Source organism: Corvus hawaiiensis, chromosome 26, assembly GCF_020740725.1.
Source record: "Corvus hawaiiensis isolate bCorHaw1 chromosome 26, bCorHaw1.pri.cur, whole genome shotgun sequence".
NCBI lineage: Eukaryota > Metazoa > Chordata > Aves > Passeriformes > Corvidae > Corvus > Corvus hawaiiensis.
In genome coordinates, this window is record NC_063238.1 from 38634330 (window position 1) to 38778508 (window position 144179).

A 144179-nucleotide genomic window follows, 5' to 3' on the forward strand; every position below is an offset into this window, starting at 1 on the left:
AGAAAACAATATCCTGCACTTGTTATGTGCAGGTTTGAGTTTGAACAATAGGGTACAATGTGGATAATTTTATAATTCCTATATTATTACAGACCTGGAGAGAACCAAGTCTTCAGACTTCCAGTAAGTCTTTCTCTGTTGAAAGCCAGAGGGAATTGGTATAATTTGGGAAGAAATACTGTGGTTTCTTGAAACACCAAATGTTTATTTAATCAGTTACCACGGAGAATATGATTCTTTCCAAGAAAGGTACATTGTGTTTTACACAATTTGTAATAACAGAGCTACCTTTCTGTCTGAGGTCCTTGATGCTTTAGTGGGACTTTAAGTACATTTAGGCTTTAGCGGCAAACATAGAGATTATTTTGCTCCAGGTCATTCAATAAAGATTACACTCCTACACATTGTTCTGTGTCAGAGTTGTATGTGCCTGCCTGTTTCACAACAGATGGCTGCATTTCAGTACTTTTATATAGAAGATGTATATGGAAGGTTGAAAAAAACATTTGTTTTTAATTCAACTTCTTCCAGCTGCTTGTATGCTTTAGTTGTATCCATCAAGCTTGATGTCATGCAAGAGAATTTTTTAAATAGAACTTCGCAAATTTGTTTCTGCTCATTCTGGATCAAGATTTATTTGGAATGGTTGTACAGAGAGTGTACATCGAGTATGTTTCATGTTGTAGCATACCAGGCATTGTTTCATGGGATATTGCAATCTGTGAAATACAACAAGGAGTAAGATACCTTAAAATACGGTCTTTTGGTTTTCAGGGTGAAAGAGCACTTGTAGTTCTGAGAAGGGAGCCTTAACCTCTGCTTCCAGGCTTTGAGTGAGCATTTCTCATGCTGGTTTACCTTTTCAGAGCTTTTTTCCTCCCTGCATTGCAAGGATATCAGTAAGATACATTGCAGGTTTTTTTTTTTTTCCTAATACAAAAGTAAATGTATGGCTGTTCAATTTACAGATAGAAGAGTGTTTTCAGTGGCCTTTTAAGTCTAGATCATCAAAGTTTCTTACTGGATTTTCCAGTAAATGTTGATTTAAAATGCTACTTTATGTGTTCAGCTTCAGTGATTAAGTAATTTTCCTCTACTTTGCCCTTGTGCTCTGTGACAGAGAAGAGCTGGTCTGGCTTCCTCCGGGCTTTTGTCACCCAAGATTCATTGATGAGACACCTAAGGACGAATAAGGAACCGATGTAAAGTCTCAAAGCTAAATATCGGATTGAATCATGATCTAATATAACAAATGCATCCCCTGAAAAAATAGGAAAATAGGCTAGAGCAAGGTCTTCTAAACTTTGCTTCTCTTTCCTGTTTTAGAACAGGGTGAACCCCAAATCCACTTACAGCCGCACATCAGGGCAACTCATCAGAAATATGGTTTTCTGACTGGTATTTATGAAGTGGCTTGTATTACTAGAGGCGCAAGTACAGAACGCGGGATAGAGGATACCGCTGTTTGGGGCAGTGGAAAAAAAAAAAATCCCCTTTGCACTCCTTTCAACACAGTACTTGTCTTTCTCCGCAAGGTCTGACAGGGACGAAGAGGACGCCGTCCTGGATCTCCAACCCCTCTCACAGATCCTACACCCCGGGGAAGGCCCCGAAGGGAATCGTGTGTCGGAAGGGTCGCTGTGGGGTAGGAGGGGGGGGGGTTCTACGATCCTCGCTGGCCCGAACTCAGCGCAGCTCCCACTCCGCTCCCGGCACAGAGCCGCTCTGGGAGCGCTCCCTCAGACCGGCCCCGCACCGACCGCGGGGAGGCGGGGCCAGCAGCACCCACCAATGAGAAGCTGCGGTCCGCACTGACTGACAGGCCACGCCATCCAATAGGAGCCTTCACTTTGGCAAGGGCGCGGCGCTAGGGGAGCTCTGCTGTCCCCGCCCATTGGCAGGGGTCGGGGTGGGGCATGGCTCCTGGGCGGGGCTAAGCGCCGGCGGGGCGGGCTCTAAGGCCCGTATATAAGCCTGGCGCGGCGCAGCTCCCCCGCTCAGTCGGCGCAGCGTCGCCGCGGGGGTTGTGCGTGCTGCGGGTCTGTGCGCCGCGCCCGCCGCCACCGCCTTACGGTTCCCCTTTTATTGTGTGCGGGGCCGCCGTCCTGCCTGGGTCAGCGGCTCCCGGGACGCCTCTCTTCCCCCTTTCCTCCTTGTGCGCCTCCGCAGAGTGATTTCTCAGCGCCCCTTCCCCGCTGAGAGGGGGTGTCTCCCCGGCCCGCGCCCCTTTTCTCACCGCTCCTGGCCGGGGGCTTGCGGCGCTTCCTTCTGGATGCGTCCCCGCAGCCCCGGGCGGGAGGCGGCCAGGGGGAAGCGCTGCCTCCGAGGATTTACCGCCGCCTGGGACTCGGACCCGCTCCTTCCCCGCGGGTGCGCCCGGCACCCCGGCTCCGTTGCCGCTCCGGGCCGCTGCCATGGACGAGAAGTACCTGCCCGAGCTGATGGCGGAGAAGGACTCGCTGGACCCGTCCTTCACCCACGCCTTGCGGCTGGTCAACCAAGGTGAGGGGCGGCGGGGCACGGCGGGGCGGAACGGGGTCGCCTCATCCCGCGGTGGGGTCCGGCCGGAGTGAGCGGCGGCCACCGAGGGTGCTCAGCCGGAGGTTCACCCCCTCCCACTGCACCGCTTGGAGGGGTTTGTTGTTCTCAGGCTGTCGGTGTTTGTCGGCGCCCGGCGCCTTCCCCTTTCTCTGCCGGGCAGCATCGCCCCGGGCAGCCGCGCACGCTGGATGCCTTCTCTCATTGCTCCTCTTCCATCGGTGTTTTCTCTGCCATCGCTCTCTGCTCGAGTTACAGATTATTCCGAGTTGAATGGCCGTGTAGGACCGCTGGGTCTGCTGTCCTCTGCTCGGGCTGCGCGTCATTTAAAACCCCAGAAGGTCTTGTGTTTTACCCCGTTTCTGAACAATGAACAACCGATTGTTTACATGTGCGTGAGCCTTCTTAAGAATGAGCCGACTACCGATGTTCTTCCTGAGAAACTTTGGGCTCTGCAGCTAAAATATTAAGGAACCAACAATACATTTTAGTAAACCTTTAAAAAAGCCACAAAGCATATTTTGTTTTGCAATTATATAACTCCAGCTAATAAATTACTCTCACCCCTTCTGCATCTGTCATGTCAGATGTGCTTTAAAGTGCTGGCTTTTTGTTTCAGTGATGCAATACTGGCTAGAAAAGTCATTCTCTGTGAATTAAAGTATGAATTACTGTACATTTGGAGATACAGTATAATTGGCAGGTGACTTTCAAGTACAGCTCTGGAGAGCTAAATGCTTGATCCAGTCCTTAGGATGCTGAAGTGAAATAAGTTATGAAGCGATCCTCTATAATATAACACAGTGACAGCTAAAATTATTTTCTGCTTCAATTGCAGTGATTACAAAGCTGTGCTTGATGTACTTTACATCCTATAACAGGAACAGGTTTAAATTGATGTGGCTTCTTCTAATGTGTTGTAGATTTTGATGTGTAATAGATGCAAATGCCCGTTGCAGAATCGGGAGAATTACTGTTGTCTGAAATACTCTGGAGTTAGGGGTTGCTGTCACAGCTTCAGCTGTGGAATGCATATGCCAAGTGCGTTGTAGCTGCATGTCCATGGGTGGTTGAGATTTTGCATATTTTTCCTAACTTTGAATCCATAAAAATGCCACTGTTGATAATGAGAAAAGGAGAATTATGTTAAAAACCAATTATTTGTTCTGTTTGCTGTAAATAAAAAAACTTACAGAAATTCAACTTGATGGCTGCATATAATGAAGTTCCTCTCTAGGTAGTGAAGAATCTTCTTGCATGTGTAAATTATTCCAGGGAGTTAGAGAAGTATGTGATTTACTATTTTGTAAACAGTGTTAAAGGAAGTATACCTGACTTTTTGACTTTTATGAAAATAGTGCTTTTTTGAATTTGATACTTTTTGAGGTTCTCATTGAAGTGAGAAATTGGAGGACTGAAACTTTTGCCTTTCATCATGGTATCTGCATGCGTACATTCAGCTCAAAAAAACCATTGTCAGTGAAAAAATGTAAAAGTATGTGAATCCAATCTCTGTAGTCTAGTAGGTATCTTGATTTTTTTTGTTTACTTTGAAAGTGAAGTGTTTCACATGTTAGAGATGGGAAAAAGAAAGATTGAGGGTGACTTACCAACTGGTTAACTCTAGTTGAAAATGGAAATTTGTATAATACCTATGTAAAATAGATACTTTAGTTGTAGAATCACCAAAAAGCCAAATAAAATTAAGTAACTGTGTAATACAGGTAGGAAATGTGACTTCAGGAGGGGGTGTTTTACAAACCTATCCTGCCATGACACTAACTTTATCAGGGGCTGTTGTTTTTTTTCCTCAATTGTAATAATTCTATGCACTTAAGTGAATGGAAATTATTACTGGAAATATATATGGAAATGTTCTGGCTTGGATTTTGTGTGCCAGGTCCACTGAGTATTTTCTATGTTAGTTCATCTGGAGGCAAATGAAATGGCTTGTCTAATTTTTTTAACTGGATTTGTTTGTCTTTTAATTTTAGAATGAAACAGGTTTCCAAGTTTGGCTTCTTTTTGGTGTCTCTGAGAATGTCTTAGCAGAGGTTTTAAGTGCTTTAAATAACCATCTTAATTATGTAATAGCATTTTGGTGTCTTAGTAGTATTAAATTTGCTATCTGTATTTACTTGAACTGAAATACTGTACATCAGCCAGATTTCTTCAGAAACTCAAGATTAATTTGTAAGAGTTGTATGGATGAAGCAGAATCTTTCTGAGATCCTGAAGTAATTCAGGTGTGTTTATTGCTCAGACAGAAGAGCCAAATTGCTAACAAATTCCCAGGCATGTTGAAATTTGGTTTCTAGGGAAAATCCTGGGTCTAGACTTCTGAAATTTGGTAATTATAGTTTTCAAATGGAAGTGGACAAATTTGCATATTATGCTTATAATTACACATTTACACAAATTACATAATTTTAAATTTACAAAGTGGAGCTTGACCTGCTTCAAGTTCCTGGGTAACATTTCATTTAAAAAAGAACAGTGTGGAAGTAACTAAGGTGCTGTAGGAATACTTTATTGAGCAGTATTATTAACCTGTCTTTCTAAATTAAGATATGACAGAAATTTCTCTGCCTTGAAACCTTGTTTTAAAAGCACTAAAATCAAATATCAATATCCTTCAATGTTCCTGCATAGTACCTATAAGTGCTGATTTTTCTTGTTGAGAACTCTGCTCAAGGATTTGATGCTTTGTCTCCTTGGGACACAAATACAATACCCATTGCTTAAATATTGTTTTAAAGAGTCATTGAAACATTTAGCTGCTGCTTAAATTTTAGAACAGTGGGAGTCTTTTCCAGGAGACTAGACTTTATCCGCTTGATCTAATTAAGAAGATTTATTTGTATACCTGAAGATTAAGCCATCCTAAAAAGGGGATTTTTTTGCCTGTAAACCATTAAACACGTTATAGATTGGAAGCAGACTTATTTGCATGTGTAGTAAGATGACCATGCTAATAAGATTAATTTGTAGCTGGTACCAGACAGTGGGAACTGGAACATTTTGTCCAGTTATTAGCTTATAGTAAGTTCTGTAAATGAAGAACCTTGAGAAAGATGAGGTTCTGTGAAGAAGCAAGAGCTTAATACATTTGTATTTGTGTTTTTCCTATTTTCAACTCTCATGTGCTCATCTTTATACAAAATCTGAAAAATATTTCTGTCTGTGGAAGTGATGCTAGTCATGAAATCAAGCCTTATTTCGAAGGCTGACTTTGCAGTGGTGGTTGTATGTAAATGTTGGTAAATGTGCAAGTGTAGTGTTGATTGTCACAACTTGGTTCATGAGTGATGCTCTAAAAATACTGAAAGATCTGTGAGAAAGTTACCTTTTTTCACATATATTTATAGTAGTGATTCAAGACGAGTGGTTAGTGAATGTTGAATGAAGTATGTGAAACTGCAGATGGAAGAAGCTAACTGTAAATAAAACATGTTGATACCAGACTCATTTTGGAACAGGGGAGACATGGAAGTGTGCTTGGCAGTTGCTTGGTTTGTGTAAAATAAAATGTGTAGGTAATGAAAGTTAGGGCTGCTGAAATCCTTATGTCAGAAGGCGATGAGTCCTGCTGCTGTTGCTGAAAGACAACTCTCTTGTGCAGACTGGAGCTCTGGAATTCTTCCTTACAAGCTCATTTTAGTGGCTTTGAGATTTGGGGTAATGTCAGAAGTTGGCAAGGCTTCCTTTAAAATGTCAATAAGATGATGTACAGGAATACCAAGCCTTCCTATCAGTAGATGGCTGTATGAGCTAACTGTGTGTTGAATGGTCTCCCTGAGCCACATGTCTAGTAGTGATCAGCAGGAGCTTGCTGTTTGTTGTGTCAAATTTTGCTTAGGAGTTCAATAATCAGAGCAGTATCTTCCTAAATTTCAGGGAGAATGGAGTGTGAGGAAGTGTACTCACTTTCTGCTTTGTAGAGGATATTAGTGGTCTAATTTTTTTTTTCAGCAGGTAAGGGATGGCTTTGTAAAAATGGTTGAAGTAGGAGTTCAGTAATAAGTTAGGGTTCCATATATATTACTGACTTTTCATGCTTTAAGCTCAGCTTGGTTGGTAGGTACTGTGCAGCCACTTGTTTCCTGTCGCCTGGTAGAATGTGGGGGGAATTGAATAAAGGTACTACCTGTGGGTTTAATGACTGAAATAATGTAAAATATAATATTTGTATTGAAAAGGAAAAAGACAAATAAAACCCAAGAGAAATAAGTGGTGCAAAATATAGTTGTTCTTCATCTGCTGACTGATGCCAGGCTGTCCCTGAGCTGCGATCAGTAGCTCTGAGTCAACTCCCCCCAGTTTATATACTGGGCATGCATCCTGTGGTGTAGAATATTCCTTTGTCCAGTTCAGGTCACCTCTCCTGGCCGTGCTCCCTCTGGGCTTCTTGTGCACCTGCTCCCCGGCAGAGCATGAGACACTGCAAAGTCTCCTTGATTTAGAGTAAGCACTACTTAGCAACAGCCGAAACATCAGTCTGTTATCAACTCTCATACTGAATCTGAAGCACAGCACTGTACCAGGCACTAAGAAGAAAATTAACTCTATTCCAGAGAAAACCAGAACAACTTCCAATAAATCCATCTAGGTATGCCAGGGGTTTTGTGCTTTTCTTTAATATACCAAAAATAAAGTTGATTATTTGTAGTGACATACATATGCTGTAATGTAAGCAAGCATTTTGCTGCTGAAGCATCCACTTTCCTGTGTGGACAAGTTTCATGGCATGGCACAGACACATGGTGCTGTTCGTTCCCAGTTCCTGATGGTGTTAAGTGTACTCCATCAGTGCAACCTCAGACTCTCCTTTTTCCGATTGTAGTATCAATGACAGGAACAATAATTGTTTCAAGTGTCCTACTCTTTGAGGATTTCAAAGCACTTCATGAAGGTCATAGGTGTTTTGAAAATGAGATATAACTGTAGAAAGCTGACAGTGTTTTAAAATTATTTGGAGCATACTATTAAATATAGTAAATTTGTGCTCCTCATATTTTTTCAGACAGCAGGTCACTTTTAGTTGTTGTTCTTAGAGGTTAACCAGAAATAAATTATTCTGGTTTTAGTCTGATTACTAGAAGACAGCAGCGTAAGAAGAACATGTTGGTGGAATTGGATATTTTCCAGGCCAAGTGTGATGAGAAATTTAAGTGACAGTACTGGGAATGGATATGATACAATGGTTGCACCATCAAACCAGGGAAGGCTGACTTAGGTTCTATTTCTGTCTTATTAAAGCAGCATGAAAAGTAGTAAGTCTTGGAGGGGAGAAGGGATATAGCAGAGTCTGTCCCTTATCTCAGCTATCTGTATTTGGTAAAACTTCAGAAGTCACATTTTTGTCATAGTTGCTCTTTGCTTTTACTGCACTGAAACCATTTTGGGACAGTCATAGGGCTAACTAAAAATTGGATTTCAGTCTTGCTCTCTTAAAAGGCTGGGGAAGTGATTTATCAGATATTCCAGTCATGTTAACAGGGCTTCTGTGAAATGCAGCTCAATATAATCATACTTTCTTCAGCCCTGGGCTCATCTGCTCTGAAGCCTGACTGAGCCTAGAGCCACTCACCGCGATCACAGTTAGTCTAAAGCTGACTCCTAATTCACTTGCGCACTCACTTTGGCAGTCAATGAGAGAGATCGAACTTAAAGGTTTCAAATGCAGGCTGACATGGTTTGTCACTTTCAATCCTTTTTGACACCAGCCATGCAAATTAAAACTGTAACCTTCTGAGTACTTATTTACTGGAGGAATCAGAAAGGAGGTCACAGCACTGTTCTTCTGGCCTGTGGCTTGTTTGACTTTACTTGCATGTACTTAAAATTTATGTATATGACCTTTCTGCCCTCTGACTTTATTCCCCTCTCTGTCTTCAAATATAATTAAGAAACAAAAGAATTTAGGATGTGCTTTTGTTTGAAAGAATTGGGTATCAAAGTTCAGAGTTGAAAAGCCTCTGTAAAGTATTCAGTGTAGCGCTGCATGAGTTTTTAATTACTATTTAGCAGGGTTCAGTGAAAAGCATGTTTAAATAGATTACCTGGTAACTGACACACCTAATATTTTATGGTGAATTAACTGACTGTTCTTAGCTGAACTCTGCAGGAATCTTGCAAGCTTAATGTTTACATTATTAATACTCTTTTTCAAATAGAAGATGATGAAGAACAGGGCTTTTATACTGGGCATGTGGAATATCTTCACAAAGTGGGATTGTCTGCCCCTGAATCCTGGGAAGGCAAGTCTCACCCATGCCATGGGAGCTGCTTGGTAGTGGTGGTGGTAGTTCTGGGAATTATTTTAGAGCCATATATTTCTAGCCAAGTGTGATTTTGTTTTTTTTTTTTTTTTCCCAAGTATAACACTAGCTAGAAAATGAGTATCTTCATGGCCTTAACCTAAGGCCATAAGGGCATATGGACTCGGGAATTTAATTTTCTTGTGACATTCTAGATACAGAAGTCTGTATGTCTTAATCTTTGAGGAAATCATGGAAAGAAATACAATGCTTTGGAAGCTTGAGATGGTCTGTAGGCTTCTTGCTAGTCTGATTGGTTTGTGAAAGTGATCTTCAGCTTGTGATTTGAGAGCCTGACTGCCTTCAGGGATGAATAAAGGTGCTAAGAGGCCCTTTAAACTGGGATGGTGGAATGTGTGGCCAAGAAGTAAAAATGAAAAAATGCACAGTGCTTTAGCAATGGATGATTAACTCTTAAACCAAGTATAAGGACTGGTAGATTTGAGTGTCTTGACATCTTTGATTCAAAATGAGGTGCATTTATGGACATTTGATCTCTGCTAAATTGTAGAGCTCTTTGAAGTGTCAATGACTTGGGCTGTACAGTAGCTGTAGGTTGGCTGTTTATGACAAGGAACAAATTAAAGAGCAGTAACTGGAGGGGTAGCACAAAGAAGCATTGTTTGACTGACTGATGCATTTTTGTGCCTCAACAGCTGAGCAGTGCATGTTTTATTCTTTGTGTGTTTATCCTATCTTAAAATTTTCCTTTGCTTGAACTCACCTTTGTCATGTTTATCACTTATTGTTCTTCTGTGTTGTGTTGTTGTTTTTCAGCATTTTACCTTATTGTCAAGGTAAACTTATTAAGAATCTAGGCAGTTAAATGGATTTCCTTTCTATTCTCCATCTCCAGTTGCTATTTGCTGGATGCCTTTCATTTCTTATTTTGATGTGTTTATCAGACTTTTGGCTTCAGGTAGCAGCTCAACTTCAACAAAGTTGCAAGGCAGCAAAAAAATGTCAGCTTCATTCTTGTAGGTGGTAAATCTTTCACTTTTTTGGCTTGTATAGGTGTTCTTTTATAGATCTTTATTTTCTAGGAAGAATTTGTTGACAAAATGGTTGGAAACCTAAAAGATTAGAAATCATTTCAGTAAACCCATTGTACTTGATCCAACAGAAAATTTGATGTAACAACTGCTGCTGTGCTGTTCTTGGTATAATACAGTGGCAGTAAAAACCTGAAGCTGCAAATCCTTTGAGGATTTACTGATATTCTTTGACTTTAATAATCCATCAGGATTGTTCAATAGGAATAGTCTTAGGAAGATGCCTTTATGTGGACAAGACAGACAATATAGGAAAATGTCTTGAGTATTGGGTGCGGTTTCAGACACCACAATATAAATCACAATATAAGAAAGATATAAAACTATTAGAGTTTTGGTGTCCAAAGGAGGACTATGAAGATGAAGGGTCTGGAGGAGAAGCGTTATGAGATGCAGGTGAAGTCACTTGGTGTGTTCAGCCTGGAGAAGAAGAGACTGAGGAGAACTCATTGCAGTCTGCAACATCCTTGTGAGGGGAAGAGGAGGGGCAGGCGCTGATCTCTTCTCTCTGGTGACCAGTGACAAGACCCAAGGGAATGGCCTAAAGCTGTGTCAGGGGAGGTTTAGATTGGATATTGGCAAATCCAGTCCCAGAGGGTGTTTGGGCACTGGAACAGGCTCCCCAGGGAAGTGGTCACAGCACCAAGCTTGACACAGCTCAAGAAGCATTTGGACAATGCTTTCAGCCACATGGTGGGATTCTTGAGCTCATCTTGTGCAGGGCCAGGAGCTGGACTTCAGTCCTTGTGGATCCCTTCCAACTCAGGATATTCTATGATTCTATAAATTGAAATTGCTTCTCCTCTAACTGCTGCTGCATTTGTTGAATGCTTGGAGAGTGAATATATCTGTAGCCTTTTACTGCCTCAGATTATTCAGTAGCAGTACTCTGGGAAGCAGATGTGTTTGAAAGCAAAAGGTTTTAGATGTTCTCAGCCAATTTATCCACTGCTTTGGGATAAAAATGATGGTTTTCAGATGTAGAAATGGAAGGACTGCTTTTAATGTCATTCTTCCTTTCATGTGTGCTTTCCTGGTTGCTGGTAGTGGACAAAGGTTTTTATTACTGGTTCATTTTGATCCATGTCCTAATTAACTAGAGGTGGTCAAGTACCAATCCTGATGTCTCTGGTCAGCAGCCCAGTTTCTGCTCCCTGCAATCACATCCACAGTATCTGAGTCTGAGGGTTAAGGAGATTTTTGTTGCCTTACTTCTGCTACCAGGCACAAATGCTGTGGTGCCCTGTATGCAGACTTCAGTGATACAGCTCCATGGGGTAAAAAATTCACCCTTTCCTTCTCTACCCACCATCCAGACTAATGCTAAATGATAAATTTCACTTTTGTGAAAGGGACTATGGTTCCTCATGTCTGTTTGGTTGTTTGACTTTTTATTGTGCTTAACTGTCCCCTGTCTCCCTTTCTGAGCTTGAAGGAAAGCAAATTTTTCTCAGCGAAACACAGTTTGGGTATGATGTTCTTGATCCATTTGTAGAGTCATGAAAGTTCAGAAAACATTTTTGCACTTCACTAGGTATTAAACTGCTTCATGACCACTTCTAGCCTGTTACTTTAGGCTGAAGAAGTCCTAATTTTGAGTAAACTTCATCACAGATCAGTTTTCTGCCTTCCTTAAAAGGGTTCCCCAAAATCTTTGTGGTAGTTGGAGGTGTTTCTCAAAGCAAAACAGTTTGTTCTTACTGATTGATTCAGTTTCTCCATGTAAAGCCTGGTGTGTCTGGGGGAGCTAAGCTGCTTCGCAGCAGGTAGGCTGCAGTGATACCTTTAGCCCTAGTTAACACTTGCTCCTTAGAGTTATCCCAGTAATATCCTAGGCTGGATAGTCTGCAAGGTGAAGTGCAGCATCTTTGTACTACATCTTAAGGACTTAGGGTCCAATTTGTCTTGTGTTACTCAAATGGGTCTTAAAGATTCTCTTCACTTGTCATATACCCTTGACCTTTTTATTACACCGTGTATCCATGGTCTGGAAAAATGATTTGGTTTTTATTGGCCTACTGCATAAAAGCATACAACAAAAGATTTATCATGTTTTTAAGGCTTACTGTATCTGTTCTTTAGACCTTTTTGTTTCTGCAGGCACCTGAGTCTTCACAGAAGCCTGTTAACACTATGTGAAACATGCTGGGAATGATGTAAGTGTAGTCATATAAAGTGCTTGTGGGGGATGTGGTGTTTTTGGCTGGGGTTAATTTTTGTGTTCCTAGTAGCCAGTGTGGGGTTGTGTTTTAGATTTGTGATGAAAGCGGTGTTGATAACACAGGGATGTTTTCATTACTGCTTAGCAGAGCTTACATGGAGACTCTACTGATGAGGAGGCTGAGGCTGGAACAAGGAGTGGGAGAAGACACAGCTGGGACAGCTGACCCCAGCTGACCCAAGAGATGTTCCAGACCATATGGCATCATGCCCACCATATAAAGCTGGGGTGAAGAAGGAAGAGAGAGGAAGTTTGGAGTGATTGTGTTTGTTTTCCCAAGTCACCATTATAATGTGTGATGGAACTCTGCTTTCCTGGGAATGTCTGAGCACCTGCCTGGGCATGGCAAGTGGTGAATGAATTCCTTGTTTTGCTTCGCTTAGGTGCGTGGATTTTGCTTTACGTACTATTAAACATTCTTTATCTCAATCCACGAAGTTTCTTAATTTTGCCTTGACGATTCTCTCCCACATATGCCTGGGGGAAGGGAGCACCTATGTGGGGCTCAGCTGCAAGATGGGGTTAAACCATGACAGAATTAATGACCTCTGAAGACTTTTTCCCAGCCTTATATCTTCTGTGAATTTGAGGATCTCGAGCTATTAAGAACTAATAATATGGGCACTTTGGAAAGAGTGGAAGTCTCCCACAGTGGGTTTTTCTACAAGAGTCTAATACAGCATCTTACATGTAGTGATGCAGAAAGCCTGACGATGTAGCCTGTGCAGGAACGTTTTTGAATGCATCTTTGTCAAGCAACTCAATTATTATTAGGACACTGGATGTTAGAGAAGGCATTAGGCATGTTTCATTTTTGGGGGAGCTGTCTCGGTAGGGCTTTAGAGCTTTTCGGGAATTACTTCGGGAGCCGTGCCGCAGCGCCGCGCGGTGCCAGGAGGGGGCGACAGCGGCCCGGCCCTGCGGGGCTCCCGGGCTCGGGTGTGGGCCCCCGGGAGAGCCGGGACCGGGGCTCCCGGGCTCGGGTGTGGGCCCCCGGGAGAGCCGGGACCGGGGCTCCCGGGCTCGGGTGTGGGCCCCCGGGAGAGCCGGGACCGGGGCTCCCGGGCTCGGGTGTGGGCCCCCGGGAGAGCCGGGACCGGGGCTCCCGGGCTCGGGTGTGGGCCCCCGGGAGAGCCGGGACCGGGGCTCCCGGGATCTCCCCGCGGGTGAGCGGGGATCGGGAACGGGTGTCATCCCCGTGGGAGCATCGGGATTGGGGCTCCCAGGATCGGGTCTGAGCCCCTGGGGGAGCCGGGATCTGGGACCGTCGGGATAGGGTTCCTGGGAACGTTGTGAGTCCGCCGGGAGCGACTGTTAGCCCCCCGGGAGAGCGGAATCAGGGCCGCGCGGGCACATGCGGGTGCTGGGTGCCATCGGTGTTCGCCTGTCACAGCAGCTCTCGCAGCCAGATGTGTTCCGTCTGTTCTGCGTCTCCAGGCACAGGTGTGTCCCTGTCCTGCTGTAACCCCTGCCCGCAGCTCAGCCCCCGTAGCCGCTCGCTCCCTCCCCCGCGAGGGGATGGGGGAGGGAATCGGAAGCGTAAAAACTACAAAACTCCGGGTTCAGATAGAACACTTTGATAAGCAAGGTAAAAGCTGTGCACACAAGCAAAGGAAAACAAGGAATCTGTTCACCACTTCCCATGAGCTGGCAGATGTTCAGCTGTCTCCAGCAAGGCAGGATTCCATCTCGCCTGATTGTGGCTCGGGGAGACAAACGCCTCTACTTTGAGCATCCTCCCCCTTCCTTCTTTCTCCCGCTCTGAATGTCCACCTCTTCTGTCTGCCCCACACTTTGTATATCGAGGATGACACCGTATCATACACGGGGATGATTTTAAACTAAGAGGAGAAATTTAGATTAGACATTAGGAAGAAATTCTCTGTGAGTGTGCTGAGGCACTGCCATAGGTTGCCCAGAGAAGCTGTGGAAGCCCCATTCTTGGAGTGTTCAAGATCAGTTGGATGGGGTTTGGAGCAACCTGGTCTAGGGGAAGATGTCCCTGCCCATGGCAGGGGGTATGGAACTGGATGATCTTTAAGGTTGCTTCCACTCCAAACCCTTCCATGACCTGAAGTAGCTTTGGCCTGTGGTCTTTTCTTCATGTATGCTTGAACTAGTCAGACTTCTGTCAGTCAAATTTGATAATGTTGGATGAAAATTTAAAAGAAACTTTCCCAGACTTTTAAACTTCAAGCTTTGAATATTCCTTTATTATCAGCTGATTAAATGGAGAGTACAGGGAAATTACCATAATGTTATTTATAAATTATTTATTTATAGATGCACTTATATAGTTTGCAGACCTGAAATAATAGGCCTTGTTTGGAACCCTAAGTAATAGTTCACATAGTTCAATATAAGGTTAATTAAAGATGCTGATGTGTATTTCATTATGGCATAAGTGGAAAGCAGCTGGATGTGGGATCAGCTCTATAAAGAACTCTAGGCAAATTATCTTTTAGATTAATGCCCTGACAGTGGAAAATGGATGTGATTTGCTTTCTTAACTGGTAGATCATAGTTTCTTTAGACTTCAGTGGTGTGCTGAGCATTGTGCTAACATAATGTATTTTCTGCCTCTGAGTAGGTTGTAGGTCCTGAAGGCACCAATCCCTTATTCCTGTTCATGTGTTCAAAGCAATGACCAAAGCTTCCAATGACTGCCTGGGCGAAGGCTGCCTGCTATGATGCCTTGCATGAGGTTGATGCTGAGTATTTATTTACTTATAAATCTGGGCAATAGCTAAAGTACTCAGCTTGCTGGATAGCCTCCTGCTTGGTCCTTTTTCTATGGAAAGCAGTGAAATGGATAGGAAATAATTGAATCTAAAGTTTCTTTCTCACTTGGATAAAGTATAAGGTAAAACTGTAGGCTTAATTCTTTAAAGTCCTTTCAGAATATTTTATACTATTGCACTGGAATAGTAACTGACTAGAGCTCAATGCTGTAGCTTGTGTTTCAATAAATTTTTTCAGCAGTAACTATTAATGATTTCTGAGTCTGTGCAAATGATGCTCATCTTGTAGGTATGTCTTGTCAGCATCTGTATGAGGTATTTTTTGGCTCCTCATTTGGAAGGTTTTGTTGCTGTTATCAAAGCTGAGATTTGAAGCTTTTCTGCAGAGTCATCAGAAAAGAGCTGAGTGTAGAAAGCAAGCATAGTTCCTTTATTCCGGTTTAGTACCTTAAACATGGCTGTGCATACTGTTAGTAATGGATGTCAAGCTGTGCTGTAATAAAACAAATGTTAGCATTATTTTTCTTTCATTTTATTGATGACTAATCAGCTGTTTGAGCTGTATCAATTATAGTCAATCAGTTTTTGATAATAACCCTTTCTCCCCATACAGTATTTCATTCTCAAGACAACCATCCTGACATGAGAGAAATTTTTTACATGTACCTAATTGAAATACTAACAGAATAGTGAAAGCAATTTCAAGCTAAGCCACAAAATGAAGAAGCGAGAGCAGATGGCCCCTTCAGAAAAATAGATTAAAGAGAATAGATGCTCCTGGCCAGCTACATAGTTAATCTCATGCTTCTTGTCAAGGGGTACTGCCAATAGATAGTTATTATGCAAGAGTAAAGTAAAAGCTGTATGAATTTAGTGAAAAAAGCTTTTCTTCATTCTCAGCTCTTTCTGATAATTTACTGTTATGTTTGTATTTTTTAAGTTACAGTTATAGCAAGTATGAATAGTAACTTATTAAATTAGTTTTGTCTTGCCTTAGAAAGGGATCCTGCAAAAAGAGTGGCTCTGGGAATGTAGTTCCATTTATGATCAACCAAGACGCATTGTAGCATTTCTGGTATTTTCTGTCTCTGTGACACACTGGTGATTGGGTCTTTAAAACCATATGTCAGATTTGGTAGAGGGATTTGTGAGTGTGTTTCTCTGTCGGCATGAGGAAGAGTTTACCTTCCCTGTGGTTAAATGTTCTTTTCAGATTTATTAGCCCATAGTCAGATTTTTTGGATCAGTGAAGCACCTTTATTTCTTGGGTGTATGCAAAATAACCCATTCCAGCCTTTTAGGTGGTTATTCTGTGTGGCGCTGGACATGTCATTCCTGTGCTTGCTCTGAGGTCAGTGAATCCAGACGGGGAAGTGAGATTTGAAACTTAGTAACATGTGAGAGTTTCTTTAGGAAGACTTCTTTATGGGTGCACAAGTATCCATTGTGACTAGTTGGGTTTCTTGTTTATCCAAAATGCACTTTTCTGCTTTGTTTCTCTCTAGCAGCAAGGAGCAATAGAAAAATCTACTATATTAATTGGTTATTGTTGTCTCAGCTGTCCTTCATCTTTTAGGCACACAGACTCTAAATTTCTAAAGCAGCTGTATTTTTTAAAATGCATTGCCTTTGTCCTCTGCCACAGCTAGAAGGTAACTTCATTCTGTAATTTTGGAAAGTGGAGCATCAACATTTTCTTTCCCATATAAAAGCAATTTAAACATCACTGAATCAAGAAGTAATGGCACCTCAGGTAGTTTGCATTGGCACTTTTCTTACTGTTTCTTGGCAGACAGAAGTGATGAAGGAGCAGAAACTTGAATATATGGGGCTGTGAAGGCAGGTGGGGACAGGCAGGGCAGGCGTCTGGTTAGAAGGAGCTTCTGCAGGTTCCCAGCACTACTGTTATAAATATGACCACTTTTGTTTTTGCTGTCTCACCTTAAATGTAGGTGAACTTCCCTTGGCTGTGAATTGTTCCACTGCACTTAAATGCGTCAGCTGCCTTGTACCTGTGACACTTCGTAGTAGTTGATTTTCTGTATGTAATCTGTAGAAATGTACTGATATCTGCTATTTAAACTATTGAATGTAGGGATTACTCCCCTAAGAAAGTTCATAACAGACACGCAGTCCGTCACTGGGAAAAAGTTGTGTTCAGTGAAAGTTGGCATTTTGAAATTAGCTGGATTAAAACTAAAACAGTAACATGTCTAAAGTTAATTCATCACATAACTACATGACATAATGTGGTTGCAGTAAAACTCAGGCATCACATTTTCAATTTCTATGTATGCATTTGATTTTAAACTGTCTTCAAAACAAATTAGTAAGACGAATTTGAAATATCTTGACTGCTGAGTGGTTGCACAGAACATGCTGTTTTCCTGCTTCTTACAGCTATACCATAACCATGTATGTTGGAAAGAAACTTGGACATTTAAAAATACTTTTTACTGAAGAAAGATGCTTTTTGTAAACAAATTTACTAACCCAAAGTATAACTTACTCAGCAGGAACTCCTTAGTTCTGTTTCAGGTAAACATGAAGATACTTTGTTTAGAGAAAGGTTTTGAGTCACAGTTGTTTCTTATGGCAAGTAAAACCATACCATAAATGCTGCTAAACCTGTAGTATATTTTAGCTTTGTAAGGTGTGTTTCAGCAAAAGCTTACCGGTATAATTTGGTAGCTGCTTCACATATTTATGCAGGTATAGAACGTGGTCTGTTTCATTTTTTTTAATTTGGAAAGATGAGTAGTGTTCTATTAGGTGAATGCTAGAAATACTAACTTAAGAAAAAAACCTTTCTTCAAGAGATGCCATGAAGGTTGGAACATTACCTTCCTCAGGGAAGGTGCTACGTGGACAGGCACATGGTCTAACAGAGCAGAGGTCTATTGCAGCTGTAGATGTGGCTGCTCTCCTGCAGAAGCTGGTCTGTTGAAGGATGTTTGGTCATTTCCTTGTGAGTTGCAGCTGGAAGGAGTCCATAAGCTGGGCTTTCAAGTTTTGTAACACTTCTAGGGAAGTCTGATCTGGGTCTACAGTTCTGTGAAGTGATTCAACTAATTTCATGGGAATAAGTTTAACAGCATCATATTTGGAAAAAAAAATTGAATGTTGTAGCAGTATGCATTAATTCTGTGTAATATGTGTCTTCATACACAGAAGATAATTTAGATTCACCTGCTATTGAGCATGTGGAAGGGATTGTAATTAATGTTATCCCTCTGCTAGTTAATTTTTGACTTGGATGCTAAAGGTTTTTAAGATCCAATTTATGTTGAAGCTCATACATAAAATTACCATACAAATTTCTTTAAGCTGCACTTTCCCATAGGACAGTAGATATACAAGCTGCCTCTGTATATTTTCCCTGCCAAGGTACATTACTGCAACCAAGGATTGTAATGGATGACGAAAAACAAAAGTACTGCCCACAATAGTTTTGTCAAAAGTGGTGCTTTGCCTCTTTTATCTTCCGGCAGTGCAAATGATGGCCTTCTGAAGAGATCATGAAGTGGTTTGGGTTGGAAGGACCTTAAAGGTCATCTAGTTCTGTAGTTCTGACCCCTCCCTGCTGTGGGCTGGGGCACCTTCCACAGGACCAGCTTTCTCAAAGCCCATCCAACCTGGTTTTGAGATTAGAGGATTAGAGATTAGGGTTGTGTTAACCTAATCCAGGATGGTGTGCTGGAATTAGTCCCTTTTCTTTTACATGTGCCAACTAATATCTATATGTTTGTTTTCTACATCTGTAGATCAGAATGCACAAGTGCTTTAGGTTGTTACCTTCTTCATAAATATTCTGAAAGCATTTTTTTAGATTTGTGATTTTTTTTTTTGTTTTACAGATTAATGGACAACCCATCCATGTTATGACCTGGGACATCCACCTGTTTTTGTGGTTTTGTGTTCTTTCTGTACAAGATTACCTTTTCACACCTTAATTGCACATCAATAGTTTGTGCTTTAGTAAACAAAGTTTCAGACATGGAAGTCTCAGGATTCTGAGAAATTTACATCAAAGGACGAGGAGGCTTGTGTTAAAATCAGCAAGATGAGAAAATTATGAACAGTGGATTGAAACGAGATTATGAATGAAGCATATACTGTTTTCAGTGGCTGATCTTTTAGAGGCTCTAAGCAGTGATTACATTCACTTTCCTAGTTCATTTGATCAGTGCAATGCCACAGAATGTATAGATGTTTTTATCAGTTCTGTAGTAAGATTGAGGTTATACTTCTTGGTAGAGGTTATGTAGGATCAGTGGGTATGAGTTTAAGTCATAGCAGTGTCTGTTGCTAACTCTGAATTTCACTGAATTAAGTATAAGAATTTAGAAACGTTATAGATACTTGCAGTAGCTTCATCTTTCCCTAACTCTGTGTGAAATATGGACAATGACAAGTTTTTATTGGACAGAAAAAGCATTTTGGACAATGTGGTGTTCTGGGAAGCAGTGGGAAGAGCTGCCTGCTGTGTGCATTGTCAGCCATGCAGAGTAGGGTAATGGTGGGACAATGGAAAGAGAAAACAGAAGACTACTGTACCCTGGGTCTGTCTATATCTGTTTCTCTGGATTGTCTTAGCATTCCTATGATGAATGAATAACATTAATTTCTAGCATGCTTTCAGGTAACAAATCATGGCTTTCTCTGCTCCCGTATTTCATGACAAATAAATCTTGGGCTGGGGGAAGAATTTTTAAGAACTAGTATTTTTTTAAAAGTACCAAAGATGGAACAAATCTTTTCTTAAAAAAGTAATTTCAAAACTCTTCAGCAAAACAGCAGAAATCAAGATGCTTGCTGAAACTTGCATGAGTGCTGAGAGGAAGCATCACCAAAGTGCTGGCAGTGCTGTTCTGGTGCAGCCCAGGTGCTGGTGGCCTTTGCAAGTGCACCTTCCTGGCTGATGTTCAGCCTGTTTGAGCTTCAGGTCCTGTTCTGCAAAGCTGCTTTCTGGCTGTTTCATTTCCAGGCTGTTCTCTTTTATGAGGTTATTCCTCCACAGGCACAGGACTTAGCAGCACAGCACTTCCTCCACCTCTTTGAGGTACTTCTGAGTGTCATCACAACCCTCTGGTATTTGAATTGCTCCCAGTTTTCTGTTATGTGTGAACCTGCTTAAACTGCTCTCTGTGCCATCAGCCAGGACATTGATGAAGATGTTAAACATCATTGAGTGTTCCACTGATGTCTGGCCCCTGGCTGGCCTGGTTGTGATGCCACTGAGAGAACCCTTTGAGCCAGGCAGGTCAGTTTTCAGTCCTCCTCATGGTCCATGTCTCTATCCTGTGCTTCATCAGTCTACATGAGGATGGTGTGGGAGGCTTATCAAAAACCCTTCTTCAGATGGGGTGGACACATCAGTTCTTGTCTCATCTCATATTGTTGATGGCTCTGTTTAGTACAGTGTGACTTCCCTGCCATAAATTTGTTCGAACTGCTCTCATCTTGTCCTTCTATGCCTGGAAAAGGTGTTTACTATATCACCTTCCAAGAGATCATGGTGAGTTTTACCATCCTGTGATGCCCCAGATCCTCCTCCCTGCTCTTGAAGATAGGACTGATATTTGCTTTGCCTCAGTCATCAGTGATGTTTCCTGATGACCATGACCTTACAAAACAGTGGCCTGTCGATGACATCAGCCAGCTCCCTCAGTATGTGTGGATGTTTCCTGAAACTTCTGCTTTAGTGATGATTTCAAGTAAATTGCGACTTACAGAAGGTGTTAGTTGTGTTTTATTGGTATTTATCAGTGGGATATGACACATTACTGAATTAAGGATTGCCAGACTGTGAGGCTCTACCCTGGCCTTCTGTTAGTGGAATGGAGGGTGCTGGCAAAGCTCTAGTTGCCTAAAAATGATTTTTAGAGAAGTAGAAGATAACACTACTTTGTCTTGCTGATGGCTACATAAATCTTGCATAATGCTAAGTAAACAGCTGTACACGTATTTGTGTAACTATCAATTATACGAAACACAGCGATGTGTTTTGTTAGCACAGCTATCTTCCAGTATTAAATATGGTTTGTTTCAATCTGCTGGCAGATTTTTAGACTGCAGTCTTTGCCAGTGCCTTAAAGTGTGGTCTGTAATAGTGCTCAAGTCTGTCTAAGGGTCAACAACTGAATGTGCTATGGCTACTTCTTTACCTTGGCAATGGTTTAAAATGTAACATTTGTATATTAAAAACTGTAGGTTGTATCCATTTTTCGATTGAGATCTGACTTGTGCTTTTTCTTGTGAAAGTTGTCAAAGGAGCCATAGAAAGTTTGTAGTACTATGCAGTGCTATGTACATGATAAGGAAGAAAGATTATAGACCCTTCCTGATGACTCACCAAAATGTCAAGTGAAATCTTTTGTAAGAGCTACCTGGCTGTGTTTGTTTGCATAAATGAAAAAGGTGGAACAGCTGCTTGTAAAGGACTCTTGATAGAGAATATTAACTTCATTTTGCCTGAGTCCTATGCTCCTAGTAGTGTAAGATGCTCTGTATACTGGATTTTATTTTTAAGTAACAGAACAAATGAGTTGACTTTTTGTGGTTAGTGGATGCCTGACCTTGCTAATTTAAAAATATTCATGCCTAAAGAAAGCTGTAAGCAATAGGTACATCATTCAGCTGATTTTAGTATTTTGTTATAAGTTATCTTCACAATGAGATAAATAATTTTCAGTGAAGTAGGTTGGGTATATGGGACTATGTCTAAGTCTATGTCTACATCTTGTTTTCTTCCAGAGCAAGACTGACTAAACATCTATTAATACCTTATACGTGATTTTGACAGTTCCTACTGTGGTACTTCCTGCATTACTGCTAGTATTAATCAGTCTAAACAAATTTTAGTGGAGTCATTTTTGATGTGAAGGTAATGGGTGTTCAATCAGTTTTTAATTGCTTAGATAAAAAAGCCCATTCAAAATATTTGTCATATTGGTGACTGAAATGTGTTTTCATGTCAGTGCAGATAGTAGTACTTAGACTGTAAAAAAGAACTAATAATGCCTGTGAATGCAATTTAAATACAGATTGGTTTGAGTCCTTCAACAGGGATATTATTATTAATTTGAGGATTCTGAATGTTGTAGACATCATTCTAGCATGAACTGCTTATTTTATTGTAAATTGAAATGAGATTCATTGTCAGTTGCTTTTACAAAATTAAGGTGGCATGTGAAAGACAGTTATTCAGAATTCAACTATTGTAATAATGCACATTAGTTGAAACAAATTACTGTGGTTTTTTATGCACAATTCACTCTCTTAATGCTTTACTTTCTATGCCAGCTCAGAATTAGGACGTATTATGGATGCAAAACTTGTGATTTTTAAAAAGACTTTTTAAAAGATTAAAATGTTGGCTAAGGAGGGTAGGTGAAGTTTTCTGAGGTTCTTAAAGGAATGGAGTTGGGTGCAGTAATAGAGCAGCAGCATTAAAAATTGAAAATTCTGTTGCATTTTTTATTTGTGTTTTAGACCCATTCATGATGAGTCTAAATGTTGCCATTCCACATATATTTAGTTTCCTTATTTTAAATATTTTGACGCTGTTTTTGTTTGCTTGATTACTTTAGTTCTCTAATTTGCCTTTTTTTTCTAATAAAGATACACTAATTAGTATTTACTTAGGAAATATCTTGGAGGGTCGAAAAGGGGATATTTGTCTAAGCATTTACTCATATCAGAAAATGTTTAGTTGCTGAACTTAATTGTGTGTGTTTCTGGGAGATTGGGATGCTACATACAGTGGAAATTGGGAAATTCTGCATTTTTTTGTGAATGTCTACACAGAGAAATTGCTTTGAAGCAAACTAGACTATGCTAGACATGTTTTAAGATACTCAAAAGTAGGAGGCTAAGGTTGCCTCTTCTGTTTAGTGCAAAAATTGGGAGGGTTGTCCAGCTTCATGCTGATCAAGAGAACAGGGAGTGAGTAGTAGATCTCTCAGAGGCTGTTGTGAGGAAATCTGTGGGGTTTATTTCAGCAAGCCTTTTGAAATGTATTAAAGCCTTAGTGTGGTGATTCTAGTTCGAGTTCATGCTGTGCAGTACTGTTTTCAGCTCAAAAGATGAGAAATATTGGTTGGAGAGGTGCTGATTCAAAGAACTTTTAATCATTCCCTAGTAGGACAGGGAATAAAGGAATCCAGGGTAAAAATTGTATAATCTGAAGCAGAATCAACACCATTTTACTACAACAATAATGAGATTAAGCTCTCATCAGTTTAATCAAAACTAGACTTGTAATTGGGTTCACCATCCTGTGTTAATGTACTCTGGATTTACACAACTCATGGAAGGACTCTGGGCATTAAGTCAGCATCTGGCACAGCAGACTTCCTATGACTTGGCTCCATTGGGAAAACTGTAATTTTTTTTTTTTTAAGAATTGGGAAAGTTGTAATTTTTTTTTTTTTTTAAGAATAGGTATTCTTAAAATGTGTCTTCTGAGATAAATTATGGGTTTTGCCACAGTGAAAATTTTAAAATAAACAGTATGGAATGCTGATATTGTCAGTTTTTTGTCCGTTAAGGAAAAACTACTTTTTTTTCTGAAATTCTGCTACAGCTGACTTGGAGTCCCCTTTTTCCACTGGGAGCTTGTTGCTTACCAAAGCTTGAATGTGTTCCTTAAACAGGGTCTTGATAAAATGCAAACTAATAAATCAAGGTCTGTTTTATGTACTACCATCACTTTGATTTTTTCTGATGTGAAGCCAAAAGGAATCATGCTGTCAGAGGAGATGGCCATCCAGCTCAGTGTTCTGTCTCCAGAAATGGTCAATAGCAGGGATTTTTCAAGAACTAAAAGGACTGGGGAAGTATGTAAAGATACTTAGGCTTCAGTTCGATGTAAGAGCTTTCTGAATTGAGGAGGGTGTGATTTTTCTAAGTCAACTGTGAAGTCTTGAGAATTCACTGATAAATACTATTGCTATTGGGCTATGCTTCAGTATATGTTGTATGACATGCTTGACTGAGTCAGTCTAAATTTTGGTGTTTACTTAGAAATTCAATAAAATTGCCCAAATAAAGCAAAATCTATTGCTTTTATTGTATAATGTTAGTAATTTTCAAAACTACTTGATTTAGGAGTGTTTTTTAAAGGATAATGTGATTCTTAGAATATTTTCACTTTCAAAATTAATGTGGAAACTACTTCTAGTGCAATTGCAATGCAGTTCTATCAATGCCCTGTTCTTGGAAGCCATGATCATGTGGATATCCTAGAATGGGCCTTGCATTTTTCACTTGTTCTTCCATCCAAAGTAGGAAAAAATTAGTATGAAATTATTTGGGTATAATGGGGTGTTTGGTAAGACATCTGAATCTAAGGAAATACAGTGAAAGTTTCTTAAAGATTTGAAGGTAAATTGACCTGGTTTCTGTTTTTCCTGTTCTTGTGTAAAGGAAATATTGCTTAAAGGACAAATGCAGTAATTTCTGTTTACTTTGAGTTTGACATTTGATCTTATATTTATTATATTGATTTACTGCAGACAAATAGGGCATCACTTTGCTCAGCATTTAACACAAGTATTTATATTGGCTTAGCAGAGGCAGCTGGAATCCTGGATTGTAGTTTCTCCCCAGGAAGATTAATTCTCACTGAAGAATAATGTGAAACAATTCTACTTCGTCATTATCTGATGTATCTACCACTGTTATTTGGAGAATTAACTGAGGACTAATCGTTGCTTAGATGTCTGCTATGATTAAATGTAAAGAAAAAAATCCATGCAGTTATTACTGCATGCAGTTTAAATTCCTGTTGCATTAGCTGCATCCTTGGTCTGAGAACATGAGATTTTTATCTCTAGCATTATGGGAAGCTTTAATCACATGTTTATTTACTGTTAGTGATCTAGGAAATGGCATTGCTTCATATAGCTAAGCAGTGCAGAATGTAATCTAAGGATTAAGAAAAGGCAAATCTTCCTATCCATTCGACCTTGAAAATCTGATTGGATTTCCTGTGTGATCGGGCATGATTTTTCCCTAATTATCTAAAGCTTGATGTATGTGAATGATATTGCAAGAGCTGTGCAGATATGGATAAAATTCTAATGCTTAGCTGTATTTCCTATTAATCTTCAATTTCAAGTGCAAAGAAATACAAAAAGCATCTGAGATAAAATGTGATCAGTGGACTCGACTTTGTTCATTCAAAACTAAAGTCTTTTACAATAGCAATGAACAGGCAGAAAGTCTTGAATCAGTTTGATTAACTTTAGACCATAACAGGAAAAAAAATTTAATCTTACTTTGTACTGCTGTGGCAGTGAGCTATGGCTGTTTGTTAGTAAAGTCATTTGTCTTTAAAACAAATGGGGAAAATGGTGATCCATTTTGCTGAGAGCTGATTTGCAGCCTCTTAACAGGTTTCAGTAGTTTCTTCAAGCAAAAGAAAGTTGTTTAAACAGTGCAAGTAAAAGAATAAAGGGTGTTTGCTTAAAATGGTCAATAAAGTATGTAGATATTTGGGGTAGGAAAACTGATTTTCTGAGTAATTAATGTGTTCCTTTTAACAATTACTTTAGCAACTTGAAGTTCAATGTCTACTAGAGAAAGAAGAGAATGGTCTTTTTATGTTTTTTATTAGCTCAAGGTAGTCCCAAATTATGAACATATTTAGCATTAATCACATGGTTGCAACCAAGCCCTTCAAATAGCTAATTCAAATAACTTTTCTAAGCTAAAGTATTTAGGAAATACTATTAGCAATGTATTGATCTCTTAAGGGATTTATGCAGCTGGCTCAGCTGAAGAATATTACTGAGGTGGAACTCTGTGCCTAACTCTTCAAGTACATTTTAACTGCGTCTGAAGTGTCTGAATGTTCCTGAAAGAACTCATTTCCAGGTGTAATATTTCTTGGCAATTTCTAGGAAGTTCCTTAAACCACTGTTGATTCATAAACTTGTGGTTCTCGTTTTCAGGTGGGCAAGGGGATTGCAGTGTGTGCCATACTGTGCATTTGGGAATAACAGCATATGACTCAACAAGAGAAAACAAATTTTTAGCTTTACCAGTTTATAAAAACTTGGTGGGCTTTAACATTGAAAGTACTTTTATTTTGCAAGTTTAGATTCTTCAGGAAAAAGTCATTTACTGTAACAGTAATTACAATGACTGAGGACTCCTAAAAGTCTTGTATTAGGCCAGTATCAATTTAACTACCTGGGGCTCTTGGTGCATCGCTCTGTCACAAAAAATACAGCACAGTGCATTAATTGAATTTTAATATTATATAACTGTATATATAACTGTACTTTTCTGACTTTGAACAAATTTTAGTCCTAACATTTAAAATCAATATTAAATCAAATCATACCAGTTTTTTTTGTGACTGCATTTGCTTCAGTCATAAAAAATGGATGTATTTTTATTACAATTTTAATAATCAGCATTTTGTGGTGTAAAATATTGCTAAAGAGGAGCAGATTTCTGGTCAGTTTTAAGCTTTGAGTGTTTGTACTAATAGTGTAATACCAACCGCAGCCTTAAAAATTAGTGTTATGTTCTTACTTTTAAAACATAAAAACTTCTAAGAATCTAATCTTGTTTTTCAAGAGAAATCACAGAGCTTTGTCACTCCTTGTTGTATGAGGAGCGAGGGGTGTTAGATGTATATCTGTATTTGAATGCTGTGATAGTACCATGCTTTTACATCTGAATGTGATACTTGGAAACTTTGACTTCTAAAAGATACCAGTCGATTTCTGAGTGGGAACATCACACCCTATAAAATTTTAGTCTTAATTTCACCGGGAAATAAGTTCCAAATCAAACTGATGTAACTTTACATCTGTTTAATTGCCCATAATTTCCTCGTCTATAATGTGGCATTTCCAAATTTCCATTTTTACCGGATTTTGACTATTAAAATATTCTTCATTAGCTGTTAGCTGGTGAGATAATGGTGCTGGAGGCTTTTTTTTACCGAGCATGCTGAAACAAAGGACATTCTGGAGCAAGGTTTCTTTGATAGGGATCTTCCAGAATGTTTGCATTGCTACAATCAATAGGAATCAAAAACTTCCTAGAGACTTGACAAGAAGTTTTGGAAGTACAGCTGGGGAAGACTTTTCCTTCAAGAAGCCTTCCTAGAGTCTGAGGTTTCAAACTGATAGTCTTGTTTGACTTTCTTAGTTTTCAGCCACTGTTCAGTAACTTGGGTAGATTGTGTTTACTTCCTGTTTTGTGTTAGTGAAGTTAAAACTTGCATGGAGGACAGGTTTCAGTTATTAAAAAAGAATTTGGCATCTTCATTTCTGTAGTGGAAAATGGAAATGGAAATGGAAAATGGAAATGTTCAATATTCATTGAACAAATCTGCTAACAATGCGTGGATTTTTTTCTGTAGTTAGAAATGTATTGGTTTAATTCTGTTTTTATTGGACCTTATTTCAAACTAGATTGTCTTTGAAAGTGTACTAAAGGGTGGTTTCTCCTATATTTTTGGTTGGTTTCTTTTCATTCAAGTTTTTATCTCTGTCTGCTGTTGGCATAAGATCACATTCCCATTAAAGAAACTGGGAGGTCTCGATAAATGTCCTTAACTTCTACTGGTCGAGTAGAGTGGAAGAGTGTTGTGAAGAATTAACAAGATACATGGGGATGCTTGTGGAGGACAAGTGCTAGATTCCCACAAAAGAACTTCTGTGGCACTTTTGAAATGGATTGGATTTTGGTGTGTGCTAACATGTTTAACACTGCGGCCCCCATCATGATGGACCCCATCCAGCAAATACCTCAAGCAGTGCTTCACTTTGTCTCCCAGAGGATTCTCATGAATCCTCTCTAATGAAATGAAATCTGTAGTTTTTCATTAGCACACTGGAGAGTCAGTATTTGGAGAAATTTATAATCAAGAGTCAGTTTGTGTGTATCTCTGGAATGAATAGAGTCACGCAAGCCAGGGTTTGAACTTCTAAATCCCATTCCTAATGTCATTGTTGGTATAACCCTAATCTCACATTTTTGGGTATGATCTGTGTGCCTCAATTACATTCTGAAATTCTGAAAGATTAACTTGACATTTGTTCCTAAGTGCAGTGTAGAAAGCCACCGTTAAAACTGCATACTTTATTTATAGAAGTGAGTATTAAACTATGCTGTGTGTTCTTTAATTTGAACATGCTCAAAGGTATCTAGGAATAATGTTCACTTCTTAAGCCATATAAAAAATGTAAGTGTTAAGTGAGTACAGTGTTTGCAATGCTTATTCAAGGTGCTGATATAAACATGAATATAAAACAGCAAAACATGCTTTACCCTATTGGCCTTGTATAACCAGTTACATGTATTAATTACACAACATGACATATGTATGCCATACAGTATTAGCTCTGAAATTTATTTATATATATTTATTTTAGATTGTTGTATTAAACTGATAAAATAACTTTTTTCTTTAACAGAAATTGAAAAATTCCAAAAAGGGGAAGGAAAGGAAGAAGAAAAGTATATTGATGTAGTCATCAATAAGAATATGAAGTTGGGACAAAAAGTTCTGATTCCAGTAAAACAATTCCCTAAGGTAAGACAAATTTTCATATTTGATAAATTTAAGTTCTTCTAAAAGATATTTCACTAGTATCTTAACTGGTTTTTTTTTATGTAACATTTAAAACTATTACCAGTCACTACTGTTGCTGTTCTGCAATCTGTTCTGTAGGAGCTCTAAGGTAGAAATTATTCTTGTTGGAATAAATGTGCAGGAAAGTGGTGCTGGTCACACAAAATAGTATGTTGAGAGCAAATAATTGAACCATATTTTTGGGATAGCAGGATCCTCCTCTTCAGAATATCAAAAGGAAAAACAAATGTTGAAGTTCAATCTGATGCCAGGCTTTGAAACTTTCTTATTGTAGCTAGAAGTGCAGCTTAAAATGCACCATTAAGGAACTAATTGTGCAAATTTTCTTCTCATCCTCCTAAGTTTCAGCCATTGTTATTCTTGAATGAATTATAGCTTGACTGCTAAATTATGCAGTCTGTTCTGGAGGGGTAGAGACTGTTTCATTAATATCTTTGCCCACCATGAATTCTTAACACTTCTTTACTGCTGAGTATTATCCTGCACTAAAATATTGCTGCCTGGAAGCATTTATGCAACATTCAGTAGGCTGTGGAACTTTATTATTTTGGTACTGCTTAAAATTTTAAGGTTAATGTTATGACAATAAAATTAGCATTTTTTTAATTTGTTTGAAATGGCTTTTTCTTCCTATTAGAAATTTCAAGACTTTCTATTCATGGAGGAAAAAATTCACCATTCTTTCCTCCTTCTGTTTAGGAAAACCTTTTATAATTTTTTTTTTCTGCTCAGTATCAGTGTTTTTCTCACAAGCCTGTGCTGGGTGACTTGCAGGGATGTCTTTGCTGCTGTTCCAAGTTTCATGAAATACTTCTTGAGTGAATGCAAGGCTGCGCATCATGTGGGCGCCTCTTCGGAACTCTGACTTAAGTTATCTTTATGACTAAGTAGAGCTATATACAAGCCTACAGACACAAAGATTGGTAAAATATAGGGGCTGCTTACTCCACGGTCAGTGTTTGTAAACAGGATGTTTTTCTTCTAAATGTTGAGATGTAGATACTTGGGCTCAGGGGCAAGAAAGGCAAAATGGCTATTAAAAAGGGAAACACTGCCCTCTGAAAGACACTTCTGCTTCTTTATCTAGTGTCAACTTTCTTTATAGGACTAAACACTGAAATTATTTAGGATAGCTAATAGGGAAAAGCCCGTGCCATCTTTTGAATGGCTAGAGATGCTCTGCTGTTTGATCAGTACTTCTGACCCATAGAGACACTGAACTGGAATAAAGTCTGGTGTGTGATATGGAAAGAAGCCTGAACTTAGATCCAGGGGTGCAAATTAAAACAGACATGTCCTGTGAGTTCCTGCATTTCCACTAGGACTGCTCCACAGAAAGCAAAATACTGGTATCTCTATTCACATAAATCTCTCTTCTGCCAGAGTGAATAAAATCCTAGATACTTAATATTTAAGAATATTTTTACCCCAGTATTTGGGGGCTCAACTTTCCTTAAAAATTTCCATTTTATTACATATAGATGGATATTTGTTAAAGGTTGCTCATTAAAGATTCTGTACAGTCAAAATGAATTAAAATTTCTCACTAATAGGAGTAGTCTGGGAGGTGAGTATCAATTCAGAATTATAATAGGTACTCTTGATATTCTCTGAAAAGCACCTGCTCTAAACCACAAGCAGTTACTGCAATTTGCTCTCACTTGGTTACTAGAACCAGGCTCTTGGTTTGATTTCTGAGATCTAGTAAATTATGGTACATTTTATGAAGTGACACAGCTTGAACATGGCAAACTAAGAACCTTATTCTGGCATACTGTAGTCTGCAGTAAGTGACACAAGTTTTAAGTGCCTGTGTGTAGGAGAACAAAGTCTTTTTGCATCATAATTTTTGAAGTGCTAATCCTATTTATATTTCACGTGTTCAGAGAAGGGCTCAGAAGTTAGAGATGCTTTGTCAAGATTTTTGGGATAGATGTGGGGTTGTTCCAGTCATCTTGGTTCCTCTGAGCTGTATGTAGAATGTATGTGTTGAATATTTATCTGTATTGTCTGATTGGTGACAGCCAAGATGGCTTCACTAAGGGCAAGTTGTGCCTGAAAAAACTGGTGTAGTCCTTTGACAGGGTTACAGGGTTGGTAGATAAGGGAAAAGCAGCTGACGTCATCTACCTGGACTTGTGCAAAGCATTTGACACTGTCCCATGTGCCACTCCTGTCTCTCAACTGGAGAGACATGGACTTGATGGATGGACCACGTGGTGGATAAGGAATTGTCTGGATGGTAGCAGTCAGAGTTGTGGTCAACGGCTCAATGTCCAAGTGGTAACCAGTGACAAGTGCTATTCCTTGAGGGCTGGTACTGGGACCAGCAATGTTTGACATCTTTGTAGGTGACATGGACAGTGGCATTGAGGGCACCCTCAGCAAGTTCACTGACCCCCAGCTCTGTGGTGCAGTTGACACAGGCTGGAGGGACGGGATGGCATCCAGAGGGGCCTTGAGAGATTAAAGAGGTGGGGCTGTGCAATCCTCATGAAGTTCAGCAGGGCCACATGCAAGGTGATCCCTGTGGGTTGGGGCAAGCACGAATACAGGCTGGTCAGAGAATGGATCAAGAGCAGCCCTGAGGAGGACAGCTTGGGGTGTTGGCTGACAAGAAGCTCAACATGACCCCTAAATGTGCTCTCACAGCCCAGAAACCAAATGTGTCCTGGGCTGCATCCAAAGCCCCGTGGGCAGCAGGTGAGGGAGGGGATTCTTCCCCTGTGCTCTGGTGAGATCCTACCTGCAGTGCTACATCCAGCTCTGGGGTCCCCAACATAAGGACATGGACCTGTTGGAATGAGTTAGTGGAGGCCATGAGGATGACTGGAGCTGGAGCACCTCTGCTAGGAAGATGGGATGAGAGAGCTGGAGAAAAGAAGGCTCCAGGGAGACCTTCCAGTACCTAAAGGGGGTTTACAAGAGAGCTGGAAAGAGGCTTCTTAAAAGGGCATGGAGTGATTGGACAAGTGGGGATGGCTTAAATTGAAAGAGGAGAGATTTAGATTAGATAGTAGGAAGAAATTCTTTACTGTAAGAGTAGTGAGGCATTTGGCAGATTGCCCAGAGAAGCTATGGTTGCTCCATCCCTGGAAGTGTTCAAGACCAGGCTGGATGGGGCTTTGGGCAACATGATCTAGTGGAAGGTGTCCCTGCCCATGGCAGGGGTGTTGGAACTGGATGATCTTCAAGGTCTCTTCCATCCTGTACTTTCTGTGATTCTCTTCTGCGGAACTTACAAAAAAATATTGTGATCCTCATAAAAACTTGAAATGGTGTTTCACATAAATGCTTTGTGCCTCTGCACTGCTGTTCTCTGTGCATGTGTGCAGTTTCCTCGACTGTTTTACCTGTGGTAGGTGTTAGTATTGCAGCAAATATGTTGGTAGAAAATACCAAGGGAGAATTCCTCAGAAAAGTGGTTAAAAGAGTTGTTTCTCATTTTTGAATTTTCTTTCCTGCTGATCAGTGTTGGTGACAAATGCTTCAGAACAATGAAATTTAAGACTTAAATATGGATTAAATCTGTGCAAAAAGATCTTCTGCGTGTTAATATTAAATTTAGAGTTCTCCTATCAAGCAGGCCTGTTTGCCTGCAGTCCACACTAATGCTATTACCTGTTGTGCAAAATCCTGGACAGAGATACCTCCATTTTTTCATGAGATGCAGTCTTTATGGGGTTATTGACCTGAGAATCTGCTGTTTGAAGCTGGTAAAATCATTACGGTAATTTATAAATCTGTCAAACGAGCATTGCATTACCAGTTTCGGTTTAATCTAGCTAACTTCGGTAATCAGGATATAGTGAGAAAAAATAAGTTTGCTTCAATTCCATCGACACCGTAGTCCCCTAAATAAACAATCATGATTTTAAACTGGATCAAAAAACCACCCAAGTTATTAAAATTGTTTATCTCTAACAGGGTTAAATATCTGTAAATGAAACTAACCACAGATATAAGTGATTTTGTCAGCAGAAACTATTTCTTTGTTTATACTTGCCAGGGGTGACTCTGGGAAGGAAAGATGCCTCTGCTATTCAGGTATATTGATATTTCATTAATCCTATCTTAATTTTTTCTTAAAAAAGATGTCCATGAACTGAAACAGCCCATCAGTGCCCTGCCCCATTCAGACAGCTTGCTAAGCCTGAAATGTGTATTATGTTGCCTTCTCCTTCTTTAAAACTTTTCTGTAACTCTGACTCCTTGAATAAGTCATAATAGCCTCAACACAGGTCAGGTAGTCCAGGCTCTGATCAGACCAACCTGGCATGGTAATGCTTGCTCACATTTCCTGTCCTGTCAGATACATTCTCATGAGCCCATAGCTGGGTCCTGTGCAATTACCTCTGACAGCCCCGGAAGGTTACAGGTTAAGTGCAGGAGAAGCTCTTCAACTAAAGTGCAGAGCAGCTGGGTTTCTGTTGGAAGAGAATCTGGTAGACCTCACGTTCAAAAGTATGTATTGCACTTTTTTTGGTCTTCTTTGCTCATCCTGGAACACCTTATGAGTTTCTGGTCTTTCGCTTAGTGCACAAATAGTTGAGTGTTCCTGGTGATGTATTTAACTGGCCTCCTACCTAAGAGCTCTTGGTTCCTTCTATGGTACTCTCTAATTATATCCTTTAACTGGGAACTTTTGACTTGCTCAGCCCTTGGTAGTGTTAGTTAACAGGTTTAATCTCATGCTACAGATAGTTGGTCTAAATATTTTTGGTTTTGGTTTTTTTTTTTTATATCTGGATCTTGATAGAATGTGATAGAATAACCAAGACAACCTGAATTTTGTCTGTGCTTTGAAATAATTCAAGATGGTTAGTCCCAGGAGTTATGTTCAGCTTCTCCTTGAGGCTGGTTATGCATTTGAATAAATTTCTTTGTGTTATCTACAGACTCCTGTAAAAAAAAGCCCCTGAATTAATATGTCTTGATATGGTGACAGCTAGTTTTACTGGGTAAGACAAAACCTCTACAGATTGCAGGCCCAGTCACATCTTTTCAAATATATGATTGTGCAGAGTCTTACAGTTTTTTGGTTTGGTCCAGCTCTGCAGATTTCTCCAAGAGGTCTGAATTGCTGTGATACAGAAATTAATCTGAGGTATTTAGGTGAAGCTTGAATAAGCTTTGGTAATGCTGTCTGCAATCCTGTTGTAACTGGGGCATCCACTACAAGTAAGGATTAGAGAGGTTAGGCTTTTATGCAACCTTATAGGAAAAAAGGCCAACTTTTTGAGGTAGCATTGAGTTCTAAATCAAGTTACCTGTAGTTGGGAGTCCATGTGGATGCTGGATGTCTAAACTGCAGGTAGTAGAATGAGATCTTGTCAGCTTAGGACATTGAGATTAGGGCGACTTGCTGTTTGATCAGCTGAATACCTCAACTGACTCTGGGTTGTGTGTGAAAATGTGACCCTTTGTCTCGGTTTGACATATGTGACAAATGTGTCACCCCAAGACACCCTTAAACCTGTATTTCTCTTGTGTTTCATGCTTGAAAATAATCTTCAAACTTGCACAGACTTAAAGGCAGAAAAGATGAGCTGGCCACACAAGGAAGGTCCTGATGTGGTTGTGTTGGTGAAGGGACTCTGTGGATCTGTCCTGACTCTGCTATGAGGAGCCATCACGTGTGAAAGGTGTTTTAGAGCTTTGTTGTGCACTGTGAGGCAGGAAGGTGTTATCCCCCTCTCATACATCTAATGAATATGCATTGTGAAGTAGTTTAGTCTCAGAAATCTGATTTTGCTTTGACAGTTTGCTGAACTTGGGTGTTCTGAATTAGGTGAAAAAAATAGCTTCCATGGATGGTAAATGGAACCGTGATGATTTTCCATGAGATGGAGCAAAACTGTGGGGAACAATTATTTCCGTTTTGACAGGTTACCATTTTAAAAATTGCTCATAGATCTACACTTATATACTGGGTAAATCTCAGATTTCAGGCAGAAATGGTCTGTTGTTCCCTGAAGTGATACTTTAAATATATTTTCTCAAAAGTTACTGACTTGCGGAACTGGTATCCATTTAAGCCTTTTAGCTCAACTTTTAAAGAGACAATATCTGTTTTAAAATGTTGTATTCATATACAATATATCTGCAGTTGTTATATAAAGTCATGGAGAGATTAGTATTTTAATCACATGACTAGTTAGAAAGCAATTTTTCGTAATAACTAAGCTCTAAGGATTTCTTAGAGTAGAAATGAGAAAATGTGGTTGCGTAACCAGAAGTGATGTGGAGGAACAAGCATCAATTGTAATACCAAGGATAACTTTTGAGCAACTTTATAGTAAAATGGACCAAGCTTTCTGCTGTGAATAAATGTTTAAAGACCTCTTACCACGTTACATGAAGGAGAGTAGTTTGTGGTGTAACACAGATGCTTAAAGCACTTACCTTTCTATAGAAACTTTATCTTTCTGAGATGATTGGGAAAACCTTGAAGTTTTCCTTTTTTCAGGTCATTCTAAGGGAAAGTGCTCTGAATCTTAAATTAACTTTTTTTTTTTTCTAGTGACCCTGTCGCAGAGGAACCATTGCAGAAAACTAATATGTCAAGAAAGATTTCTATGGCTTTAATAACAATGGAGTGCTTAAAGCTTTACAGGAAAGCATTTGGTCAAGAATTTATACTTTCACTAAGTATTTTAAGCTGGATGAACCATTCTTAGCAGTCTTGCCTTGGTTGGGGATAAACAAGGATTACTTTTTCTATTATATCCCCTTTTCTGTAATATATACATTTTAAAAATGCGGTATCACTGGCATTAATTCTTTTTTTTTTTTTGTTATAATTCATATAGTAGATCAAATGGTTCTGAAGAGAATATCCTGTTCTATAAATGTTCTTCGTAACTGTGTTTCTCTGGAAATGTTTTCAGGGAATAGTTTCAAGCAGTGATTTGGTAAGACAACAAATCTCTAGATAACTGTTCAAGTCATGTTTTGATTCGGTGATTCTGAAGAAATAGGTGCTATGCAGTGATGCCCATAATCTCCATTGTAGGATAACTGAAAAAATGCTTCTTAAAATGAGGATTTTTGAACATCTAAGAAAGGAAACAATTTTCAAGCAAAAACCTTATAATCAATTTTATTTTGTTGCTTCTATTGTGAAAGATGTTTTCTATTTAAGATGTATCTTAAATTGGAGATTTTTGTTACACACTTTAGGGTAATCTGTAAAAGGGGAACAGATACACTCTTTCAGTACAGTAAACCAGTACTTGCCAGCTAATAGACACCATGGTCAAGAGAAAACCCCATATCCCAGGAATTTGAGGAAAGGCTGTTGCACTGCATAGTATCTTTACCCACAAAGTAAACCAGAGGTCCAGGAGGATGTGCTTTCAATGATCAGAGATTTTAGGAATAAGCACACCCCTCAAATCTTGCATACTTTTGCTCAAACTGATGTATTATCTGATGATATTTTGTTCAGAGGGTACCATTTATCAATAGCAGAGTATTATTTGGTTAGAAATGTAGCTGAGGTGCTAATTTTTCCCATTTTATCAAATTGTTTCCTCCCAGGTCTGTTAATCTGAATCTTGATACTGTTTTTGCAAAGATGCCTGAAGTTTTGCTGTAATTTTGCTTGAGATGCCGTATTTGTATACTCTTCAGAGCTGGCCTAGAAGCAAATTTGAATTGGGGACTTTATCTCTTTTATATGCCATTGTCCATAGTTTACTGATACTTACCTAATACATTAGAATCTGTCTTAATGCAGAGACAATTCCTGATTTGACAAAAGTGATCCAGTGTAGAGTAACATTTATGGTTGGCTCTTTAGAGTTCATTTGTCCTGTAGAACTGAAAAGTTCACCAGCTTGCACTGGAAAGCAGTGTGACTGCTTTAATACAGTGTTAAACTGAAGCTGGTGAAGGTGAGGATTGTTTTTGGTATTTACACCAGTTTGGAGGTGATTGTGCTGTACTTGAGAGGGGCAAGTAAAGAGAGGAGTCAGGCATGTCTGATTCTGAGCCAAAACTAGTGATTGTGACTGGTCTGACTTGGGCAGAGCTGCTCGGATGTCTTTTTGTTACTATCCAATATGTCTAATTCAGAGATAGTTTATAAGCTTGAGTTCAGTAATGGACCTGAATTTTTTCTTTGTTCTTGTGCTCTTGGGGCAAATAAACCCTAAATGTGGAACATGGGAAGCACCTATGCAACTTGTGAGCAATTTTGTGTAAGGGCTAACCTGGATCTGCCAGGCTTACTTGCTTCTGTTACACCAGAAGATAAACAGGATTTGCTAGTTTTATAAGTAAAATTTGTTTGACTGTGTGCTGATTTTGTACCTTTAGGTTTGAGTCCTACTATTTGATTGAAAGCAGTATATAAGTAATAATAGTAACTTAGTGACTGATAGTTTGAGTGTTTCTATATCTATGAAATATTTCAAAATAAACCTTTGATCAGATGTTTCCAATTTGATGTAAAAGAAAGTTAAACCAACAGTTTGAAAAAAATGCAGTACTTGTTCAAAGTAAATAATCTGTTTTCTACTGAAAGGATTCCTTCAATATCATAAATGGATCTTATTTATGGAATAATCAACTGAAGTGTTCCAAAGCCTTTTAACTTTGTTATGTGGGAGCAAAAATGCTTTGTGACTACATTGTAAGCCATTTTTTACTAACCTTTGTTTGTGCTTTTAAGCTACACCTAGAAGTACTGTGCTTTCAAGTCAGCAGAATTTCAGACTTGTAACACAAGTTTCTTATGCTTCAGACTTGTCAAATCGAATATTTGGAGCCTCAGTGCACAGAAAAGAATAGTTCAGTGGATATCAGGATGCAGACAATGCATTTTCATGTTCATTAAATGTGTCTAGAACATGTCATCTGTGCAGTCCTTGTGTAAGCTGGTGCGATGTCTGGCTTTGGCACTAGAGATTTCATGGTTTTGAAAAGATGACAACTTTTGGAGGTATTGAAGTTTTGTTTGACAAGTTTTAGGTTTACACAACATTAAACTGTTTGGTTTTAACTAAAAGAATACATCTGCAGTAAAGAGTTAGTGCTTGTTTTTATTTCTAGTAGCATAAAAGGCTATTATAAACAGATGTAAGTAATCTTAAGTAATGCTTGAGAAACTGAGGTGGTTCTCTACATGAAAGCTTTACTTTGAGCTTAACTATGAACTTCCTTTAAGGAAACTCTTGAAAAGGAGTAATTGACTTCTGGAAGTTCAAATTTGTTACAAATTGTTTCAATTTGTTTGCTTTTTTTAGTTATACCTTCAGAAACAGTAAAATCAGAAGTCTGAGTTAAAAGGAACCTCTAGAGAACATCTGTGCCTTCAGATGTTCAACCTTCTGTTGAAATAATGATTGTAAATTAAATTGCACAGGACCCCATCAGTGGCCCTGGGTCCTGAATATTCTCAGCAAGGGAGATTTCTACCTTTATCTGTTCAATCTTTGTGATTAATATTTTCCTTGATTGTATCTTAGGACCTATATGAAAACAAATGGACCTCTCTAATAAAAAAAAATTAAAGAAATTGCCTGAGAATTTCTTGATGTGGCCTGATAATTTCAGAAAAGACTGGTTCATTCAAGGCCTTAAATTAAATAGGTTGTGTGGACTGTAGCCATGCGTAAGCTATTTTCTCAATAGCATTATGTCAGGTCTACATTGGGAATTGAACTTGCAGCTAGTAAGGGGAATAAACTTACATTTTCATATTTAGTTGACTTTTAATACTTGCTTTCCTTTTTGTCTAAAGCTGAAAGAAATAAGCTGGAGCTGTAGACTTTCTGCACAGTAGGGTGAGTGCAGCTGCACCTTTCTTCCATCAGCACTTCCAGTGTAGCAACAAGAGATTTGGGACTGCCACTGCCCCATTGCCAAGTCCTTTCAAATTACTTCAGATGAACAGGGAGATCAGTGCTGCCCATCTTGGCTCTTCAGTGACTCAGTAGTAGAGGGACAAGCAAAGAACTTACAAACTGTTTCATAAATTTGAGGCCACAAAGCTTAAGCCCATTTGTTGTTCAGCATCACTATATTTTATTTCTACCTAAAACTATCTTTTTAACATGATTGTGTCACTTCAGTTGTTGAGTACCTCAACCTTCTTATCTGCTGTGACCAGTTTTCCATCATGGTTTATTGGTGGGAGTGGGGGATAACACCTTCTTTAATCTTCCTTTTCTGTTTGGGATACCTGGAGAAGCCCTTTCTGTTACTCTTTGTGTCCTTTGCCAGTTTCAGCTTCACTTGGGCCTTCCTCACCCCAGCTCTACACAACCAGACTTGATCTCTATACTCTTTCCCAGGTCACCTGTCTTCCTCTGTCTATGCATTTGTTTCTTGCCCTTTAGTTTGACCCGCTGGTCCCTACTCAGCCATGCTGGTCTCTTGCCTGAACTCTTGCTCCTGGAAATCGCTTGCTCTTGTGTTCAATGGAAGACTTCCTTAATGATCTGCCAGCTCTGTTCCACTTGCCTATCCCTGAGGGCAGTCTCTCAGGGGATCCCACTGACTAGCTCCCCAAAGAGCTGGAAGTCTGCTTTGTTAAAGTTCAGCAGCCCAACTTTACTCCTTACCTGATCCATATTCAGTGCATGATTGCTGCCTTCAATCTTGATGTCCCCAGTGAGCTCATTGGCGTTGGTGGGAGTAACGCTCCCCTCTGGCAGGTCTGTCTATTACCTGGGTCAGGAAGTTATCCCACATGCATTCCAGGAGTCTCCAGGGTTACCTGCAGCTCACCGTGCCACTTTTCCAGCAGATGTTGGGGTGGTTGGAGTCCCTCAGCAGGACAAAAGCCTTGGGCACAATGCTTCCTGTAGCTGGAGCAAGAAGGCTTTGTCAGCAGGCTCCTCTTGATCTGGTAACCTGTAGTGGACACCAAGTTATCCTTGAGTTCAGATACTTCTGTGTTGCTGGAGCCACTGACATTCTAGTAATTGTACTATTTGGTTGTACTTAATGTTTTTTAATTTATGATCTAATCATTGTTTGCACCTAGGACTAAAAGTTGTTCCAGCAAAATATCCCACTGTGCTCATTAGTTTATGATTAAAAATCCAATGAGGTTAATGGGAGTTTTTTTGTTTTCTTACAGTTCAACTTTGTGGGAAAACTTTTGGGTCCACGTGGTAATTCCCTAAAGCGTTTACAGGAAGAAACACTGACAAAAATGTCTATTTTGGGAAAAGGTTCTATGAGGGACAAGACAAAGGTAAGGCCTGAGTATGTCAGTGGAGTTTTGTTACTTACTTTAAATTTCTGAGGAGGGGCGTAAACCTGGTAACAAAAATTGGGGCAAATAAAAAGCGTGGGAGATCCAATACTGGTTTTAGGTTAATGAATCTCCTTGGCTAACCAAGCCAAGAATCCACATGCACTGGGCAAACCAAGCCAACAGATGTCAAGTAATGGAAGACAGAGAGGATTTTATGGGAGCCAAATTGCTGTCAAAGAGGGATACTGGAATGAGAACAAGCTGTAGCTTTTGTGTTGGTCTTCATGGGAAATGAAAAAAAAAGCCTGAAATGCTTAATGTATGCCCAAGGTTGGAAGATGTGGGCCAGTGAGTGAGCTTATTTTCATTTGTGTGCTGTTGTAAGAGTTTTAGTGTGTAGTGTTTTCTTAGAATCACAGAATATCCCAAGTTAGAAGGCACCTACATGGATCATCGAAGTCCAACTCCTGGCCCTCCAAGTAATGGAGAAAGTAATGGAAGCATTGCCAAGTCATGTTACAGAAGTGAAATAAAATACAATAATGAAAGTGAACTTTGCAAAAAAAAGCATAGAGTGACTTCAAAAGCTTGTTTATGGGAATGATCTTAGAAAAACCTGCATTGAAATTCTGTATGTTTTGTTAAAGGTGCTGATTGAAATGCTTTTTTACCAGGTACTACACAGAAAATTGTGACTTTTCTATTGCTTGTTGCTGTTACCAGCCAACTTGATTGATAAACACAAAAAGCAAGATTCTTAGCACTCTATTTTCTGCATAAACTAGCTGCACAGTGATTATTTTTCCTCTTTAGGAAAAAGGGATGGGGAATGCTTTATGCCAGTGTATACTAAAAGCCAAAGTATATGGGGAACTCAACTAGCTTCCAGTGCTAGTGATGGCTCATACATTTTGAGTAACTGTGCTTAAAGTATTTAACTGAGAAACAGTTCCTATTAAAACTAAATATTTGAGCTGTGATGTTTATATTAGGTTAATTCTTATTTTTAAGATCTCTTATTTATATTGCAAAATAATGATCTTGCTGACAGTCTTATCCTGCTGAGTGACCTCTTAATATTCTTGCTGTGGGTGCTCTGACAGTGATCTAAACTATTTTTTTGTTTTTCTTTTAAACATCCTCGTAGTTAAACACAAATCATGTAGATAAGAATGTTACTCAGGAGAAGCAGAAATGGATTGTCACATATAAACCTCAACCCATAATTAAGGGGTGTGCAGGGGAGGAGATTTCAGCTATCATTGCAACTTACAATTTTAGTAATCTAAATGGTGAAGTGCTTGCCTGCTGCTTGCCAAGGACAGGAAGCTGCAGGGGAGCTTTAGTTTTTTAGACAGCAGAACTGCTAAGTATTTGATAAAATGTTATCTGGTAAAGCAATGAAATTATTTCTAGTGCTGGTTTCATCCCTTGGACCTGTCAGATACACACGGGTGGGGGGCAGCCTGAGAAAAGCAAGTGCTGCCCTTTAGGTCTGTGAATATTTTGCATGTGAATGTCAGTTTTTGAGAACTGAGCTCTGCTTCACTACACTGAACTCAGCTTTGCAGTCATTGAAGTGGGTTGGGTGAAGGAGGATGAAAGACAAGCTTGCTTCTGAAATAGCTAGTGAACTCTTTTGGTTGATGTTCTCTTCCCTCATCTCAAATGCTGTTAGCTTTATGTCCAAATAGCACAGTTCTGTGAAGGATGCACTCATTGGATACAAACTTCAGTGAGAACAGAAAATAAGTATCAAAGCGGTGTAGTAATACCAAGATTGAAATGGTATTGGTAAAAAAATCTTGCTCTTGTGGAATACTAGATCAAACCTGTTTCTGTAGACTTTACTTTCAAGGAAAGAGTGTCTTCTTCATGAAACTGGTGCACCTGGGAAAACTCTTGGAAGCATTCCCCCTTGTGCTACAGTTTCTGTATGTGAGCAGAAGCTGTTGGCTCTTATTTCATGTTACTTTCTTAGTTGCAGACATCTGAACACGAGTAAACAGTGTCTGCAGATTCCTCTGGAGAAACTTCAACACTTGCACTACAATGTTTAAAACAAGAATGTGTAAAACCAATCTTTTTCTTATCTCCTAGGAAGAAGAGTTGAGAAAAAGTGGAGAGGCAAAGTATTTCCACCTAAATGATGACCTGCATGTTTTAATTGAAGTATTTGCTCCGCCTGCAGAAGCATATGCCAGAATGGGACATGCATTGGAAGAAATCAAGAAGTTCCTCATCCCTGTTAGTATTTTTTTTTTTTTAATGAGAATTCTGGTAGTCTTGAGTGAGAAATGTTATCTCTAAAACTGAGTAAGCTGGTTTAGTGGAAGGTGTCCTTGCCCATTGTAGGGAGTTTGGAACCAGATGATGTTCAAGGTCCCTTCCAGCCCAAACTGTTCTGTGATTCTGAGCAGCGCACAGTATTGGTCAGGTCATGTTCCTTAATTTACTTTGTGAAAGAAATGATGATGTTGTCAAATACTTTGCATTTTGATACAGGCAGTAATTGGGTGAGTCTGTAACTGTCCACACAAATCTCATGATCTGACCTACAGTAAAAGCTAAACTTATTCTTGCTTAACTAGTCATGTGCAAAGTATCACAACAACTACAAACAGTTGTAAAAATCTGCAAAATGTGTGGCTTGTCTGTTTTCTTGGTATACGTGAAACATTAGTTTTGTTTAAGAATAAATACATTTGAAGTTGTATTATTTCTCTCACCTCCAATCCTGGTTTAGTGTTGAGTGCTGAGAATCAATACAGGTTTATCTTGTATCTTTATTTTCATCACAATACTAGTGATACATGAGCTATACTTGTCTTCTGGTGTATACTTCAGCTTCCATTATATGGATGTATAAAAAGAGATCTGGTTTCCAGTACAAGTTTATACTCCAGGTTTGGGATACATCTAGGCAATGGGTTTCTAGTGTCTTCTATAGAGAGACAGCTTTATTTGCTTGTCATGTAAGGACCAACCTTACTGCTTTACAATATTAAACTCTCTTAGGAAGCTGGGGCACTTGAGGTGATGTTTGTGTGTGAAGTTTCCAACTGTTTTAGCTCTTGAGTGAACATTCTTCAATCTTTATTGGTAATCAAAGGAATGATTATAGAAAGCAAAGCATCCCCAAGGTGCACTGACTTCTGTTTATTTTTACTGCTAAAAATGCTACCCAAGTGTTAGTCTTTATTTGTGTCAGATCTGGGAAGTGTGGGGGCCTGGTTAAGGAAACTTTCCTGAGGCATGTATCTGCATGACAGCAGCTTGTAAATGTTTGAGTGGAGCCAGCGTGGCTGTATTGGGGACCAGTTGGGGATGTCTCTTGTACAGCAGTTGTTGCTGATGACCTGTCAGTGCTCCTGTATGTATTTTGGGGATTGTAGTTGGTACCAAACCTAATCCACATCCATGAAATCACCCAGAGAGTGGTTGGGCATGGGAGCAGGCTCTCCAGGGAAGTGGTAACAGCACCAAGCCTGACAGAGTTAAAGAAGTGAACAGCACTCTCGGGCACGTGGTGGGATTCTTGGGATGTCCTGTACAGGGTGAGGATTCAGACTTAATGATCCCTGTGGGTCCCCTCCAGCTCAGGATATTTTATGAATCTAAGTCCCCAGGTGACTGGAGCTGTGTACTCCTTGAGTATTTCTTCTGGCCTGGATTTGTTTGAATGGAGTGAGTTCATGTGCCCCAATAATGCACCATGGCATGAACCAAAACATGATAAACAACAGTCGTCAGGAGGTTTATTAGGAATATGTCCTGATGTGAAATAACCCTAATGCAGATGCATCTTAAGGCTGTTAAAAAACAAGGAGATGTCCTGGGCGTTATGTTCTTGTGTTACAAAGATCAAGCATCACATTATAAATTTGCGTGCAGGTTCCAAATGGCTTTTTCTTGATGTATATGAAAAGAGGTGAATGAGCATACTGCTGTTCAGGCATCCTAACTGATCAGACAGGGGATACTCAACAGAATATTTGTAGGAATTCTGGGCTGTCATAATGTCGAAGGTTACTGTACTTATGTGATTCATGATTTAATGGTGTGAAGAGATAAGGGAGAATTAAGTTCTTGGGTATCCTAGACAGCAAACAGCTGCCTTCTTTTAGATGGGAATATGTTCAATTTGATAAATGCTTCTGGCATGTCCTGGAAGGAAGGATGTCTGATCCCTGTGCACCCTCCATCAGAGGTCTTGTTTTTCTTCACTGAGCTTGATTTCCCTAATGTTGCCATAAATGAAGTAAGCTTGTCAAAACCTGGTCATTAGTGTGTTAAGCCAGTAGAATTACAGACTGATAATGAGCAATTCCATTGACTGGTGGTTATACACTTTTCCATCTTGATTTTTGATCATTGCATCTTTATTATACTGAGCTGAACCACTGCTACATAATCTTTCTTGAACTGTGGGATCAAGCCAACACTGTCTTAATTTCCCTTTGGCTTTTCAAATGTAATCTTATCAGAATTGCTCTAAATGCCGTAATCTCTTTTGCCTGCCCTCCCCTTGCAGCAGCCACTGAAGGAATAAGGAGCAGCTTTTTCTGCTCTACAACTAGTGTTTGGTTCACTGCTGCAAATGCAACTTGGTTTTTATTTTCTCCAAGGTCTGTTGTGGCTTTCTTAAGAAATGGTCTGTTTTATTTCAGGAAAGATTTCCTGCTATGAGTATATGATTATGATCATAATTTGCATTCTCCTTACAATGTAAGGTAACTATGCCTTCCTACAGTTTTAGATGCTGAACCCAATTTATGAATATGATTATTGTTCATTTTTCAGATCAGTGCTGAACATAAGATCACATTTGGTGCTAGAATGCAGAATACAAAATATCCTTGTGGTAGTTGACTGTAGCAAAAATACCTCAGCCTCTCTTATTGGATCTTCAAATCATGGGCAAGAATCCTTGAATGCAAGGATGTTTAACCTCAAGCAGCTGCAGTGGTGTAATTTTATTTAAACTATTGGCATAACTCAAACCAAAGCATAAAAACTGGTCTTGAGGGTATTTTTGGCTGTGCTTACATTGCCTTGACTCTTACCTTCTTCTGCAGTTAGAATTGTGGCTTCTGACTTTAAGTATATTTTCTTATCTTCCTTTAAATTAGCCAGCCCCTTTATTCTGGCCATACTCTCTGGTCAGCACTCTGAGTATTAGATTGGTGGGTGTTGTGCTTGATAATAATTATCTCAGAATTACCTGTGTCAGGTCAAAAAGCCAGGTACTTTGAACCTCACCTGCCCCTGGTTGCTGTATTATACCATGGTTTCAAGGCCAGACTGGATGGGACCCTGAGCTACCTGGTCTAATGGAAGGTGTCCCTGCCCATGGCTGAAGAGTTGGAACAAGATGGTCTTTAAGGTCCTTTCTATCCCAAACCACTCTGTGATTCTATGGTTATGGCAGTTCTAGCCATTAGAACTTAGTCTGTTTTGCTTAATTTTTGAGTAGTGGCAGTCATTTGTCTTCTGACAGATACAGCACTAATTACCCTTTGCCATTGCTTACCAGAGTTTCTTGTTTTCCTTGTCTTTAAAGCAAAGTATAGAAATGTCTTCAAGAGAATAATCTATAGCAGTTATATGAAGATGTGAGCAGAATTCACAACCTTTTCCTGTAGCCTGTCTTACCTTCTGCATGTTTGGTTTGTAAGATGTGGTGATGAAATAGCATTTAATGGCATTTGGAAGAGCTTGGTGGCCTTTGGAAACTCTCAGACTTTTCCTTAAGTAAGCTGGGAAATAGCTGTAAGGTGTAAAAAAGTGGCTGGAAACATGAAAATAATGGATTGCTCACTGCCAGGATAAAGATCTACTTGAGTGCTTTGCAAAGCTGCAAAGGGTTTTGTAGGGATCCGTCCTAACATTATATAAATAAATAGCTTTGGTAATAGTTTGAGTGATAAATTGAAATAAGGTCTTAAGTCAGAGTGATTCCAAGAAGAGATGCTGCTAATATGTTGTTCTGGCTGGATGAAAATCATAGATAAAATTTAAAAGAATGTTTAGTTAGATCATTTAAGTATGGGGACTTTTGGGGTGAAAATCTCTTGCATGGATCTTGATGTAAATGGACCCTCCATGTTTGGATAAGACTGTAGTTAGTCAGGACAGGGAATTTATTCATAAAATGAGGGTACATCTGTTAAATTGAAATTCAGCAGCAGCATTTGACTGAAATTCAAGTGCTGCCACTGCCTAAGCTGTTCAGAGGAGGCATGCAGTCTAAAGGGCTTCTGTGTCCATCCTCTAGGTGAGGAAAAGATTATTGTCTGCTTAATTTGACTTGAAGTGTGCTGTTTCCAGCAGTGAGTATTCATACACTGACCATCTGCTACTTTTAATTGAGGAATCCATTTCAGAGTCTCATAGATTTAACACTGCAGCTTATCGTGGCTGCCTTGTTCTGCCCCTTCACTCTGTATCCTCCGGCTGCCTCTGGCATGTGTGATAAGGGCTGTGTTTTCTGTTCTGTGCTGTGCACAGTGGAGCCCTTGTCTGTGACCTAAGGCTGCTGCTGTGTCTGGTAATGTGCTGCAGGAAAGTGAGAAAGCATCAAGGAGAAAAGAAAAGGGACTCAACATACACAGTGGCAACCAAGCACATCTTTGCTAAGGAATTAAATGAATTGAGTATAAAATGATCAAAGGTATTTTTCCAGGGGCCCAGTTCTGAAAATGATGTTTTGTGAAGAAATTATAAAGGGCATCTGATACAGGCTGTCAGAGCTTTGATATTGTGTGTTGGTGTTACAGTTTCTTGGCATTTTGTGTAAAGATTGAAGTTTTATTCTACACAGTACATAGAATTTTGCATTTGTAGCCAGTTCTGATCCAGCAACAAATAAATATAAAGCGGGTTTGTGTCTAATAGCTGGCCAGAATAGTGTTCAGTTTCCTGTTTCTAGTCTACTCCCTGTGATGGATTGGTTATGTATTGGGTCTTGGCTGTTTAATAATGAAATCTGTTTCTCAAAAGCTTCATTTATGCCATTTGAAACAGTTATTTCAGTCTTCTAGACCTTTTTCATATTTGCTGTTTGGTTTCTGCTGATAAACAGAGGATGATCTCAGGTGGGCAGTTGGGAGTTAAATTTCAGAACCTATTTACGTCAGTTTGGACAAAATGCTGGTATGATGCTTCTTTTAACACCAGTAACTTCAGCAATTGCATGTAAAAGAAAACTTTTTTATTTCCATTTGTAGAAGTCTAGGAGAAGCAGAATGTTTCAAGGATAATTGAGATATTTGAATTCTTGGAAGTTTTAATCTCCTTTCAATGCAAGGTTATGTTTCAAAGTCTGTAAGACTGCCTGATAATCTTTTGGTCCCTGTCTAGTGAACAAATGTAATAAATTCAGATTTGCAGTGAGATGCAGATTCTTTGTTTTGTCATTGAATTGTAAAATGGTTGATAGAACAAACCTTCCTTCTTGAAATGGGAGGATTTGCAGCTGTTGTATCAGAAGTATGCCTTTGTTCCTATGGGAGGACCTATTAATATTTTGATACTCAGTTTGTGCTTATGCACCTTGGGTAAAATAGTTATCTTTAATTCACCTTTATGGCTGCCTTCTGCTCAGCTCACTTTAAGTGGAGGAGAAATGATAGAAAATACCTCAAGAGTTCAGTGCTGGCTCTGTTTTATTCCCGTGTACTCTGCTTGTTTTGGAGGTTGACTCAAGGTCCCTGAAAATGGTGCTTGAGAAGTACCATATTAATTCCATGTACAGAAACCTGAGCTTTCTTTTTGCTAGACCTTGAGAGTAGAGGATTTGTGCAGACAGAACTAAGCCATATGTCCTTGGCATTTTTACCATTGCATATTATCAAATTTAATTTTTTGAGCTCTTCTTATTAGATAACAGTGTATGTGAGTATTGAAAGAATTCCTTTGTTTATTCTATAATTTCTGATTTTAAAAGTGAGGATTCCTAATCTATTCCTTCATTTTCATGTCTTGCTCTCAACAGTGTATTTATTCTCTACTCGTTTGCAACTCTCTCTCTCTCTCTCTCTCTCTCTCTCTCCTCTTTGTCCTGTTTTTAACACACAATCATTCTACAGCTGGAACTAAAAACTGGATCTCAGTTCAGAATATGGGACCTTGATTTTTTTTTTTTTTTCTGGTTTCCTCCTATCTCTGCAGCATTTTAGCACTGGCAGTGTTCTATGGCTAAAGCTACATAGATATAATATGCAAAGGGAAAGAAAAACATGCCTGAGTAAAAATGGCAGTTATTAGATAGAATTTTAAAATAATTTTTGGACTGAATATTATTATGCATGTTAAACTTTTTCAGTGGAATGTTCAACTTTTTAAGAGGAAACTTTCAGGAGCAGTGTTTGCTGAGAGCAGTGGATAAACAGTTTGATTTCTCTCCTATGCCTCCCCGCTGTTTCAGGATTACAACGATGAAATCAGACAGGCACAGCTTCAAGAATTAACATATTTAAATGGTGGCTCAGAAACTGCAGAGGTTCCAGTTGTCCGTGGAAAAGCATCGATTCGAGCAAGAGGAGTACCTGTTCCTGCTTTGTCCAGGTACATGGAATTTCATTTGAATGTACATATTTCAAGCTTCTCCCTTCAAACACAATTTCCCTCCAGAGTACAGCAGTAAAATACATGAAGGATTCCCAAAAGAAGAGCAAAAGATCGGGGAAACAACTTTCATTTATTGATGAAAGTTTAGTTCATTTGGACTGAATTAACAATGGTGCTGAATTTTGTCTTGTGGAACTTGAATGCTGCCTTTGTAAAGAAGCAATGCACACCATAGGAGATGTTCAGTCCTACTGTGAGCAACTTGATTTCTAGCTGTGAGTTGCTCCTTAGGTGCAGTCTGTGTTTGGGCCCTGTGGAGTTCACAGCTTTGCAAAACTGGTAAATCTGTCTTTCCTCGATTGATGTGAATTTCAGGCAGTATCTCCAATTTACACAGTATGTTTTTCTTTTTTTATGGTACTACTAAGTTTTCGTAGTCATGACTAAATGATACAGAAGTGCTCTGGAAGTAGAATTTGGATTTTCTTGTCTGAGTGGCACTTGCATTGTGAAAAGTGGCTTTTGTTTGATTTGGGAGTAGGCAAAGTCTACTGCTTTTGCTGTTTTTCTTTGTCACAGAAGATGTTTGATTTTTACTCTAGCATCCCCTGTCTTCCTTGCAGTACTGAGATGACAGTTTCAACTCCTTCAAGTTCTGAAGTGTGAAAACAAAACCTAAATAAAGTTCATAACTGTTTATGTTAGAGTACAGAGATTGTGGCTGCAGCACCTAAGTGTGACTGTTTACTGTGGTAAACTGTTTTCTTCTGTTTTATCCACAGTTCTTTTTAATGCAACTTGAAACTTGTATTTTAACTTGTAAAATAATTTCAGAATAAGACTCTGAAGCATTTTACCTCAGATGATAAAGCATGTTTGAAGAAGCAGCACTAAGGAAATACTCAATTTATATAGATCTTCTTAGTTACATGTATCCTGATAATGATTGCAAATGCAATACAGAGTGAATCTTAATTTAAAGAAATTATGTGGGTTGTGCCCTGTGAGGAAAAAAAAAAATTCTCAATCATCACATTGTTGTTCTTGTATTTTGTAATATTGTGTAAAAAATATATATTCTGCTGTTCTTGATTTAAATGTTCTGAGTAGTGGTTATTATATACCAAGGTTCACCCCTTGGCACTGTAATCAGCCATACAAGAATTCTTTCAAATTGGAGACCTCATTTGATTTTGGAGATTTTTTTTTTTTTTGCAAATTTTATTTCGGTTTTTAAACAGTTGTTTGTAACTTTGCCACAGATGCCTGTAATTATTCTGCTACAGATGCTCAGTACCGATACATTTGCAGTACTATTTCCACTTTATTTCATTTTCCATGTCCTTTAGCTAATATTTCTGGGATACAGAAGCTGTTGTTTGGTCAGATCCTATCATCAAAGTTTGATAACTAATTTACACTGTTAGTACCTAGTATGTGCATACGTAAATAGTTTTTTATAGTACTGCTTTCTAACATCACTAGTTCTATCCTCTGGATATTGGTAAATTATTTTTTCAAATCTGGATTTTATGCAAGAGATACACTGTTACACAGCTCACAGAATCCTGTATAATCCTTCTACAACTATTGAAGTGTCTTCAGGGTAAATTTAAATGTTATTAGTGTTTGATTTGGAGGTGACGGTAAAAGGTTGTGGTTTTGTCATCGCCATTTTTCACATATATTCTAAGGAAAGTGAAAGGGGGTCTGTTTGACTTGTCCTTACTTTAAGGCTTGTCTTAAACTCCAAGACTTTGTTGTCTCAAATTGAAGGGCTCTGTTAGCATATTCCTTAAGTGAAATTCAATTCTATTGCTGCTGAGATTCTACAGCCATTGAGCTGAAGATCTCAAACTCAGTTATAATGCTCTGTTTCTTTTTTAGCAGAAATGGATTTCCATGAATAATACTTTTGTTGAAGCAAAGCTTTAAAGGCTTTGTCTCAGTGTTGGATAAAACAGTTTCAATAGGTAGCATCCCTGAGATACCCAGAAGAAGTTGAAGCAAAGCCTCAAAAGACTTGTAAAACGAAGTCTAAAACCTTGATCCTAACCTTCCTTTGTAATCTGCAGAATGGTTTTATGATTCCAGCCTTGATACATGAAACATCCTTTTGGGTGTGTTTAAGTTCCCACTTTTGAAACCTTTATTACTCCTGAATAGTTTCAGTTAAAAAAAAAAAGTACTAATTTATGCCTTTTTTGCTCCTTATGAGATATGTGGGAACTGGATATAATACATCTTATCAAATCTACTTTTAGCTCTATAACAAAATTTTATTTTGTAGAAACCAATACATTTGGGTTTGCATAAAAAAGTCCTAGCTTATGTACAGGCATTCCTGTATGTGATAAGTAATTTCCTAATAGTTGTGGTTTGGTAACTTTTTACTCTTTTTCTGGATTGTTCCAGCTTTTCTTAAGTAAATTTTTGTTACTCTAGAGCGAAGTAAGGTTTTGTGGTTGACTGGATGGAATTTGTTCTGGAAGAGTTGTGTGTGCATTGTAAGCTTTGCCTTCAGGAATGTTCTTTTCTCATCATTGATCTTGGAGGATATAGCTGCTTCCTATAGCTGCTTCTTTCTCCCCCACTTTGCTCCCAGTTTTTGTCCCTAATACTGTTAAAGACAACCTTCAGAGGTAATCACAGCACTTCTATTTTCTGTAGTGTTCATGCTGAGCACTTAAACTATTTTGTCATAACCCCTCTTCTGTACAACAAAAAGGGAAAATAGTGGAAGTCTGCCTTTCATTCCTTTGTTTTTATTATGATGTTCTTAAATTCTTTTTTGAAAACAACTATATAAAATGATCATACCAGTTGCTTTCTAATTTATTGTGCTAGCAAGCTTAGAGGATCCATGGTGTTTAATGTGATGCTGTTATGGTGAGAAGCTAGAATATGTAACTCTTTAGGAATCAGTGTTTCTTCAGTGCATTTGTATTCCCATCCTGAATCAGTGCATCATAAATTATACCAACCAAAATGTGAATTTTGGCTTCCGATTAACTAAAAACTTAAAATATACGTATGTTAACATTCTAGTGGAAGGTGTCCCTGCCCATGGCAGCTGGGTTGGAATTAGATGTTCTTTAAGGTCCCTTCCAACCCAAACCTGTCTATGACTCTGTACATGTTAATGTACACCTCTAAGGAGGTTTTGCAACTAAAGCAGCATTTCCTCTCTAAAACCTCACACTATTTTAAGAATAAAAATAAGATTCAAAGATCGCTCAATTGTGACTCCAACTAAGATGTTTTAGAAAAGTGAAATTCTAGAGGATGATGATAGTAAGTCTAAGAACATGGCTCAAAGTTCCTTGATACCTTGTGGTGGCATAGGTGGAACCACTTCATGTGGTTATGGTTATAGCAGAAAATCAGTGCTAGAATCACAGAATGCTTTACATGGGGACCTTTAAAGACCATCTTATTTCACCCCCTGCCATGGGCAGGACACCTTCCACTAGACCAGGTTGTTCAAAGTCCCAGCCTGGCCTTGAACACTTCCAGGGATGCGGCATCTGCAACTTCTTTGGGCAACCTGTTCCAGTGTTGTCTGAGCACCCTCCTCATAGATTTCTTCCTTACATCCGATCTCAACCTGCCCTCTTCAATTGAAAGCTGTTGTCCCTTATCCTATCAGTACAGACCCTGATAAAATTACTGTCCTTTTCTTATAAGCACCTCCACTTAGGTATTGAAAGGCCACAGTAAGGGAGGGCTGGCTAAGTTCACACCCCAGATTGAGAGATTGTATTTGAAAACAGGTATTTGGTTTCATTAAGGTGAGGGAAGAAAAAACGTAATTTGTCATAAAGCCAATATCTATCAATAGTCGCATTAAAGAAATGGCAGATTTCTGGTTTATGCTTTCAAGAGGATGTGGAGGTTTTTTTTTACTTTTCACATTTATTATTTGTATTTCAGTCTACGCATGGTTGAGATCCTAATGGTTGAATGATTGTCACTCTGTCTGGGGAAAGGTAAAACTGCTACAGAAGTTGTGAGTTAGAACTTGTTCTCTTATATGTTAGAAGTAAAATGAGCTGATGTGGATCACTGCTGCAGTGTGTTCACAACTTCCAGCTGTTTTCCTACCGTATATCTGGAATCAACTAGATTTTTTTTTTTTGAAGAATAACTTTCTGTTGAAAACATGTAGGTAGTGAAGTGCAGAAGATTCTATAGCACAAAAGAAATATTTGACAAAGCCAGTTCAGGATCCAGGCCAAAGGCAGGTATAATTAATGTTCATTGTGTTTTGTTTTAGTTTTGTGATCTCCCATTTTTCACAAAATTGAAACATGAACATATATATTACTGTTCTAAAATGGAAATACAAACCAAAGCTTGTGTAAGAGTGTTAACTCAATGGTGACTTTCTGTTTTTTCAAAAAGGATGAAAAGGCAGAAATCTCAGTTCTGAGTTGTATCCAGATATGAGTGTTTTAGTATTTTAAAATGTCACCACCAAAATAACAGGTCTGTTATTTTTCAGATGTCTAATATAAAACAAAAATATTTACTGTTTGAGGAACATTGAGTGTAGCTGGCTGTGCTCAAATGAAGAAAATATATCAACATCTGGTAAACAAATTTGTTTGATCTGTATATTGAACATTGTAAATCCCTGCAGATATATAGAACTGTGAATGCTAAAATTAAAGAATTCCAGGTGTTTCCTCATTGAATAATATAGTGTTTGAGAACCGGTCCTAAATTTTACAAGTATTTTTATTTTAAAACTATTCTTCCATTTAATGTTTTTGGGGGGAGATAAGGAAAAAGATCTCCATACCATAAACTGTTTTAATTTTTGTGTTACTAAAAGTGAAGGAAAGCTGTGAACTGACTCTAGTTGTGATTTCATGATCAGAATAATTTTACTGACTCAGACATCCAGTGATGGGTGAAACTTGAAATAAAAATCAGTGTGATTCTAGAGCAGAGAAAGTTCTAAATGAAATTATGGAAGTGGCTATTGCCGAGGGCAGCTGGAGATGAGTGTTAGTGAGATGCTGTGCCTGCTACTGTGGTCAAGGGCAGTAACTTAGTTTGCTGGAAATAAATCCTAGAAACACTAAGGGACTACTGTAAAGTAGAAAGGTCGAATATTAGTGCTAACAAAGGCCAAAGAGGAAGTATCTAAATTGTATGAGCTCGTAAAATACTATTTTAGTGGGAATCAATTATTACATTAGTACCTGTGAATTCCTTCTGAACATTCATGAATGTTTTGAGTCTAACATTGTGTAGTGTAGCTCTAAGTGGTATTAGATTTTCTTGAGAATGTTTTTACACATATTAAAGCCTTGATTCAAATAATGAGATGTTAATCACAAAATTCAGTACTTTAGTAATACTGCAACTGGACACAGTAAGGTAGACTGTACATTTTTAGACATTAACCATCTTCTGTCTTTACTCCACAGTGTTTACAAATCACCTTAGCACCTTCTGACACTTTTGTTAGACACTTTTTCCCCCCTTCTCTAGTGTGTTTATAGTTTTATAGAAATTGTGCTTCATGTTGTATTTTCTTTTTCCTCATATACTGAATTGCAAGTATAAGTAATGAGATCACATCATGGGAGGAGAGTTAGATTCCAAGAAAAACAGCTTTCATGACAGTATTTTCAAGAGATGATGTGATATGTGAGTTAAATTAGATTATTCCTCCCATTTTGTAGTGAAACAAAAGATACTAAATTTTCTTTACTTAGTCTAGTCCATGGTACCCAGATTTAAAAGCCTTTTTAAAGCAAAGCCTACAAGTTAATTACCCAACTTTGGGAGTAAAATTATTCAGAATTTAATGATCTAAATTACTTCTGTGTTTGATGGGGAAGGGTTAACTTCCTTCACTGGGTTTACTACTGCCAGATTAATAAATTTAGGAAAACCAAACCTGAAGTGACTATAAAGACGAAACAAATATTTCAGATTTTCTGAAGCAATAATTATCTGGCAATAAAGTGTTTCTTTGAGAGCAGGGCACAATGGACTCAAGTTCATAGATGATCATTTTGTTGCTAAAGCCTGTCTGGAAGTGACGATAGCAGCACCTGGCTAGGAGGTGGGATTTGCTGAGTATGTTTACTGCCAATAATTAAGTACGAGTGTGTGTTTGATAGAAATTGCAGTTAATAGGTACTTGAGTTTTTCTTAAAAATGTACCAAAAAGGAGACCAAACACTAGTGTCCTGTGTGACGCTCACTTGTGTACTGTAGTGTCATCCTCTGAGGGGATTGCTAGCAAGGACCTTTTTATTTCGCCTGTCCTGAACATAAGACACTTGAACCCTGTTTTAAAGTATTTGCATAATCAAAGTACTCAGAAAGTTTGGAGACAGATCTGTGGGAGGTTCAGGGCTTACTTTGTGCGCACCATCAGGCTGGATATATGGACTCAACTTCGTAAGAAGTTTTTACGTGTTCTTATTCATAAGGGGTTCTTACTGAGAACATTCAAAAGATTTCTCACAGGGACAGAAGTGACACCATGGCAGAGAGGAGGGAAAATAAAAAAATACCTTTCTTGTACTTCAGAATATAAGCTGGTAGTCAAAGCTGACAATGGGCTGACAAGTTTTGGTAATGTGTAGCTTGTTATAAAGGTTTTATAAAGAAAATAAAACTAATCAGCAGAGTGTTAGCAAAGACTGGGAGAGTTAGCGGCACTTGAAATTGGGCCTGCAGAATGATGTCCTTGGGCAAAGAAGCAAGCAGTGTAAGTGGTCCAGGAGCCATAAGAAGTTTGATTTGATTATAAGCTATCTCTGAGTGCAATAGCACAGAGCTGAGATGTCTTGATTTGGATGAATTATGTAGAAGAATTATTGTAATTATTAGCAGTTGCACAAAGGTTTTTTAATTAATAAGTGAGATAGTTGTAGAAGAGAAGAGATAGAGAACACACCCTCTGTGTAGATTCTTCAGAGGCCTTGGAAGCAGAGGGATACCCCTCAAAAGCAGTTGGTTAGGAGACGGAAAGCCCAGGAAAGTGAAAGAACAAAATTTTAAAATCACCTCAATTCAGTTTTTTTTGGTCCTGTTGCTGGTCACCAGAGAGGAGCCCAGCACCTCCTGTTGCACTGCTCTCCTTGAGGAAGGTGTGGACTGTGCTGAGGGCACCCCTCAACCTTCTCCATTCCTTTGATGCATCTGTTGGATCCATCAGATAAGCCTCAGTTGTCACTGGTAGTATGAAGTGCCTTAATCTACTTAATTGTTCTTGGTATGTGAATGGTTCTAGACTGCTTGTCATCTTGACATAGTTTCTGATGCACTTCCAGTTACTTTATGTTTGGGTTTTTTTTTATTAGGAAAGAAGTTGAATTAGGAAACAAGTCTGTGAATACACACAGTTGAGTAGCAAAGTTTTGTATGTACTCTTATGTTTTCTAAAATTATTTTTTTTAGTATCCTTACCTCTGCACCAATCTTAATTCTAGGTGTTCTATAGGCAGTCATAGTGCAGAACCCGTTGGTTTGTGTAATGGTAGGATATATAAATTTATATGTGTGTATGTATTAACTCCCACATGTCCCCTCCTGTAAGCTGGATTTTTTTAGCTATTTTCTTTTCTAAAACGTTCAGGTTGGGATTCAGCTACAGATTAGAGTAGGCATCTGATCCTCTGTTGCAGTTCATAGAAAAATAGTGCATGTACTTCTATTTGTTCCTTCTGTTCTGTAATTTGTCTCTAAAGCATTGGCAGCAGTATCCAGTGGATTACTGTAAGAACAGCTCTACTGTGAGAAACTTCCTCAGTCTTTCTTGACTGTGTAGCAAAAAACTTAATATGCATGTACATGTATACGTTCATATATACAAATTGGTCTGCACTGGTGATTGAGGCTCACTCTGGGAGGTTTCCTGATTCTGGGAGGATTGAAGGGCTTCAGTTACTGTGGACCTGCTTTTCTGAGTATTTTGTTTTATTAGGATTTTTCCTTTGAGGTTAGAGTTGGGTTCAGCCTTTCAAGTGATACCTCTTTTAAAACCCGTTCTAGCCTTACTGAGCTCCTAGTGCCCTTTCTCAAGCTTTTTCTTTTTTTGATGATTGTTGTGTATTTGTCTGCCTTCCTGTAGAATTTCTGTCTTCCCATATCATGTGTATATGTACCTTTTACTCTTTTAAGCATTTTCAAACACAATTTGTATAGCTGCCCTTTTCAAATTAAGCAATACATGAACAGATCTGTTGTTTTTGCAAAGGTGTGCAAAGGTTCTTGTTCAAGTTGTCCCTCAGTATTTTGAGTCTGTTCAGTGTAAATGTCCATCAAGCTTCTTTAGTTCCCTGGTAACTTCTTAAAGAAATAACAATTTACAGTTTCTAAAAATTTCATCTTAGCATCATAACCTGATACAACTCAAATCTGTGTGGTGGTGATTGAACTCTCCTGTCACTGGGTTTTCTATCTTGGTGCCTTTCCAGTCTCATCCAGCCTGGTGCAGTAACCATGAGAACCATACATCTCACATTAAGAGTTCCTGTAGGAGGAATGGACAAAGTTATGAAAAGTTAAGATCATAAATGATCTTGTAATACAAGAGAAATACTATTTCCCACTCATCACCATTCCATTCCTATAAACTGTTTCTTGAAATGCAGAAAAGACCTCATCACATGGATCTGCTGTTCTAATTCCTTCTCAAGAATAAATCTATGCTAGCTGTACCTTTTTTCTTCTCTTAAATGTTTTTCCATGTTTTTCAGAATGTCCCATTTCCTGCTTTCACTTGCACCCTGCCTGAAGGATGCTGTCATGATTATGCCTAGTGATTCTTGAATCTTTTTACTGATGTTTTTCTTTTTTTTTTTTTTTTTTTTTTTGACTTGGTGTTGACTATCGTCTGTGCCACTAGGTTCATTTCCCTTTCTCTGGCTTCTCTTGGAAAGTATCACATTTGCTATTTCTTTATATTACTTCAGCAGGCTGTGTCTGGGAACTTCACTGCTCACCCCTGCCCCCACTACAATGAAGTCAAATAAGCAGCTGGTACCCTGTCCTGAGGAGGCATTCTACAGATTAGCCAAAACCAAGTAATAAGCACAGTTTTAAATCACTTACTGTCTAGGCTTGTTTAAAATACTTTGTGACTGTGTTTTCATCAGTAATTAAAATTAATAAAATCTATCCTGGTTGTATCTTTACATTTTTTGCATTCCTCGTTCAGTGATGCAGTTTTTGAAATACTACTTATTTGTGATAAACTGATTGTCTTGTTTTCTGATTAGTTTATTGACGTGAAGTTACCTGACTTGTATGAAATAGGATAGAAAATCTTAAGGCCAAATCTGGATCTTTATAATACTGTTCAAGTTGGAAATTTCTACTGAAATCAGGACAGAGTATTTCTACTCCATTACTACTCTTGAAATTAATTAGATAATGGCTTGATAGGTAGAAAGATAAGGTAGTGCTTGTGCCTTGTTTCCTTCTATGTATCTGTTAGAGTGTATGATAAGGGTTTGCCTTCTTTGGAACAATTCTATTTGCCCACAGCAGTCATTCAGACTCAGCTATAGTCTATGGGGTGAAATGATGTCCTTTAAAAAGGAGATGTCTATTAGAAGTGTTTTAGATGTCATCTTTAAAAGAGTAAATGATGCAAATTTCTCACAGATTGTACCTCTAAGTCTCTCCCTTTACTACAGGGAGGCAGGAGGAAAAGCCACCTCTAAATGGATCAATTGGTTTTTGAAAACTGGTTCAACTGAAGTCTCATATTTTTCATCCATATGTTAAGTGTCCAGAGTAATGGAATGCAAGTTAATGCTTATCACACTTTCAGAATTTTTAGACCAAATATACTGTTATTTAGTTTTCTTAAATACATGCAGGACGTCAGGTTATATCCTATAATCACCCTGCACGTTTTATTACGTTTGGATGTTTCCTGAAACAGATGGAAATCTCTTCAGAAGCAGAAGAAAATGTATTTCTTGTGACCCAATCAGTATATCACACACAGTGTGATTTTTGGGTTGTGTTCAGAAGCTTTCACAGGATCAGAAGGGAGTGGCAACTGATTTCTTGGTGCAGGATTTGAGTACGATATAGCCTGACACCTTCAAATGAAGCTGTTGTTCTGTGGTTGTGATTTGGCATACTAAAAGTCACATTCTAGTGAAGTTGACTGATTCCAGCAGATTGTTTTGGGTGTGTCTGCATATGTGAGAATGATTCAAGTCAGTGCAAGGTTCATCACTGAATCCCATGTCTTGTTTGTATCTTCCAGCTTTTTTTTGCATAATACGTGTAATCAGATTTAAGTTTACAGAGAAATTACGAACTTTAAATCTCCTTTAGATTTTTTCTGACTGTAGCAAAGCAAAACTGTCATGATGTGGGAGAGGGAGGTGTTGGAAGGGAGGCGCTGGGTATAGTGTTTAATGGTGAGTGATCCGTGTGTTCACAGGGGCCGTGGGGGAGTGCCTCCACCACCAGCAGGAGTGCCCAGAGGGGCACCAGCTCCCAGGGGAGTCCCTCCCAGCAGAGGTCCAGTCAGTCGGAGCCGGGGACTTCTGGCACCCAGAGCACGAGGAGTTCCTCCCCCTGCAGGGTACCGGCCCCTGCCACCGCCCCCAGCACAGGAGACCTATGGGGAATATGTAAGTGGAGCTGTGGATGTGCTGTGCATGCAGTGTGTGTCATTCTGGAGAGGTGACATCCCTTCAGAACTCTGTACAGTCTCTGTAATTAGCACCTAATTAAGTCCTACACCCAGCAAGTATGAAAAATTGTGGTCATCTCTCTTTACCCATTTAGACTTGAACTGCTTAATTTAAAAAAAAATTCAGCATATATGTATGCACCATCATAAAGACATTTACAGTGCATTTGGCAAAGTAGTTATGTACCTCTTAAATGTTTTATATCAGGTTTTTGCTTTCCAAAAAATCCGAAAAATCACAATGTTGTAGACTTTTAATTCTCAACTAAAACAGAATAATATTCTAATCTTCCTTCCTAAGCCTATCTTTGTGGTCATGTAGTTGTTTAATGATTAGACAAGTAAAATATTTTTATGAAGGCTTCAGAACTAATCCTAAAATTTTAACAATGCACAGTGTATCTCAATAAGCCATACATACTCATCTTGATTTTATTGTATTAAACATTAGAATCATATCAAAATACTTTCTATGTTGTATATGACAAAATTACACAGTTATGAATTGTTAGGGAAAACTTAAATTGAACTTACAGAGCAGTAAGATAGAGAAAAAAGATCATTAAATCAAAACTATAGTGATAAAAATGAATTTAGTCTTATAGAAAAATAATACCTTCAAGGACAATGCTTTTAATGCCTTATATATACTAAAGCTTTTAGTGTACCCTCTTTACAGCCAAATGTGTCTGGACTTTGTTGTCTGTGTTGTTTAGATAAGCAAAAAAGAAGATCCTGCATTTCTGAAAATGGTTTTTCTATTTAGAGCTTCTTTGCTTTTCTCTTAACCCTTCTTTCACCTACCTTCTCCTCTCTTCTTCCAAAGATTCCCACCAAAACCCGCTAAATCAAATACCAGCTTTTGTTCTTTTGATAGAAATCCAGTTTTCTATATAACACTACAGCTTTATTCAGAAAGAAGTTTAGTGTTGTTAACGTCAACATTTATGCATATAACTGAACAATTCAGAAGAAGTTTATGTACCTCATTAATTTTGAGGAAGAATACTTAACAACATGCCTAAATTTCCCCTGGCTATACTTGACTAGTCAGAGTGGGCACTGCAAATAAGTGGATCTGTCACATTGCTTTCAAAGGCATCAGTCCTCATTGAACAGCCTGTTTCCAGGACATGCATTCTCGAACACATAGAGAGATGGTAGAATATAAACCTCTTTGAGTAACTTCATATTTATATATAATCTGCTATTTACAGCATGTGTCTATAAAAGTGGCATGGAAGTAGCTGTTTGACTCAGTATCCTGATGTATGCTTCACTTCTGAGAGAATAATTAGAAAATAGCACTGTACAGAAAAGTAGTGCTGTGCTAAATAACTTCTAAAAAGAATGTTCTTTAGAAATGGATTGCTTATCTTCTAAACAAGATACCTTAACTGGGATAGATATAGATAGATAGATATAGTACTTAAAGCTGTAGTTGATAAAGCGCAGCTAGATGGACCATTTCTTCTTCAGGAGAATGTTTAGCAGGGACATGAGCCATTGGTGTGTTGCATGTTCAGTACTAAATTTGATGCTTGGTATTTTTTTACCTGTCCATTTGTGGTACATTATCAAAGTGCCTTAACTGTGTCTTTTACTGGTTAAGGGAGCACAGTAGGAGTCATGAGCAGTATTTCTGCCCCTTCTTTACTAATTCCTGTTTAGTTATATCTAATATTAAAGCATTAGTTTGCCAACCTGAGCAGAATAAGGTCTTGTTGATTGAGAAGTGTCTGTAGAATGAGAATGTCAGAAAGTCTGGTGGGTACCGTAAGTTATTTTAAGCACCATCAAAGCTTTGGAAACTGAGATATCCAGAGAGGTTACAGTGCAGCCTTTGTGAGTGTATTGGGTTTGTGTGGCCAGGTTTTGGTACCAGAGGGGTGCAGGGGTGGCTTCTGTGAGAAGCTTCTGGCAGCTTCCCTCATGTCCAGCAGAGCTAGTGCCAGCCCGCTCCAAGGTGGACCTGCTGCTGGCCAAGGCAAAGCCCAGCAGCAATGGTGGTACTGCCTCTGGGGTAATGTATTTAAGAGGGGAGAAAAAGCCCAGTCTGGAGCAGTCTGTTCCTAAAGGGCTTCACCCCATGGAAGGGACCCACACTGAAGCAGTTCATGAAGAGCTGCAGCCAAGGGAAGGGCTCACATTGGAGAAGTTTGCATTGGTCTGTCTCCGTGGGAGGGAACTGATGCTGGAGCAGGTGAAGAGTGTGAGGTGTCCTGTCCCTGGAGAGAAATGAGCAGAGACAACGTGTGGGGAGCTTAGCACAGCCCCCATTTCCATCCCCCTGCATTGCTGTGAGGAAGGAAGTAGAGAATTTTGGAGTGAAGTTGAGACTGAGAAAGAAGGGAAGAGTGCAGGGGAAGGTGTTGCCAAATTTAGTTTTTATCTCTCATCATCCTACTCTGATTTAATTGGTAATAAGATCATTTCCCCCAGGTGGGTCTGTTTTGCCTGTGTCAGTAACTGGTGAGTGATCTCTCTGCTCTTATCTTGAGCCATAAGACTTCTTTGGCATGGTTTCTCTCCCCTGTCTGCCTGAGGAAGGGAGTGGTACAGAGCAGCTTTGGTGGGCACCTGGTGTCCAGTCAGGGTCAACCCACCACAAGAAGGCTTTCCATTGAGGATTGGAAAGTCCTAAGGATTCATGGGGCTTTTCATTCCCTTAGGTTTACAAGCCTTTGCTGCTGTATACTCATTAAACTAATGTCAAACTGCAGGTTCAGGAGGAAGCAAACTGTGTGCAAATGGAAGCTTTGAACCACTCACTCCTGTAACTCTGTGAATATCTCAAAGGTGATTTAGGGCTTTCAGTATGTAATGTCCTTGCCTATTTCCTCTGTTGAGTGCTATTAAATCTACCTTGTTACAGACAATGAATTACAGACAGCTTCCCTTTTTCTTCACTCCCTTTGCTTAACTCTGTGTAGTCCTTGACACAAATGAATTTTTAACACCTGTGAGTAACTCAGTTCTGCCTCCTGCTTATCCTCATATCTCTCCTTCCTCTTCTTGATTAAGTAGCTGTGGTTTGTTTGGTTTTTTTAATAGTTATCATTAAAATGGGAAGGGGAATGGCTACTTCATTCTGAAGAATTGGAAAGATTACTTCTGGAGGCAGTATTTCACATGGGAAAAATATCATAGGCAAAAAAAGTCATTAATTTGAGATGCATTTTAATGTGGGCTCAAGATCAAGAAAACTGTGAACGTTGCTGTGCTGTGTTTAGAGCCCACAGGGAAGTGTCCCAGAACCTTGCCCATTACAGAAAGCTCTACTCAGTGTGAGCTGCCTCTGTCTTCTGTCATCTTTCTGGGGTCTTTGCATTGGTGACCTTTGAATACTTTGCCTTTCTCTGCAGCAGTCACACAACATACTGCACTAATAGCAGTATTTGCACATTTCCCCAGTTCAATATAAGCAGTTTTCCCACTCCACTGTTGCCAGTCTCACTTACTTATGAGTCTCAGCCCCAGAACTCATTCCTCCTGAGACCCCACACTGTTAGTACCATGATTGAGCTCTTGAAGCCACTAAATAATGGTTCCTTATCATTTTCTCTGAAGACTGACTCTTTAATAGCTCTGGTTGCTGTGATAAACTTTCTCTGAAGACTAACAGGGCTCTCATTTTTATTTCCTCAACTGCTCAGGTCAGGAGAAAACCTTTTGTGACGTGTGAAGCATGGCCAGGTTTATTTTTGTAATAGTTGACTAAGGGAAACCATACTAGGTGGAGGCTACATTTATTGAAGCACTTACAGATGGTTTCAGGAAAATTTTTCTCATAATTAAATGTGAATTTTTCTCTACTTATTGAACTATATTGTGTAATAGATAAAAATATTTATATGTTTTTAAGCTGACAACTTACTCCACTAAGATAAGAAATAGAAACTTTATTTAACTACTAGCTGAAAATTTTAAGCTTTTCCACAATTTTCCAATAGGCAGGAAATTAATAACAGTGTAAGGTCAATTCCTCAGTGAATGTTCAGTCAAACATAGGTTAGAACAGAACTGCTTAGCCTCAGTTACTGTCTCATAATGTTTGCTGCTCTTGGCCTCGTCCTGCTGTCATCTTCTTAGCAGCTTCCAACCTCTGAGACTTTTTTCCAAATTAGCAACACAGCAGTGGGGCTGAATCTTTTTCAGAGTATATTTTTATTTGATGCTATTTTCATTTTACAAAGGCAAATATTTTGCAAATATTCTGCCAGTATTTCACTTCTGTACTTCGCATGAATGTATTTGTGATGATGCCATGTCAAGTCCTGTTTTGGCTGCTTAAGTGTGTTAAATGCAAAGTGAGTTTTATCTGAGTTCATAATCAGATTTTGAGGCATTACGAACTTTAAACATGGATTTAAAACCTGTTGCTCTGGCAGTGTGGAATGTCTACATTGAAAAAATAACTCATCAGTCTAGCATGTTATGGCCAAGACTTGCTTCAACACTACTTTGAAAGGCAGTCAGATCTAAATATTCCTCCCAGTTGTGGGGAAAATTTGTGGCAGAGCCTTATTTCTTTTTGTGGCTATTTACTGATGTTTTCTGGTCTTCAGACAGGGGTTAACTCAGTGGCAGAGTTTTCTAATGCACTGACCACATGTATAATTTCCAGCAGCTAATGCTTCGATGACATTGCTTTGTGTGTTAAGAAATGGAACAAAGATGAAATGTCTACCAGTAAGAGACCAAGGGAGCCTTTCTAATGTTAAGTAAATTGTAACTTGAAAAAGAGCCTTGTGAATTACTTCCAATTAGATGTCAAGTTTATTTTAACTTGGATACAGATACAGGCTACTCAGAAGGATGTACAGAACAGCTGGATACAAAAAATTTTCTGATAACAACAAACTTCAAAATCTACTTCTTAAAATCTACGTTGAGTTATTTCTGCTTTCTGCAAAACCATAAATGTTCGGGATGTTTTAAAGCTTCATCATTCCTGAAGCATTAATTTCTGGATATTTCCAGAAACACATTGCTTTAACTGATCAACAAAGCAGACTTCAGATTTAAGATTGTAATTCTCACACTAAGTCTGTATTGTGAGACTATAATTAACACTATATGTGTACTGTGAAGTACATGTGTATTACAGATATTACAATAGCATGAGACTGTGCTTGTTCTGTGTCCCATGAGAAATGGGGATGACCCAAAACATTACCATAACCTGCTGTCTAACAAGACCTCTCCCAAAATAAAGAGCAGATGATGTGTTGCTCTGTCTCTCTTTGTAAAGTGAAATCTCAGTATTTTTCTGGTAGTGGAAGGCCTGTGGTTTGAATTCCTGTTGCAGGTATTCATTTTCCCTTGGTTCTCTCTGGAGATGATATGCTGAGCACCAGGGTACTGTCCCAGCATATGCAGTGCTTTCTGTCCTTTTGGTTTTGCAAGAAATCCTACAAGTTTGTGGTAAGCCTTAAGGAAAGTGGATTCGCAAATAATATTTGGCTGGATGGCTAAGAAATTAATTTCATAATCAAGTGATTATTACAAAATATGAATGTAGGTATCAATTAGCGAAAAGAATGATTGCAAAGTCTTACTGTTTACAGGGGAGAGCCCATTCCACTGAAAAACCTATAGCCTGTTATTTAGTTCACTTTCTTAGAAAGCCAGTGCAAATTCTGTTTTAATCTCTGGCCTTGAGCTTGAATTCCTTGTCTCCCTATTGAGATCATAATTAATTTAGATTTTGAAAAACTGAAAGTTAGGATTAATGTGGAAGCAATTTCTTGGAGCTATTCATACACTGCTGATTTGGTGTGGTGAACTGTTTTTAGAGTTTTCTCATTAATATTCACTTGCTGTTTGGGGTTGAAGAAGGTAAGACCTGTAGGAAAAAAGGAGAAAAAACTCTGTGTACCATATAGAAAAATTCAATTTTTTTATTTACAAATAAGGGCTTCTTGAAGTTGAGGTGGCAAAATATTAGTGAAAGTAAGGGCTAGTCCAAATGACATGCAGTTTGCAAAGAATTTAAATTCTTGAATGGAGTTCAAGTATAATTTCAGTGTCACTTTGCAGGATTTACACCATGTTTTAATTTACTTTGGTCTTGTGAGTATTGATAGCTTTCTAATGACATGCAGCATTTTAAATCAGTGGTTTTATTTGCTTAGTTGTTTTGAATGTGAAGCTTTTTGTTTGGGTTCCTAGAAAAGGGCTTGAATTAGCTTCAGTCTCTAACAACTAGAGAAATTATCTTTTGTCCTTGCTGTCCCTGTTCCCCTTTGTGGAAAATGTTGTAGTTTCCATTTAGGTATCACACCATTTTTTGAGCAGTTTGTTTACTGAGTTCTGGCTTTTCAGAAGTGCTAACACTGTTCTTAAATCGGGGGAATTCGAGTAAGATTATGGAAAGCAAGTTCATAACATGAAAACATTTCTTAGTTTTTCCTTCCCAATCCAATGTTCTTTTTCATAGTAAATAGGACAAGCAAGAAGAGTTAAATGTAAAAAAAAGGTTTCAAATTTGAAGCCCTTCAAATAATTGTTTTTGTTTAATTTTGAGTCTCTTATATTCTCTGGGGTTTTCAGGATGAGATGGAAACAGAATGCAAAATGTTTCCATTTTCCCAGGAATTCGATGACATTGGCTGTGGAAACAGTGGAGTGTTTTGGAGAAAAGGCTGAAAAGGTTTTCCCCTTGCCTATCTCAAAATTCACGTATAAAGTTCCTATAAAATTCTTTCAAAGTATTTTAGTTTAAACTGCTTATCTAAAGATTGATATTACTGAATGAGCATGAGTCTTCCTGATTCTGACACTGCTCCCTGCTGTTGTGTATAGAAAACCAGACTTGTTTTGGTCTGATAGTAATTTGGTTTAAATGTTGCTGTCTATATTCATTAGCAACTCCTCAGGGCTTTTTTGAGGTGTATGAAAAACAATCCACTCCTGTATCTCTTATTCCAGGAATACCTTATTTGTTCTGGTTGGATATGCATTAGGCTCCTTCTGGATGAAAACAGATAAAAATCTCCAAAATAAGAGCTTACAGTCTGTGCATGCTTGCTGCTAATGTCCTTGATGTTGGCACTCAGACTTTAGATGGTTGTAGCTACCCATATTTGTTTTGATTGCCCCATATTCCCTGTTGATTAAATGAAGGGAGGATGTTATTCCCACGTAACAAAATGTTTCTCCCTTCCCTTTGCAGTTCTAATTTGCTGAGAAAAGTTCATTGCACTGCATTGATGTTGTTTTGTGTTTTCTCCTTCAAGTTAATCTCTGCACAAACTTTTTTTTTTGATTTGATAGTTTTTATCTAAAAGGAATATGTTCCTCCAGTATTCTGGGATAAAGTAGTTGTGTAAGTATTAATTTCAGAGACTGATAAGGAAAAAAACCAGTCTTTTACCTGTAGTGGTAATGGCCCTTATTTTTTTCCCTTGGATGGATTTCTGTAGATGAGAACAGCTGGAAAATTGATTTCTTATTGATTTCATTATTTTTTTTTTTCCCTCAGTGCTGCAAATGGCCTTTTTGTTAAAGGCCACTTTTACCCTGTTCTTTCTTCCTGTTTCTCTGTCTTGTTCTTTGAAACGTTGTTCATTTTCCTTAAAGAGGATCCAAACAGTAGTCTGTCATTGTCACTGCCAGCAGATTACAATTTAAAACCACCATTTCCTGTTCTCCACTACGAGGGGTTTGTTTAGAATACTGTTGTAATTAAAAAGCACTGATGAGCAAGGCTTAGCATGATTTATAATGTTTTGGGGAGTGCAGAGGTTTTGGCAAAGATTGCTTTTATAATTTTTTGACCCATTATAGTAACTTAATATATTTGAAGGATGCATATTTACACTTTGCCTTTGATTCTATTAATGAAAAATGTCTGTACTTTACGCAAACCAATTAGAGCTACCAGTGCTGCTCTTTGGATTTATATCACCTGTGGGCACTATCATTGAGACCACTGCAGGCAGGAGCTTTTTTAAGTAGAAATGCTTACAAGTTGGCTTAATAAAGGACTTTATTAATAAGCTTTGAGATTTTAGAGTAATTTCATATTCTTTTTGGATGATCTGTGTTGTAACTCCAGCTGTTCTGTTACTTTGGGGGAAGATTCTTAAGGCTGAAATCAAGACAGTTGTACTTTCCTGGTGGGTACTACAAATGTTGAGTGATAAATACCTGTAGTTTAGGAGAACTTCAGCATTTTCAGCTCTTTTTTGCCTGCGTTTCTGTTGTAAGCACAGACTGTTCATCACAATTGCTGCCTTTTGATCAGACTAAATCTGTTAGGACAAGCTAGAAAACTTAACTCTTGAAAAGTAGAATAATGAATAACAAAGAAAAGGCTTCTGTTCATGGAATCAAGACATGATCTGGTGTGGGTTTTTCAGTTTTGTTGTGGGAGATGAACTATGGGTTTGCCAGTAAACTTTCTGATATCTGAGTACATTTAGGAAAAGCTATTTATAGACATAAGTAGTATGAATACAGAGGGAAGTCCATTGTATTACATTTAGTAGGTAGAAGGAATGCAGACACTGTCATCCATGTGAAGTAGAATAATGGCTTTAAATATAAAAGTGAATGCTTTTATAAGTACCTGAAAGATGCCCTAAAATCAGCAGGAAAAATGTAATGAGAAGATCCTTATGAAGGTGTAATTCTTTTGTTACTGCATAGAAAGAAATATGTATAGCAATGCTTGGGCTTAGTAGAATGTATTTAGTACAAAGATGTACTTCAGTACAGGATTTCTGTGCATATAAGTTCAGTCCTGTCCATTTTCGTTATATATGTGTAAAAATGATAGTTACTTTCATTTAAGTTAGCATGGTATTTTATAGTACTGAAACATGCCAGATGGTCAAGGGTATTTCACCTAAATACTAAATAAAGTTAAAGAAAACATTTGCTGAAGCCACTAGAGGTCTGATTCAGAAAGAAAATACTCAAGTAGTGTGGATTTAATTTAAAATGTAAAAATTTCTGTCTTGGTTGACCTTATTTGTAACCTCCTGAAAGAGAAAGTTTTCAAATACTGACTAAGAGCAAATACTGTCAGACCTAGTTCAGGCAAAGCTCTGAGACATACTTCAGCTGCTCCTGCCTAATTGCTACTTCAAAGGAGTCATGCAGAGCAAACACATATTTTGGAATTTGAATCTCTTCAGGCTATTGAGACCAAACCCGTTCTATTTTTTTAGCATGTTGCACATGTTTATCTTGTTTTTAGTGTAAACTTCGAGGTTTATAACTGTAAATATTAGGGAAAATTTCTTTACTGTGAGGGTGGTGAGGCACTGGCACAGGCTGCCCAGAGAAGTTGTGGATGCCCCATCCCTGGAAGTGTTCAAGGCCAGGTTGGACAGGGCTTGGAGCAGCCTGGTCTAGTTTGGACACATGGAAGGTGTCCCTGTCCATGACAGGGAATGGAACAAGATGATCATTAAGGTCCCTTCCGACCCAAACCATACTGTGATTCTATGAAATACATCAATAAAAGATAATTGATCTATTTAAGCAGATTATAGTAATTTCAAAAGCACAGGTTGATGATTTTAATTCTAAGTGATAGGAGTCCCACATACAAACCACAAATCAGGTATCTTTCCATACAAGGCTTCTAGGAGCCACCTTCAACATCATAATGCAGGGCTTAATTTCAGGAGTTGTCAACTTACTAACGCACAAAGTGGTGAACAGTAATGAATCCTGGGCAAAAATTCTCTGGAAGACAAATTCTAATAAAAGAAATAATGCAGTCTGATACAGAATGGATCTCCCACAAATTTTCCTTCCGTTCTATTAGACATCTTATGAAGGATCTTTTCATTTCAAATTTACTTCGTTCGTCTGTTTTCAAGAAGTCATAGAAACACGATAACTTCAGAGTAGTCTTTTATCACCTTTTCTTCATGATCCATTTTTTCAGTAAAATAGTTAACATAAATGAGAATGAGAAGACTTAATTGCTCAAGAGGTCTCTAATGATTCCTTAGTGGCAAAGCTTTCCCATCATGTTAAAAGGTTAATTTCAGTTCTCTGCTTTCATTTGTTGCCACTGCTGGATGTGCCTGGTTTGAAGTTTGGAAGCACATCTTAGGGATGGCTGGTTCACAGCTGGGAGAGTCTATGTGAGGAGACCAAATGTCGTGTAAATGTTCTGGAACAGAGCAAATAAATTGGCTCAGGCAGCTTCTGCTGTTGGTCAGGGTCCGTATTGTTAACAGATGCCTGTGTATTGCATCAATAAGTAATAAAATGCCTGTTTGAAATAACTGCCAGGAGGCAGTAGGGTTGGGGGTTAGTCTGTGGCTTATCAAGAAAAATCCATACCTGATGGGCAAGAAAATCCTAAGAGTCTGGTTTAGTTTTTAGTTTCAGGGCAGTGAATTACTGAAAGAGAAAATGCATTTCCTTTTAACTGTGATTATTTATCCATGGATCTCCACACAACTGACAGATGAAAGAATCCTGGTTTCTTCTTCCAAACCAACGGATAAACTTACTCAACTGTGCTGGCAAATATGCAGAGACACCTTTCTCCTAATCACTGCTGAGAAACAATCACGTGTACTGTTCTAGCAGTGGTGAAGTTCTATTGATGGACAGGTTGCCTGTTTTCCATAGAAGCAATTTCAAAAGACTGGAAAACTTGCTAAAAACTCATAGGAAATTAGGTTTCCTATCAGTTGTTTTGAGGATGTCACTAGCTTCTGCTATAGAAAGCTGTCAGATTCCCATCATTGGAGATGTTTTCTACTTGAGTTGGACAATCCATCCATCATTTGTCATCCCTATCTAATTGATGCTGCTTGTTGCTTTTCTTTTGTCATTGCTGAAAGATCCTTAAACATTCTTTTTCGTAAAAATGTTGGTTCTTTCATGAGGCTTTATCCTTTGGTTGCCAGCGCCACTAAATTTGTTCCGGTTTGGCCAAATTTAGAAATATATATGCTCTGAGAGAAGGCACAACCACCCCTCCCCCCACCAGGTTCGGGAAAAAATAAATTTTCCTCGAAGGAAAGTGAAGAAGATAAAACTATGTATCTAACAAACACACGGGAAAGGAAAATAATGTTAAATGGTAAAATCTTTCGCTGTAGAGGAAAAACCTGGGAAAGTGTTCGAGTCCTCCCTTTGGTCTCCTCGGAGCTGGGGCTTGGCCCAGGGCCAGGCCCTCTGTCCCTGGTGGAAAGTCCTCCCGATGTGCTCTGATGTTACAGAAATCAAGCAGTCCAGTAGAAAAGGGAGAAAATCCGAAATTCCAGAGAAGGAAAAGTTCAACTCTCAGCCTCTCTCCGGAGGACAAGAAACTGGAAAAACTGGCCAAAAGCTGACTGGAAAAGCCACAAGCCGGGTGCTTCCTCGCCAGGGTTGGATACACACTTATCCAGAAAACACCATTTTTATTTATTTGTACACACACATATATACGTTTTTATATTAAACATGATCCCCCAGTCTTCACAGTGTCTTGTCGTTAGGTCTTTCTCATCTGACAAGCCTGGACAAGATACTCCTAAATATCCATCGAGGTCTTTGACGTATTTAGATAGGATTTAGATATTAGGATTTCCTAGGAATCAATGCAGTGGATGTGCCATTTCTACTTTTACTGTGTTTAGTTCAGATAGGTGTATTACTGGACAAAACAGTAAATTGATGACAGTTCTTCAGATTTCTATAGCTCATCCCTCTCTGTGAAAACACAACATCACTGTCACTTGTTTTTATCTTAAACTTCTGTATGGCTGGGGTTAGGGGTTTGTTCAAATTGGTATTCAAATACAGTGTTGTTTTGAGAAGAGTGTTACAGTGTGTATTTAAATCATGTGTATAATGTGGAGAGGAGTAAGAAGTCCTTACTTCTAGTTTCTTGTTCACTGCTAAACTCCCACAGGTTGAAGAGTATTCACAGGACATTCAGAGGAGTAAAACTGTCATTCTTACTAGTCTTAGCTCTAGGAAAGTTCTTTCCTATCCAAATTCTACACAGAATATTGAATTTATTGTTCAGAAATAAGTCAGATACCTAAGTCAATTGCACAATATTTATTCAGATGTTTTGATTCCTGAGATGCCTCCTAGAGGTTTCCTGAAGATCAGTAGCTCACTCAAGAACATGGAGACATGAAATGTTTGTACTCTCTCTGCACAAGCCAATGTTAACTAAAAAAAGAAATCTTTTTGAAGTGCATTGCCAATAGCTCAAAGTACCTTTAAAGGAATTATGGTCTAAAATTTGTAGGTAGAATTGGTCTCTATTAATACTAAGATCTTGCCACTCCATTGTGTACATATGTTATACATACATTTCAGGAGAGTGTTCTCTCTCACATATAGAACTAGGTTACTGCTCTCTTTCTGGGGTGTGCTTGAAGTTAATATTGCATCTTATATATCATTTCAGGAGTATGATGATGGCTATGGAGCTGCTTATGATGAACAAAGCTATGATTCCTATGATAACAGCTATAGCACTCAAGCACAAAGGTAAGCCTCCAAATCAGCTGTAACAACAATTGAAAAATTCTGTGGTTGGCCAGTTAGTTCTGCTTAGAGTTTTTCAATTTCATCTTAAACAGCAAAAAGTTTATGAGAGGATTTTAGAAAAAACCCCCATGTTACTTGTCTTTACTATCACATAAGTATAAAAGTTAAATTTCTGAGTGACTGAAAAGAAACAGAACTGAGAACTTGTAACAGTTTTAGTGATGCCAAACCTTAAATCAAAGTTCTAAAGAGTTCAGGGAGTTCAGGAAAATTCTATTCAGATTCATTGTGTGAGGGAGGAGTGGGTAAGGAGGGGAGAGGAGAAAAAAGACAACTTTATAAAAGGTATTAAATTGTCTGAAACACAACTGATTAATTTTTCTTACAGTGTTAACAAAGTTATATTCCAGTATTTTACCTGTATTTGACTGTAAGAAAAGTACGCCCTTCCGTTTGTTTTACTCCTCTGTGGAATTCCTTGTGACAAATTTGATTCTCTTGCCATTTGTTTTCCTTCTCTTGCTTCATTTTCAGCAGTATTTTTAAGCACTTTTGATATTTTTTTTTCTTTTTAAATTTTGCTTTCTTTGGAGGAGTCAGTATTTGGAAACTCCATGAATAACACTGGGTCACAGTGTGACCCAATAATGGGAAATATGCTGTGAAGTACAAACTGCTTCCTTTAAGTGGTAGTTTGAACTTCATGGCAAAAATCCCATTACAAATTTAGCAGCTTGGCTGATGATCTCCACTTCTGGGTATTTTCAATGTGCCTGTCTGGAAAGAGAACTTCTGTGCATTTTTCACTGAGTTGTAATTTATTTTCACTCTTTTTCTCTCAGACCAAGCATTCATAATTTGCTCAGTATTAGATGTTGGAGTGTATTTGACAATGTCTTGAAATTTTATGGCAAAGTTATGACCTGCCTCGGAGGTAGGGTTACTGAGGTTCCTGTTAATAAATCTCATGTGGGGAATTGGAGTTAAACTGAATATATATGAGGCAGATATGTTCTATCTTCTGCTAAATATGTAAGATTTACAATGCAGCTTTATCTGAAATAATACAGAACTGTTCACAGCAAAGTTGAGAACAAGCTGTTTACCCCTGGCATCTGGTTTGCTGTAGTGTTGTCACACCCAACTTCAGTTTTGTTGTGTAAATGAATATTTTTCTGTGCTCAACAACTTAGTCAATGTGAAAAAGCATAGTGGAAAGCTCAAGTGTCATTACTGTTGAGAACTAAAATAATGAAATTGCCTTTGTGTCTGATACTTGGCTCCTACAGACTCTAAGCTTGATAAAAATATGACTTAAGAAATCAGCAGTGTAGAATCTTCAAAATATGAGACTCTGTAGAGGGTTACATTTTGAGAGCAGTTACTAGTAATGGATTTTTTTTTCCCAAAAGACAATTGCCAAAGTAGTCCTCAACTTTTATGTTTGTAATTTTGTTCTGGCTTCCTGCTTGTAGTGTTGGTAAATGGGTTTATTGCACACAAACGTTTAGACTTCATTACAAAGTAATTTGCCTGAGCCAAAATTAAACATTACTTGGATTTGGGTTTTTTTCCACATTAAGGTTTTCATTGAGATTTTCTTCCTTTGAACTAAAATTAGGAAAAAAGCAAATCTCCCAAGGAATGAAATTGCTCCTGTAAAGGATTAATACATAAGAATATGTATAATATTCTTAGATACATGTGCACGTGCTTAGTTGTCTAGAATGAAATACTTCATAAAATGATTGTTCTACTTTCTACTTTTTATTTTCCCTGTAGTCTCACATATCTTGTGATAGACACATATCTAACATATATTGTTAGATTTTAATGAATGTTATCTTTTTAATGATTGCTTGACTTTTTTCCCCTAATTTTATTAAGTGCTCTGTGGTAAGACAAAACAAGAAATTATTCACTTGCACGTTTCTCACAGGATATCAACACTCATTTTCTGGCATATTTTCTGGCTTGGCAGAAAGATTTTTAGGATAGTATTGGCAGGAAAGAAGTAATAACTATAAACAGCCATCTGAGCTACCTAGACCAGCATTCCTGTCTTTAATCTGAATATCAAGTGGTAGCCCATATTGCAAAATCATTGTGTAACCACTATGAGATACTTACCATATTTAGGTGCATTACAATGCTGTTACTATGAAGGAAATTAGGGAAAAGTGCATTGTTTTCATAGTTTAGCCTTATTTCATTCTTGATATTTTTTGCCCTCATAAAACATGGAAAGAAACTGCATTTGCACATGGAGAGCAGTCATGTGTTTAAAATTCATCATTTAGTGACCAGTATATGGAAGTACTCTTTCCTTTTCTAAGATGAAAATAGTAATCTTGAAATAATAGCATTTCTAGTAAGTCTTCTGATACTGATTTCTCTAGAAATATTGTGATATTAATGATACTGTATAATAAGAGGAAATTTGAGAAATACCTAGTTAACTGCAACTGAGTTCTCTCATTAAATTACTTGCAGTAGTTTTTAGTATATGGCTAAGTTTGAGTGCAAGAACAGGGCTTAATGCTCACAAGTGTACATTGCGTGATACGGTGGAAATAGTGAAAATGCTCATTTTTGTTTTAAACATTTTGCTTATTTAGTGATTCCTTTGTTAAAGATGGAAACTTTCAGTAGAGTTTTAAAAATCTTTAGGAATTTTGGAGATCTGTAAGAGGTTGCATGACAGCAGATCTTCTGGTATAGGTGCACAGGAGTGCATTCTCCAGATTCAACCTTCAGCACTACACAGTGTGACTCTCCTTTATTGCTCTTTTAATTCGGATATTTCAAGTGTATTTCCCAGAAATGGCAAAATCTGAGAGGGGTTAGGATGGATGACATGTTTAGATATGAAGAATAGGACACTGTGTATTTCTGTGTGCATTAAGGTAGTTGAGACCTCGTTTGTTCCACAGATAAATTATTCCTTTCTATATACTAACTGCTTGCTGATAGCAAATTGTGAGTGGTTAGAAGTTTAATGGTATTTTATTTGACATTGTGTGAGACTGTATCCTTCCTTGTGCCTGGCAATCTGAAGTTTGAGTTAAAACCTGCCACAGCACTAACAGAGAGAGAAACATGAGAGTTTTCTGATAGTTTCATCTATCTTAATGCCCTGTAATCCTATAAAAAAATGTTGTTTTCCTTTAGAACATTTTATTATCCACTCTTGATTGTTCATGCAACAAAGCCCCAAATAATGCTTTAGGATGTCCTTTAACAGAATTATTTTTTATGGTCAAAACGACTTAAAATATCCCTTGAAGCTGTACTGTGCTTTGCTAGATCCTTAATTGATTTTTAGAAGATTAAATTATATGTATAGTTTTTGCAGAGGGATTGTTAGATGTTATTTTTATCAGTATAAACTGGAATGTTTAATCAACTGGACTGCTTAGTCTTGTTATAAAAAACCAAAACAATCTAAAATTAATAAAAAATAGTTTGCAATTTCTGAAAATCAGAGGATAGCAAGTATTTCATAGAATCATAGAATGGTTTGGGTTGGAATGGACCCCAAAAATCATTCTGTTCCAAGCTTCCTGCCATGGGCTGGGACACCTTCCACCAGACCAAGTTGCTTCAAGCCCCATCCAACCTGGCCTTGAACACTTCCAGAGATGGAGCATTCACAAATTTTCTGGGCAGCTTGTGCCAGTGCCCCATCACCTTCCCAGTAAAGAATTTCTTTATAATATCTAATCTAAATCTCTCCTCTTTTAGTTTAAAGCCATAACCTCTTTTCCTATCACTACATGCCCAATATGCAATCAGGCTTTAGGGTTGTATGATATGCAGTCAAGGGCATGTTATGCAGTCAGGAATTCCTTCATAGAATTTTTTTCTATATATTAGAAATTTATCAATTTTTTCTATATATTAGAAATTTACTCATGTCACATGTGCAGTGGTGTGCCAAAAACCTTTTCAGGATCTTATGGTAAATGTTAATTGTAATTTGGAAAGCCAAACTCATGACTTCTGGTGCTGATTGCCTATGTCAGAGACATGGAGACTTGTCACCAGCATGTATGAATCCTTACACAACTTAGCTCACTCTAAAAGGACTTCCCCAGCCTGTCTAGAATAGTATTTATTTCCTTGGATTTATTGCAGAAAGCGGTGGGTGCTTTGATGGCCTGGTGTTAATGCTAGACCAATTTTATTATGAAAAATCACCTAATAGTGTTGTGGAGGAATCATGAGGATTTAGTTGAATCTTCATTTAAAATTGTAGTTTAAACATTTTCAGCATGAAAAAATCTAGTTATTTTAAATCTCTGAAAGAGATTTCAAATTGAGCCAAAGTGCTTTTGGTCCCTTAGTGACTCCATACATGATCTGCACAAGTGCTTGCGAGGACAATAATACGGCAAAGGGAAATGGATGCTAATAAATCAATTGTCACTGTCAACTCACTGTTTAATGTTCTCTAGAATACATAAGATTTATCACTGAGGAATTGTGGAATAATGGTGGTGTATGGAAACAAAGTCCACCAGGGAGATGTACTACATCATTTGGATTTAGCACTGCCATCTGCTTAATGGCATTGAGATGACTACAGAGGTACTTATGATCAACCATTCATAGCAGTGACAGATGCTGCAGAGAGTTAACATGCCAGGGAACGAGGTTTGGTGCTGAAGTCCAGATTATGTGGCAAGGTTGCTGAGAAAGGGGGCTGGGTTTGTTACCTTCCCAGTAGCGTTAGAGGGTTTACTGTGTGCTTTTAAGTTTACTGTCGAGAGAGAATGGCTAACACAGTTACTGTAGTGCAAAAAAAAGAAAAAGTGGAAAAACCCCATCTGTGTGCTTCAGGCACTCAGAAGTTTCAAAGAATTTCTTTAGGCTTGTCAGGTAGCATTTAAAATGGGATACTTTTCCTAGGGGAAAAAGAAGAGCTTTTGTCTAGCTTTATTTTTTAGCCTACAACAGAGATCAGCAGCCTAAACTATGTGAGGAACACTTTGTTTAGCTGTATGCCAGTGCCTGTTGAGGGACAAGAATGAGTCATTTATGTAGTAATGTCATTTTATGTTTAATTATAATTTATAATTTTATAAGTATTTTAGATCTTCAGTCGAGGTGATCTCACCTTCACTCTGTTGCAGAATTTAATCTAAACCCATGCATAAAAGTGGAAAAATTAGGACTCGGAGAAATTGCTGGCTTTGTTTACAGTTTTCTGCATTGTTTTCTGGTTTCCACTTTTACCTAACAATGCTATCAATTTCTCTTGGCAACAATCATTTTGCCATTGGCTTAAATAGCATTTCTCAATTGCTCTTTGTGCATATCTAACAGTAATTACTATCACTTCAAATCATACCACAATGTGATAAAATCAAATCCCTGCAAGTTCCCTGTGAGCCTTGGAGCCACCCAGTTAACCTAATCTGAGCTGAGGGAATTGGCATATTCTCTTTAGTACACCTACATTTATTCAGTGCCACTAAATCATTCTTTGGTTGTTGTTTATGTGTTGGGAAGTAAGAATTACATGCTGAAACTTAGATCATTTGCTTAAATGCATAAAAACATAACTGCCTGTATGGTCAGTCCTAGGCACATTAAAAACATGATGTTATGAATCATGTAATTGTTAAGGTTGGAAAAGACCTCCAAGATCAAATCCAGTTGTTAACCCAACTCTACCATGTTCACCACCAAACCGTGTCCCCAGTTGCCACATCCACACATTTTTTAAGCCTTTCAGGATGGTGTTTCTTGGGCAGTGTGTTCCAGTGCCTGACCACCCTTTCAGTGAAGAAATTTTTCCCAATATCTAGTATTTCTCACATGGGAGACCTTTCCACATCCTCCTTTCAGGTCATTGTAGGGAATGATAAGGTTCCCCCTGAGCCTCCTTTATCATCCATTACATTCTTTACCATTGATTTCAAAAGTGACTGAGTCAAGACAGAAAATTTATTTGTAATAGGGAATACTATGCACAAAGACCCTGTGGGGTGAAAGGTTTGAGGAATTTTGTGTTGGTAGCTTGTGGTAGTTACCTAAGAACGGAGAAACTAGTTGTTTGGTTGAAAAGGACTGAAAAAAACACCTTAAAGTCCGGCAGTGGTCATTGTTAAACTGATGCCTGAAGAATACAACTAAATTGGTTTGGTAAAATCCTTCAAATCTCTAAATACTGCTTTTTATGTTATTCCAGAAGCAGTTCAGTTACAAGAGAAGCTGATTCCTAGTATGTAGCTCTCAGAAATACCCTCCTCATTTTCCACTAGGAACTCAAATTTTCAGGTGTTTTTTGGAACTGTGCTTAGTAGTCACAAAAGATGATGACATTGCTGTTTAATAGGAGGATTTTCATGAAGAACTGAGCATATGGATTTGAAATTGGCTTATGGAGATGTTGCTATTGGTATTTGAAAGTTAATTGCTAGCAGTTTGTTTGTGATGCTCAGTGTTTTAAATTTACATTGTTGAGTTTGTCAGCAATCATGCATTTCCAGGATGTATAAATATGCATTATATGCAAACGAGTGTCTTTTACTGTAGTTTTCCAAGATGTAATTCTCTCCATTTTAATGCTTGTAGCTGTTTGTATTTCATGCTTTGGCTTATAAATCAAATCAATCCACAGCAGTTTGATTTCTGGGGATTGTGCAAAGGGTTGGCATCTTGTGTTGCTGTTGCTTATGAACGCCTGGTATGTACCAGAGTGTACTGGAGGTTATAATTCTGCAAAATAAAGCCTTAAGGCATTAGCATAAATAAGCTAATGTAGCTTTTAACTGAAAATCCTGCCATGTGTTTTCTTGCTTAATTTTTGCACTTATATTATTGAAAGAGATTATTTACTGCAGTTTTTCAGATCTAATTTTTCAGGTTTAGATAGATGTTTTTTTATTACATGTTGAGATGTGACAAGGTAAACTATTCAGAAGTGCCTCAGTAGCATAGATAGTTTTAATTGTGATCTGGTGTATTTTAATTTTTTTTAATTGATTTACAGAAATCTGGTCTGAAATGACAGTAAAAAGGAATAAGACTAAGATCATTCAACTGTAGGGCTGGAAAAAACAAGCATATCTCATGGTACACTCAAACTGGAAAAGATTTTTTTGAGTCCTCATGGTGATATTGGTAGATGGCTTCACTGTTTAATAAACGTTAGGTTTACTCTTCATCTGTACTAATTAATTTACTCAGTAAAATTCATTTGGTTCTCTTCATGATTTTTCTATTAAATTTAACTGTGACTGTGCCTCCATATTTAGGAAACAAGTAAAAATGCATTTGAAAATAAATTTAGAAAGCTGTTACAGGAAACTAATATGCAGGTGTTATAGTAGTACAGAAAGTAGTAACATCAAATTAAAAGTATTGAGGAATCAAGAAAAAAGTCATTATTTCATAAAATTATATCAATTTTGCATGATTGATTTAATTTTACTTAGGTGATTTTACAGCACCTTAAACTGGGTGGTTGAATTCCACAATGCAATTAAAGAGTATTAGTATTTGATAGGATTTTGATTTTTTTTCCTTTAACTGATTACACAAGTGAAAACATGAGGAAAGGGAAGGTCAAAATGGATCTTCCAAGTCCAAAATAGGGAAAAAATTAATTAACAGGGAATATTTTTTAAATATTAAGTGCTGTTTTGTAGTTAGTAGTAACTTGTGGAATTAATCATAGTTAAAAAAATCTTAGTTATATGAAGGCTTCACATGAATTACAGGGTGCTTTTTTTTATTTTAAATAAGGTGTTTTAAGCTTGGAGGATGGAGATAACAAAGAGGAGTGGAGAGTTTCCAGTTGTCAGGCATCAGCAGGATGCTGTAGAAATGGTGCTGGATATACAGGCTTTGGAGACAGAACATGGATAATCAATCTTACAAATTAAAGTTATTCATTTAGAAAGGACTTCTCAAATGTCTCACATTATAATTAACTTTCCACCAGTTTGATTAACAGATACAAGGAAGAAAGACTACATAGTCCCTCTAGACTAGAGGAAGGACATCTTAAATTTACATTTGCAGTAGACAGAGAATGACATATATATAGAGAGAGAGATACATATAGGGAAGACTTTTTTTCCCTGGTGTGAGGTAAAGAAGGAACGTCACTGGTAACTCACACTTGGAAGCCAGTGCCTATTAGTTGAAAGAGAAATCAGGCTGCATCAGCTCAGAGCATATTTTTGTCACAGAACGTGTTTTTGTAGATGAAGATTTGACACTGTTTTGCTGGTAGATAGTCAACACACTTTGTCTGCTTACTAGCAGTAATTGAAAGTTGCAGTTTTCTCTTTGACTACCCTGTTGTATTCAGTTTGCTTCCAAGGGAAGAAAAATGTTCCTTCTTTCTGTTGGTAAGGAAATACTTAATTGGGCAACTTAAAAATGGGAGATGGTTGCAGGAAAACTTTATAATGGCTTTATTGTTTCTCCTTGTATTTTATTTCAGTAGAAATATTGAGGGCTGTAAATTGTGCTTTTAAGCACAATTCTGATATAGTCCAGGTATAGATGGTGAAAAATATTGTATTAGTAACCATTGCAACCACATTTATCTTAGTGTAATTGTATCATGAGTGCTGTATGTGAACCACCTGAAACACATACATGGATAGAAGTAGTGGAGCTCAGATGAGGCCAGGAAATGAGTCTTTGCACTTAAATGGGTTGAATTGTCCTTAGGAGGAAGAGTCCTGCCTTACTCTACTTGGAGGGGCAAGGTTTGGATCCTGCTGGTGCAAAGGACATTAGGGAAGTACTGGAAAGATCTTGAACGTGGTAAAGCTTATGATTATGCAGCCCTGAAAACAATTAATCTTTCTTTTACTAAATGTATGCCTTGATGGCACACTCATTATTTTTGAAGTACATAAAGCCAGGATGGACTGATACCTTTTTTCTCAAATGTTCTTCAATTTCAACGGGTGAGTAACGCCTCACATTTTTAGAAAGGTGTTGAAAGTTGTACTGTTCCTTCAGTAAATTAAAAAGATAAGAAGGTATGGTGTGTTATCTTGTGGAGCAATATTTGTGAAGATGGAATGGTGACAAACTGCCTGTGCAGTTTTTGGGGACGGTGTTTTCGAGGCAGTGTTGTCTTGTACTCCACTCTGTGACAAGTGACATCATTTTGGATCTCTGACAACAACATAGGCAAGACTTGGGGGATAACCAAGAATTCGCTGGAATAATACCCAGATCTTTCCAGTATCGCAATGAATACTCTAAGGATTTTTTGACTGATATCCCTCAGATCTTCACTATTCTCTGCTGCTTCCACTGTCCAGGGTAATCTTGTCTGTTTGGAGAGAGAGGGAAGAAAACACATCTTTTTCTGATGTTAATGTTGTTTCATGTCTTTTTTCTCCATTTAGCAGCTGGAATATGATTGGTACACACCTGGATAGTTAAAGGGTTCAAGTTTAGCTTCCTCTCGTAGCAGTTCACACCCTGCCTTGCAAACCAGACAGATGTGGTCTGGGGTGGCTGGGGCTTGGTTCTAATTCACCAGCCAAAATGCTGAATTTATGCAACCTTAGCTTTTAGTTTTTCTGCTGGTGCTTTATTTGATGCAGCAAATTTTTGACATTAATATGGTTAACATTTCTCATGTTCGGGGATGTACTGTTGCTGTATTCATACAGCATAGTTTCAAGGTAAAGCTGTAGCTCCTGCTGCTGCTGCGGTTCCCGAGAAGCCTTGTTTGAACCATGTGCTCCAGTCACCTCTTTTAATTGCCATTTTCCTTTCCTTTTTGAGAGGTGGGACATGAGAATGTAGTGGGCCTGGGGGGAAAGACTAATTGAGACAGCAGTAACTGGACATTTCAGATGGTAAAACTGTTTTAGGCAACTGTACAGTTCTGCGAGAAATACCTAGATCGTTCCGTGCCTGGTAGGTAGCACCAGAATGCAGATACCTCTGAGGATATTTCACTATTCAGAACTGAAATGTCTCACCATTTCTGCCATAAAAAGTAATTCCTAAATAGTGATAGCTAAGGGGATCCTTGAGAGGGCACTCTGGTCACCTTTTAGGTAACAGATAACAGATCTGACCAGTAACAGATCTGCTGTTTGTAGGTTCCATTTGAGAGTACGATAGACTATAATTCAAGGAAGATTGCATCATTTTTCTGTATTTTATAAAACTTTCACATAGGGGTCTAAATTGTTTTCTGAGATCATTATCTGTTTTACAGACATAAACTGAGCTGCAGGGATAATAATATGTACTAAAGAAATCTTTACTAAGTAGCAGCAGAACTGGGTATTAACTAAAAATTTATCTACAAGATACAAGCAAAGATGTGGGTCTCCTCTTGATATCCTGGATTTCTGCTGCCCTGCTGTAAGCTGGGTTCCAGAATAGGGCATTCTAGTGATTTACAGAAGCATTGAGAGCAGCTACTCAATGTTCAAGACAATTACAGAGTTATGAGAAGCTTCACTGCAGTGATTGTTGTCTTGGACACTCTTCTGTTGACAGATGTTTTTTGTTATCAAAAGTAGCTGAGCGTGAAGATCTGACAGGAATGATGGAAAGAGGCTTATCCTTATGGAAGAGTTCTCTTCACATGTGATCATATCAGTCAGGGTCTATCATGTAAGAACTCTGGCTAGAGAGATCCTCATTTGTTTTCTCTGCTTTGCTATTCTGTGCAACTCTGTAGAAGCACAAAGGGTGGTGCTTGTGGAGCTTCCCTTGGCACAAAAGGAAACCGTAGTTCTTCTAAGGGTTTTATTGTCACCTTCTGAAACTGTCCTGGTTTCTGTCTAAAGGGATCAAAGTTACTTGTGATACTCATGTAAAAAAAGAAAAAGCAGAAATTTTGGTCAGTTTTTCCCTAATAAGCATTACTGGAAGCGGAACTGTGTTGCAAAGGCTGTTTTTCATCAGACGCCAAAGAAAGTTTCAGATCACTCGGTTCTTATACCAGGGTTGTCAGTGCTTAAGTCTGGGATTTTCAGTAAACTGGAAGCTTTCAGTCAGAGACCTTTTAATCTTTCCTGAGCAGCCAGGCTCCCTGCCACACGGCTTCTCTTTCAAGCACAGAAATGTGTTAATGACCATTCTAAAAGATGTCTGTATCACATATAAAGAGCTGTGGCCATCACATGAATTAATTGCAATATATTTTTGCTACCTTTGTGCATTTTTGGGAGTAGACTCGGATTGTGTGGTTGATCTGCCTCTTTTAGGATTGTCCCAAAATAGCCTGGTGAGCTCTTCTGATACGGAGCCACAGAATCATTGAGGTTGGAAAAGACCTCCAAGTCAAGTCCAACCTTTGACCAAACACCACCATGTCAACTAAACCACAGCACTCAGTGGTTCATCAATATTTTCAGCAACAAATCTGCTTAGTAGAAAAGCCTAAGAAATTGAGGTCGTTTTTCATAGAGCCTTTGAAGGCTTATGTTGAATACCTCTAAATTAAAGTATTTAAGATACTTCTCGTAGTGATTCTAGAGGAATGGCAGGAAGCTTCCCAGTCCTCTAGTTTACTAAATAAAGTCTTAGAGAAGCATTTCTACTTCATCAGTGATGCTGTGCTAAAATCTGAGCTTGCTCCTTTTTGTGTGAAGCTTTTTCTCTTAACACAGAAAACAGGCACTTCCCCCAGCCTTATTTAAACTATTTAAGCCTCACTTCACACTTCTTCTGAACATTGTAGGATTACTGCCCAGCCCTCAGCAATTAGAAACAAAATACTTAAATTTATTGTTGTTTTCTAATCCTTCCATAGCATTAAGTGGTTCCAATTTTTTATGCTGACATGGAAAATCAAAGCATTTTTTATTTGCTATCTCTGTCTTCTCTCTTGTCAGTCCAAAGCCATTACTCTGGAATGGGAATACAAAAGAAGTTAAAAAGAGAGGGACATAAGCAAAGTGTCTGTGTGTACAAAAGATCTGAATCACATCTAATACTCCAGTGTTAATTGAACTTGTACCATTTACTTGATGGTTATGAAGATGCTTGAAAACTCAGCTGGCTATAGCATGTAATTATTTTAATTATTTATTTAAAAAGAAGAGTCATAGGAAACGAGGAAAAATAAAGAAAGTGGTTTTATGAAGACAATTCACATCTGAAAACAAAAGAACTCCAAGCAGAGTCTGTGTTTTAGTCTTGCTGGGTTAAAAAGGAAAGAATCCGTGGCATATTTTATCCTTTTTTTGTGAAAGGAGGGAGTCACATGAGGTAAAGAAGAAAATGAACTGGGATCGTGGATGTTTTTTTTTTTTCCTTTCTATGAGACAAAATGAAAGGAAGAGGAGCAACCTGAGCTACCTGGTCCTAGGGAAGGTGTCCCTGCCCATGGAGTTAAGTGATGTTTAAGGTCCTTTCCAACTCAAGTCTTTCTGTGATTCTATGAAAAGGCCCGTCTTTGCAGAATAAATCCATTAAGGGAAATAAAAAGTATAATAGCCTTCAGTCAGAATGCTAAGATGTCAGAGAATATATATATATAAAGAGTCTAAATGTAAAGGATTATTTTGAAGCAAAAATGTGTATCATATCTTCTGTCCAAAGGAAGAATTATTTAATATAGCTACTTTAGTCCTCGAGCAGAATTGACTTCAACTATCTCAGTTATCTCAGTTGATGAGTTAAAATGTACAATTTAGAAATTTGGTATCGTTGTAGGCTGTTTTGACTAGGTTTCCTTTTGCAGGCAATTGCTTTGAAACAAAATACAATTCTATAAGCTGTAAGTTCATATACAGTACTAGGTTTTTCTGTAATTCTAAAAAAACTCAAAAAACCCATTACCATCGGTCTTGATTGATAACGCCATGGAACATTCAGACTCTGTAAATTTTTTTTTTTTTTTTTCCACCCCGAACTCCTTACAACCATCTGTATGTCCCCTTTTCTTTGGGTCTTTAGGTTTTCTCATCTGGAGCTTTGGGTTTGTTTAACGCAGAGTTGACTGGAGAACGTTGGCATTGTTCATAGAACATGAATGAAGTAAAGCTGGGAATACTGAATTGCACTGGGCATGGTTACTTCCCATTATAGTTGTGCTTTTCAGACAGATTATTAATTTTGAAGGGTTTGTCTGTTAATAAAGATGAGTTGTGATACACTTGCAGTGTAAGTGAAAGGTTCCTTCCTTTCTGATGTTTGTTTTGCAGTATGTGTGCTGTAAAATCAGTCATTTTTTTGTTTAATAGATATATTAGATCTATGAAATGAGAGCCTGCAAAGTCATTCTGACAGGATTGACAGATACAGGGATGGGGCTCAGCTGCTTTAGGCTTCTATTCTAAACTTGATGACAGCCTTAAAATAAATAAGTGCTGTGTGGAAGGATAGTGAATGTCAGTTTTCAGTTCATTGTCAAAATAAAGACTTTTATTACTGGCTGCTGCAGAGAAAAAATATTTCTTATTCAAACTTTACCCTTATTCTAGGGTCCTCATCACATGAGAAACCATAGAGAACAGGTTTTTTCAGTGATACTTTTTTGTGGGTCTTCACAGTGCATTCTGGTTAAGTTTTTGTTTAGGAAGCATTATACCAGCAATTAAAAATACTCACCCAGACTTTTTAGATATGCATTTGCACACACCAAAACTGTATTTTTTTCTGGCCTGGTTATTTTGTGGGATTTAAAAATTTTTAGTTTGGGAAAAAAAAAAAAGAAACCCAAACTAAAACACAAACAACCCAAGCACAACAAATTATTTTGTCAGTTCGGAAGTAATTGTGATGTGTTGTTTGTTTTGTGTAAATGCTTTACCTGCTAATTTGTGTTAAGGCTATAAATTTTTTATTTTCTCTCTGTTGTTTATTTTGTTAGCAATCAATCTAATGTTAGGAACATTTTGTCAATATCAGTAATTACTTGCTAGTGATCATATATTAGTGATTTCCTTTTCACTCAGACTTGGTAGCATCAGTTTGTAGAGTATTTTCTGAATATTGTCAGCCCTGAGTCTGGCTATGGTTAGAAAGAAAAGGAAAAAAAAATTATTTAGGCATTTGATTTTCATGTCCTACAAATTGTGTAAAAGACTACACATAGCTAGACTTACATGAAATCTGGAAGCATAATGGAATAGTGTGTACTAAGGATTGTTCTTCACTTTCCATTCAAGGGTCTGAATACCAGTAAGATACCAAATATAGATACCATGATATACCAAATATAAATACCATTATGAAATGGAAGACTGGTTTAGGCCATGGTTATGGTATTCATACACACTTTTGAATCCTAACAACTACAGATTTCAGCTTTTTGCATAGTTCCTACTGTAATTTCTTATCTTCCTGTTAAAATGATAGCATTTATATTTGTGTTCTTCTGTTTTGTTTTGAAGACACTGGAAGTTGTACACACACAACAGCTGTATAACCCTCCCGTCAGCAAACTGTTTGCCTTTTATTGCAATCTTATCAGTGAATTTGAAGATACAAAGGCAAAATACCAGGCAGCAGTAGATAATGAAAAAAGTTTATAAGACAAATTAATTGGTTCAGTACCTACATCTCCAGTTTTTTCATTAACACTTTTAAGATCTTTAACCTTCCCAACTGTAATTTTAAATGAAAAATTCCCACATCTGCATTTACAACGTGGATGAGTAGCTGAGTGATGAAAAAAAATCCTAAATGGAATTAAATATAGTTTCTAATTAATAAACAAGCAGGACCTCAGTTGTCACTGACACATGGATGCTCACCATTCTCAGGCCATGTCCTATATCATTTAAGCTTTCTTTTCAAGGATAGAATAAGTAATAAGTATTTCTTCTCATAACTGTTTCTTTCTTGTTCTCTCCACGTCCCTCCTGCCCTGCAGTGGAGCGGATTACTATGACTATGGCCACGGACTGAGTGAAGACACCTACGACTCCTACGGTGAGTGGCTTTATCAGCTCAATGATTGCAGCAGCAGACTCTTGAAAAAAAAAACTAATGAAAGGATAATTTCCATGAGGCAAGGCTCAGTCCTGCAGCAGGTAACGGCTGCTCAGGGATTCCTGAGCTGTCACAGAGCTCCTTGTGTGCTTATTGAGAAAAATGCCCTCTGTGGTCTGTTAGCTAACGCAGTCATGGGAAACTAAAACCAAAGAAGTAGAGAAAATAAAACTTAAATCATGATGCACGCAGCCTTTCCATGTCACATTCAATGAGTTTTAAGGAAAAAAAATGGGGGTGTAGGACCTTTTTCCAGGAACTTTTGTCTGCCAAAAGCAAATGCTTCTGGTGTGGCACAGCTGGCACTGAGACTTGGTACAAGGTAAGAATATGGTGAAGCTCCCAGCTGAATTAGGGCCTAATTGAGTGTGTTTTAGCTTTGTATGGTCTTTTTGTATTAGTTCATTTTCTTGCATCAGTCTTGGGAAATCAAGCGGAGAGTCATTATGTAAAGGTTAGGGAAGTGCTTTAGGTAGCTAATAGACATGAGGGCAGTGGGTTACTCTGTATAGAGACAAAACAGTGCATAATGAAGCAAAAAACATACACCAGTGGTAAAGATCACTTTTTTTTATATATAGAAGTGTGGTAGTGACAGGTTTAATTAAAGAAATCTGTTACGGTTAGAAGCATAAAACATATTAAAAGGCACCTTTGTTTAAGGGATAAATGTTAAGTCTCTGGCTAGAGATCAGAGAAATACAGTCTAGGTCTCTCAAATCTCAGACATTTGAGGTTTGTTAGTAACCTGTGTAAAAGTTGTGATTCTGAGTATTGAATACTTCAATGATTTTAGAGCTCTACTTAAAATTCTCCAAGGTCTGTTTCTTTAGCTCCACTTGGAAGTGCTTCCTGCTGAAAACTAAAATGACCTTAACTAAGTTGTGATAAATGCACCTAATGCTGTAGTTTGCCCAACGTATCTGCTTAAACTGATTATTTTGCTTAAGGGAAGAGTCAGTTCATCAAAAGAAGAGGTCACTTGAAATTCCTCTGTCCCCCAGCATTTCCAGTTGCTGTTGATAGATATATAGCTTAAATCTTTATTTCAGCATTAAAATAAACTGTTTGCCATTATAAACCTTCTATTTCTAAGACTATTTCATTAATGCAAAATTGATGGGGGAAAAAATGTATGAAACTGCTTAATGTAGATGGATTGATGGGGAGAGATATTGATTGCAGTATTTAAGCTTGAAAATACGGATTTTTCATTGCTTTTGCATTTAAAATTGGTTTTCTATTTATCAAAGCACAGCCACTCAGAATATTAAGTGATGTATTTATTCAGGTTGAGAGAAAGACTATAAATACCTTAGAAGAATGATTATGGGTTGCAGCCACTGTAGTTTTTGCACATATAAACATGTATACACTTTATTTCTTAAGTATATCCCTTAAAAGCAGAGTTAGAGTTTAATAACCATCTTCACTGTATGTAAAGAACATTAGGTGCCTCAAAACTAAGTAGGACTGCCTAGTCAGCAGGTAGTTGTCAAGTGCTGGGCAGGAGGAAATTCAGATTCCCAGGAGGTATCTGAACTTTGCCTCTGAGAAACTCAGGCGACAATCCAGAGGATGTAGGAAGAATATCAGTGTTTTTAGGATTTGGAGCCCTGAACAGCACCAAATGAAAGCTGAGAAACAGTAAGGTAACTCTTTACCCTGCTGATTTGATCAGCTGCTTGAAAAAGAGGAAGTATTCCCCTGAAACTGTAATCAAGACTGCTCTTTTCATTTAAACAGTTCTTGCAGCAGTGTAAAAGCTTGGATATTTTTAGTTCCTACCCTTCAGTCACCTGCCCATACTCTTAGGCATTAGGCTCAGGGTCTTTTTTTAACGCAAGTCTTGCTTTCTGTGTGACGAAGAAGCACGAGAGGTTGTTACCATATACCCATGGAACTTGCCTGAGGTGCAAGTTTAATTCTTTCAGCCTTACACGGAATTGAACTTGTTCCTTTTACCTCCTAGGCAAATGTCCTGACCACCTGGGTATGATTTATAGCCTGGACTCTGTAGACAGCCACCTACCACCTACATTATTAAAAAGTTGTTAGGATGAGGCTTCTGCGAAGGGATTGTGAAACTGAACCCTTGACATATGGGATTCTTGTCATCTAATTTCAGATATCTCATGTCAGAGCAAGTTACCTCAGTATTCGAAGTGCAGGGGTTCTTTGGGGTTGTTTTATTTTTTTTAATGGACTAGAAAGACAACGGGATGTTTACATTTTTTTTCTACCATAGATTTGGATTCCACCTTTAGTTTCTGATTGCATTGGGTTCACTGGGGCACCTGTCTGTTTAGGGCTATTCTGCAAAAATAGATATGGAAATACATACACTGTTTTAAGGTGGTTTTGCTTTTTGGTTTGTTTTTTTGTTTGTTTGTTTGGGTTTTTTTGTTTGTTTTTTGGTTTGGGGTTGTTTTTTTTTTTGTGCTCCTTTTTAAAGTTTTTTTCTCACAGATGTGACATAGTATTCTGATTTTTTTACATCATTAAAGTGTACCCAAGTACTGTTTCATTACACTGCATTTTAATCCTGTATGTTCCCTGGCATAGTAGGTCTGACTCTCATTTAAAATAATAAATTTTTGCTACTTCTTAAAAATATATATTACCATTAGAAGGTGGTAGGATCATGAATCGTTAAATATAGCATGAGCTTTTTTTACAAATTTATTTTATAGCCAAAATTCAAGCAACCAACGTTTCTTATCCTTTTAACTTTTTTTTTTATAATCTGCCCTCCTATTTATTGCATTTCAGGGGAGGTGTATGTTTACCTCCAGAAAAATGGAATATTTGCCCTAGAATGTTAAAAACCACAGGTATTGGTAGTGATACTTGAGGCTTGGTTTGCGTGTTTGAATTAGGCCTAAATTGGTACTGATGCAGAGAAACTTATTTTTGAGGGCATTTTATTTCAGTATACATAATTCATAGCCTCCATTCAATTCATCCCATTGCAATTATTGGTGTGTCTGCTACTGGAGCTGAAATTTCTGGCCATGTCCAACAAGCAGGTCCAGCTGAACTTCCACAGTCCTAAATATTTTTGCCATTAGCCTGTCACAGTCCCTGCTCTTACATGCTGAGAAATCACCGTGGGATAGCTCAGATAGATGTGTTGTACCCAGATTTTTTGTTTCAAGTGTTAGACCTCACTTTGTAAACCTTGGTTTCTGTAAACAGAATGTGTCTGATTCACAGATAAGAAAAATTAAGTTCAGCATCTGAGAATGTTGGAAGGGCTCTGACCATATTTTCTTTTCTTGTAGGGCAAGAAGAATGGACCAACTCACGACACAAGACACCTTCTGCAAGGACAACAAAAGGAGTCTACAGAGACCAGCCATATGCCAGATACTGATTGTACTGTCTGATGTTGTGAAATACCCAATCTCCACCAGTCCTGTATACTGTTCAAAGTAATTTTTTCTATGAACAATCCCTTTTTATTAACTCAAAGTGCATAAAAAATCTGAATGGATGGACTGAACTTAAAACATTTTGTTGAAAGAACAACCTGGGCAGAAAGATACGTAAAAAAAGGAACTTTGTTATTTCCAAACTGTGTTTGAAAAAATAGGTGATCAAAAAATAACCCTTGATTAACTAGTGTTAAACAAAAAATAGGTTTACTAAATACATTAGTCCATTCTTTTTAACATAAGCGTAACCTTTTATTTTAAAGGTTTTCAACAATTTAGTTTTTAGCTTTTATTTTCAGCCATTTGCTAGATTTTCTCTTTGCAAACATGAGTAAAAAGGGAAGCAAACTACAAATGCGAATAATGTGGTATTTTGTAACTCAAGTCTTGAAATGTTCTGTAGTGTTAAGCAAAGTTTTACCCTTGCTTGATACTAAATAAACTTTTGAAAGAAAATCAGTGTGTGTGAGATTAATTTTATGCTTTATCTTATAATAAAACTTCATAAATAGTAGTAAACAGGGAGAAATGTTTAACAGTGATCAGCATAAAAGGCTCATATTAAACATTGTGCAACTTCTTTTAAAACAAAATGGTTTAAACCTAAATGTATATCTCTATATACTCACAGTAGATATAAATGCTGTTTAAAATATCCAAATGGTATGGATCTGCTTGAGTGCCACATTAAATCAAAATACTTTTTGTTAAAAAATGGTTTAAAATAGCTAATGAATTTTCTGGAAAAAAATGTGACTAGTTTTCACCTTGTTGAGCATTTTTTCACTAGTGCAACTTTGGAATTTTTATGAGAATTTTGGTACGTTAATGACCACCTCGCTCCGTGCTGGAAGCAATAAACACAAAGCTTTTAAAGACTTTCTGACTTGACTAATTGAGGTCGCTTTCGTCAGAGGCAGAGGATGTGTAACCCTTAAAACGGTCTTCATTTGCAAAGGTAAATAAATCAAATAAGATTTTAATCTCACTTAAGTTATCTTAATATAACCAATAAAAACAGGGAGGCTACAACTTAGAAAGTTTCATTTTAGAATGTAGGAAAGACTTGTGAGGACACTTAAATTCTCATTTTAAAACGTTTAATTTGTGTTAGTCATCTAAAAAGCCTTAGCCTAGCTAGTTAAATTTGGACAAACTATTCCCTATTAAACAACTGTAAAACCTCATAACCAATAGTTTGTAATATATTATTTTTCCATAAATTCTAGTAACTTAAACATTGCAAATGTTATCTAATGCTTTTTTTTAAGCATTGTTTCTATAGTTTGATTTACTTTGTTTTCTTTATTTTTTGTTTTAAATTCTTTGAAATTTAGTAATAATACCTTTTTTTTTTTCCCTCTTGTCAGGAAACTCACCTCCTTGGACAGCCAAGAGAACAAAAACCCTAACCTTCTGATGCTTTGGTAAGTATGTTTACTCATCTGTGAAATTATTAGATAAATAATGGAACTTTTGATGAGGTCCTTAATTCTACACAAGGCTTTAATTTAGGTGTCACTGTCTGTGTTCAATTCTGGTTAGAAAAGTAATAGTTTTGAACTATCATTAATCAGGACCTTAAATTGTCACAATGTATGGACACTCCCCTGGCAGTTTATTGAAAGGTGTGCATAGCTTTGACAGCATCTCAACCCATTGGGTATTTGATTGGACAGAGGTAGCTGAAGAAACTGAATGTAATTTGATGCTTGTAGTTTTCAAAAGGGAATTTAAAACCCTAATCTGGTCAACAAAAATGTCTGAAGTTGAAAAATACATTTTGCAGACTGATTTTCAAAGTTAAGCATTTTTGCACAAGTAGCAGACTGACTTCTGGCATTAATTGAAGGAGAACAAATCCATTAAGAGGCATTAGCTGAAGAGTAGCTGGCTTTACTGTTTCTTGTCAATTCAATATATAAAATAAGAAATAACTTAATTGTATTTATGCTCAGATGGTGTATATTTTAAACAAAACAGATTTTTTTTCTACTAGGAATGGTAATTCTTCCTGCTAACCTCATGATCTCAGTGCCTTTAGTTGACAAGGCTCAGATAAATGGAGCTCTGTACTGTGAAATACTGCATAAGTTGCACTGCCTCTGTGTACTGCAGTAAATTTAAGAGGCTGCTGTCACTGGCTAAAGGAACCTTTTGTACATATAAAATGGCTTTAGAACAGCTTTGAGCATTTTAAGGGCTTAAATCAAAGTACTATTTAAGAGTAGGAGAGCTTGAAGAAGATTTCTCCCATTTGGGGCTCAGAGGGCAGAGATTTAATACCAGCTGCTAGAATTGTTATGGCAAAACTGAATATATAAATATCTTTTAAAAATATTTATAACAATTGGCCAAATCTCTCCTTCTGTTCACATCTTAAATCACATAATATGATGAATTACATAGGAAGTGTTCATCTGCAAACATCATGTATTGTATTAAACAGACAGAATGAAACTTGAAGGGTTGAAACTAAAATATCTAGGAGCAAGGGTGGCTAGTAGATAAATAAGTGAATCAGAAATGGATTCAGTGTTCTGTAGTGTTTATCCAACTCTTTTATTTAATGCCTTATTTTCTTAGTGTCTCCAGTATGGAGGATGAATGTGTGATCAGCATGTGTGATTTGTGCCACTTGTCTGCTACTCTGCCCTGAAGTCCTAGAGAATCTTGAATTGCTTCAGGTTCCCTTTGGGGTGGAAAAATGTGACTCCCTGATAATAGAGGCTCTTTAAGTGCACCATTGAATGATTACCATATGAATTAAGTCTTCCTTCTTCCAATGCTCCACATTGATACATCTTACTTCTCCTATGAAAATGTTTCCATGCCTCTTAAAAAAATTCTGTATCAATTCTTACTGCTGTGTCTGCACAATAAACTACATCCAATCAAACAACTGGTATTAGATACTCTTCAAAACTGTATTCTTGCAGTGCAAAACTTCTCTTGATATTTCCTAAAATAACATGCATTAGCATTGTTCTGCTATTGCATTTCTCTTGGGGGTATTTTTTTTCTGTGGGGTAATCTCTTAAATTAAATCCATTAGATTTTGAGCAGAAGGAAAAATAATCTAAGAAGGTCTCTACATGAAAGAAAACCAATGTAGAATGCAGCCTTTCTTCCATTATGACAAACAACTTAGAAGTGTTTTTCCATTCTAGTAGAGTTTTGTACTCTGACACTGTTACTGTATGTTACCAGTCAAACAAGTAATTTTAATCATATCAACAATTGGCCTTTACTGAATCTTCTTACAACATTTTCACTGAATTTCAATGATAGCAGTTACTGCAATGCTTGCCTAGATCTACATACATTTTTTATATATGTAATTGTCTGATTCCCCTACTTACAGTCTGACAGGCTTCAGAGAATTCATGATCTCTCCTCTCAAGATACATGCAAATGAAGTGTATTTTGCTCTTTTTCAGGAACTTCTGCCATGTTAATTATGGACTGCTTAGAGCATTGTACTTACCCGTGTGCTCAGACACTGATGAGATGGAGTATGAAAATCTTGCTCAGCATTTCTTGTATGAAAGCCTTAAAGTGTGTAACAGCATACACTTTTTAAAATAATTGTATATTGAAACTCTTAATTGTATAGTGATGCAACAATGTTTTATTTGGAGCTCAATAAAGAATTTCCATCCTAAGTTTCTGTTACAAAGCAATAACACAACCTCCCGTTCTTTAGTGACTCTTTTTAGCCTTATGCAGCAAGTGTAAGAGAGTGTGTGAAGTCTCATGACTAGAACTTAAATGCTTTTGGAAATAGCTTGTCTAATGTATGAACAACATGGATAAGTTAAAATGAAGATTGGTGTTTTCTGCTGAAGCTTTTTTTAATAGCTAATTGTAAACAAGTCTGCTTCAAACAAGACTCTTAGGTAGAAATAATGCTCCAACTTTCCATTTCCTTCAAAAACTTGTATAACAAGGTGTTTAATCCCTGTCAATTATACTATGCTGCTTATTCTCTTTCACTTGGTGTTTGTTGCATAGAAATCTTTTCCCTAATACACAGTCACAAGTTTTCTAGTAGTAGAGTCTTGGATGAGGCTTTTACACCTTGATAAATCTTGTATCCAACTGTCATGTTTCCTCAGTGCTTTCTGTTTTATATTAATTGTGTTTGTGATAATTTGTAACAGAAATAAAGTTCTGATAATTTATTTTCTTGTGTTCTTTTTCATAAATAGTGCTTGCAAAGCATGTGTGTCCCATTCCTCAGTTACGGTTCCATCAGATGCATTTTTTTCACTGAATCTCAATTTATTGCCAACAAAAGCATTATTTGGTTCTGTGTTGTTGCTATTTTGAACATAAACAATACCAGTTGATAGTTCCACACCAAAATGCTGCCTCTTCAACAGGTTTTCATAACTTCTAATTCCATATACTGACTACTGAAATACAGCTTTGAAGTTGTGGGGATGTGGATAAAAATAAGATTTCCTATTAACTGTGGCGCTGAACAAATTGAGTGAGACAGTTTTTAATAGATTTAAACAACTAACCATAAAAAAGTCTGTATTTTTAACCTCTGAATATTTAAGGTGATTTTCTCAGTTAATCTCACAATATGGAGAGGTTTTCCCTGCCTTCATCTCTCACTGTGCTAAAACTGCATTTCTAAAATGTTTTCTACAGCCAGCAATAGTAATTATTTAAATAAGTGAAAGCAAAATTAAGAAAAAAAACCCTTTGAATAAGCACAAGAGATGTATAATAATGATTCCTTCAGACTGACTGGCAGGAGCCTCTGGTGTGGAACAGCACCTGACATCCTAAATGCAGGCCAAGTATAAGAACTTTATATAGATACTGTGTGGGGAATTTAGATAAGCAGAATGCAATTTCACTTTCTGTAATTTGGACACCAGGATTACCAACACAAGCTCATTTGAGGAGTGCTATGAACTGCTCAAGGAGTATCACCTTCCACTCTGGAGTCATGAACAACAGGGCTGCTTAATGGCAATACTGAAATATTTTGCTAGTATGACTTATGTGACTATCAAATCTATCTAGAAAATGTGATTTTCCTGGTGTCTTGTCTGATTGCTGAGTGGCCTAACAGGAACCGCTGGGGTCTGGTCAAAGCGGGCTGGCTGTGGCCATCCAGCTGTTGGGGTTGCAAGTACTTTGCTTTGTTTCACTAAAAACTTAAAGACTGGCTGGCTGTGGCCTTTGCAGCCTGGACTTCAGGCCCTTCCAACCCAAACCATACTCTGACTCTGTGGCTTCATTTCTGCTGGGTTTTATCATCACTAGGTAAAAATTTAAGTTCTTATGATTGTGTTTTGAGTGAAATTCTGGTCTCATTTGTCACTTCAAAAGCACACATGTACAGGGCTGTGCTGCCTCAGTGGTGTTACGCTGTGGGACAGTCCTGATGCTCTGTTCCCAGGTGCCAGTTCTAGGTGATGTCAGTTTACTTCAAAGGTTTTGAGCAAGGATGTGAGCCTGCTGCTTCAAACGAGTTGTCCAGTCAGCATCACAGCCTTTCCAGTTGTGTCTGCTCTTTTGGGGATGACCCCATCTTGAGGTCCTACATAATAAATGTATGAAAAGATGTTCCATGGCTATGAATTAGAATGTACTTTGGCGTCAGACATCTTTCTAAATGATGTTGCAGAACATACATTTTGTGTTGGAACTTAATCCTTTTCGTAACAAAGGAACTGAAAACTTAAGGATCAAAATTCAAAGTTAAAATGTATATATAATGATTTGGGATAAATAAAACCAAATCTGTTCTTGAGTGGTTCTGCTTCAATTTCCCCCCACAGAATTTTCCAATCTTTTTAAGACTATTTTAGCTGTTAGAATTGGATTTTTGTAGTACATTCACAAATCTGTGCTAAAAGGCCAAAGTTGTAGTAGAATTTCCAGGTTACCAATGCCCAAGAACACCAGTACTGTTGGCAGCTGTAGTAAATGCACACCAAGAATCCAAATATCTTTGACTTTTTAACTTTATGAAAAAGACTAATTGGATGAAAGGGCTGAGAATTACTTTCTCAAGCTCAGCAGTTTTGTCCAAGACAGCTGCATTTGTTTAATGGGGAGAAAAACCCCTTTGGTAATGGAAATTATTGAAAGTGTTTAGTATTAAAGCAGATATTGTGAAGATAAATGTTTGTGTAGCCTCAGATGCTTCATTGTGCATTGACCCTTGTCTTCAAGCAGGCTTTCTACACAATTGCAAGTCAAGAGAACATCTCTGGCAAACCTGGATTTTAAAGATGTTTAAGCTGTAGCCAAGGGCCAAAATAAAGCTGCTTTGCTGCATAGGTTTTTTTTAGGTCTTTTTTCCATCATTGGGAAAGTATTAAAAAGTGTGAGATGTCTAAACTCCTAAAAATAGCAAATTAGGAAATTGGCTTAATGGAAACTTCCGCTTTTTCATCAAAGATATACTTGAAAAATATGAAATTAGTTTATATTTAATAAAGGTTTATGACAAAACTTCTCAGGAATCTATATATCTGGTAACCAGAATAACTCATGCTCTTTCAAGATAGCCACTGAGCCAGAATTCCTGACTAAACAAGATGCTGGTCTTATTACCCAGAGAAAAAACAAATCTAAATCGGTCCTTGGAGTATAGTTTCTGCTTTTGCAAAGCTAAATACTAAACCCATTCTTTATGCTTAGAACCATTTGGTATGAAATATCATAAATGGTTTAATCTTTGTTATTACTGAAATTTAGAATAAAAAAAGTTTTCACCTGAAGTGAAATACTGGCCCCTTTGTGAAGACAATGGGAAGTTGTGGGGTTTTTTACTGACCTCCACAGAGTGATATTTTTTTGTCTATCTTAGACAAAATGTAGTGAACTGTTCCAAATCCTTACTCAAGCAGTAACCCAGGAACTCAAGTTATTTGTCTTCTGTGGCAAACGAGTCAGTGGTGACTTGTGCTCTTGCTGTTGATCTGGTTGTGAAAGACCTGATGTCCTAAACATCTCAGGAGGGTGAAACACTTTTTAGTCATTTGAATACTTGCCCTGGTTTTTTTTTTTCCTTCTTCTATTACGAGTTTAAATTTTTTAGTGTGGAGGTATTTGTTTTTAACTCTTATTAGGATATTTTAAAAGAAAGGAAATCACATTTGTCCTTAAGTTAATTCTTCTAACAGTGCAATTACTGGTTCAAAAATCCATGGATGAAGATGCTCTTGCTTCAGACAGTGAGATTGCTACAGGATTACACTGCTAAACCTGCGTTCCTGGACTTTGGGCTTTTTGCTGAATCATTGTGCAATGTTTATATTACAATACAAATATTTAGAAAGTTTGAAAGACCTTCGAGGATAGGTAATTACAGTTTGAAATCAAATGAGAATGCTATATAGACTTCTGCCTGCATGTATATTGGAAATCATCTGACTGATGGTGATTTTCAGAATTATCCACATGTGGAAATTGACCTTAATCTGTTTAGTAGAAGTTTAGAGATTCACAGACTATTCTGAGTTGGAAGGGACCCACAAGAATCATGGAGTCCAGTGGCCCACACAAGGATTGAACCCACAACTTTGGTGTTATCAGCACCATGCTCTGACCAACTGAGCCAATCTCAATTATAAGCAACTAACAAGACTGCACAAACCTGCTTTCAATATTCAAAATTAGAGCATATACCATGCACAGTTTCACTTTTTTACAGCACTTGAGGCTCTAACTTCAAATGGTTTGAATAGAAAATTCCCTTAGATATTTAAAATATTTCAGTGATGATTTTCTCATTCAGCTTACTAGTAAGAAAAGTGTGTGTGGTTTTATTTCATTATTAAGACTTTTTTTTTTTTTTTACATCAGAAATAGGGTCCCTCTAAGATTGACAGAATTAATAAGTCAAGAAAGCGGAGGTAATCCTGAGGCAGTTCTCCTGAGAGAACTGCAGGATGAATGCATAAGGGATTTGGGTAAAGTTTTGTGGTGTGTTTGATGGTGGTGACCATGAAATGCATTTACCTTATTACACTAATTGCAGGCTTGAGGAAATGAAAATGTAAAAAAATAATACAAGCATATTATACAACAGGAGACTGAGGAGTGGTTGTTAAAAGGCAGGCTAAATTGTAAAAGACATTTTGAATTTCAAATTCTGGAATAGAGGAGGAAAACCTCCACATTCCAGAGCATATCCTCCCCAAGCTAGTTTACGGAGCCATGTTACATTGGTTTGTTTGTTTGTTTTTTGTCTAGACTATTCCAGGTACTTTTCCCTGGAGCTCACTCTCAGTTTAGATGTATTTGATGGTAGGAAGCTGAAGTGATGTATCCTAGTCCAGAGGGGCAGGGTAAACACAGGTCCCAGTTACAGTCTCTGATAACTGATTTTATTTTATTTTTTTTTTTACCTATGTATGTAACTGGTCTGACATTGAAATTCCTCACATAGTAGGAACAGCAGCACTAATTTTTGGTGATATACTTCAAAGATATAAGCATATAACTTTCATAAATGCCACAATCAATATTCCTTTGAAAGGTCACTTTGTGTACTGAATAATATTTATATGCATGTGTACATAATTTAACGGTTTTGGTAAGGGCCCTTCAGAAGAATAATTCAAAGGACAGAAGATGATATCTTACTGTGAGAGACTTAAAAAGCTTGATTATAGTTTATAATTGCTCGCACAGGGAGAAAATAACAAGTACTGAATGACTCTAATCTAGTAGTGAAAAAAGTAAGAACTAATGCTGAGTAAAAACCCTGCGGTCTTAAATGAGAAATTAGGCTCTAATGAGAGTGATTAACCACAGCAGCAAGCTACATGCAAAAGAATGGGCTTCTCTTGGTTTTCCTATGTAGCAGGTAGATCAGATGATCTAATAACTGTGTCTGAGCTTGAGAGTCATGGATCAATGACTGTCGTATTATAATTCTCACTTCCTTTAACTGATTTTCAGACTAGTAATATGTGAGAGTGAGGATGATCAAAATTCCTTTCATTATCAAGGATGAATTCTCCAATTCTGTGTGTTATCTATGTATTGCACATCCTACTGCCTTTGCAAACTGAAATGGATATGAGTTGGTATTTACCAGAGTACCAACACAACTCTTGTTCCTCATGCAGGCTGCACCTAGAAATTTTGGGTATTGCTGTGGTTTCCTCACAAATTAGGCTTTTTGAAAAACACCATCTACTTTTTAAATTAACAGAAGGCTCTAAATTTTGTTAAAGAAATGGGCTGGATGTTTTTAGTTCTGGCTTATGTATGTACGACTCAGATGACAAACTCTTGACTGTTTGGCCAGGCTTCCCTTATCATCGACCAAGAGAAACAAGCTCAAAGGATAAATCAACTTTTTGTGAGACAAGTGCATTAAGCTCAGGGGACTGACCCTCTGAAAGCACCTGGCTCTTCCCCCTTGATTCATGTGGGTGATTAAACTTGTTTGGATGTTTAAACCTTAGATGTCTGAAGTAAAGCATGATAAATCCCACTCATATTTCTGTTCCAAAACCAGTTTTATTGATACCTTAAAAAACCAGCGAAGAACAAAGAAAGGTAGACTCTTTTTTGATGGCTTCTGCTCCAAATATTTCTCTAACAGCCTTCTTAGCATATGCATTGATCAGGAGGTTTTCACACTCAATGTTTATTTCCAGAGCCTTCTGTTGAACACAGCCACATGCTTTTGTTTGTAAGCATCTGAAATATCAGGATTAGGTAGAATATTGGCTGAGACGACTTGTAGAAGAGGGAATTTCCCTTCCAATTCAGGATATTCTATGCGTCTTTATTCTTGGGGCTATCCTGTGCAGGGGCAGGAGTTGGACTTTGGTGATCCTTGTGAGTCTCTTCCAGCTCTGGATATTCAATGATTCTATGAATTTATGGTTACGCTGTAAATGTTAGTTGCTGCTTAAGAGAAAGCTTTAAATTCTGAAGGAAAGCTTAGAGATTAATTTATGTGCATAATTACTTAGAACAATGTGAAGTAAAAGTTTTCCTGTTTCAGTCTAGTGTTTGAAGTAAGTATCCAGTCGCCACTAATAACCATTAGATGTTACACAGAAGGAAAATAAAAACCTTCAGTGTACTTATCCAGTTATTGAGAGCTGTTTAAATAGCATTATCTATCCTTTGGAATATGTGCAGGTTATCTTTTAACTAGGAAACAGAAAATATGCAACACTTCTGCTAATGAAAATCTAAGACTTTATACCTCTGTGGTTCATAACACTTAAGGAATTCACTAACTTTCAAACACTGTTCTGTTAAGGGAGTGGTGATGCAGGTAGATAATTTTGCACTGTACAGAGAAAGAGCCAAAGCAAGCCTGAAGTTTAGCATCGGTGAAATATTCCTTGGAAGCTGAAATTTTCTCAGAAAAACATAGGTTTGCACAAAAACATGTATTGGGAGCAGAGACACTATTTAATTTTAAAATAAGTTATTTCAAAAAATGTATGTTTTTAAAGGATGACTTTCTTTCAGGACAGTGTACAAGTCAGTATTTACCCAACACCCAAATGAAGGTATTTGAGAGGAACCTAAACCTATACAGGTCCTTCCTTCTTCCCCTTCTGTAAAAAAAATGCATGAAGAGGAGGTTAAAAATACTCTGCGTGCTTTCTTGCTGTTACTTTTTCTTCACAAGTCCATCAAGGTAAAAGAAACATGTTTGCATATCTTTATTTCCCTCTCAGCCAGCAGACCTTAGGACCATTACAAGTTTCATGCAGTAGTTTGGAAGCATCTGCACAGCGTCGGTGTCTATTGAGGTTTCTGTGTTTCATGTGTGTTGGACCCAAAAATGTGACCCTAAGTCTGCCCTGTAGCTGTTGTAGGCTCCTTTATAGCCGCTGGTAGAAAGCCATTGAAGAGAGGGGGGAGCAGAGTGCCAGGTATGATTTGGTTACCCTGGGAAACATCAGGCACTCTGCTCCTAGGCCAGAAGCCTCATTTGGTTGCCTCAGGTTATCTCACACCTCCTTACTGACTCACATGAATGGCTTTTGAAATAATTGCAGTCGGTAATAGAGTTATAGGATTAATTTAATAATGAATGAACACACTAAATATGAAGTCTGTGCTCCCTCCTCTGTCTTCTGTAGTGTGCAAACACAGGCTTTAAGTGAGCTGATTAGAAATAAGTTCACAGTGATCAGCAGGATAGAGTTGACTTCCTTATGCTTCTCTACCACCAGCCCTGTTATTGTCCTTCACTGCTGAAACCCTGTTCTGGTAATTCCAGTGAAGGACTGCGTAAGTGGAAATGCTGTTAATCAGATGGTGCTTGAGGAACAGTGCTACTGATTAATTATCCCTGTAGATCTTTTGTTCTACTACAGGTACATTTAGAGAACAGGCAAAATTTTCAATTATATGCAGGCATTTATTTTTCAAGGAGCTTCTCAGTATTAACGCATCAGAAAATCTAGCAGACTGCAATTTATTATTTATTTTCTTCTCAGCACCTTCTGAGTATTTCAGGTCTAGTGAGCAGAACACAACTCTGCATTAGTCTGTGTATCTGTGAATGTCTTTTTCCTATTAGCTCCATGTAAGAAGCATTCAAATTTAAAAAGCCTAAAATTTAAAAAGTATAGTTTATTACATGCCTCCTGATTGATTGGTATCTTTCAAAGGAACAATCAGAATTTCAATTCCCTGGCCACAATATATTTGGTTAGAATGGAGCAAGCCTTGAAAGGTTTAGAGCTTTGATTTAGACAGCTACTCACAAGTAGTACAAGCCACTGGCCTTTAAGCAAAGAGAGTTCAAAATTTTGTCATTAGGGTCACATTTGCAAATCAGGGCTTCTATGGTTGTGTGTGTATATATATATTTTTAAAAAAGTGTATTTCTTAAGCTCATGGCTCAAGTGAAACATGGGCAGATGCCTGGGGTGGGTTGGCCTTGGCTGACCACGAGGTGCCCACCAAGCTGCACCATCAGTCCCCCTCTTAACTGGGCAGGGGGAGAAAATGTACTGAAAGGCTCCTTTGTGGGTGGAGATGTGGAGAGGGAGAGATGACTCAGCAATTACTACCACGGTGTTGATTGAGGTAGATATGCGTTGCTTACCATGAAAAGCTCCAGACGGATGGTGTGAATGCCTCAGTGCTTAGGGCTGATGGACCCTGGGTCCATATACAGTGAAGGGGAGGAGCAGATCTGACTCACAAATTGCTGGAAATGGTGTTGTGGGTATAGATCAGGCCCCCAGTGGGACTTGGGAGCAGCTGTTCAGCTGTGTCTCCATCCTTCACTTCAAACTTAACTGGATATTAGGAAAAGTTTCTTCACTGGTGGTCAAGCATTGGAACAGGCTGCCCAGGGGAGTGGTGGAATCACTGTCCCTGGAAATGTTCAGAAAACGTGTAGATGTGGCATTTGGGGACATGGTTTAGGGCTAGACCTGGCAGTGCTGGGTTAACGGTTGGACTCAATGACCTTGGAAGTCTTTTCCAACCTTTATGTTTTGATGATTCTTACTCTCCTGACCAGGCCTGTAGGTTAGTGACAGAGTGCCACACTCCTGCACCCAGTTGTGCAAAACAGGCACCTCTGATGACTTAAAACCGAAGGAAGGTTCTAACAGATCACCTGCTCTCCTCCTGGTTAGAGCAGCAATTTGTGAGCAGCACAAGAACTGCCTCAGTGTTCCTTCTTTGGGTACCTTTTACATTTACCAGTGCTTTAATTAGGTGTAGCAAAATTCCTTTAAGGGCAAATCCATCCCCACCTCCTAAGCCTCTGGTGAAGCTTGTAAAATGTTTGTCTCTTAGATTTCCAGCTACTGTGTTAATTTTCACCCGGCACTTCCCCCTTCAAGAAGCGAGTAAACCATATTGATGAGCTTCTAACATTCATCCAGAGCCAGGTATTTATTATCTCATTTCAGTTTCCCGTTGACTCAGTAGGTGGTACAGCTTTTGATTTATATTTGGATTGCTGCCTTTCCTGTTTTCAGGGTGTTTTTTCTGGTTTTTGGTTTTTTATTTCTTCTTCCTTTTTTTCCCCCACCCCCTTTTTGAAAACAGCCAAAGTTATTTGCACCAGCAAACTCTGTCTGTAACCAGAGATTGCTCATGAATGAACTCATATCTGCTGTTGTGACACCAGAACAGCACTCTCAGCAGCAGCAGAGCAAAGGGCCCTGTGAGGTGGTGGTTGCCAGGCTTCAAATAAGATATCAGACTTCAGGCTTTGCCATAGAGGAGTGTTTAAAAGCTCTGTGCTACAGGAAGCCTAATTTCCATCTCTGTCCCGATAATCTGAAAGGGTAATGACTGCATGGTTTGTCTAGCGAGGTTCTTGGTGCTGCTGTGCTTTCACGTGCAATTTTTCCTTTCCCAGCAAGTTCCTGTGTGGCATCACTGTGTGTTATTACACAGCTGCTTCTCTTTACCCCAGAGAGAGCGGCATTTCAGCAGAAGACAAAGCAATTGCTGTTCTTCAAGCATGTGAAATTCCCTGGGAGTAAAGAGCTCCTAATCTTCTGCCTTATTTGACTTTAAAATCTTTTTCAAACATCTGCAGACTTAAGATCCGCTGTTCAGATATTGGTAGGGTTGCATCCTTAAATTATTATATCCTTGCAGATGACTACTTCTTTTCACCTCCCCCCACCCAGAAAAAATATTTTACTGATCTCTTCTAGAAGAAACAGACTTTCAGGCTTACTAAATCAGACTAAATATTTGCAATTAATCAGTGTACTAGAGGTCATTTGTATTTGAAACTGGAAAAAAAAAATAGCCTTAAGATTCTACCAGATGTGCTCCTTCTGCCTGTTCTTGGAATGATTTATATTTAATTTGAGTTTGTGTTTATTCCTACTGTAGTTTTTCAGCTGACTTCCTCCATTTATACCAGAAGATCTGACATAAGTGTTTTGGTAAAATTAGATAATAAGTAAACAATCTGTTACGCAAACAAGATGCTAAAAAACCCCACCACAAAACACATCCATACACCAAGAACCTATTTTTTTTTCAAGAAGGAAGATGGATCATCTTGGCAATTTCACATAACACAGAATGAGGACCATGGAGTGACCCTGATGCAGCTCATTCAGATTAGCCATGTGTAGTGTGCAGGCTCCTTCCTGTCACAGAAAAAGTCTAGTCATGAGCTGCTTCTGGTTTTCAGTATCAGCCAAGCGAGGCTTAGAAATAACTCCTTCAAGGATATTAATTTTTCCAGATCCTGAGGATTGGTCTCTGTGTACAGAGACCTAAAAATAGTCTTCACACAAAGGTTCTCTGTGCATATATGAAATTCACTTTCCTGCTGCTCAAGCTCTGTAGCCCACCTTCATTTCAGCAACTTTACCTTTTTTAAATTAGAGGGTTGAAAGAATTTCCAGAATGTAGAGTAAGTATTTTACACGTTAAAAGGGTTGTGTGTCATGAACAGGACAAGTCATTTCCACACTGGCTGGGACGATGAGTTGGAGTGCTTCCCTAAATGGTGGACATCAGATAATGAATGCAAATGAAGCAAAGACATAAATTTAAATAGGTTAATTAAAAGTCATTAAGTTTTTTATGACATTCTCTGGTTCATAGAATCACAAAATGGTTTGGATTGGAAGGTACCTTAAAGATCATCTCATTCCAACACCCCTGCCATGGGCAGGGACACCTTCCACTAGACCAGGTTGCTCCAAGCCCATCCAACCTGGCCTTGGACACTTCCAGGGATAGGGCAGCCACAACCTCCCGGGGCAAAAGAGCTGAACAGGCTGTAAAGAAGTGGTGCTTCTCATGTGGGCATCTAACAAAGTTTCTTTTGGTTCTGATTTTCAATGGTTGATTCCACAAACCTCAGTTTCATACCTGGATATCAGCTTCTAAATCTCAGTGAGATGGTGCCTGGTTTGGACACTGAGCTTGACTTGGAGTGAGGGTATTTTAGCTAGGAAAATTTAACAGTGACAACCCAAGCCAATTGCTTGTAGTAGCACTTCCATCCTGTTTCCCACCTCTCATATTAAGTATGTTGCTATGGGACATGCTATTGAATGTGTATGTCTGCAGTGTGTTCACCTACGTTCAGAGAGACATATCCTAGGTTTATTTCCTCTCTAATAAAAGTTTAAAAGGTAATTCTAACTCCCATTTGTGCCAAGAGTAATTGCACTTTGCTCATTACCAATGGTAACAAACAAACACTGAAGGCAAGGGCCACACCAAGTGGAGCATAGAATACCTAAATCTGATGCCTTTTTTCTTCATATTTTATGTATGTAGTGAAATCCCTCTGGACATTATAAGTGATAATCTGATAACATTAAGTTGTCCTGCAAGAAATTGTTAAGCCTTAGCTAAATTACTGTGCTATGATTGCATTGAGTACCGCACAAGGAATCCCAGTCTTGATGCTGGTGCTTGTATTCATTCAGCAGAATAGGCTCAAATGTCCTTTCCCCCTCAAAAAATGCAAATTCAACATTTTTTTTCTGGATAAAAGGATCTCAAACCTTGTTTAAAAGGCCAAGGAAGACATTTCCTGCCTTTCTTTTCCTTGTGTAAGTATTGTGCTTGTTCCAGCTCTTAACAATATTACTTCTAGGGAATCATCACTGATTTTAAGGTTGAATATTGTAGTCTCCAGCTTCCAGCTCTTGTTAACAATACCAAAATAAATGTTAGGGTGTTTGCATGCAATCCTGTGGAGTGAATTAGCCCAGACCTGCTACCAAGTATTTTTATTTTACACTAGAAAAGCATAGGTGATGAGAATATTACATTCTGTTTGACTAGGAGATGCAAGTCTAGAAGGTGGAACAGTGATATCTTTTCTAAAGTTTCATATCATGTCACTTCACAAGTGCCAGAACACAGCAGAGAAAGTCTGAGGAAGGCAAGTAGAATCTGTCCCCAACAACACAAACACCACAGGGAGAATGGCTATTAGGAGAGTACACTGTTGGGATAATACATAGGAAGGCTTCAGGGGGAAAAAAACAAACAACAAACCAGTCAAAACCCCCCAACAAAAACCTATCAAAACCCAAAGAGTGATATTCAGATTATAGATGTCTTGGAATGTAAAATTCCCTGCCCTGTTCATTAGCCAGCACGTTCACAGAGCTGCCTGTGCAGACAGATGCAAATGCTGTGCTCCATCACAGAGAACAGCATGGGGAAAGAGGGAGCAGCTCCACTGCTCTGGTGGGACTGGGAGATGTGCTTAGCAAAGCCAGAGCTTTTGGTCCTTTTAATAAAATGACAGTAATTTGACAGTAATAAACATTAGGCTGTCACTGTAATGTAGCAGTTTGCAAATAATGTTGACATTATCTTATGCTTCATGTCAGAATGTGGGTCTTCTGTATCAGCTGATTAATAGGGAAATTGGATGAAATTCTTTAAATCTGACAAAAAGGAGCTTGGATTGTGCTGGGAATGAATTTTGTTTTCACCTGTTCCTTTCAAGCACTCGTAGTGCTTTTTCATCTGCTTTTTGGTTGGGTTTTTTTTGTTTTTGTTTTTGTTTTTTTCCTAATTTTGAGCATTTGTGCAAAGTTGTGACAAGTTCTACATAAATGGTAATGTTGTCTAAACTACTGAAAGTGCCATTTAAAGAGGTCCTGGAGGTGATTTTTTTTCTAGAAATAAACAGTTCTGAAGTAGTGAAGTTTTGCTTTTTGTAGATAGATCTTTTGGGGTTTTTTTGGTTGGTTGGTTGGGGTTTTTTGGTTGGTTTCTGTGTTTTTTTGGGGTTTTTTAAAGTGCTTTCATCATTAGCTTCTGTCTCCCTGCTGTCACAGATTGTTGCTGTTCCTCCATAGTAGTGATCTAATACAAATGATGATCAGCCTTCCAGAATTCATTTTAGAACTGAGGGAATTATGGGCACAGAAATTTGCCAATGCCTTGCCAGGGATTCCCTTTGTCACAGCAGCCAGTCATTGTGAGCCAGGCAATCTGTCACAGCACAGCCCTCCTAACCACCTATTTCCAAATCTTATACTTCTCTTTCTTTCAGGATTTCCTAGAAATGAATCTGACTCTAACTGACAGGCACCAGGAAGATTTGATCTTTGCATTCATAACTGTGTACAGCTCAAATGCATTTCTTGCCACTGAAGATGAGGGTCAGGAGCTGGCTAATGGACATTTATACAGATACCAGACAAAATTATCAGTTGTCTTCTTTTCAAAGAAGGCAAACTATCACCATGTAATATCCCCCTTCAGAGGTGTTTGAGCTTTGTGCTGGAAGCACATCTGGCTCATACTGGTTGCTATGTGTGCTGAATGTGGAGAATGATGGATTCCCACCTGTCCATTCTCTCAGATCACTCCCAAAAATGGAATATCCAGCACCAGTGTGCCCATTTCATGGGGTCAACAGGTTAAATGGGACCCCAGGAGACCTCTATTGAAACTTCCTTCTCGAAACAAGGTCAGATATGGGATCCTGTAACACTGCTCAGTTTGATCCATTTGGGTCTTGAAAAGCTCTAAAGATGAGAAGGCACAAGGTAGCTGGACAATCTGTTCCACTGCCTGGCCATTCTCATAGGGAGAAAACCCTCTTTCTGTTCAATGTGGGACTCTGATATCCTTCCAGCACACACCACTGGGAAAAGCCTGGCTCTGTCTTCCTGAGGACCTTCCCATGGGAGCTGCTGTAAGGTCCCCCAAGGCCACCTCTTCTCCACGTTAGACACTGCCCATCCCTCAGACTCTCCTCTAGAGCATTCCACCCCTGATCACCTCAGAGTCTTCCACAGAACTTGTTCTGGATTGGTGATGTGTTTTCTGTATTGATCTATTCAACTCTTAGTTAAGTCAGAGGAAATATGAATTAATCACTTAAATCCCTGTGAACCTGATACCAAGTGCTCAGACCTGTTCTGTGAATGGTGATAACCTGCCCTTTCCATCTCTGAATCCCATGGGCAAGAGGACAGGATTATCTTGCTTTCAGGATGAGGGATACAAACATATTACTCAAGCTGGTGGTCTAGTCATTCAGTGACAGTCACTTAGTCCTTTCCTAGCTTTGCTGGACTGGACTCCAAAAATCCATTTGTTTTTGCTGGCATGAGTTGACAATGATGATTGAATTTGGAATGAAGTGCCTCCCAAGAGGCACTTGACATCCTCTACAGGAAAGTCAGCAGCCAGTATTAAAAATCAATTAGCATTTTCACAGCACAACCTTTGCCATACAATGTACAATGACCTTTATAGGCCAGAGAAGAGCCATTTTAATGTACTATATAATGCCAGGTGGTAATGTCTTCCCTCACTTAGGTGGCTCATGATTAAACTCAATTATCTCAGCCACCAATTGACCTTTATCCATCTCCCACAATTTAGTGAATAGAAGTTGGTAAAAGCTAACAGGCTAGATACCTCATGTTATGACAACTTCTCCTTACAAGTGGGAGTAAGGCATTTCTGATATGCAGTGGCTTCAAGCAAATTTTGTATCCTTCCAGATAAAGGAGAACTTGTTGAGATGCAACCAGGTTACTTTTGCATCCTACGTGTACGTTTTCCATTCCTCTTTTCACTGTCATGCTGTGTTGGAGGTGCTCAGTAGATAAATATTTTCCATTTAACAAGAGTAGGAAGAGACATTTATCATACCCAGCTGGTAGTCCAGTAAACAAGGGGGAAATTTATCCTCCTTATTCACCTTTGGAGGCTTTATTCAAAGTACATCCAGTAGTTGATACTATGCAGAGCCACAGTGCAAGAAATGGCCTTTGCAGTAGTTGTTTATCTCCTTGCTGATGCAGTAGCTTTCCATGATCCAGACATTTTCTAGCTCTGGAGGTCTGACAAAAAATGTTCTGAGGTTAGTAGTAAAGTGAAGTATCACAGTACACTCTCCTCTCATGTGCAAGTAGATTACTTCATCTCATTTACCCCACGTTTAAATCCATGCCGGGGGAAGACTAGTTGATAATTCTAAAACACATATATTTTTCCAACCTCTTCAGTTCAACCTGAGGAGGGATTTATCATTTACAATTGCGTTTTTACTGGGAAAGTTTGAATTTTACAAGGCCCTAGCACATATCATCCTGATAAGACTTCTTGACAAAGTGTTTCTGTTTCTTGTAAATGTTCCTCACATTACTGTGTCCAGGATACCAGAGTTTGAAATCTGGTTTAAATGAAAGCTGATTTGAGCTCTGCCTGTGGAACAGGGTGTGGTTAACTCTGCACTCCAGTAAAGCAAACACAGCATTTAAAGAGTATTTTTTTTTTTTTAAGGAAACAGCACAACTTTGTAAATAATTGAGTATTTTGCTTCTCTGGTTCTTCACTGTGTTTCCTTTCTATTGAAATACTCTGGAAGTAAGGGAAGGGCAGTTTTATCATACCCTGTTCCTATGGGCTCATCTTTTCTTCTCTTGCTGATTTTCGCTCTGCTCACAGTTTGGCAACACCTAATAGTTTTTCCCTATTGCAATTGTCATTTGGAGCTCTCATTTGGCAAAGCTCTCCTTAAGATGTTTTCATTTCCTCTCCAGACCCCAAAGATGCCAGCATATGGCCGTGAAACACTGTCACTGAATTACTGTCTCTTTTCATGGTAATTAGTTTAGACTTTTGGACTACATCTATCCTGGTTAATTGAATGGCACCAGGGAATGTTCCCAGCAAGGGGAACTTGATAGACTGTCCTGTTAAATGGTTCCTGCTAGGATTTTGGCCCCATCCAGTTGGCACTCTCCCAAATGCAGCCTGGACACAGTTGGGGAATCAGCACAGACCCGGGACCATTCCCAGAAAGCAGTTTGGATGCCCACCCTGTTTCCAAAGCTGGGAGAGTTTAACAGTACAGATATAGGCAAATCTGTGCCAAAGAATGATCCCAGACACATGCAGCATAATTATCTAGCCATATTGTAACCCAAAAGCTGGTTTGGAGTCTCCCTTTCTGTCTTTACCTAAAAAGAGTCACGATTACCGACCTTAAAAAAAACCTATGTGTTTTTTTAACATGTATAAGACATAGCTTGGGAATCACTAGAACTATCATTTTCTGTGACAGCTGAATTGGTGCTGTTCATGAGTATCTCTGACTTTCCAGCCATTGATTATACAAATACACACACATATTGCATCTGTGCATTGGACCTGCTCCACAGATAAATCAGGACTGAGCAGTGAAAGGGGTCCACTGCCCAGGCACGTGGCTTGTTGCAGCAATTAGGTGTTGTATGATGGATAAGATACAGAATATGGGGAAGGAAGAGAGGATTTCTTGCTTATCATGGTTGAATACTGAACTGAAGAACTAGATACTGTCCCTCCACCCAGTGCAGAGCTCCCAAGAGATGCTCCACAAGAGACTCAGAGCCAGTAGATTAGCCCAAGGTAGAAACTTTTATTTATGACAGCTCAGAAAAGTGGCCATTGTCTGTATCTGCTGGTTGTCGACAAATTCAGAGTGGGCTACAAAGAGGCAGCCATGACCTTTTTTCTTCCTTAGTCAAATGTGAGGAGGAGAAAGAGGCAGGAATTATGTTATTTTGAAACAATCATATATGGCTGTATCTAGATTGATCTTTTGGGGTATTCAAATAGATCTTGTGGGATTTTCTGACTAATCAGATAGCAGATGTTTTCATGCCAAGACCTTTCCTTCTCTCAGAAGACCTTGAGGCAGCTCCTTTCCCATGGTTACAGCTCCACATATTGCTTTTCTAGGTGACCACATACTCCCTTGCATAGTGATCTCTTGCAGTAAAAGCCTTCCTGTGGTATGCATCAACCACACATCAACCACAGATGTTGTGGCCTTGACACCAAAAGTTGGTGTTGGCTTGGAATGATCTAAAGCTGATTGCAAACTATTCCATCTGCAGTAGCCTGACAGGAGATTTGCAACAATACCTAGAATTTCACATCAGAATTAGAATGATTCTGAAAATAATTCGCTTTTCATGGAATGTGCAGTTCTCTTTTACATCAAATGAAGAGAAATTCTTCTATCATTAAAAATAGTTTTTCAATTCAGCCTGCTATTAATATTAAAACATTGTAAAAGCAGCCCTGTGCTCCAGAGATGTACAATTCAGTGTCCTCAGAATGTAATATCAAGGATAGCAAGTATTATTGATTAATTTCATTATACAGGGTACAGTATTCACTTTGGAGAGTCACTCAATACTAGTTATCAAAATATATGCAGAGGACAGGTAAAGGTTACAAAACTGCCCGGAGAACAGAGCTAACAAACTGAACTCTCAGCTGTGAGTCCTGTGCATGACTTAGTCCTACTAATAGCGCAAGTATGTGCATATTAGAAGCCCTATTGATCATCAGGAGCTACTCTTCAAGTCAGAAAGAACAAAGGTAGGAAGACAAACACAGAAAATAACAGCCCATTAATCTGGGTAACAGAAGTGAACTGTGAAGTTTGAAAGTCACTGGTAGAGCATTTTTATTCTACTCATGTAGTAGCTACACAGTGAAGAAGAAGGAAAAGTGGTATCTTTCTTATATGTCTGAGATTAGTACTGCAACAGGTACAACTGCAAACCCACATATTTACTTTTTAATGCTATTATTATTTTTCCCGATGTCCTTAACATCTCTATACACATAGGTTTGTTTTCACCAATGGACAGTAACTTCCACTAAAAGCAATTTACTGACTGGAAGGCAAATATAAGGGTTCTTTCTCTGAAACAAAGATGCTCTCAAACCACAGGCCATTTGATTAATCCTTCTCTGCTTTTACCACCTTTCCATTGCATTAGAAACCTTTATCTGGAATGGTTACTTACCTCATCTTGCTCCAGCTGATCTTCCCGCTACAGCTGCAAGCTCTAATGATGAGCAATACAAATGAATAATAGCTCTTACACACCAACTAAGAATTTAAGATTAACTTCTGTTTTGGTAAAAAACAAGCCCCACCCTTAACAAACAACAAATAAATAAATAACAAAAAACATCCCTTCCCAAAAATCTTAGTATCAGTACCTAATTTTTAAAGTTTCATACTTATGAAACTGCACAGAAAAAACAGACTATCTGGAAACTTTTTTATACACTATAATTTTAATCTGAACTATAGCAATTTCACTGACTTTGCATGGCCATTTTCAGTTATTTGAGGTGATGGGGACAGTGAGGGAGGTGAACTGTGTCACCTGGGTGATGAACATGTTGGACATCATTCAAGCTTCCCCTTGCCAGCTGAAATGAGAATCCCCTCCCCTCCCCATATGGATGTGGTCAGCCAGCCCCCTGCAGCTGAGGGCTGTTGCACCCACCCAATCACACCAACTTGCACTACCCGTGAAGAATTAGAATTCCTTTTTTTATTGCTAAAGAGGAAAGGTAAGGAAAGACGGCCTAGGAAATGAAATGAGCACACTCAACTCTGTGGCCACCTGTGTCTGGGAGGCTTGCAGGTTCATTTAGCTGGTGGAAACACATGATGCACTTGATTACAGTGAGAAGATGGAAACTTGAACCCACCTGAATCCTGTAAAATTACTTTTCCTCATGATGTGGCAGCTTTGTCATCTTTTACAGTGACTTACAGGAGATAACAAACACCCTCTACAGGGAGGCTACTCTAACTCTCCTATTCATTTTTGCCAGTCCTGTGTGCTTGTTTAATAAGAAAAATGTTGCTCAAAACTGAGTCTGATAATCTTAAATATGTTATTTACTTTTTGAAAGGTGAGCTGGATTATGATTAATATGGTAAATAGCTCAAACCTAATAGAGTCAATGCTTCTTTATAGCTCACAGTGGTCCAGTCCTGGTGCAGAGGAGAAAGTAACAGTCAAGCCTGAATTAAACACTCTCAGCTTTCATGTTTGTGCAAGAGGTTTTGATTTATTTGTTGATATCTATGTATAGGCCTTCATTCAATCACAGGAACTAATGTCATCCTGCTGCATAGCTGGGGATAAAAACTCATCTATCTGCCAGGCACAACCTCCTTTCTCACTTCCCCTGCCCCTTTCTGGGATCAGTCTCAGCACTGGAACCCCTCCCTTTTGATGATCAGCTGAGAAACACCTATCTTGGTACATGTTTTCCTGGGATAGTATCAGACACACCTTTTACAGGGAATATGTGACAGTTTCTGTCTCTTGTTCCCACTGTGAGGCTGTGACAGGCACTCACGGCACCAGCATAGCCCAGGAGGAAGGGCACAGGTGAACCACACCAACCTGGACTGATCCATGTCCCTCTCTCCCCTTCATTCCTTCTTCCTGCCCTTTTTAGCTGAAATCATGTCTCACCAGTACACCAAGACCGTCAGCAACTCCCTTAGGAGTCACCCCAGGATGTGACCAGGCCCCCATCAAATACCTCTTGCCTACCTCCACTGGAAATGGGGGATCTTTTATCACGAGTCTGCTGAAGATGCAGCTTCTCTTTGGCAGGGGAGGCACGATGGATCCCAGCCTGGCAGTCCTGCCCTTCCTTGCTGGTTCTCAGAAGGGTCTCCAAGGCCCCTGTCAGCCATGAACCTGTCGTAGGAGGCTTGTGTGGTGTCTCTCCTGTGGAATATACAGGAACAGGAGTTCCCCTTGCTATTGATCAGACACAGCTCAATATAAAAATGTTTTAGGGAGCAGAGCTTTACTGGAACTGCAGTTGCTCCTGGTGCTGCAGACTCCCAAAGACAGAGCACTGCTCATTACACTCCTCCTGAGCTCATCTTCCTTTCTCTTTAGATCACAATGCACATTTGTCATGTTGTGCAGGAGCCTACAAACACCCGTGCTTGCTTTGATTTTCCTCTTGGCATCCCAGATGGGCAGTGATAAGTTGTCTTGTCATGCTGAACTACCACTTTGTTCTGATATTTTTTTACACAGTGACACAATATTTTCCAACATCTTGCCTTGAAACTGGAGCTGAGCCTAAACGGATGAAAAAAAAAATTGGTAAAACTTTCTTGTTAAAATGGAAAAATAAATAAAAATAAGATATTGAATAAGACTTTATGTGTTAATTCTCATAATGGAATTTATCTACAATGCCGTGTGGTTTAAAGTTACAATTTTAAACTGGTGGTAACTTTTTACTGTCAAGATATAAAAAGTTACCTGCCAACATTACTTTAGTAACCATCTACTCAGAATAGCAACATTTCTACCAAGTTCAAAATAGGATTGGAAAGAAACTCAGTCAGTCTAAAAGACCATTCAGTATTATTTTTTTTTTTATTGATGCTGGTAGGGAATTCTGACGTGTTATGTGAATTTGTACGAGAAATGTTTGGTTCTTCATTCAGGAATCATTCTGTGGAAGGAAACAAGCACAATTAAGTTAGTAAGACACCAGTGACACTGCGTTGAAGTCATGAAGAATAACGGAAACCTAAAATAATTCAAGATTACTGGTCAACCTTCCCAGAAAACTGTGATTAAAAACATCAGATGCAGGGTTTTTTTTGTTTGCTTCAGTTATTTTGCTTTTCTGCTTTAAAAGGAATAAAATATACATAAGAAAGGCACCAATACAAAATGAAACTGAGGAATGTTTTAAGTAATTGACTATTGGTTTAGCAAGTGCTGCTGTGAGCAGTGAAATGTGTGTGGTGAAACTTACATTTTGGCTCTCATGTCAACACAATTGTTCTCATTAAGCGTGTTTCTATGGATGGAGAATCCACACCATAACCTTCCATATGGATTATCTGGTGCCTAAATTACAGTTGAGGCTGAGGTTCACCATTCCTTGAGGATGACACTAACTTGGGTTCTTTCATGTATTTCATCACAACATGAAGAAATCTGGTAATTTAAATTTAGGTTCCTTCCACCAGTCTGAGAGGTAGAAAAATTTAATCCACTTCCCTACTCTGTCTTTTCTTACCCCAGTGATGTTCTCATGTTGCAAGTATTTACCCTTTGACCTATTTGCTCCTTATCTCACATATCTTCAAAGAAAAAAAGGAAAAGATAAATTAAATATAAACATGGATAAAAAAGCTATTTTCCTTCACAATTTCTGCTGCTTGTCCATCTCCTGCTCTTACTAATGTCACTGCCTAAAATCCCAGTCTGAAATGTTTTGCTACAGAAAATGCCACTGTTCTGTTGAGCTTTCAGTTCTTTAGCAATGTTCACATATAAGTCTCACTCTTTCCCAAATTAAAGGCCTTTGCAGCCATTCTGACATTCCTGCCCAGGTTTTGATCAGCCCTTGTTTTCATAAGCAAGAAACTTCCCTGTCATCCCAGCATGTACAAGCTGACCTTCCTCATCTCTGTGTAAGTCACTGCTGTCAGGAGTGATCTCCCAGGCTACTGAGACCACATCATCCCACCATGACGTCTTTCAGTTCTTCCCTCAGGATTCTCTTTTCTTATTACAAGAAAACCAAAACAAAGCACCTATTTGCCTGAACTGAACCAAATGAACTGAACTGAACTATCTCCCCAGCCTCTTTCAATCAGCATCACAATGTCAGCTCCTGCCTCTGCTCCACCCACGATCTGCCAGCTTCCACTAGTTGCCCTCTCCCTTAATGCTGTTTGTTTCCCATAACAAATGGCAAAATTCATGGGTTCATCCTCCTTAAATGCCCTCAAAGTCCATCCTCATCATGAACCCTACAAAGAATTTAACTATGCAGCCATCCCCTCTGCAACTTGGATTTTTGCCTTTGTTTTCTTGGTTTCCCCACTTTTACCCAGGTGTTCAGTTTCAACTTCATTGGAAGCAGCTTTGGGGTAGAGCCTTCATTGGCTACCTCATTGGAAAGCAGTCTTTACTTCTCAGTGCGAGAATTTTTTTCCCCAGGTGTCCCAAGTCTAACTTGATGTGGCTTGCATTTTATATTTTACAATGTTTTGTTGTATGAATTTAATTTCAGAACACTTAGCTTCAAAATAAATAGACTATAAAACTTTACAGTCACCCAACAGGCTGCTCTAGAAGTCTAACAGAAGCAGCCCCACATTCATGTTTCTCTTGGACTCTTCCTCAAGCTCACTGGTGCTTTTCCATAACTCCCACCTTTGTGAGAAACTGCCTTGTCAAGACTCACAAGCCTTTTTCTTTTGACCTTCATTCTTTTTGTTATCGGATCCATTCAGCCGGTGCCTTTTCTTCTTATCCCTCCCTCTTCTGCCTGAATGACTCATCTGTTGTATCCCTTCTGGCATTTAACTTCAGGGGTGTCTGGGCAGGGACTCTGTTGCTGTGATTTAACTTTATAGCATCCAGTCCTAAGGGACTCAGATCCCCAGTGATGGTCTGACAGCACTCCTGTTTTCCCACAGATTCTGTCTCCTATAGCAGGCAGCTCAAGAAGTACCTGAAAATATATTAAGCATATAGCACAATGACATATCCCAAAAGAATCTGATTTAAGGCCAAATCTTTGTATTTACTGTACATTTTCTTATTGAACAGTTCAATTTAAGGACAAAGTGTCAGCCTAAATTTACCATCTTTGGTTATCTCCTGTCACAGTCTTCATCTTATTTTAATGCAGCTTTCTTAGACATGCAACAAATAAAGGTCATTTCCTTCTACTTAGAAGAATTTGTATTTCTTTATTTTTAAGAATGACCTTATTGCTACTGAAGAGACAGACAGGCAGCTGAGGATTCTGGAATAGTTTCCGGAGTTTATCAAGCATGGTGGGTGTGCCGTTGACAGTGCTCACACAAATGCAAAAGGGGCAAGGCACCTGGTGGTTTCTTCAGAGAGGTGTGTCTGAGCTGAGGGTATGTGTGCTTCTCTCTAAGGATCTGCTTGGTCATTAGCTGTTAAGGCACAAATTGGTGATGTACATGCAGAGGAAGCATTGGGATAGGAGTGATGGTTGCATGATGTTCATGAAGATGTAGCTCTGTGCTCTTGATGGTGAGGGGCTTGGACTGAGGGCATAGAGTTTTGCTATATGGAAAGCGAATGAGGGTGCAGAAATAGGGGGATGACTCAGATGTGCAAATTATCCAGAACAGAGCTCAAAATGGACCTAGAGCTGTGCTGGTGTCCAGGCAAGCCAGTTCTGAGAAACCCTTGTTTATGTGCATGTCATAGGTTAGCAAGCTGAGTCTCGGAAGTGATGTTCTCCTTACAGCTTCCTCTATGACCTGATAGAACCTATCAGCTGGCCAGTTTGAATATGGACAATTCTTTAAGCCACTTAAAGTTGTGACCACCTCTGGGATACACACTAAAGAATAGACAAACTCCCCCTCCAAGCTCTCTCTCGTTTCCGGCGCTGGGACAGGTGGCTGCAGGCCCTGTGTGGGGGCCAGCGGGCCCGGCCAGGCCCTGCTTGGGCCAGGCCAGGCCGGGCCACGGCCATCCTGGAGCTGACAGCCCTGTTCCACCCACGGAACCACCCCCCCCCCCCACCCCCCACTGCCTTGCCGTGGGCAGCCGGAGCGGCTCGGCTCTCCCCCCTCTCCACTGCGATAAGAAAAATTCAACATTCCAGCTGCAAAGCTGCAAGGCCGAGGTGAGATTAACCCTTTTACTGCTGTGAAGAGCTGAAAACCTGAGGGAAGAGAAAGAGGAGATGCTTAAAGCTGAAATTCTGTTGTGAAGCTATGATATATCAGAGTATCCTGTTGTAATTTCATGAAGATCTGGGGGGTGGAGTGTTCAACTCGTAAGCAAAAGCACCTGCACTGAGATAGGCAGATGCTGACGCAGCCTTAATTTCATGAGAAGTTTGGGCAGGGAGAGATGGACCAGATGAGGACTTTTGCTCCAAACGGGAAAGGAGAAGACCTCAATTCCAAGAGATGCCCCCAGAGATAGTCCTAAAGATGAAGATGAGAAAGACCTTTTGCTCCCAGGGAAGGAGAAGGGCCTCTGTTCTTGTTTCTGAATGGCTCAACCTTAAAATTGTACCCCAAAACCTTCAAGAGTGGATCCTCGAAAGCAGTTGCGGGAAAAGCTGCAAGTTGGGGGAAGGGACTCACATGCAAGCAGAGAGACTTCTCTTCCTAAATGGACTGAACAAAGTTATTTGGAAGTGGGCGGCTGTCTCGTTGTGATACTGTTTTCATAGCACGAGCAAGAAGAGACTTCTCTTTCTAAATGGACTGAACAAGGTTATTATGGAAGTGGTAAACAGACTGAACATCTCAAGGGTTGTCTTTTTACATTGTCAGTGGGAGAAGGGAGGAAGGTGGGGGGAGGAGGAGAGTTCTGAAGGTGTGGTATAATTTTTTTTTTTTCCCTTCTTTTAGGTCTGTTGATAAACTTCTTTATATTCTTTCAAGTTTGGTGCCTGTTTTGCATTTCTCCTAATTCTTATCTCACAGAAGATAAACAGTAATGAGTATCTTGGACCAAACCACTACAGTGCATTATTCCTTCAGACTACACCACACTCTCCAGTGTGACTGGAGAGTTCAAGGTGATTTATCCCCCAGCCTCTCTGTGCTGGCTTCACCAAGGTCCTGTTCTCTACCTTGCACAAGAGATGATGCTACTGCACAAGAATTTAGGGGAAGGCTGCTATCTGTCCCTGTACCATGAAGGTGGCATTACATTAATTCCAGGAAGGTAAACAAGAAGAGGGGGAGTTGTCACTGGGGAATTATAAGGCAATCTGGCATGAAAGCTGCCTCTCACTCCTGCAGGAAGTAGTTCTTCAGAAGTGCCAGGAGAATTTAAATAAGAGTGAGACAGAACAGCTAAAATATTTAACTCTAGACAACTTTTAAAAATAAGGAAAAAAGTATAGTCAAAGAAATGTTATGAAGACACACAAAAAGACAGCTATTTTTAAATATCCTTAGGAGCATGTGGGACAGTGAGTTTCATATAATGGTATTTTTCAGTGTCAAAACCAAAATGGAATGAATTAACTATTCAATGTCAGAAATTACTTCTTCTATCTTAGGGTTTTTTGACTTTGAAAGCTTTTTCGTCTTTGAAAGCTTTTTCTAAATAGCCTTTTTGAGATTGTAGTCTTTCCTCCCTCTAAAGCAGAGTTACATATAAAAGTTTGTTCTACAGTTGTTCCCTTCAGCCCCAGCACTGTATGGGTGTATCCTGTAAAGACTGGCTCACTGTGTAATATCTGAAGTGCATTGAAATCAAAGTAAGCCAAAGGATGGGTTAGAGAAATTTACATCAAGGTTTTCATGTCCCCCAGGTCACCATCTGTGTGCTTGGTGACAGATTCAATGACTGCACCAGAAATGCATCACTTGCTATTTAATACCTGCACCATTGGCAGGGAAATTTGCTCTTTGTCTTTAGGGATTAGCCAGAATAATGGAATTACTATAACAGGATGAATCTTCACAAGACAAAGTAAGGATGTGTTTCCCAAGTTATTACTTTTTAAAGTGGAAGATAGAAGTAATAATATTATTAATAATAATAATAATACTGTTTGCACAATAAGACTCTAGTGAATTATACAAGATGTGACCCCTTTATTAAAAGGCTCATATGAACCTTTTCAAAAAAAAAAAAAAAAAAAAGCCAAAAAACCACCAAAACCCAAAACAAACCCAAACCAAACCCAAACCAAACAGAAGTAAAGAAAAAACCCAATGTATTTCAAAATAATTATTCTGGAGTCAAGTGACATAACCTGCTGAACTGAAGCCTGGAAATGTCAGTGTAGTGTGAAAAGTGACTCAATCCATACAAAGAAGTGTTACAATCAAATTGCTCTGCTCTGGTCATAGGCACATTCAAATTTGTTCTACAAGATACAGTAGAGGAGGTCCTGCAAAGCAGAATTTCTTTGCAATTTCCATGGCATTGAACCCAGCAGATTGATGACTTAAGCTATCTAGATTTCCAACTAGATATGCAATCAGAATGTGAATGCACTGGAAATTTTTTTATTCATGCTACACTGGATTTATCTCTCCATGAAGACACTTTGCAATGTCCTTTTCTCAGGATCAGTGCTGAAATGTCATTCTTGCTAATGCTTTGCATAAAAAAGGGATATTCTACAAAATGTGAAGCTAGGTCCCCTAGCAGGTAAAAGAATCAGCCCTGATGGAGGATAAAATAATAAAGGATACAACACTGGAAATATCAATAATGTCTTTTGCTTTGTGTGTGTGAAAAGGAGTGGGAGAAGGAAGCTATTTTAAAATTACTTAATTAAACATAAAAAAAATGGACATGCTGGCAGCAGCTGTGAGGCAAGGATGTCATGTATGGGATTGCCTACTAATCTCAGTTCCTGCTCATACTGCATTTTGAGAACTATTGCCTTATAATGGCTAAGATCATAGAATCACAGAATGTTTTTGGGTTGGAAGGTACCTTAAAGATCACCAAGTTCCAAGCCCCCTGCCATGGGCAGGGACACCCTCCACTAGAGCTGATTGCTGAAGGATGGTATCTTTTAATTTCTGCTAGTAATTAGAGAAAGATTGCAGATGAAAAATATGCTGAAATTACAACAAGAGTAATAATATCGGGGGTTTTTGCCTTATCTTACCCTTAGGTGCCCTCTTGCAGTACTTGCAGCTATTGTTTAAGTGAAAGAGTGATGTCAATCAACATAACAAAAGTACTGCAAATCCCTACCTTGACAGTCCTACATCAGTTTCTATCAAACTTATTTTGCACTCAGGCAGCTAGGAATAGTATCTGGTGAGATGCTAAAGCTGCTATTTTGCAGTCCACAGAGAACTCTATGGGAGGTTGCACTGACTCAGCACCATCAGATGACGGGTGGTGCCAGATCTGTGCAGGGACTCCCACCTCAGGGGTGTGGGACAGTAGTGCCTGTTGGCTACAGGTTGGGGCCCTTTTACCTGAGATCTGTAATTCATTCTATGAAACCTCTGTGACTGTTACAGGGCAGAATAAACTAACAAACAAATAAATTACACACATACAGACAGCCCCTGGTTTAGTCCAACCCACTTTATACTGTATAGAAATGGACATGATAGGGCAGTAATTGGAAATTAAGAAATGACCATATATGAGATCATGAGATGACACTTGTCTGGTAACATCCACAACAAAGTGATACCTGTATGCCAAAGCTGGTTCACCCTGGCCCCATGTTTGGGATTGAAGAGTCTGAGCAGGGAAGTCGGCCACCTAAGATCTGATATACAGAAATTTTGTTTCACTGCTTCTCAGGGGAAAATTAACAATTGAAAAGTATCTGTTGCAGGGTATTGAGCCCTGCCTCTGGAGCTGTGGAAATCGTGGAGGGCCCGAGAGCGCAGTGGTCTTGTAGTTATCAGAGAAGAAGTTTTGGCCCCTGAGGATCCATCAAGCAGCTCTGTGCTCAGATCTTGTCCTCTCTGGCAGGTAAGCTGTCAAGAAATTATCAGAAACTTTGGTAACCTGGTGGACAAGGAAGTGGGCTGAAAGGTTAGAATTAGAAAAACTTGTAGGGTACCTATGAGAAGCCTGGAAAATTAACAATCTCCTCAAAATTGCACAATTTTGAGCAATTTCTAAATTCTGATAAGACAGAAATCTTCAGCCTTGCTTTGGTTGTATTCTTTTTTATCGATATTTCTACAGAAGGGGAAAAAAAAAAAAAGAATTCTTCTCCTTTTCTCCAGACATTGCCAAAGAAATAATATTAAATACCATTATTGCTCAGACTGGTGTCTTTGGTGTTAATGGAATAAAGCATCCATTGGCTTTAATGGAAGTAAGTTTGGATTCATCTGCCATTTTCCAATTTCTTTTCACTGATATATCACCCACAGGAATTGCTAAAATGTTGCTAAGAGGTAGATTAGCAGAAGGGAAATGGAGATGAGATCCCATATGGGTGAGCTTGACTCACCAGAATACATAATCAAGTGTTTATCTGCTTTTCCTGGCTACAGACCTTTTCCTAAGTCTTTAAAAGGTTCACCTAGGTCCTGATTAATCAAGGTAATCAAGGAAGATAAATCAATTAATCTATCAGATTTTTGTCGATGGCGATATTAATGGAAAAGAGGAATTGAAGGCATGAATCTTACTGACATAATTCTAATTTGGCCATAGATGTGTTTCAAACATCCTGACCCTGAGAAGATGCAAGAAATACCATTACTGCTTGTTACATACCAACTCTGAAAAGAGAGCTTTTGTCCTTCCCCCTAGAGACAGCTATGGCTCACTATTGACCATGAAATTTTATGGCCTTTGTACTTTTGTTCCCCTTTGCTTTTGCATCCAGATTACAGCCAAACTTCAAGGGCATGTAGGCAGATTAAACACAAACACTAGAATTCCTTTTCCTTTACATATGCAGTATCATAATAGAGCATACCAGAGTGCTCAATTCTGCACACCTGATTTTGAAGAAAATAGGAATGCCTGCAGAAGTTGGTGGTATTTTTTATAGTTTTATGGACACTCTCTGCAGGAGGCCCCACCTCTGCTGTTAGTTATGTTCAACTTTGATGATTCTCCACATTCTCCATGTACAAGATTAATTAGTTATCCCACAGAAGGTTCCTGTTTTCTTTAATTTGGTAATACATCCATCTGTCAATGCAGACTTTCTCTGAAATCCTCTCCATTTGTGAACTGTCCATTTTCAAATAACCTTTTTAACTGTGGATTATCAATCACTTTGTATTTTACTTCAGACACAGACTAAGACCTGATATCTTCCTTTTTTTTTTTTTTTCTTTTTTTAAATCAAGTGTGGTTCAGGATAATCTAAAGATATTTCTAATCACATTATGTTCTTTAAGTTTCCAAGATTTCTCAGCATTCCTAGAAATCCAAGTTACTTAGATATAGTAAAAGAATATGTTTGTATGTATACATGTATGTGTATATGTAACAACTTCTATATAATTACAACAACATTGTTGGTATTTATCAAACTTGTTTAATGAAATTTGCTCACATCTCTTTACACTTCAGGCTGGCATGAGTCAAAGCGATCTCCTTACCCCTTCCTTTTGTCCAGAGAAAACCTCTCTGGTAGAATTTGCTGTGTTGCTTCACCTCCCCCTGCATGGGGAGCGGCTGAGGAGGCTGAGGGGCTGCTGGTGGAGGCTCTGCGCAGCGGTACCCGGCCTTCCATCTGCTCAAGGTTGTTGCTAAGGAACGTTTGCTGCAAATAACAGCAGCACCTTCCCCCACCTGCTCCCACGCCAGCTCCAAGGGCTCTGCTCTCTCTCCTTGACTCCACAGACCGGGAAGCACCAGCTGCTGCAGGATTGTGTGGAAGTTTTCCTCTCACTTTTCCCCCCTCCCCAGTCACTCCTTAAAACCTCCAGAACTGAAGCACCTGCTGCCAGCCCAAGAGGAAGCCTTCCAGCCTGCTCCTTCCCAGCCATGCCAGTACTTACAGAGCTTTCCCTTGAGCTCCCTTTCTTGCCTACTTTTCCATGGTGTGGTGAAGCACATCACGATTCAGGCCTTCAGACTCAAATGCTTTGTGCGTGGATTTACAGTGGAAAGGTGAGAATTCATGCAGCAAGTTCCCTCCTCTCCACAAGTGCATGAACTAGTCCCTTACAAGAGCTGTGACTTGCATCTCATAATTCATATGTGCTTGGAGGGAAATAAAAAAGCATATCTTTGGCTATCCTCATATTTTAATGGTTATCAGCTTGAATTAATTATACCCTTTTTGGTATTTTTTGAAAGGTCTGTGGCTGATGGTGTGAGATATGATTTTATAAGAACAGAAGAGCCAACCACTCATGTGATTATGAAATGATATACAGTTGAACAAATATTCTTTATCTCTACTCAGAGCTAAGAAAAAGTTCATAGGCAGAGCACCCTACTATGAATAATCTTCTTATTTCTAATGCCACCCAGCCATGCAGACTTAAAGATAAGTACAGATGAACTAAGAGAGGCTGAAGTTATTAAATGTAATGGAAATGGACTTCAAATTTGGCGAATCAAAATTTTGGATTAACTTTTTCCTTTAATGCACTTAAAATGCCACCACAGCAGTTCCATTTTCCTCATCAAATTAGTTAAGTGGGAGATGAAGTGATGCAAGTTCTGTTCTATCAAGGAATCACAGCCTCCAAGAAGAAACAATTGAAATACGGAAATAGCTGTTGCAAAGCCAGGCCTTGTGCCAGGGTGAAATGGAGGCTTTTATTCTTTAGAAATTCTTTTGAAAGGAGGTTTTTACTCCCAGTGAAACAGTATTGCCTACCATAATCTGACATTTCTTTCAGTTTCAGGTCCTCCAGGCCATTTTATCCTTAAGTTTGGGCAGTGCAAAAGAGGTCTTGAGGCATCCAACAGCTGAGAGAGGAAGAGGTTTGGAGGGAACATGATCTAGGTCAGAGCTGTTGCAAGAAACTTCCCACAGTTGCTGATGTTTAAAGCAGCCCATTGTTTGGAGGGAGTGGGAAGGCTGGGAAGCTGCTTCTAAGGGATTCTGGGAAACCTGTGGACAACACGGACTTTGCATGAAAAGATGGTCTTGGGAGAGCCTGCCAGGTATCTGCCTGCTCCCCTGCCAGGGCTGGGGAGGCTGCAGCTCTGTCCTGGAGTTGGTGGTCTTTGTAGCCAGGATTGTGTCCAGAGACTCACAGCTCATGAGCAGCACCACACAGAGTGAGGGGAAATATGGGAGATCCCTGGCTAGGATGGATAACTCCATCCTGATCTCACACCTATCTGTGACACACGTGTTCATGAAAATCTTTTTTCTTTTTTTTTATACAGTTTTCAGTACCTTGGCAGTAACAAAAGAAACCAAACCAAACCACACAAAACACAACGTGTTTCCATCCAGCCACAAACCGATAATGTGCAAATTGCAATAATTCAAAATCAAATCATCTTCATGATACAGTCTCCACTAGAGGAATTACAAAGGTTGTTTTTTTTTTTTTTTAAATTTCATTCTCATTTAATTTCCTTTCATTTTCAGTAATACTTCTGTTAAAAATATTCCCAATTAACATGGCAGTGCAAATTTAAATTATCATTGAAATCAGCAAAATTATCTGAAAGTTTTGGCCTTATATAAAAATGCTTCTCTATTTAAAATCAATTTGGTCTCATCTGTGCTGTCCAGAGTTATGATTCCATGATAAATAAAGTGTGTGAATAGCTTGCCTCTGGTTACTATCCTCATGAGTCAGATGTCCTCATGTATAAGCACGATTGGGAGCTATAAACACTGTGATTCTTCCCTTAATTGAATCAATGGGAGTTCTGCTAGTAATTTCTGTGGGAAACGTTTTTTTCTAATGAAATGTTTTATATTTTTAGGGCCTCTTTAAGTCTGCATGAGGATTCTTTTCATCTTGGGTATAGGTTGAGCCCAGCTTTAGACTAGATAGGAGTAACAAGTCTCCTCTGTATGCAAATCCCTCAAGAAAGCTGATACTGTGTAGAACATCTCAGTTTAGCCACTAAAAAAAGAGAAACAACCAAAGTGAAGAATCTCTGCCAAAGATTATGTCATGGGGTCACCCCACCTGCCCCCAAAGGGCTGAGACATTGATCCAGGGCTCTGGAGAATACTGTGAAGGGACCTCCAGGCTGGTTTGTACAGATCATTTTTGCTCCCAGAGAAAGACAACAGCGTTTGTGGTGCTGAGCCAAAGCAATTTTGCTTTCTTGGTCTCTGCCCCACACCATGAGGGTGCACTGCAGTCAGAGCAGCTTTCCAAATTCTCACCCTATTGCTTTGGGAAGGTCTATGCTTTCTTAGTCACTGGGGACATGCTTTTCCTTCTTTCCTGTTTTGCTTATTGCAGCTTCTGTTATTTGATGTTATCAGAGAACGGGGGATCGGGGTGTTTGAGTTCGTTATAATTTTTTATTTATTTCCATTTTTTTTTTTTCTTTAGGATACATTGATTGTTGATACAGCAAAAAGACTTGTCTATTTCACCCATTTGTTCATCAGTTAAACTTCCAGGTGCCCAGAGATATTTGTGTCTGAGAAAAAAAGGGAATCCCAACAACAATCACACGGAAATGTGAAAAGTGCAGCTAAAATATCAGTCTAGGTGGATGATGAGGATTATTTCACTGTTCCACAACAAAGCAGGGCTGTGGCTTTTGCCTCTAGTTGCTCTGCTCCCTCTTCCTCTGTTGCAAAGATACAAAACAAAATAATTGTGTGTTAAGGCTGCCAACTCTTTATTCCCTAGCCCTGAATCTCCCTAATATTCATGCTCAGGAACTGATTATAGGGTGTACTGTTGGTTGGTGGCTTTTTCCCCCTTTTTACCATCTGTCTGCTGTGAATCCATCTGAAATCCCTGGCTTCACCAGCTAAAATGTTCTCAGCAACACAACTTTTTTTCTCTTCTAATTATCCTTTTAATTTTCTTCTGCTCAACTCCCACACCTCCTCCCCCTTACCAGATTGTTTATATTTTTTCCAAAGAGCTTCTGAGAATTGCTTATCCTGCTCTTTTCACCCTTTTCCTGCTCCTTATTCCAGAAGTTATTCTCTTGTACCCTCCCTTGCTGTGATCTTGCAGGAGTGAATGTGGATCACAACCTTCACGACTGTTTCTGAAAAATTGCCCCATGGAGAAATAGTCTGTGATATTAAGAGTATGTTCCTGTTACTCAGACCTCTCTTCTCTGCTTTAGCAAGTGGGAAAGATTCCAGTGATTATGAAGAGGTTTGGTACAAACCAATAGTACTTTATTTCTGGAGAGAGATACTTCACCCAATGACATCACCAAGCTCCACAATCAGCTGCTAACTGAGAATTGACTCAAAACATGTCTGTAAAGAAATATTTGAGTGGCTCGAAAAGTGCAGCCCGGAAAGAAATGATGGGGCTGGTCCTGGGAACAGTATATACCTGAAAAATGTAGGAATGAAACTATCTGTCATCTTTGCAGCCTGGGCACTTGATCTGGGCATGGATGTAGACAACTAGCACAAGGAGTAAGTGAGACTGGGGTGTCTGGCTCCAAAATCTCATTGCCACAACTTGTTTTTAGGTGTCATTCAAGACAGGTGACATTTGAACTCTCTTGCCTCTTCAAATTTCCTCAGCCTCAGCACAGCCCTGGCTGAGCCCCTACCTCTTGTTTAAATGTAATCAGGGAGCAGGAAGGAGGCAGCACGAGGCTGGTGTCTCCTGAGGAGATCCATGCAGTTTTCAGATCTTCCCTAACATGCAGTGACAGAACTGGGATCCTCAAGAAGCTGTTGCTGGTGGTTTTATGTAATAGCCAACTCCATAAACACATTTGTAGATATCTATAAAAAGCCTTTGCTGTAGTGTCTGCATATGAACTGCTAAGCACTTCATGTAACATGTATAGAACACAGCACATGCGAGGTATTGACAACAAATACACTGTCAGTTGTACAAAAATAACCATATTAATATAGTATAATAATATGTGTTTTGTATAATACTGTTAGGTTTAACCCCAGATGGCAACTAGGTACCACGCAACCACTCACTCCAGTCCTCCCCTGCTCCCTGTGGGATGGGAAAGAGAAAGAGAAGAGTAAAAGTGAGAAAAGTCTGGTTGAGATAAGGACACATAAATAAGTAAAGCAAAAGCCATGCACACAAGCAGAACAGAGCAAGGAATTCATTCACCACTGCCCATGTTCAGGCGAGTGTTCAGCCATGCCCAGGGAAGCAGCTCTCCCTCACTCACAGCAGTTACTTGGGAAGATAAACACCATCACTCCAAATCATGCAAGATCATTGAGTTCAACCATTAACCCAACACTGCCAAGTCCACCACTAAATCATGTCCCCAAGTAGCACATCTACAGTGATTCCACCACTTCCCTGGGCCTTTCAGAAACAATGGCAAGGATCTTGGCAATGGCATCAGTCAACTCTCAGCACCATAATTTGCATATCCTGTGATGCCACGGACTTGAACGTGTTCAGTGGGTTTAAGTGCTTCCTACCCACATCTTCCTCTGGTGAGGTCAGTGTTGCCTTCCCACGAAATCTGATGGTGGGATCAGGGAGCTTGGAGGCCAGGAACAGACCTTTTGAGTAAATTTGGCAGAGTAGAAATAGAACTTAACCTTTCAAGTCCATCCACCTCACATCTAAGTATTTAATTCTAACAAACATTCAAATTTTTGCAGTTCAGAGGTATTTCACAGAATCACAGAATCATTAAGGTTGGAAAAGACCTCTAAGATCATTGAATCCAATCACTAACCCAGCACCACCACCATGTTCACCATTAAACCACGTCTTCAAGTGCCAAACCCACAAGTTTTTTGAACACTTCCAGGGATGGTGACTCCACCACTTCCCTGACAGCTTGTTCCAATTCTTGACAACCCTTTCCATGAAGAAATTTTTTCCTAATATCTAATCTAAATCTCCCCTGGGAAAACTTGAGGCCATTTCCTCTCATCCTGTCACTTGTTACCTGGGAAAAGAGACCGACACCCACCTCACCACAACCTTCTTTCAGGCTTGACATTGAATTATGTCTGTCTAAGCTGCTGTGGTGAATCATGAAAAGATAGCCCAGAGCTTTTCACTCTTCCTCAGGCTGGTGTCCTCACCTCTATTTCCTTTCCCTTTAGGCACCCTGGTTCCCTTGATATCTGAGCTGTCCCCGTGATTCATGTGTCACTTATTTTGAACAGTAACTTTTACTGTTTGAAAAACAGAAAGGATATAACTTTTCCAGACAGTTTTCTTTCATCAAAAACCAAACAAATCAACAGAAGTAGATCAGCTCTCACTGGTGATATTTTCACTGTTTATTATGTTCAAGCTCAGGGATTTTCTCTGAGGTTAAATTCACTCCTGTGGAAACAGAGCAATGCAACAGAGACCTTGTTCTTGGTCAGCCAGCTGGAGACAAGAGGCCACAGGAATTCTTGCAGCTGACAGGGGACAGGCTGGCCTGAGCAGAAGAATGGAGGACAAGAAGGAAGCCCCCAGACCTGGACTTCTTACATGAACAATGAAAGGCAGCTGAGGGGGATAGGCAAGATACAAGACACCAGCTCTACAGTGATGCAGAGTTTTTATTATAATACAGCTACTGACCCTGAATCCTCCTGCCAGCAAGGGATGCTGCAGTTTTGACTGTGCAGTCAGGTTTGCAGCAGAGCAAGGACCCTGACTGCACAGCTGATCAAATGAGCCATCAATCAAGTGACTCACTTTGTGTACTTAAACCTCCTGCTCAAAGTCAGGTTATAATTCATACAGCTGAACACCTCCCAGAGCAGCTGCCTGAAACTTAAGGCAAGAGATGCTAAAGGAGGTAAAGCAGCTGAAAAATTAAATCGCCAGTTACTAATAATAAACACGAGAACTCCTTTTCCTGACCTCCTTCAAATGGCATCTCATAAACTTATAGAAATGAGGTTTTTTAACTCATTGGGAATTACCTTTATAGCAATGCAAGGAGGAACATTAGAAGATTACTGGAGTAGGAAATTGCTGATCAGGCAAAGAGTGGGCAGTGAACATGGCTTTAGAAAGGACAGGACTAGCCAGGTGTGAAAGAGAGGCATTGTTTCCTTGTGTGACTGCACAAACTAAAGGCACTGGAGCTGGCTGGATCCAAGATGGATCTTGATTTGTTTGCCTAAAAACAGATTTCTAGTGCCACATGAGATGGCTTGAGGTGTCTGAACAACTGCATAAGGAAGTCTGAAATGAGACAGTACTTCACAGACTGACAGTCTTCAAGATCAGATGCTAAAAGCCAGATTGTGAGACTCTAGGAGATCTCAAATGGCACTGTCATGATCAGACATAGAACACATCTATAGTACAGATCACTCAAGTTAGCTCAGGTGACTCCTTCCCCTTTCATAGACTAGCAGAGGGGAAACCTGTGATGCAACACTACTCTTGTGCACAGAGCATCTGCTGCTACGTTAGTTTAAGCAAATTTGGTTTAATGGAATAGGCAAGGAAATTAAAGTAGTGTAGCAATTTAAATTCTGGAGCGTGATTTACGTCTGGGGCACAGACTTTGCATGTAAGTCATTGCAGTGTTTCTGTGCTCACCTCCTGTGCACAAAATGAGCATAACTGCATTTTCCCTTTTTTATAAAAGAGACCTGAAGTAGAATGTATTAATCAGGAGGAGAAGCTCTGACAGCCAAATAGAAGGCATTGCCGTAGACATGGGGCTGATGTGCAGTAATAGCTATTTTTGTCAGGTCAGCTGTGTTAGGGTCTTAAATGAAATACAGTTATTATGAATAACACTGTAATATTCAGACAGCTCCCTAATGTTGCATTCAGTAGGCACAAGGAAATAATGGCTTTGTGAAAAGAGCTTTTTACTTTCTTAAAAGACAAAAGGCCTAAATGTTTTGTCCAGATATCCTTGTTTTCCCAGTTACAAATATTTTTTTGGCAGAGCTGATGTGCTGAAGCACCTAAAAAAATATGGTAGGACTATGCCAAGGCCTCTGCAAAGGTAGCATAAACTACTTGTTAAGAGCTCCTTAAATAGACATCCTGGTGCAGATTGGGCTAGTGAAATAATGTGGAAATATTTGGTCTTTATGTCCCAAAAGTGAGCAGAAGGGAACAATTACATATCAGGATGCTGGTTTTAATTGTTGTACATATATCAATGTAAAAGTCAAATTTACAGAAGTAGTTTATCTGATGACATCATTGCCATGAACTGTACAGAACTGAAGTGCCAGAGTATAAGTCAGGCCCCAGAAAATGGTCCTAACTGCTGCTCCTAGGAATATACATCTTTGTGTCTCTCTAAAGCCAAAGCTACTCTGGAAGCTGATGAAGCAGATCTTTGAACATTGTTCAAAATTTTGTTCAGTATTTGGGGACTTCTCCTGTGGCATGGCATAGTCCAGGGATATTCAGGGATGCCTTTGTAACTTCCTCAGATGTCTCCTTTCTTCATAAGATTTCTCTCTGGTACAGAGGCTGTGAAGGGGAAGGCTTAGAATTAGAATTGGGTCAGTCCTTAAGATCCCATGCCATGGAATCGCAGAATCATTTGTTTGGAAAAGCCCTCTAAGATCACTGAGTCCAACCACCAGCACAGCACTGCCAAGCCCACCACTAAACCAGGTCCCTCAGGGACACATCCACACATCTTTTAGATATCTCCAAGTATGGTGATTCCACCACTGCTTTGGGCAGCCTCTTCCAATGCTTGACAACCCTTTCAGTGAAGAAAATGTCCTAATGTCCAATGAAAACATTTTGAGGCTGTCTCCTCTTGCTTTTGGAACACGAAGGATTGTCTTGAACATATCTCTGTTCAGTCATAGGGTTTCTTTGTGTTCCATGAGGACCACAAACCATTAGGACCAGGAGCTGGAAGACAATGCACTTCACGCATAGCTTCTGCTTTGTCTGGCCAGAGCCCCTGCTACTGTGCAACACCCCAGAACTCTCTGTGTGACCTCACTGATATCCTTCCCAGCTGTGCTGCAACACCTGCTGCCTGTATTCCTATGGTACCACTGGGAAAATGCATAAATAAACACAAAGGAAAGAGACAAAAAGAAAGTTGCTCCCTTGGGGACTTTTATTCAAGGGAAAACAAGACAGATTTTGGTGTCTCACCTCTCACCATATTTTGCTCCCATACAAGAAAGGTGTAATATATCAGGACTGCATGTCTATTTAAAGTGTTGGCAGCTGTTGCTTCCAAAAAAAAGTTGGCTTTTAAGTATTGGGGGTCATATCAAATCCTATCACTATGTCAACACTGGATTGCCTACTGTCATGAAATATTGCAACCTGGCAGAAAAGAGAAGCTATCAAAATTGGCTGTCAATAAAATCAGTGAAGAAAAGAAAATGAATATCAGTAAAGGCTTTAAGATAGTTTCAGAGAAAAAGAGAATGTTTTTCCTCTTTATCTGGTCTTAGTTCCTAAACTCAATTCATGTTTTAATATGTAATTTGGATTTATTGGCTTTTTAATATTTTGTACAATAGATTCAGCACAAACAAGCTATTCAGTGCTCCACTGTAAAGACAGGTGGGAATTCAAAATTGCTTTAAGAACATAATTTCCTGATATGCAGAAGCATTTGTAATGTGCTATCTGTATTTATTGTGCTTTTATAGTCTGAAGTTTCATTAAGAAAAAAGTTGGGAGAGTGAAAAACAAAATGCAAATTTTACCCATAGTTTTGTTGTTGCTGTTTGATTCTCTGGGCCTGAATCTTCTTTCTTGCTGCTGTAAGCACATCAGCAAAACTCAGTGGAGATGCATAGGTGTAATGCCAGTGCAAATATTTTCTGTACTATGCTATGTGATGATCTGGTCTTTCACCTCCTTTTCTTATAAAAACCTAAGAATTTAAAGTAAAATCTAAAAGCTGTTCAGCAATAATTACATTTTGCTTTTACATCATGCTTTCCTCAAGGTTCTTTCTGTGACAGCCTCCATTTCATGACAGGACAGTTCTCCTAGGAAGACCAAGGGATTTTTCAGACATGCCTAGAGGATCTGAGAGCAAAATTTTTATGAAAAGTGCATTAGTCATTTGCCTCTTGTGCTGTTAGGAATCGCAGGTCATTTTTGGAGAGGGATTTTTCTCCCAAATGTGAGTTCCAAGAAGCCCTTCCCTCATGGGGAAATCTTTTTTGGCTGTCAAAATTAGGCAGCAGCATTCCTAGAGTGCTTTAAGGATGCAATTCAAAATTCAAGCCAGGTGAAATATGGAAGTCTATGTCTCTGACGTGGGGAGAGCTCGCACACTGCAGATTGTGCATGTGTGGCTAAATTCCCTTCCCCAAAACACGCGTCTGCATCCAAACTGCTTCTTGATTCACACTGTTCCCTGGACCAGTCTGACCATTTTCTGTGAAAGTGGAGTACGCAGGGAAATAAAAGTTTGTGTTTCAAACAACACTGGGGCCCCAGTCCTGTGGTGTTCTGGTCCTGTTTATTTCATTAATCAGGATGTAGCCAAAGAGACAGATTGGGAATTAAAAGCACAGACAGGGATCAGATGTTTCAAATTTCATCTCCTAAAATGTGAAGAAGCCTACTGAGCTCTGACCAGGCACCTTGTGCATAAATCAGCAGGGAAAAACTAGGAACCATTTTCAGTTAGTGGAGAATTTTTTACTTTCACTCCCAGAAAAAGACTCTGTTAGAAGATGAGGATATTTTGGGTATAAAAGAAAAGTTCAGTGCTTGTGTGTAGTCCGAAACCCCTCCATCATGAGGAACACTGCAGCATATAAGAAGGACAGGGTGATGCAAGACCTAGAGCAAACATAGATGCTCTGATCCAGCTATGTTGTAGTAATCTGGATCTCAGATCAAAGCCAGACCTGCTGTAAATCCTTGGAGCTACCACAACTCTGTTGATCACACAGCAAAATAGAAAACCAAAGAAGCCAGAATTATGGAATTGCAGAATCACAAAATGGTTGGAGTTGGAAAGGACCTTACAGATCATCCAGTTCCAACTCCCTTCCATGAGCAGGAATGCCTTCCACTAGACCAGGTTGCTCAGAGCCCCAGTCAGCCTGGCCTTGGACACCTCCAGGGATGGGAAGTCCACAGCCTCTCTGGAAAACATGCTCAGAGGGATAAAATAATTTATTCGAGGTCTAATCCCAAGTCACTAGCAGAGTAAGAAAAATAATTCTGATCTGCTGTTTCCAGATGATCATGTTGCTAGCTGACTTTATTCATAGCATGCAATAGCATGCTGTTAGAGGCAGATCAAATCTCAGTGTGAATAAAAAAGCCTCTGAAAGCACCATTTTACTTTCCTTGTCCAGGCAGGGGCCAAGCTACTACAATTGGAAAAGAAAAGCTTAAAATAATCCGCAAATCATGTTTTCAGAAATCCCCATACTTCCACCTGTGGCACATAGAGATTACAGGTGTGTCTCCTGGAGAAACTGCAATTTGGCTTATCGTTAACCAATCAGTCTACTGCAGTTCTAGGTTAGCTTTACTCATTTTTTTTTTTTAGTACCTACATTGTGCTGGCTTACATCTAAGTTGAAGCAACTCTTTTGGATAGTCTAAGAAATTTGTGTTTCTTTTTCTCTAAGCCTGATTCCACCTGGCTGTGTAACTATGGGTTTCCTGTGTATGTGCTGTCTTGGTTTTCAAAAAGCATAGTCTCTCATGCTGACAATGAAGTCATCTTGAAAGGCAAGCTCACAGATAGCCTCAGGTGGGATATTCTTGAGTCTTCTTGTATACAGACCTAAAAAATCTTTTCAAACTCAATCTACTCTCCTGTCAGTTGCAGCATTCCCCCCTACCCCTAGTTCCCAACCTCAGTGTCCTAATTTCCTCCCTGACTGATTGCATGAGTCTTTTTTCCTTCTGCTGCTATTGTTGCTGTCATTGTTACCCTTGTTATTTGGGGAAGTGTTCTGCAGCTCCGTTAAGCATCCCGAAGCCACAGAAAAATGTGTTAGAAAGTCACAACAATGAGGAGGGATTCAGTAGGGACATGTGCTGACAATCCTGTTAGGTCAGCAGCCCATGACATTGACAGCCTAAGACCTAAAAAACTGCAATACTGGAAAGCTGACAGTTTCTGCTGCCAGAAATCTGAGGGTCACTTGTCATAGCAAATGCAGGTACAGCTCCTGAGCAGTCAGGGTGAAAGCTGAGCCGGGAAGGCTCTGTGTGCCTTCACCTGCTGCTGTGTAAGATGCAAATTGAAAAGGATCAGGCTGCAGAAAGACTGGTATGGTTTTTTCCTCTGAGAGCACATCGGCACTGCTGTGTCCAGCACTGGACTCCCCTTTTCAAGTAAGACATTGCAAAGTGCAGGATATCAGCAAAGCCCCACGGAGGTGGCTGGGGCTGAAGCACTTTCCTGGTGAGCAGAGGCTGAGGGGGCCCAGAGAAGCTGTGAAATCTCACCTTGGTCACTTAAAAAATCAGATGGATGAGGTGTTGAGCAACTTGATTTTAGCTGGCCTTTCTTTGAGAAAGGCATCGAACCAGATGGTCTTCAGAGTTCATTTCCAACCTTGATTATCCTGTGGTTCTGTCTGCAGTGAGGAATTGTTATTCCAGAGTTTTATTAAAAATTCTGGCCACTGATGTGTTTTATGCTTTTGTACCAAGTTAAAAAAGAAAAAAAGGGCTTGGAAAGAGTTAATGGTTAAAGCTACTGATCAGTTAATGAAGACCATTAACAAACAAATGTTCTGTGGACAACAGAAGGGAACAAAAATTTGCCAAGTGTAAGCAAAAATGCAGTATTATTAATTTGTTTGAAAAAATAGAAGAATTTCAGGGGACTCAAAATAGCAAATGTTGATGAATAAATAAGTTAATTGAAAATTTTTGTTTCCAAAATCATCAGAGTAGGTTCTTTGGGTTTTTTTTGGTTTTTTTTTTTTTTCCCCCCAACTTAAAATGTGAACTTGTGACTTAGAATTCAATTTTTCAGTCTTCAGAGAGAAGGCTCCAGTTCCATTTTTTTATCTGCTTCTAATATACAATGGCAGAAAAAACCTGTATATACCAAGACATAGAAGAAAATTTTCTTGATGTCACATTACGTGACTACAGAGGGTTTGCAGGAATCTCTGAGCAAGCAGCACCAAAATCTTTTAGGGTTGTACTTTGTGAACCAGTAGTGCAAGACTTTACTCACCCAGTAGAGCTGTGCCCTTCCCTATTGCCAAAGGGTAAAGTTGCCTCTTTGTTCCACTGTTGACTGCAGCCATTTTTTATCTTCTGAATCTCCAGCCTTAGAGTGAAATTTGTCAGGTTTATCCTCTGCCAGAAGGTCACCTTCAAAGTCAGTTCAGCTATTTTTTGTATAAAATACATATTAGGTAAGAAACCTGCATTCCTACCATATTCTCTTCCTCCCACCATCATTTTTTCTTATTCAAACATTTTGATTTAATCTGCATGTGTGGCTGACTGAATAACTCTTAGATTGAAGCTGGACACTTTTTGTTTACATTTTATTGTCCTTCCTCCATTAAGCTAAGGACAATCTGACTCTATTTATGCTGCCTCTGAGCTTTTCCTTTCAGTTCTTGCTGAAATATACTTCTGATCCCTGCATGGCAATCAGGGTAGTTTAGATTTCAGAATGGACTGCTCCCAGCAGAGTCCTAAAAAACCCTCAGGGTCCAGGTATTTGTGACATCCATCACTTGTTCGTGAGGTGGCATATGCAGGACCTCAGCTAATCCGTGGGACAGGTTACTCTGGAATGGCTGAACACAGACTGCAGATGGGTCTGCCTTTATTAACAGATGCAAATGGGATCACTTTTACAGTTTGCAATAAAATGTCTATTACAGAACACTACAGCACCTACTTTTTGGTATGGCTGGCATGACCATGTCCTCTTCGTGTACAGGAACATCAGGGGCTCTTAAAGGCTGCCACTGGAAATGCTCTAAAATCCCATACCAGCTGTTCCATCTGGAGAGACAGGGCAAAAAGACATGCAGTTAGATAAGCAGCATCCCAGAACTGTAGAGGACATGTCCGACTTCTAAAACAGTCATTGCACTGGAAATGCTTCACAAAAATCTCCTGCCTTTGGAGTCTTCAAGGTATCTTTGGAGTCAGACCAAGTGCTCACCCCTATAATTAATCAAGTCCTGACAGTGACTTGCTACTAGAACTTGAGAAAAAATACAGAGGGAAAAAGCCTTTCCACATGGGACCCAGAAAGTCATTGAAAGGAAGAAGGACCTGCCTTCCTCAGGGTGAACCAGCTGGAGGTCTGATGAAAGTCTGCATGAAGACTGGACTGAGGCTGAAAGAGCTGTCTTGCTTTCTTGTGTTGTTTTGGATGATGAAGTAGATGACCTTTAAAGTCCCTTCCAACCCAAACCATCCTGTGATTCTGTGAACAAAACATGCCCAGTTGCAAGCCCAGCTTTCTGTAAGCATATCTCACCTGTTTTTTTTGGGCATCTAGGGGTGTGTGCCTGTGTACACATCTGCAGAGAAAGGCAGAAGGAGAATTCATGTTGGAACAGCTGAAACACTGGCAGAAATCAGAAAGGTGGTGTGTGTAAGGGGTGTTAGCTACACTGTCACTGGAGTCTAAAGCAAGCTCAGACCAAAAGGTCAGTACAGTTTCTGAAGATGTTAAGTACTTCTAGCACAAGTGATTGGTGCTGCAGATGCTTCTGGTTTCCAATCTTTGCTGAAAAGGGAAACGAGCTGTTACTTTTTGTGTAACATTGAGCCAAATGGAAACGATGCAGGAAACAACAATTCTTTCCTGCAGTAAGAAAAATAACTCTGCCAGAGGAAATAGGCACATGCTGGCATTCAGATTGCCTAATGACATAAGATATGTTCAAATTCAGATCAGTGATGCTTGGTCTGAATCAGGCAGAAAAAGATACCTACCCTTGATGTCTTACCCTGTACAAGTAAGCAGCCAAATCATTTACATACTAGTCAGTGAAGCAGAGCTAACAGAGGGTTTCAAAGATGTTTTTAACCATCTCTACTATGAGTTACCACCTTCCAGACCTGCCTGGTGAATTCCTGACTCTGAAAGAGCAGTACTGTGTCCCCATCCACTGATCCAAAGGTCTGACCTTGATGTAGTGAAATGGGGATGGGACCAATGACTTTTTTTTGTGAACTGTTTTATATAAAACACTTTTCCCTGCATAATCTCTGGAGAATCTGAAGTCACTGTGGTTACTCCCTTAACTACACAATTTCATAGTAAACTGTACAAAACATAGTAAAAGAAAACTGCTTGAGACTGGACTCTTGCTAAAGAGTGATTGTGCAGTCCCATGACTTTCCTTACCTGGAATTGCTATAGATCATCCCATGAGGCAGACCAATTATTGACTTCACTTTGAAGGATTTCTTGGAAGCAGAGGCTTTTTCTTTTTGTTCTGCTTCTATGTTAGTAACCAAAAAATCCATGAAGGAAATCAATGTGAATTAAGAATGTTAACTCCCAGTTATTATAAAGGGAATGAAGAGAATACAGTGAGCTGGGTACCTTAATTGCATATCTTTCAGAGTGTTTGAAAAATATGGGTTTACTTGCTATACTTATTGCCTTTATTATCCAGTACAATTTGTAGTCAGAAATATATGAGAGTCAATTAAGGTTTTGAAGAAAAGTTTTCTTTTCTTTTCCAAACTAAAGCATCATATATCATGGAATATCAACTCCACTGTTAGACTAGAAGAAATTTACTGCACCATGTCCCTGCAGTGAAAATTTGCAGCTAGATTAATGTTCCTTTAGCTGGCATTAAATCAATTTCATACATATGCTCGTATTTTCACCAGTGACATTCTGCAATAGCTGATGTTTTGTAGGAGCTGTAAAGAAAAAAATCAGAAGATTTTGCTCAAGCTTCATATATATGTATGTATATACAAGTGAACGACATACTTCATGCTTCACTTACTATGAAAAATCTTGAGTTTTTAAAGTTGGCCAACTCTTCATGTTTTTCATGGCATATACACTGCTTATTATCAGTACAGCTTCATGTAGTTGAGAAACATCTAGAGATACATATATCTAATCTGGATAAAATTGACATTTTCTTTTTCCCCCAGTTCATTGGAATTGCTCTTGTTATGAAACTTGCACGTCAGCAATTGACATATGGGAATAAAATTGTCACATCTTCCTACCTAACGCTCACCACGCTGTAGCTGATTTCATCCTGGCTGGTTGTCAGTGGATCCATGAGAAAACAGCACCCTCCACAACAAGACGTGAATTGCTCATGGAGGTTCTGCATGTCTGTGGGACTTTGCCTCCTGACCAGGGCACAGAAATCTCCAAACAGGCCATTTTTCTCCTGAGTGCTCCTTCTCAAGAAAGGGCACCGAGGAGAACAGTCAGCTCATTTAGGATGTTCTCATGGAGCAACCACTGCAGCCCTGGGGAAAAAGTCAGTGTCAGCCACCCAGGGCATAAGGAGTGGTTTGTGCAGCAGTGGCATCACTGTGACATCACCATGACAGCACTGGTAAACAAGCCACTGGACTTTTCTCTTCTCAGTTACCTTGTGGCAGATAAAACCACACTGATTGCCTTGGTCATCAATTGCTGTAACTCCCCCTCTTGTATTGAAAGGATGTCTCACTGCTGCTTGACATGACTCCAGGCAACACGAATTTTCAGGGAAAAAGCCATTTCCTCACCTAGAGGATCTGATCTGAAAAAGAAAATCTCATTTTATCTCACAGTAGTAAAGGAGAGCGAGTCTAATGGGTGGAGAAACCACTGCAGGTGAAAGGAGAACCAAGCCTGAGATTTGCAAGTAGCTTTAATATGGATTTGCAATTGAGGAATTTACTGGGATTTATGGATTTTCAAGCAGTTAAGTGTAGGTATATTCTGTGCTGAGACACCCTAGGATGTAGAGAAAATGTAGCAAAGACAGATTAAAAATATGGGTATCTCTAAATATGACCAGGGAAAAATTGTTCCTTTTCCAGCATTATTGGGTGTAATAAGGGACCTGTGAAGGACTCTGAAGTCCCTTGGAGCGACAGGCAGTGGAAAGTGCTGATCCTGAAAGCCACCCTCAGGGTGCAAGGGAGCTGATCTAACCCCTTTATTTTTGTATGATCTCCATTCTGTAGTATCTTAGCACCTCACAGGCATCTCCAGCTCTCAGTGAGATAGGAAACACTCATTGCATTTTAGAGGAGGGAACAGAAATATAGAGATTACCAGAAAAAAACCTTGATTGGCATTAATATCCAGGGGCCCACGTGATCAGCCACAATCCTGAGGTGTTTTGACTTTCCTTATGTATCTAAATTTTATGCCAGAAGGACTCTATCTTGGGCAAGCAGCTCTTCCTGCACAGGGAAAAATTGGTGGGTAAGGTTTCCTTGTGATGCTGCTCAATGCTGATGTATTATTTGTGATGTTTTCATGTTGCTAAGATTGTGCATAAAGTCTGTCACTAACCTGAGTAACAAATTTGACCTGCCTGAATGCCTGTTTTGCACATAGTTTTCCATCTTCCTCAGTCTTTTTAGAAAATCAGATCAAACTGTGTTTCTAAGAGGCATCCAGAAACAGCAGCATCCTCCAGTTTTCTTCAAAGGAGGGATTCAGTTTAATTCTCTGGTTTCATGTCCTTTGCCACTTATTTCTTAACCCTTTGTCCCGTTGTGATAAGCAAGTTTTGACAGCACAGAATAGAACTGACATCTAATACTGGAAAGAGAGGTTTGGGGGTTTTTTTCTGACATGGGAGGCAGCAAAATTATAAATTAATATAAAGTAATGGATCACAAAGAAAACCAATTAAGCGTTTATTATTGCAAGTTGCTTGAATCAGCAGCATTGAGTGTAACGATAGGTCTCTTACGTATATTTATCTTGAAAAATCAAAACAATATCATCAGAAGTGTTATGGGTGTGATTCCTTTTTAACACACATGTCTTGGAGTTTGTTTTCCCCTTTCCCCAATTACTGTATGATTTTCAGTGCAAGGTGAACTATGCACTAACAGAATCATAAATGAAAAGCTAACTACAAATTCCTCAGATCTGACATCCCTGGAAGACAGCTGATTGTTAAATATCTTCCAGCCTTGTGCATGCAATAGCCTTGTGCATTGGTTCACACACCTCCACCTGCTTTATTGTTCTTAGGAAAGATGTCACATTTTCCACACAGGTGACTGACTCTCTAAAACTAAAAATAAGCTGTGTAAGAATTTTATTCCTTAAAATTCTCATTTGGAATCTGCACAATGTGCTTTATATATTGATTCTTTAGCTCTGTTGTGCTGTCAGGTTTTTTTTAATATAAGTTATATGATATATATATGGTGTAGGAAAAGAAATTCTGAGCATCATAATAGTTTTAGGCTTTGTTCTTGAAGTGTTCAATTTTTTATTTTCTGTTCTACTTCTTGGGGATTTTTTTGTTTATGTATGCACATGCATGCATTATCCATACACATTCTTCTCTATCATCTCAATTGCCTACCCTGCCTTTTTTATAAATCAGTTTGTTAAATTACTGACTATTTTGTGTGTCATAGGTAATTTAATACAATATTTATAACCATGGTAAAATGAACAATCATTCAGTGCTCTTCCATGCATAGTTTGAAGCAATTTTCATAAATAAGGATTTAATAAAAAACTGGTTTCATTTTTTACACTCTAATTAAAAATTAAGAAGGAACAAAATAAAAGAAGAGCAATAAAAACAGACTAAATTCTCTAAATTGCATACACTAACCTGATTGGATTCACTGGATTTACTTTAATTTAGAATGTGTATAAGGGAGAAAAGCAGAGCTTGGAGTAGCCATTCCTGAAATGGAGAGCAAGCTGCAATAACAGGGTAGTAATTAAGGAGTGCCTCTAGCATGCTCCTTCGAAGGAGCTCATGTGCCTTTGCTCACTCTCCAAGAGTGTTACCTGAAAATTCATTAAACACAAAGCTCCAGGTTTAGCAAAGCAGACAAAAGATCAGCAGAGACCAGAGAAATATTTGTCGCTGTTGATTTATTGCAGCTCAGCTGACTGATAGGAGTGGGTTGCGGTGTCTTGCTGGGGTCCTCCTTATGCGCTTCCCTACCACTGCCCTGCTCTGTTTTGTGACCTCTGCTGGGGGCTGTGGGAATTTGATCCATCATGGACTTCTCATCCACAAGCAGCTCTTTCTCATTCTCTGGGAAAAAAGAGTGTCTGAAGTGGCGTGGTGCAGATAGGATGTTCCATGGTCAAATTCTAACTGCTGCTCAGAAGGGTTTCTCATAAGCAATGTGGAATACACACAAGGAACTGGAACGATAAATTGGAGTGGGGAAATCCCTATCTCCACTATGTGAAAGGCTCTGAAAAGGACCACTGAGTCATCCTCACCTTTTCTTCTCCATTGTCTTTTGCCTTCTATTGCACCCAGCTCTGGATCCCCAACACAGGAAAGATGGGGACCTGTTGAAGCAAGTCCAGACGAGGCCAGGGAGATGTTCAGAGGGCTGGAGCACCTCTCCTCTGAGGCTGCAAGAGTTGGGGTTGTTAAGCCTGGAACAGGGAAAGCTTCAGAGAGAACTTACAGCACCTTCCTGTACCTAAAGGGGACTCAAGAGATCTGGAGAGGGACTTTTGACAAGGGAATGGATTAACAAGACAAGAGGAATGGTTTTAAGCTGAAGGAGGGTAGGTTTAGATTAGGTGTAAAGAAGAAATTCTTCACTGTGAGGGTGGTGAGGCACTGGAACAGGTTGCCAAGAGAAGCAGAGGATACCCTAAGGCTGGAAGTGTTCAAGGTCAGGGCTTTGAACAACCTGGTCTAGTGGAAGGTGTTCCTGCCTGTGGCAGGGGAGTTGGAACGAGATGACTTTTAAAGTCCCTTCGAAACCAAAATGTTCTATGATTCTATGCAGCTTTTTCTGTTGCATTATGAAATCCACATAGAGAACATTATAATTTTCTGCATTTCCCCCTGAATGCACTCTGTAGGCATAAGCCCATATGATTTTACTGGTTTTAAAAGATTTATTTCAGTTCCTTTCTCCTATTGGCTATTTTTTATGGTTTTGGTTTTTTGTTTGTCATTTGTTAGAGGCCAAGCTTATTTGTGAAAAAGAAATGGAAACATTTATTCTCAAATTCATTGCATTGGATATATTCAGCATTTCTAATGCTCGGTCTCTTTCCATGTCCAGCCATAAGATATAAGACTTCTTTAGAAAAAAGAAAAGAAAATTAAAACAGAGCAGCAAGCTCAAATCTTAATTACCTGTAGACATCCAGAGATCATTTCACACATTCACACAGGTGAAGAGGGGTTGTTCATGTCACCTTCCTGTAATTATATGAAGACAAGAGAGGAAACCATCTGGCAAATGAGACCAGTGGGGTTGGTACTGGATGAACTTTAAGGTCCCTATCAACTCAAACCATTCTGTGATTCTGTGATTATTATGGAGCAATCAAGGGTAAACATGGATAATAACACCTGAGAGGTATTCAAGATTGTTTTTAAATACATAGTCCTTTTCTTTCATGAGAGAACAAGAAAAGCATAACCAAAAGAACCCAAACCCCAAACTTATTTTCACCTCCAAAACAGTCTGGTGTTGAGTGATTTTGGGCATATCTGAGGAAACCAAGGTTCACTGCTTCTCTGAAAAGAATGGATGAGGGTAAAATGCTATTCGGATCCAATCCCTGAACCATTAAAAACACATTACAAGCCAGTGTGACTTGCTTGAATCTGAAAGGGTTACTTGTACATCTAGAATTGCCCTTTGCCCAGTTCAGAGAAAAATCTTTCCTCAGTGGGAGGAAAACCCCACAATTTTCACACTGTGGAGGAAAATAACAGGGAGGGGACTGGACTAACCCACATTTTAAAAACTAAGGTATTCCTTATGGGACAACACATCTCATATGGGAGTAAAACACTTTTGGTCTGCTAAATGCTTAAAAGTGAAAGTCTTCATCCTAAGGGAGAGAATGAAGTCTCTTATAAATTAAAATGTTCTCATTTGGATTATTAAGTAGTTTCTCAATGGGAAAAGAATAAAATTAGAAACAGGACTTTTAGTGTGAAAACTGGGGGGAGGGGTGTTTTGAAACTGCTTTCTTTTTGGGACAATGAAAAAGGCTTTCCATGTTTTCAAGGCAATCATTCATGGTAAGTCCTCAAAGGACCTTGCAAATATTACTGAGGTGTTGAAATGCTGCATGAGAGAGGCAGGCAGTGTTTGGGCTGATGGAATGGAGCATCACAGAGGGAGCCTGGGGCCCATGGAGCTCAGAGTGACTGGCAGCTTGAGGTTATGTGAGAGCTGTAATACCATTAAGGCTGAGAGGCTAAACCCCTTCTGAGAGTGGCATTGAAGTCACTTACTCTCTTAATGCTTTTGCAAATGGTGCTCATAATTTTGCAAGATGACTTCACCTGGATAAAAACTGGAGGCAGCCAGAGACTGGGTGCACCATAAAGGTTTTTCCTCAGTTAATTATTGCTAAAATGAAGGATTATAATAAGGAAGTCAGAATATAACCCTCCAAAGAGCACATTTGTTTATGCTTTATGTACCTACATGTACTAGCATTTATTATTTTCTGTTGCAAGCAAGCAATAATAATCCTGTGTCTGGCTTCATAAAGTGCATGTATTTGCAAATGTGTCTCTATCAATATATAGCAATACACAGTTGGCTGGAATTTTTTTGCATCTATCTGTATTTCTTCAGAGCTAATCTCAGCTGCAATCCAATATAAACCTGTCAGGTTGTCTGTTATGCTGGGAGACCATTTATATTTCCATTTGTGCACAGTTAAATCATTGTTTGCAAAAAGTCCAACTCATTCTTGTGTGTGTGTGTGTGTCTGCCTCTGTCTTTCTTTAGTTCAAACAATACTGTGTTGGCAACTGCCCAAGAAAATTTGGGCACTCAGCATCAGAGCTGCTCCATCATTAAAGTCTTTCAGACATATACAGACATTGAGAGGTTAAGAAATAAAGTTTCTTGTTTGTTAAAGACCCAATGCAGTATGCCTTACGCTGACTTAGAAAAAGTTTTTACAAAAGCCTTGTAGGATTAGTTAAGGGGGCTAAAA

The 144179-nt window shown here is 38.9% G+C and overlaps 1 protein-coding gene across 3 annotated transcripts; it reads left to right on the forward strand.

The window, feature by feature from the left end:
• The first annotated feature begins 2006 nt into the window (after positions 1-2006).
• KHDRBS3 (KH RNA binding domain containing, signal transduction associated 3) lies at positions 2007-94007 on the forward strand. Of its 3 annotated transcripts, none has more exons than XM_048286407.1 (12): positions 2007-2502; positions 28315-28433; positions 39586-39702; positions 41806-41952; positions 48134-48273; positions 57222-57332; positions 58712-58904; positions 71355-71437; positions 86268-86326; positions 89671-90781; positions 91194-91250; positions 93264-94007. In XM_048286407.1, the coding sequence occupies exons 1-10, from the start codon at positions 2415-2417 to the stop codon at positions 89760-89762; spliced, it is 1149 nt and encodes a 382-aa protein (XP_048142364.1). In that variant the 5' UTR covers positions 2007-2414; the 3' UTR covers positions 89763-90781; positions 91194-91250; positions 93264-94007. The 3 variants fall into 3 exon arrangements, with proteins under 3 accessions (XP_048142364.1, XP_048142365.1, XP_048142366.1); XM_048286408.1 differs by having other exon boundaries at positions 89671-89820; XM_048286409.1 differs by lacking the exon at positions 57222-57332.
• Positions 94008-144179: the final 50172 nt, after the last annotated feature.

Coding starts and splice junctions, on each gene's coding strand:
- KHDRBS3 (XM_048286407.1), top strand. CDS start 2,415: ATGGACGAGAAGTACCTGCCCGAGCTGATGGCGGAGAAGGACTCGCTG. Junction 2,503..28,314: donor CTTGCGGCTGGTCAACCAAG/GTGAGGGGCGGC, acceptor TTTCTTTAACAG/AAATTGAAAAATTCCAAAAA. Junction 28,434..39,585: donor CAGTAAAACAATTCCCTAAG/GTAAGACAAATT, acceptor GTTTTCTTACAG/TTCAACTTTGTGGGAAAACT.